This window comes from Oncorhynchus mykiss, chromosome 16 (assembly GCF_013265735.2).
Source record: "Oncorhynchus mykiss isolate Arlee chromosome 16, USDA_OmykA_1.1, whole genome shotgun sequence".
Classification (NCBI taxonomy): domain Eukaryota; kingdom Metazoa; phylum Chordata; class Actinopteri; order Salmoniformes; family Salmonidae; genus Oncorhynchus; species Oncorhynchus mykiss.
Window position 1 is genome coordinate 77338615 of NC_048580.1, and position 144179 is coordinate 77482793.

General features: G+C 44.0%; 1 protein-coding gene across 1 annotated transcript; it reads left to right on the forward strand.

Moving 5' to 3' along the window:
* The first annotated feature begins 9357 nt into the window (after positions 1-9357).
* Positions 9358-108462, forward strand: LOC110515522 (nerve growth factor-like). The gene is made up of 2 exons (XM_036947836.1): positions 9358-9557; positions 107008-108462. The coding sequence occupies exon 2, from the start codon at positions 107019-107021 to the stop codon at positions 107940-107942; it is 924 nt and encodes a 307-aa protein (XP_036803731.1). The 5' UTR covers positions 9358-9557; positions 107008-107018; the 3' UTR covers positions 107943-108462.
* Positions 108463-144179: the final 35717 nt, after the last annotated feature.

Sequence of the window (144179 nt, forward strand, 5' to 3'; positions counted from 1 at the left end):
TACTGATCAGTATAAAGTAGGACATTAATGGGGGCCTGTTCGGCCTGTCTTTTCCTGTAGTCCACGATCAGCTCCTTTGTCTTGCTCATATTGAGGGAGAGGTTGTTGTCTTCAGTATAAAGGAGGAAATGTTGTTTACTTGTTGATCAAAATCAAAGCTGTAATTAATCCTGATGTCTTTACTTGCTGGTTCAGTAGGGGCCCCAGAGACAACTGCAGGTCTTGACTGGAGGCTAGCAGTCAGCAACCATCTTCTGGTAGACAGACCGCTCACTCTGACCGTCTTTCTGATGGGAGACATTAGACCATTCTCCTTGTATGACTGGTGTAGGAGAGTCAGGTGTGTTCTACTGATGCTGAAAGACAAATTCCAGATACAAATATGTTTGCATTATTATACAATAGTTAGCCGTATTCACCGTCAGACACACCTGGCTAACTTGATGGGTTGTTAACTTGGGAACTATTGTTTAGACATGTAGCTAGCTAGCTAAACAATAAAACATAACCCAATCCATAGAGTACTAGCACTACAAAACGATTGGCATAGCTAGTTAAAAGGTTAACCAAATATGTCCAATATTAGCTAGTTAGCTAGTTAGCTAGCTAACATTAGGCTTTAATTGGACATTTTTATTGAATCCATTTTAGAATGAGGCTGTAACGTAACAAAACATGGAAAAGGTGAAGGGGTCTGAATTCTTTGGAAATGCTCTGTAAATATCAGTAATAGCATGTTCAGGGAAATATGAGTTGGTTTGACTCAAGAACTCTTTCCCACATCCTTCAAACACACACGTCAATACAGCATCACACACACCACACACACACACACACACACACACACACACACACACACACACACACACACACACACACACACACACACACACACACACACACACACACACACACACAGACATATTTACAGCATCATACACACAAACACACACACACACACACACACACACACACACACACACACACACACACACACACACACACACACACACACACACACACACACACACACACACACACACACACACACACACACAAACAAACCTGAAGTCATAACTCACATAGCCCAAGGCCATGTATACACCACGGTCAGTGAAATATGATTTTGTTTGACTCTTGATCAAACACACACACGTCAATACAGCATCTTAAACACACACACACACACAGACACACACACACACACACACACACACACACACACACACACACAGAGCTAACATTGTACAGCTAACATTGTGGGGACACACAATTCAGTCCCATTAAAAAATAAAATTTTCCTTAACCTCTAAACCTAACCCTAACCGATACTCTGACCATTACCCTAACCTTAATCCAAAACTCTAACCATAACCTTAACCTTAACCCTAACCCTAGTTCCTAACCCTAGCTCCTAACCCTAGTTCCTAACCCTAGCTCCTAACCCTAGTTCTTAAACCTAACTCCTAACCCTAGCTCCTAACCCTAGCTCCTAACCCTAGAACTAACCCTAGCTCCCAACCCTGAACTAACATCAGCTCCTAACCCTAGCTCCTAACCTTAACCTAATCCTAGCTCCTACCTTAGCTCCTAACCCTAGATCTAACCCTAGCTCCTAACCCTAGAACTAACCCTAGCTCCTAACCCTAGCTCCCAACCCTGAACTAACATTAGCTCCTAACGCTAGCTCTTAACCTTAACCTAATCCTAGCTCCTACCTTAGCTCCTAACCCTAGATCTGACCCTAGCTCCTAACCCTAGAACTAACCCTAGCTCCTAACCCTAGAACTAACCCCAGCTCCTAACCCTAGCTCCTAACCCTAGAACTAACCCTAGCTCCTAACCCTAGCTCCTAACCCTAGAACGAACCCTAGCTCCTAACTCTAGCTCCTAACCATAGAACTAACCCTAGCTCCTAACCCTAGCTCCTAACCCTAGAACTAACCCTAGCTCCTAACCCTAGCTCCTAACCCTAGAACTAACCCTAGCTCCTAACCCTAGCTCCTTACCCTAGCTCCTAACCCTAGAACTAACCCTAGCTCCTAACCCTAGCTCCTAACCTTAACCTAATCCTAGCTCCTAACCCTAGCTCCTAACACTAGCTCCTAACCATAGAACTAACCCTAGCTCCTAACCCTAGAACTAACCCTAGCTCCTAACCCTAGCTCCTAACCCTAGCTCCTAACCCTAGCTCCTAACCCTAGCTCCTAACCTTAACCTAATCCTAGCTCCTAACCCTAGCTCCTAACCCTAGCTCCCAACACTAGCTCCTAACCATAGAACTAACCCTAGCTCCTAACCCTAGCTCCCAACCCTAGCCCCTAACCCTAGAACTAACCCTAGCTCCTAACCCTAGCTCCTAACCCTAGAACTAACCCTAGCTCCTAACCCTAGAACTAACCCTAGCTCCTAACCCTACCTCCTAACCCTAGAACTAACCCTAGATCCTAACCCTAGAACTAACCCTAGCTCCTAACCCTAGAACTAACCCTAGCTCCTAACCCTAGATCCTAACCCTAGAACTAACCCTAGCTCCTAACCCTAGAACTAACCCTAGCTCCTAACTCTAGCTCCTAACCCTAGCTCCTAACCCTAGAACTAACCCTGGCTCCTAACCCTTGCTCCTAACCCTAGAACTAACCCTAGCTCCTAACCCTAGCTCCTAACCTTAACCTAATCCTAGCTCCTAACCCTAGCTCCTAACACTAGCTCCTAACCCTAGAACTAACCCTAGCTCCTAACCCTAGCTCCTAACCTTAACCTAATCCTAGCTCCTAACCCTAGCTCCTAACACTAGCTCCTAACCATAGAACTAACCCTAGCTCCTAACACTAGCTCCTAACCATAGAACTAACCCTAGCTCCTAACCCTAGCTCCTAACCCTAGAACTAACCCTAGCTCCTAACCCTAGAACTAACCCTAGCTCCTAACCCTAGAACTAACCCTAGCTCCTAACCCTACCTCCTAACCCTAGAACTAACCCTAGATCCTAACCCTAGAACTAACCCTAGCTCTTAACCCTAGCACTAACCCTAGCTCCTAACCCTAGCTCCTAACCCTAGAACTAACCCTAGCTCCTAACCCTAGAACTAACCCTAGCTCCTAACTCTAGCTCCTAACCCTAGCTCCTAACCCTAGAACTAACCCTGGCTCCTAACCCTTGCTCCTAACCCTAGAACTAACCCTAGCTCCTAACCCTAGCTCCTAACCTTAACCTAATCCTAGCTCCTAACCCTAGCTCCTAACACTAGCTCCTAACCCTAGAACTAACCCTAGCTCCTAACCCTAGCTCCTAACCTTAACCTAATCCTAGCTCCTAACCCTAGCTCCTAACACTAGCTCCTAACCATATAACTAACCCTAGCTCCTAACACTAACATCCTTAACATCATCCTAACACTAATTATAACCCTATAAATAGCATTTGACCTTGTGGGGACTAGAAAATGTCCCCAGTTGGTCACATTTTTGTTCCTTTACTATTCTTGTGGGGACTTCTGGTCAGTTTTATCTAACTCTGACTGTTGCTAACTGCTGCTGACTGTTGCTAACTGCTGCTGACTGCTAACTGTTGCTAACTGCTGCTGACTGCTAACTGCTGTTGACTACTGCTGACTGCTAACTGCTGTTGACTGTTGCTGACTGCTAACTGCTGTTGACTGCTGCTGACTGCTAACTGCTGCTGACTGCTAACTGCTGTTGACTGCTGCTGACTGCTAACTGTTGTTGACTGTTGCTGACTGCTAACTGCTGTTGACTGCTGCTGACGACTGCTGCTGACTACTAACTGCTGTTGACTGCTGCTGACTGCTAACTGCTGTTGACTGCTGCTGACTGCTAACTGCTGTTTACTGCTGACTGCTAACTACTGCTGACTGCTAACTGCTGTTGACTGCTGCTGACTGCTAACTGCTGTTGACTGTCGCTGACTGTTAACTGCTGTTGACTGCTGCTGACTGCTAACTGCTGCTGACTGCTAACGGCTGCTGACTGCTGCTGACTGCTGCTAACTGCTGCTGACTGCTGCTGACTGCTGCTGCCTACAGACTGTGACTGCTGACTGCTGCTAACTGCTGCTGACTGCTGCTGACTGCAGACTGTGACTGCTGACTGCTGCTAACTGCTGCTGAGTGCTGCTGACTGCTGCTGCCTACAGAATGTGACTGCTGACTGCTGCTAACTGCTGCTGACTGCTGCTGACTGCTCCTGCCTACAGACTGTGACTGCTGACTGTGACTGCTGACTTTTGACTTTTGCCTGCTGACTCTGATACCACTCAGGTCACATAGATAGGGAGATAGATAGAGGGGGAGAGAGAGACGATAATATCCCCTCACTCCACACAGAGACACCAGCCACACCCTGTGTTCACCCTTCAGCCCTACAGACACCGATATCACAGCACAGCCCCCCCCCCCCTAACCCCCCTGCTCTGAACCTAACACCAGATTCTTCTACTGTTATAATGTTTTGTGCAGGAGCAGTGTTTCACTCACAGAACAGGTCTATCTGTAGTTAGTATGATCTGGCTCAGCTCTGCTCCGTACACTGGTATGTTCATAACATTATGGGGAAACACTTTATCAAGCAGCTAAAGAAGAAATGTGGAGGAACTGCCATGCTGTTGTATACTGTTAAACGTGACAGGATAATCGAGACAAAGTTTTATAGAGTGATTTGTGAAGAGGCTAACCATGTAACTGATTAACTGTGTTGCAACTCCAGTAATATTGTATGTGTTACATTCTGCTTCTGTTAACTACTGATGTCCCGTTTAAGGATGGAGCGCCCTTGGTCATGTGCATACTGTAGTATACTCCACTATTTCCTGTTTTGGTCATGTGCATACTGTAGTAACTCCACTATTTCCTGTCTTGGGCATGTGCATACTGTAGTATACTCCACTATTTCCTGTCTTGGGCATGTGCATACTGTAGTATACTCCACTATTTCCTGTCTTGGGCATGTGCATACTGTAGTATACTCCACTATTTCCTGTTTTGGTCATGTGCATACTGTAGTAACTCCACTATTTCCTGTCTTGGGCATGTGCATACTGTAGTATACTCCACTATTTCCTGTCTTGGGCATGTGCATACTGTAGTATACTCCACTATTTCCTGTCTTGGGCATGTGCATACTGTAGTAACTCCACTATTTCCTGTCTTGGGCATGTGCATACTGTAGTAACTCCACTATTTCCTGTTTTGGTCATGTGCATACTGTAGTAACTCCACTATTTCCTGTTTTGGGCATGTGCATACTGTAGTATACTCCACTATTCCACTATCCCAGAAGTCTACCATCGAGGTTCAGTGGAGCTCTCCAGGTCCATTGAAACTTTTTTTTATTTCACCTTTCTTGAACTAGGTAGGCCAGATCACCTTTATTGAACTAGGTAGGCCAGATCACCTTTATTGAACTAGGTAGGCCAGATCACCTTTATTGAACTAGGTAGGCCAGATCACCTTTATTGAACTAGATAGGCCAGTCGAGAACAAGTTCTCATTTACAACTGTGACCTGGCCAAGATAAAGCATAGCAGTTCGACACAAACAACAACACAGAGTTACACATAAACAAACGTACAGTCAATATCACAATGGAAAAATCAATGTACAGTGTGTGCAAATGTAGAAGAGTAGGGAGGTAAGGCAATAAATAGGCCATAGAGGCAAAATAATTACAATTGAGCAATTAACACTGGAGTGATAGATGTGCAGATGATGAATGTGCAAGTAGAGATACTAGCGTGCAAAAGATAAAGAGCTGATGCTTAAAGTTAGAGAGGGAGATATAAGACTCCAGCTTCAGTGATTTTTTTCAATTTGTTCCAGTCATTGGCAGCAGAGAACTGGAAGGAAAGGCGGGTAAAGGAGGTGTTGGCTTCGGGGATGACCAGTGACATATACCTGCTGGAGCGCGTGCTACAGGTGGGTGTTGCAATGGTGACCAGTGAGATATACCTGCTGGAGCGCGTGCTACAGGTGGGTGTTGCAATGGTGACCAGTGAGCTGAGATAAAGCGGGGCTTTACCTAGCAAAGTGTTGTAGATGACCTGGAGCCAGTGGGTTTGGAGACGAATATGTAGCGAGGGCCAGCCAATGAGAGCATACAGGTTGCACTGGTGGGTAGTATATGTGGCTTTGGTGAAAAAAAAACGGATTGCACTGTGATAGACTGTATCCAGTTTGCTGATTAGAGTGTTGGAGGCTATTTTGTAAATGACATCGCCGAAATCATGGATCGGTAGGATAGTCAGTTTTACGAGGGTATGTTTGAAAGCATGAGTGAAGGAGGCTTTGTTGTGAAATAGGAAGCCGATTCTAGATTTAATTTTGGAATGGAGATGTTTGATGTGAGTCTGGAAGGAGAGTTTACAGTCTAACCAGACACCTAGGTATTTGTAGTTGTCCACATAAGTCAGAACCGTCAAGAGTAGTGATGCTAGACGGGCGGACAGGTGCTGGTAGTGATCGGTTGAAGAGCATGCATTTAGTTTTACTTGCATTTAAAAGCAGTTGGAGGCCACGGAAGGAGAGTTGTATGGCATTGAAGCTCGTTTGGAGGTTAGTTAACACAGTGTCCAAAGAAGGGCCAGAAGTATACAGAATGGTGTCGTTTGCGTAAAGGTGGATCAGAAAATCACCAGCAGTGAGAGCGACATCATTGATATATACAGAGAAAAGAGTCGGCCCAAGATTTGAACCCTGTGGCACCCCCATAGAGACTGCCAGAGGTCCGGACAACAGGCTCTCCGATTTGACATACCGAACTCTATCTGAGAAGTAGTTGGTGAACCAGGTGAGGCAATCATTTGAGAAACCAAGGCTATTGAGTCTGCCGATAAGAATGCGATGATTGACAGAGTCGAAAGCCTTGGCCAGGTCGATGAAGACGGCTGCACAGTACTGTCTCTTATCGATGGCGGTTATGATATTGTTTAGGAACTTGAGTGTGGCTGAGGTGCACCCATGACCAGCTCGGAAACCAGATTGAATAGTGGAGATGGTACGATGGGATTCGAAATGGTTGATGATCTGTTTGTTAACTTGGCTTTCGAAGATTTTAGAAAGGCAGGGCAGGATGGATATCGGTCTATAACAGTTTGGGTCTAGAGTGTCTCCCCCTTTGCAGAGGGGGATGACCGTGGCAGCTTTCCAATCGTTGGGGATCTCAGATGATACAACAGAGGTTGAACAGGCTAGTAATAGGGGTTGCAACAATTAGGAATTAGTGCTACAGGATGCAAATGTCTGTTTGAAAAACGTAGCCTTAGCTTTCCTAACTGACTGAGTATATTGGTTCCTGACTTCTCTGAAAAAAATATATAAATAATAAATTATATGCATATCGCGGGGGCTATTCGATGCTAAAGCAGAACGCCAAAATCAAATCAAATCAAATGTATTTATATAGCCCTTCGTACATCAGCTGATATCTCAAAGTGCTGTACAGAAACCCAGCCTACAACCCTAAACAGCAAGCAATGCAGGTGTTGAAGCACGTTGGCTAGGAAAAACTCCCTAGAAAGGCCAGAACCTAGGATGGAACCTAGAGAGGAACCAGGCTATGAGGGGTGGCCAGTCCTCTTCTGGCTGTGCCGGGTGGAGATTATAACAGAACATGGACAAGATGTTCAAATGTTCATAAATGACCAGCATGGTCAAATAATGGGACAGGTAGCACACTACAGGATGTTTTTGTGATGGTCAAGGGCAGTCAAGTCTGGGGTGAACCAAGGGCTATATCTGTTCTTAGTTCTACATTTTTTTGAATTGGGCATGTTTATTTAAGATGGCGAGGAAAGCACTTTTAAAGAGCAACCAGGCATCTTCTAAAGACGTAATGAGATCAATATCCTTCCAGGATACCCGGGCCAGGTCTATTAGAAAGGCCTACTCGCTGAAGTGTTTTAGGGAGCGTTTGACAGTGATGAGGAATGATTGTTTGACCGTGGACCCATCACGCACGCAGGCGATGAGGCAGTGATCGCTGAGAACGCTGAAGTGTATTTAGAGGGCAAGTTGGTCAGGATTATATCTAACAGGGTGCCCATGGTTACGGATTTAGGGTAGTACCTGGTAGGTTCCTTAATAATTTGTATGAGATTGAGAGCATCTAGCTTAGATTGTAGGATGGCCGGGGTGTTAAGCATATCCCAGTTTAGGCCACCCAACAGCACGAGCTCTGAAGATAAATAGGGGGCAATCAGTTCACATATGGTGTCCAGGGCACAGCAAGGGGCTGAAGGGGGTCTATGACAAGTGGCAACAGTGAGAGACTTGTTTCTGGAAAGGTGTATTTTTAAAAGTAGAAGATTGAATTGTTTGGGCACAGACCTGGATAGTATGACAGAACTCTGCAGGCTATCTCTGCAGTAAATTGCAACAATGGTAGAATAGCTCTACCATTGAGGCACAGTGGAGCTCTCCAGGCCCATTGAATAGCTCTACCATTGAGGCACAGTGGAGCTCTCCAGGGCCATTGAATAGCTCTACCATTGAGGCACAGTGGAGCCCTCCAGGGCCATTGAATAGCTCTACCATTGAGGCACAGTGGAGCCCTCCAGGGCCATTGAATAGCTCTACCATTGAGGCACAGTGGAGCCCTCCAGGGCCATTGAATAGCTCTACCATTGAGGCACAGTGGAGCCCTCCAGGGCCATTGAATAGCTCTACCATTGAGGCACAGTGGAGCTCTCCAGGGCCATTGAATAGCTCTACCATTGAGGCACAGTGGAGCTTTCCAGGTCCATTGAATAGCTCCAACATTGAGGCACAGTGGAGCTCTCCAGGGCCATTGAATAGCTCTAACATTGAGGCACAGTGGAGCCCTCCAGGCCCATTGAATAGCTCTACCATTGAGGCACAGTGGAGCCCTCCAGGGCCATTGAATAGCTCTACCATTGAGGCACAGTGGAGCTCTCCAGGCCCAGTGAATAGCTCTAACATTGAGGCACAGTGGAGCCCTCCAGGGCCATTGAATAGCTCCAACATTGAGGCACAGTGGAGCCCTCCAGGGCCATTGAATAGCTCTAACATTGAGGCACAGTGGAGCCCTCCAGGCCCATTGAATAGCTCTACCATTGAGGCACAGTGGAGCCCTCCAGACCCATTGAATAGCTCTAACATTGAGGCACAGTGGAGCCCTCCAGGGCCATTGAATAGCTCTACCATTGAGGCACAGTGGAGCCCTCCAGGGCCATTGAATAGCTCCAACATTGAGGTACAGTGGAGCTCTCCAGGCCCATTGAATAGCTCCAACATTGATGCACAGTGGAGCTCTCCAGGCGGGCAGGGAGAGAGGAGAGGTAGGCACTAGGACCTATGGGCAGCCTAACGGGAGGGTGGGAGTATCTATGGGACTCCTCTGTAACTTTCAGAACAATTTTTCCCAAAGAGAGTGGGAGGCTTTAAAAAGAGGACGTCGGATTGGGAGTTTGGGATAATTCTGACGGAGAGGACAGTGAGAAGTTGAATATATCACTCTTTGGTTCACTGAAGGAGGAGAGAGGGAGCGAGGGAGAGAGGGACCAAGGGAGAGCATAGACGGAGGTAAGAGCACACGCAAAGTTTTCCTGTGCTGTTCACGGTGTCTCTGTGTTTCTCTGTGTGCGTGTGTGCGTGTGTGCATGTGTGCATGTGTGCGTGTGCGTGTGTGTGTGTGTGTGTGTGTGTGTGTGTGTGTGTGTGTAATATCATGTCTGTTCTGCCCATACCTGTCATTAAGCGAAATTTGATCCTTCGAGTTTCATTTGTAGCAAACAGAAGCTAAATAGGAGGTCCCACAGCACTGCCAACCAGAGGTAACTAATCACTGTCTAAAGTACAGGAGAGTAAAATACTGTGTTTCTATCTTTAGAACAGAGGTTCAACAGAACATGACTTGGAACTGTGACAGACAGGGTTTTCAGGTGAATGGTTGTGCAGATGTAAGTGTATATAGTTGGAACTATGACAGACAGGGTTTTCAGGTGAATGGTTGTGTAGATGTAAATGTATATAGTTGGAACTATGACAGACAGGGTTTTCAGGTGAATGGTTGTGTAGATGTAAATGTATATAGTTGGAACTATGACAGACAGGGTTTTCAGGTGAATGGTTGTGTAGATGTAAATGTATATAGTTGGAACTATGACAGACATGGTTTTCAGGTGAATGGTTGTGCAGATGTAAATGTATATAGTTGTAGTGATCCTGTTCTCTATGCTGTGGCCCTGTGTTAGTTAAACAGTCAGTCTGTTACCTGTTAGAAAGAGGTGGGAGAGGGGGAAGGTAGGAGAGGAGATGGATGGAGGGGGTAGGGAGGGAGGTAGGGAGGGAGGGAGGGAGGGAGGGAGGTGGGAGAGTGGGAAGGGAGGAGAGAGGATGGAGGGAGGGACAGAGGTAGGGTGGTGGGAGGGAGAAGAGAGAGGGGGATAGAATAGGGAAAGGAGAGAGGGTAGGGGGGAGTGGAGGGGAGTTCCAACTTCAATGGGAGCAAGTTCAGTGTTGAGAAAACCCAAGCAACCTCAGGTTACGCAAACTCTCTCTTTCTCTCACTCCTTTGTCTCTCCTCTCTTAAACTCAAATTCAAGCTGCTTTATTGGCATGAAAATCATTGTGTCAATATTGCCAAAATAACAATTTATAAAATATACATCGTAATAAAAGAATACATGATAATAATTATACAAAAATAACTATGCAATTTAAATAACAACAATAGAATGGTAACAGTCAATAGTATAAATAGATAAATGTAATAAATTATGGGGACAATAAAAGCCTACGATAATAAATGCTACCACTAGCAACATTTCTACCTGTAATATATATATATATATATCTACTAGCTACTAAAACTATGACTAACAAACGGTCATCATCACCATTATGTCAGTACTATAACTGTCATCATCATTACTACTACTTCTAACACCGCTATCATTAAACTACTACCCAAACACTACCCATACCACCATCAGCCCTACTACCCATACCACTACCCATACCACCATCAGCCCTACTACCCATACCACTACCCATACCACCATCAGCCCTACTATCCATACCACTACCCATACCACCATCAGCCCTACTACCCATACCACTACCCATACCACCATCAGCCCTACTACCCATACCACTACCCATACCACCATCAGCCCTACTATCCATACCACTACCCATACCACCATCAGCCCTACTACCCATACCACCATCAGCCCTACTACCCATACCACTACCCATACCACCATCAGCCCTACTACCCATACCACTATCCATACCACTACCCATACCACTACCCATACCACTACCCATACCACCATCAGCCCTACTACCCATACCACTACCCATACCACTACCCATACCACCATCAGCCCTACTACCCATACCACTACCCATACCACTACCCATACCACTACCCATACCACCATCAGCCCTACTATCCATACCACTACCCATACCACTACCCATACCACTACCCATACCACTACCCATACCACCATCAGCCCTACTACCCATACCACTACCCATACCACTACCCATACCACTACCCATACCACCATCAGCCCTACTATCCATACCACTACCCATACCACTACCCATACCACTACCCATACCACTACCCATACCACCATCAGCCCTACTACCCATACCACTATCCATACCACCATCAGCCCTACTACCCATACCACTATCCATACCACTACCCATACCACTACCCATACCACCATCAGCCCTACTACCCATACCACTACCCATACCACTACCCATACCACTACCCATACCACCATCAGCCCTACTATCCATACCACTACCCATACCACTACCCATACCACCATCAGCCCTACTACCCATACCACTACCCATACCACCATCAGCCCTACTACCCATACCACCATCAGACCTACTACCCATACCACTATCCATACCACTACCCATACCACCATCAGCCCTACTACCCATACCACCATCAGCCCTACTACCATACCACTACCCATACCACTACCCATACCACCATCAGCCCTACTACCCATACCACTACCCATACCACTACCCATACCATTACGCATACCACTACCCATACCACCATCAGCCCTACTACCATACCACTACCCATACCACCATCAGCCCTACTACCCATGCCACTACCCATACCACCATCAGCCCTACTACCATACCACTACCCATACCACTACCCATACCACCATCAGCCCTACTACCCATACCACTACCCATACCACTAACCATACCACTACCCATACCACTACCCATACCACCATCAGCCCTACTACCCATACCACTACCCATACCACCATCAGCCCTACTACCCATACCACTACCCATACCACCATCAGCCCTACTACCCATACCACTACCCATACCACCATCAGCCCTACTACCCATACAACTACCCATACCACCATCAGCCCTACTACCCATACCACTACCCATACCACCATCAGCCCTACTACCCATAACACTACCCATACCACCATCAGCCCTACTACCCATACCACTACCCATACCACCATCAGCCCTACTACCCATACCACTACCCATACCACTACCCATACCACCATCAGCTCTACTACCCATACCACTACCCATACCACTACCCATACCACTACCCATACCACCATCAGCCCTACTATCCATACCACTACCCGTACCACTACCCATACCACCATCAGCTCTACTACCCATACCACTACCCATACCACTACCCATACCACTACCCATACCACTACCCATACCACCATCAGCTCTACTACCCATACCACTACCCATACCACTACCCATACCACTACCCATACCACCATCAGCCCTACTATCCATACCACTACCCTTACCACTACCCATACCACCATCAGCCCTACTACCCATACCACTACCCATACCACCATCAGCCCTACTACCCATACCACTACCCATACCACCATCAGTGAGTAATAATAACAATAATAATAATAATAATAATAATAATAATAATAAAAATAATAAAAATAATAATAATAATAAAAATAATAATAATAATAATAATTAAAAAAAATAAAAAATAATAACAATGATATTTTTTTTAAATAATAATAATAATAATAATAATAATAATAATTTAAAAAATAAAAATAAAAAATAAATTAATAATAATAATAATGATAATAAAAAAATAATAATAATAATAAATACAAAAATATTTATAACTATAATTATTATAATAAGAAGAAGAATAAGAATAGTAATTATAATAAAAATAATACTAATAATTGTATTATAATAAGAATTATTATTACAATTATAATTAAAATAATAATAATAATAATAGTATAAAAAATATTAAAAATCTAAATAATAATAATTATTATTATTATAATTACACTTACTTTTTAGTCATTTGGACACTCTTATCCAAAGCAATTTAGAGGAGCAATTATGATTAAGTGCCTTGCTCAAGGGCATATTGATAGATTTTTCACCTCGTCGGCTCAGGAATTCATCCAATAATAACAAGTAAGTTACTGATTACTATGCAGTAACCATGTATTTTTATGTCTGTTTTATGTTCGTATTTGTATTCTCTGTTTAGGGCCAGATAGCCATTTAGTCGGCTTTGAGTTTTGTTTAGTTTTTCCAATGTTGTAAATATGAGTCATTTGATTGGTTCATGATTTTGTTTATTTGAATTCTTTATTTTGAATCAGTCCTGGTGTTAGCTTGGTTGGTGAGGTCCAACACCAGCTGACTGAGAAGGCTCATTTCTGGGCTGAGCTCTTGGGTCTGAAGTGATTTAGATTGGAGACTTTGGACTTGAATTTACAGTGCATTCGGAAAGTTTTCAGACCTTGAATTTTTCCACATTTTGTAGCCTTATTCTAAAATGGATTGAATCATTTTTCCCCTTCATCAATCTACACACAATACCCCATAATGACAAAGCAAAAACAGGTTTTTAGAAATGTTTGCTAATTTATATATTTTTTTGTTGAAATATCACATTTACATAAGTATTCAGACCTTTTACTCAGTGCTTTGTTGAAGCACCATTGGCAGCGATTACAGCCTGGAGTCTTCTTGCATATGATGCTACAAGCTTGCCACACCTGCATTTGGGGAGTTTCTCCCATTCTTCTCTGCAGATCCTGTCGAGCTCTGTCAGCTTGGACGGAGAATGTTGCTGAACAGCTATTTTCAGGTCTGTCCAGAGATGTTCAATCGGGTTCAAGTCCAGGCTCTGGCTGGGCCACTCAAGGACACTCAGAGACTTGTCCCGAAGCCACTCCTAAATTGTCTTGGCCTGCCACTGAAAAAAAGCACTAGTAAGCCAGTGACTCAGCCACCGTAACAGGGTCAGAGGCAGATAATCCCAGTGGAGAGAGGGGAGCCGGCCATGCAGACACAGCAAGGGCGTTTCGTCATTCCAGTGCCTTTCCGTTCACCTTCACACCCCTGGGCCACACTCAATCATAGAGATTAGCCTTCAGTAAAGGTTGAGACAGAGTCTGCGTCTCTCACATGGATAGCCAGACCATTCCATAAAAATTTAGCAATATAAGACAAATCCCTGCCTCCAGCTGTTTGCTTAGATATTCTAGGGACAATAAGGAGGCCTGCATATTGTGACCATTGCGAATGTGTAGGTAGGTACGGCAGGACAAAATAGGAGAGAGATTCAACAGCAAACCCATGTAATGCTTTGTTGGTTAGCAGTAAAACCTTGAAATCAGCCCTAACCTAAGCCTTAACAGGAAGATAATGTAGAGAGGCTAGCACTGGAGTAAAAGTATACTTTTTTGTGGTCCTAGTCAAGATTCTAGCAGCTGTGTTTAACACTAACTGAAGTGTACTTAGTGCTTTATCCGGGTAGCCGGAGAGTAGAGCATTGCCGTAGTCTAATCTAGAAGTGACAAAAGCATTGATTAGCTTTTCTGCATTTTTTTACAGAAAGTTTCAGATTTTTGCAATGTTACGAAGATGGAAAAAAAGCTGTCCTTGAAATATTCTTGATATGTTCATCTAAAGGGTGATCAGGGTCCAGAGTAACGCCAAGGTCCTTCAGTTTTATTTGAGACAACTGTACAACCATCAATATACATGTTCAGATCCAACAGCAGATCCCTTTATTTCTTGGGACTTGGGAACCAGCCTCTCTGTTTTATCCGAGTTTAAAAGTTAAACATTTGCCACCATCCACTTCCTTATGTCTGAAACACAGGCTTCCAGGGATGGCAATTTTGGGGCTTCACCATGTTTCGTCGAAATGTACAGCTGTGTGTCGTCCGCATAGCAGTGAAAGTTAACATTGTGTGTTACTAATGACATCACCAAGAGGTACAATATATAGTGGTCCTAAAACGAAACCTTGAGGAACATCGACACTTACAATTGATGTGTCAGAGGACAAACCATCCACAGAGACGAACTGATATCTCTCCGACAGAGAAGATCAAAACCAGGCCAGAACTTGTCCCTGTAGACCAATTAGGGTTTCCAATCTCTCCAAAAGAGAGATCAAAAGCAGCACTAAGGTCTTGGAGCACGAGGACAGATGCAGAGTCTTGGTCTGACACCATTTAAAGGTGACTTACCACCTTCACGAGTGCAGTTTCAGTGCTATGATTGGGTCTAAAACCAGTCTGAAGTGTTTCGTATACATTATTTGTCTTCAGGAAGGCAGTGAGCTTTTAAAAATAACAAATTGAGAGAAATGGAAGATTCAATATATTACTGCCACTTTTAGTGCATTTGGTACACATCCGGAGGATAGAAAAATGTTTATTGTGTTCATCATAGGAGGGCCAATTACAGGAAGTAGCTCTTTCTGTAGTTTAATTGGAATAGGTTCCGGTTGGAAGGTTTAGAGGCCATGACTATATCCATAAATGTGTCAATAGATAGAGGATTACAAATCTAGAGTGTCTCCATTGATCCTAGGTCCTGGCAGTTCTGTGCAAACTCCGGACGACTGAGCTTTGGAGAAACATTCAGGTTCAAAGAGAAGTCCGTAATATAATTTTTAATGATCATGATCTTTTTGGCGAAGTTTATGAATTCATCACTGCTGAGGTAAAAGCCATCCTCTCTTGGGGAATGCTGCTTTTTTGTTAGCTTTGTGAAAGTATCAAAAATAAATGTAGAATTGTTCTCATTCTCCTCAATTAGGTTGGAAAATTAGGATGAACGAGCAGCAGTGAGGGCTCTTCAATACGGCACGGTACTGTCAGTCCAAGCTAGTCGGAAGTCTTCCAGTTTGGTGTAGCGCCATCTCCATTACAATTTTCTGTAAGTTTACTTCAGGGCTTGGTTATTTTCTGTGTACCACGGAGCTTATTTCTTGTGACAAATATTTTTTGTTTTTGGGGGTGCGACTGCATCTAGGGTATTACACAAGATTAAATTGAGTTCCTCAGTTAGGTGGTTAACTGATGTTTGTACTCTGACGTCCTTAGGTAGGCGGGGGAGTCTGGAAGGGCATCTAGGAATCTGTAGGTTGTCCAAGAATATATAGCACGGCTTTTGATAATCCTTGGTTGAGGTCTATGTAGATACATTTTTGTGATTGCAAACATAATAAGAGCCTGGTCCGATAGTCCAGGATTATGAAGAAAAATATTTAGATCCACAATATTTTTTCCACGGGACAAAACTATATCCAGGGTGTGACTGTGGCAATGAGTAGGTCAAAAGACATGTTTGGAAGAAAAAAACACTGACTTGCCTTTTGGGTCTGTGGATTTTTTCATGTGAATATTGAAGTCACCAAAAATTATAATACTATCTGCCATGACTACAAGGTCCGATAGGAATTCAGGGAACTGAGTGAGGAATGCTGTATATGGCCCAGGAGGCCTGTAAACAGTAGCTATAAAAAAGGATTGAGTAGGCTGCATAGATTTCATGACTTAAAGCTCAAAAGACAAAAACGCGGTCGTCATTTTTGGGGGGTAAATAAAAATGTGCTGTCGTAAATGTTAGCAACACCTCCACCTTTGCGGGAGGCACAGGATATGGTCACTAGTGTAACCAGCAGGAGAGGCCTCAATTAAAACAGTAAATGCATCAGGCTTAAGCCATGTTTCAGTCAGGCCAATCACATCAAGGTTATGATTAGTGATTAGTTCATTGACTATGACTGCATTGGAAGTGAGGGATCTAACATTAAGTAGCCCTATTTTGAGATGTGAGATATCACAATCTCTTTCAATAATGACAGGAATGGAGGAGGTCTTTATTCCAGTGAGATTGCTAAGGCGAACACCTACATGTTTAGTTTTGCCCAACCTAGATTGAGGCACAGACACAGTCTCAATGGGGATAGCTGAGCTGACTACACTGACTGTGCTAGTGGCAGACTCCACTAAGCTGGCAGGCTGGCTAACAGCCTGCTGCCTGGCCTGCACCCTATCTCATTGTGGAGCTAGAGGAGTTAGAGTCCTGTCTATGTTCATAAATAAGATGAGAGCACCCCTCCAGCTAGGATGGAGTCCGTTCACTCCTCAGCAGGCCAGGCTTGGTCCTTTTTGTGGGTGAGTCCCAAAAAAAGGTACAATTATCTACACATTCTATCTTTTGGGAGGGTAGGAAACAGTTTTCAACCAGCGATTGAGTTGTGAGACTCTGCTGTAGAGCTCATCACTCCCCCTAACCGAGCTAACGGTGGGAGGCTTCGGTGGCTCAGACCCTGTAAAGGGTGGAGGAGAGACCAGAGAAGACTCGGCCTCTGACTACGACTCGGCGTCTCAGACCCTGTAAAGGGTGGAGGAGAGACCAGAGAAGACTCGGCCTCTGACTACGACTCAAGACTCGGCCTCTGACTACGACTCGGCGTCTCAGACCCTGTAAAGGGTGGAGGAGAGACCAGAGAAGACTCGGCCTCTGACTACGACTCAAGACTCGGCCACTGACTACGACTCGGCGTCTCAGACCCTGTAAAAGGTGGAGGAGAGACCAGAGAAGACTCGGCCTCTGACTACGACTCGGCGTCTCAGACCCTGTAAAGGGTGGAGGAGAGACCAGAGAAGACTCGGCCTCTGACTATGACTCGGCGTCTCAGACCCTGTAAAGGGTGGAGGAGAGACCAGAGAAGACTCGGTGCATAATGGAGAGAACCGGTTGAAACTTTCAGTCGTCTGAATGAGAGACACCGGTTAAGCAGACTGTATAGCTTTCCAGAAGCCTTGAGAAAATTGTCCGGCTGCAGGGGGATGGTATAGTGGTATAGTGTTAATATTACTACTACTACTATTACTTTTCGGCTGGTGGAGGTCCTGAAGAACAATATTTAACTTTTGAAAAATGTTCATCTATATTTTTCATAGCTTTCATAGCTTTAATGCAAGTAAACTTATATCAGTTTTACCTCATTTCTACCAGCATGTTAAATGTGCAACCAGAGGGGAAAAAAACTCTTGACCACCATTACTCCACACAGAGAGACGCGAAGGAAGGTCTCCCTTCTCCCTCCATTTGGCAAGTCTGACCTTAACTCTATCCTCTTGATTGTTGCTTACAAAAACTGAAGGAGAGCGGGTGGGAGGTAAAGCCCTCTACAACCTCTGCATTAAGGTGAGGAACATTAGAAGCTAGTTCCCAGTACCAAAAAGGTCAGGTGGAGGGATCTACATGGAGCCACTAACAGCTTGTTGGGTCAACCCAGGAGTCAGACAAGGGTGTCCTTTCTGTCATGAATGAAACTGTGCATAATTTTTTTACCCTTATTTTACCAGGTAAGTTGACTGAGAACACGTTCTCATTTACAGCAACGACCTGGGGAATAGTTACAGTGGAGAGGGGATGAAGGGGCGGCAGGGTAGCCTAGTGGTTAGAGTGTAGAGGTGGCAGGTAGCCTAGTGGTTAGAGTGTAGAGGTGGCAGGTAGCCTAGTGGTTAGAGTGTAGAGGTGGCAGGTAGTCTAGTGGTTAGAGTGTAGAGGTGGCAGGTAGCCTAGTGGTTAGAGTGTAGAGGTGGCAGGTAGCCTAGTGGTTAGAGTGTAGAGGTGGCAGGTAGCCTAGTGGTTAGAGTGTAGAGGTGGCAGGTAGCCTAGTGGTAAGAGTGTAGAGGTGGCAGGTAGCCTAGTGGTTAGAGTGTAGAGGTGGCAGGTAGCCTAGTGGTTAGAGTGTGGGGGTGGCAGGTAGCCTAGTGGTTAGAGTGTAGAGGTGGCAGGTAGCCTAGCAGTTAGAGTGTAGAGGTGGCAGGTAGCCTAGTGGTTAGAGTTTAGAGGTGGCAGGTAGCCTAGTGGTTAGAGCGTTGGACCAAAAGATTGCAAGATTGAATACCCGAGCTGACAAGGTAAAAATCTATCATTCTGCCCCTGAACAAGGCAGTTTGTGTAGTCAGTAGTCAGTAGTGTGAGTGGTTGCGTGCATAGATGTGATAATGGTGTGTGTAGTCAGTAATCAGTAGTGTGAGTGGTTGCGTGCATAGATGTGATAATGGTGTGTGTAGTCAGTAGACAGTAGTGTGAGTGGTTGCGTGCATAGATGTGATAATGGTGTGTGTAGTCAGTAGTCAGTAGTGTGAGTGGTTGCGTGCATAGATGTGATAATGGTGTGTGTAGTCAGTAGTGTGAGTGGTTGTGTGCATAGATGTGATAATGGGGGGTGTAGTCAGTAATCAGTAGTGTAAGTGAGTGGTTGTGTGCATAGATGCGATAATGAGGGGTGTTGAAAGGTGCCAAAGCAAACAAACAAAACGGACACAACCAAAATCCAACAGTGTGTCTGCATGGAGAGTCTCCTCAATGAATGGGAAAAAGGTGTATTTATCCCGGGACACACCCGAGCCCAGGTGTGTCCCATTTCGCTGACGACCCTCCCGGCTCCGCCCACCGACATCCTATTAAGGAAAACGAGCAAAAAGAAAGAATTTGGCAAACAGAGTGGGAGGGGTGTCACACAGGGCATTGTTCCCAATCACTACCCTGGGGCATTGGGATATTTTAGACTAGAGGAAAGAGTGCCTCCTGCTGGCCCTCAAACACCACTTCCAGAAGCATCTGGTCCATTGACCAACCCCGCTTTGCTTCAGAAGCAAGCCAGCAGTGCGATTCAAGGTGGAATGCTGCTGGTTAATGCCATTAATGTCTCTGTTGAAATGTCTATGTGAGAGGTTGGGGGTGGAGCTTAATGCTGGGATGTTAATAATGGGGTACAGGTATTCGAATAAGTAATGTCTCTGTTGAAATGTCTATGTGAGAGGTTGGGGGTGGAGCTTAATGCTGGGATGTTAATAATGGGGTACAGGTATTCGAATAAGGAAAAAGCCAAATGTTGAAGTTTTTGCTTGGTCAGGCAAAGTTGTCTATTTGGCTAAGAAGGAGGAACAGGGTCAAAGGTAGAGGGGATAACAGACAATTATTTAATGGGATGGTCTCTGCGCACCTTGGGGTGGAATTTGAGTTCTGTGGGAAAAAAAGTGTGGAGATGTTTAAGAAAATATGGTCGGGGAGGCTGTACAGCAGGGGAAGATGGGTTGTACAGTGGTAGAAGTGGGGAGGTTTTGGTTATTTTAATGTGATGTTGTTTTGTATCGTAGGGTAGAGGGCAAGCTGAGTATGCAGCACAGGATGTTTGTTTTGTAAAGGAGGGTGGGGGGTTTTTAATAAAATGAGGAGGTATCATTAAAGAAAGACAAAAAGTCCAAAGTAATTCTCTCTCTCTCTCTCTCTCTCTCTCTCTCTCTCTCTCTCTCTCTCATTACACAACCATCAGAGATCCAACACTTCACGGTGTGTGTCTGAATTCATGACCATGTTAGTAGGGTGGGGTGTGCGTGCGTGCGTGCGTGCTAAACACGGACCTAATGCCTGCCCCACCTCCAACCAGGGAATTCCTCACACGCTTCTGACAGGACAGGAATGTTACCGCCATGAACATGTACTGTATACACACACACACACACACACACAGACACACATTCACACAAACAGAGAAAAGAGCGGGAGAGAGCAAAAGTCACTCTCCGCTGTCATCAACATGTTTTCCCAGAGATGAATTATAGCCATGTTACACAGTGCCATCCGGTTTGTCACCAAAGCCCCTTATACTACCCGCCATTGCGACCTGTATGCTCCCATTGGCTGGTCCTCGCTACATATTCGTCGCCAGACCCACTGGCTCCAGGTCAACCATAAGTCTTTGCTAGGTAAAGCTCCGACTTATCTCAGTTCACTGGTCACGATAACAACACCCACCTGTAGCACGCGCTCCAGCAGGTATATCTCACTGGTCATCCCCAAAACCAACCTCCTATTGCCGCCTTTCCTTCCAGTTCTCTGCTGACTGGAACGAACTGCAAAAACCACTGAAGTTGGAGACTTTAATCTCCCTCACTAACTTCAAGCATCAGCTGTCAGAGCAGCTAACCGATCACTGCAGCTGTACATAGTCCATCGGTAAATAGCCCACCCAATCTACGTACCCATCCCCAATCAGTTTTTCTTTTATTTACTTTTCTGCTTTACTTGCACATCATCATCTGCACATCTATCACTCCAGTGTTAATGCTAAATTGTAATTACTTCGCCACAATTGCCTATTTATTGCCTTACCTCCTTACTTAATTTGCACACACTGTATATAGACTTTTCTATTGTGTTCTTGACTGTACGTTTGTGCAACTCTGTGTTGTTGTTTATGTCACACTGCTTTGCTTTATCTTGGCCAGGTCGCAGTTGTAAATGATAACTTGTTCTCAAACTGGCCTTCCTGGTTAAATAAAGGTGATCTGGCCTACCTGGTTAAATAAAGGTGATCTGGCCTACCTGGTTAAATAAAGGTGATCTGGCCTACCTGGTTAAATAAAGGTGATCTGGCCTACCTGGTTAAATAAAGCTGATCTGGTCTACCTGGTTAAATAATTTTACCTTTATTTAACTAGGCAAGTCAGTTAAGAACAAATTCTTATTTTCAATGACGGCCTAGGAACAGTGGGTTAACTGCCTGTTCAGGGGCAGAACGACAGATTTGTACCTTGTCAGCTCGGGGGTTTGAACTTGCAACCTTCCGGTTACTAGTCCAACACATTAGGCTACCCTGGTCTACCTGGTTAAATAAAGGTGATCTGGCCTACCTGGTTAAATAAGGCTGATCTGGTCTACCTGGTTAAATAAGGCTGATCTGGCCTACCTGGTTAAATAAGGCTGATCTGGCCTACCTGGTTAAATAAAGGTGATCTGGCCTACCTGGTTAAATTTGGCTGATCTGGTCTACCTGGTTAAATAAAGGTGATCTGGTCTACCTGGTTAAATAAAGGTGATCTGGCCTACCTGATTAAATAAAGGTGATCTGGCCTACCTGGTTAAAAAAAGGTGATCTGGCCTACCTGGTTAAATAAAGGTGATCTGGCCTACCTGGTTAAATAAAGGTGATCTGGCCTACCTGGGTAAATAAAGGTGATCTGGCCTACCTGGGTAAATAAAGGTGATCTGGCCTACCTGGTTAAATAAGGCTGATCTGGTCTACCTGATTAAATAAGGCTGATCTGGCCTACCTGGTTAAATAAGGCTGATCTGGCCTACCTGGTTAAATAAGGCTGATCTGGCCTACCTGGTTAAATAAGGCTGATCTGGCCTACCTAGTTAAATAAAGGTGATCTGGCCTACCTGGTTAAATAAGGATGATCTGGCCTACCTGGTTAAATAAGGCTGATCTGGCCTACCTGGTTAAATAAAGGTGATCTGGCCTACCTGGGTAAATAAGGCTGATCTGGTCTACCTGGTTAAATAAAGGTGATCTGGCCTACCTGGGTAAATAAGGCTGATCTGGTCTACCTGGTTAAATAAAGGTGATCTGGCCTACCTGGGTAAATAAGGCTGATCTGGTCTACCTTGTTAAATAAAGGTGATCTGGCCTACCTGGGTAAATAAGGCTGATCTGGCCTACCTGGGTAAATAAAGGTGATCTGGTCTACCTGGTTAAATAAAGGTGATCTGGCCTACCTGGTTAAATAAAGGTGATCTGGCCTACCTGGTTAAATAAAGGTGATCTGGTCTACCTGGTTAAATAAAGGTGATCTGGCCTACCTGGGTAAATAAAGGTGAACTGGCCTACCTGGGTAAATAAAGGTGATCTGGTCTACCTGGTTAAATAAAGGTGATCTGGCCTACCTGGGTAAATAAGGCTGATCTGGCCTACCTGGTTAAATAAAGGTGATCTGGCCTACCTGGTTAAATAAAGGTGATCTGGCCTACCTGGTTAAATAAAGGTGATCTGGCCTACCTGGGTAAATAAAGGTGATCTGGCCTACCTGGGTAAATAAAGGTGATCTGGCCTACCTGGGTAAATAAAGGTGATCTGGCCTACCTGGGTAAATAAAGGTGATCTGGCCTACCTGGGTAAATAAAGGTGATCTGGTCTACCTGGGTAAATAAAGGTGATCTGGCCTACCTGGTTAAATAAGGCTGATCTGGTCTACCTGGTTAAATAAAGGTGATCTGGCCTACCTGGGTAAATAAAGCTGATCTGGTCTACCTGGTTAAATAAAGGTGATCTGGCCTACCTGGGTAAATAAAGGTGATCTGGCCTACCTGGGTAAATAAAGGTGATCTGGCCTACCTGGTTAAATAAAGGAGATCTGGCCTACCTGGTTAAATAAAGGTGATCTGGCCTACCTGGGTAAATAAAGGTGAAATAAATAAAGAATACCTGGTTAAATAAAGGTGATCTGGTCTACCTGGGTAAATAAATGTGAAATAAATAAAGAATACCTGGGTAAATAAAGGTGATCTGGTCTACCTGGTTAAATAAAGGTGATCTGGTCTACCTGGTTAAATAAGGCTGATCTGGCCTACCTGGGTAAATAAGGCTGATCTGGTCGACCTGGGTAAATAAAGGTGAAATAAATAAAGAATACCTGGGTAAATAAAGGTGAAATAAATAAAGAATTCCTGGGTAAATAAAGGTGATCTGGCCTACCTGGTTAAATAAGGCTGATCTGGTCTACCTGGTTAACTAAAGGTGATCTGGCCTACCTGGTTAAATAAAGGTGATCTGGCCTACCTGGGTAAATAAGTCTGATCTGGTCTACCTGGGTAAATAAAGGTGAAATAAATAAAGAATACCTGTGTAAATAAAGGTGATCTGGCCTACCTGGGTAAATAAAGGTGAAATAAATAAAGAATACCTGGTTAAATAAAGGTGATCTGGTCTACCTGGTTAAATAAAGGTGATCTGGTCTACCTGGTTAAATAAGGCTGATCTGGCCTACCTGGGTAAATAAGGCTGATCTGGTCTACCTGGGTAAATAAAGGTGAAATAAATAAAGAATACCTGGGTAAATAAAGGTGAAATAAATAAAGAATACCTGGGTAAATAAAGGTGATCTGGCCTACCTGGTTAAATAAGGCTGATCTGGTCTACCTGGTTAAATAAAGGTGATCTGGCCTACCTGGTTAAATAAAGGTGATCTGGCCTACCTGGGTAAATAAGGCTGATCTGGTCTACCTGGGTAAATAAAGGTGAAATAAATAAAGAATACCTGGGTAAATAAAGGTGATCTGGCCTACCTGGGTAAATAAAGGTGAAATAAATAAAGAATACCTGGGTAAATAAAGGTGATCTGGCCTACCTGGGTAAATAAAGGTGAAATAAATAAAGAATACCTGGGTAAATAAAGGTGAAATAAATAAAGAAGTCTGATCTCAGCCTTGGGAACAGTTTTTTTTCTATTAATTTTTCTAAATATTGAGTCACTGAAACTGAAAAAGTTCATCCCTCCTCTATGTAATGGAATTTTCAGTAAAATAAAATCTACAGTATTTTTAAAACCTCTTATAAATTTGGATTTGTAGCATAAACTGGGAATTTGATATTTCTGACTGATACTATGATTTTCTGTTTGTTTCATATCTGCAAAGTAGTTAAAACGCTATCAGTTCCACTTTAATAAGTTTATCACAACTCTAGTTGACTTGATGGGTCAACAGACAGCAAGCACTACATTACAAGGTTATCACAACTCTAGTTGACTTGATGGGTCAACAGACAGCAAGCACTACATTACAAGGTTATCACAACTCTAGTTGACTTGATGGGTCAACAGACAACACTACATTACAAGGTTATTACAACTCTAGTTGACTTGATGGGTCAACAGACAACACTACATTACAAGGTTATTACAACTCTAGTTGACTTGATGGGTCAACAGACAACACTACATTATCAGGTTATTACAACTCTAGTTGACTTGATGGGTCAACAGACAACACTACATTATCAGGTTATTACAACTCTAGTTGACTTGATGGGTCAACAGACAACACTACATTATCAGGTTATTACAACTCTAGTTGACTTGATGGGTCAACAGACAACACTACATTACAAGGTTATTACAACTCTAGTTGACTTGATGGGTCAACAGACAGCAAGCACTACATTACAAGGTTATTACAACTCTAGTTGACTTGTCATCTCCTCCTTATTTGCATATTTACCAGAGTGCATTCCCATTCGAGTGAAATATGATAATTATGGGTGTGGTTTTGGGTTAAATTAACACTGGTTATTAACATCAACACTGGAGTTATGTAGAGTAACAACATGAAACATGTACTACACACTACTGCCACAGCGACTGGTCTACTGCAGTGAAAACACTCATTATTCACTACAGTTACTTAAAATCCGACTTCAACTCTTACACAGCTGTTCCTTTGTTCGAACCGTACCCCATTCCTTTGTTCCAAAAAGCTTTGTGAGACATTTAGGCATCCTGGTGAGATTGAGACAAAGAGAATATCGACAGGCGCTCCCCTCTGTTCTATCGGCAAATGTCCAGTCACTGGAGAATAAGATGGATGATTTTAGTTTGAGAGTCTTTCTTCACAGAAACTGGAAAAGCTGCAATATTATATGCCTTGCAGAGATGTGGTTGAATGACTCTATGCACATAGGAATCAGGGGTACAACTGGACATGGGAGGCCACTGGCAAGTCCAAAGGAGGAGGGGTGTGTCGCTTCATAAACAACAACTGGTGCACTGCTTCCAGTGTGAAGGAAATATCCAGCTTTTGTCTACCTGATATAGAATACCTCATGGTATCGCTGCAGACCCTTTAATCTACCAAGAGTTCTTATCCGTAATCATCACGGCTGTCTTCATCCCTCCATAAAAAAAACAAGAAGCCTCTCACCCAGAGGCAGAGACTTGAAACCATTCTACCTCACTTTCACTAACACATCTCTTGTAGCGTCATACCCAAGAAGCTAATCATTTCTAAAAGCTAGTTTTCACTTTGTCATGATGGGGTATGTCTGATTGAGGAAAATATTTATTTAATCCATTTTAGACCAAATGTGGAAATGTCAAGGGGCCATCTAATGCACATTCAGTGTCATAAATCAGCACTGCAGAGCTCTCCCTGTCCTCTGCCGTGCCTTGATTGTATTACTGTTGATGATATCTGAAAATGTGCATGTACACCCTGGCCCATCTACTAGCCCCAATTCTGACTTGTGCTCTGATATCTGTTTCACTGATTTCTGCTCTCGTAAAAGCCAGGGTTTTCTGCACGTCAACACTAGAAGCTTATTACCTAAAATGTATCAATTTAAATGTGTGGGTTTACAGCTCCAATCCAGATGTGTTGGTCGTTACTGAGACGTAGTTAAGGAAGAGTGTTTTGAATACTGATGTTAACCTTCCTGGTTATAACCGTTTTTTGGCAAGACAGATGTTCCAAAGGTGGAGGAGTGGCAATCTTTACCTTCAGTGCTCGGTTGTCTCCACCAAGTCTGTCCCCAAACATTCGGATTTGCTGGTTTTAAGCATTAAACTTTCAAATAGCTCTTTGTTGACTGTTGCTGGGTGTTATCGTCCTCCATCGTCCTATTATCATACCCTCTCTCCTGGTCCCTTACACTAAGTCTGAATTTGTCCTGCTAGGTGACCTAAACTGGGACATGCTTAAACCTGACCAAGACCTAAAGCAATGGGACTCCCTAAATATTTCTCAGATTATTACCAATCCCACACGGTATGACTCCAAACACACAGAAACGGTTTATCTCCTTGATGTTACGCTCACAAATAATCCTGATAGATATCAGTCTGGTGTTTTCTTTAATGACCTTAGTGATCACAGTTTTACAGCCTGTTTTCGTAAAGCTGCTCAGTGAAACGACCTGTCCTGATTTGTCATAGACGCTAAAAACTTCAATGAGCAAGCCTTCCTTAATGAGCAAGCCTTCCTTAATGAGCAAGCCTTCCTTAATGAGCAAGCCTTCCTTAATGAACAAGCCTTCCTTCATGAGCAAGCCTTCCTTCATGAGCAAGCCTTACTTAATGAGCAAGCCTTCCTTAATGAGCAAGCCTTCCTTAATGAGCAAGCCTTCCTTAATGAGCAAGCCTTCCTTCATGAGCAAGCCTTCCTTAATGAGCAAGCCTTCCTTAATGAGCAAGCCTTCCTTAATGAGCAACCCTTCCTTCAAGAACTGGCCTTCCTTAATGAGCAAGCCTTCCTTAATGAGCAAGCCTTCCTTAATGAGCAAGCCTTCCTTAATGAGCAAGCCTTCCTTCATGAACTGGCCTCTGTAAAATGGTATAGAATCAGCTCTGTCGAAGACGCTTGGACCTTCTTTTTGTATATTTTCAATGGTATTGTTAACAAACACTCCCCTATAAAGAAAATTAGAATTAAAAACAGGTTCAACCTGTTACTCCCCCTAAAGAATTCCAAAGGCATTCCAAAGGCTCGGCACACGCCTCCTCAGGCTGACTGGCTCTCGTTCAGGCAAATGAGAAATAAGTGCACTCAGGGAATCCTGAGTCGTCTACTATCAAGGCCTGTTTTGTGAAGTGCTGCAGAGATGATTGTCCTTCTGGAAAGTTCTCCCATCCCTACATAGGAACTCGAGAGCTGTGGCAGCGTGACCATTGGGTTCTTGGTCACCTCCCTGACCAAGACCCTTCTCCCCTGATTGCTCAGTTTGGCCAGCTCTAGGAAGAGTCTTGGTGGTTCCAAACTTCTTCCATTTAAGAATGATGGAGGTCACTGTTCTTGGGGACCTTCAATGCTGCAGAAATGTTTTAACACCCTTCCCCAGATCTATGCCTTGACACAATCCTGTCTCGCCTAATGGTTAGAGTGTTGGACTATTAACCGAAAGTTTGCAAGATCGAATCCCCGATCTGACATGGTAAAAGTCATGGTAAAAGTCTGTCGTTCTTCCCCTGAACAAGGCAGTTAACCCACTGTTCCTAGGCCATCATTGAAAATAAGAATTGTTCTTAACTGACTAAAGGTTAAAAGAAATATGGTAAATTCCTTCGACCTCATGTCTTGGTTTTTGCTCTGACATGCACTGTCAACTGTGGGACCTTATATAGACAGGTGTGTGCCTTTCCAAATCATGTCCAATCAATTGAATTTGCCACAGGTGGACTCCAAGTTCTATAAACATCTCAAGGATGATCAATGGTAACAGGATGCACCTGAGCTCAATTTAGAGTCTCATAGCGAAGGGTCTGAGAACTTATGTAAATAAGGTGTTTTTCATTTTTAATACATTTGCCAAAATTTCCCCAAAACTTTTTTGGCTTTGTCATTATGTGGGATTGTGTGTAGATTGCTGAGGATTTTTAGAATACGCCTGTAACGTAACGACATGTGTAAAAAGTCAAGGGGTCTGAATACTTTCAGGAGGCACTGTATGTGTAGCTGCATTCTTGTGTATTTTATTCTTCCTGTTCCTATTTTTCTTAATATGATAATTTTTTAACTCTGCATCTTTGGGAAGGGCTCATAAGCAAGCATTTCACAGTTAAGTCTACACCCATGGTATTCGGCGAATGTGACAAATACAAATAGATTCTGATTTGATTTTAACTCTCACTTTGTGCTACCTCCCATCTCGGTTTACAGGTTGTGTGGCTTGCCTCAACATGACGCTCCTACCTCAGACACACACACAGAGGAAACCCGATAATGATAGAATACCAACCACAATGCACTGGGGGGGGACACACATAGACGCACAGACAAACCGCTTACAACAATAAAACACGAACAAATAAAATGTGGCATTTTCAAATGAGACACAAGTGGTTTTCGAACATGTACATTTCACCACATCCAGGGACGAACCAGGGACCTTAGATTCCACCCTGCTAAGCTTCACAGGTAAACCAGCTGCAGGGTGCTATATTACTGGAACAAATGTGCCAAAACATGCAACTGGAAAAAAGGTATTCGAAAGCAAAGGCCACAAACAAAGATTGGGGCAATTGCAAGAAAGAGAGAGGCATTTTGCTTAATAATTGCTTTATAATTTAAAAAATATATTTAACTGAAAACCATTTATCATTTATTTGCTCACGCGTTTTTTATTTCCTTGCAATGTTTTTTTGATCAATACTTTTGGGTTTATGTTCTATCAATACTTTTGGGTTTATGTTGTATCAATACTTTTGGGTTTATGTTCTATCAATACTTTTGGGTTTATGTTCTATCAATACTTTTGGGTTTATGTTCTATCAATACTTTTGGGTTTATGTTCTATCAATACTTTTGGGTTCATGTTCTATCAATACTTTTGGGTTTATGTTCTATCAATACTTTTGGTTTAATGTTCTATCAATACTTTTGGGTTCATGTTCTATCAATACTTTTGGGTTAATGTTCTATCAATACTTTTGGGTTAATGTTCTATCAATACTTTTGAGTTTATGTTCTATCAATACTTTTGGGTTTATGTTCTATCAATACTTTTGGGTTCATGTTCTATCAATACTTTTGGGTTTATGTTTCGCTTTCAATATCCTTATTTTTTATTTGCAATACTAAAAATGTTGTTCTCGACTTCAGAAATGTTGCATCGAAAGTCAGTCTAAGAAACAGTAGATCTGTCATTCTCATTGAAAGCCAGTCTAAGAAGTGGTTGATCTGTCCTTCTCATTGAAAGCCAGTCTAAGACACAGTAGAACTGTCATTCTCATTGAAAGCCAGTCTAAGAAGTGTTTGATCTGGCCTTCTCATTGAAAGCCAGTCTAAGAAGTGGTTGATCTGTCATTCTCATTGAAAGCCAGTCTAAGAAGTGGTTGATCTGTCATTCTAATTGAAAGCCAGTCTAAGAAGTGGTTGATCTGTCATTCTCATTGAAAGCCAATTTAAGAAGTGGTTGATCTGTCATTCTCATTGAAAGCCAGTCTAAGAAGTGGTTGATCTGTCATTCTCATTGAAAGCCAGTCTAAGAAGTGGTTGATCTGTCATTCTCATTGAAAGCCAGTCTAAGAAGTGGTTGATCTGTCATTCTCATTGAAAGCCAGTTTAAGAAGTGGTTGATCTGTCATTCTCATTGAAAGCCAGTCTAAGAAGTGGTTGATCTGTCATTCTCATTGAAAGCCAGTCTAAGAAGTGGTTGATCTGTCCTTCTCATTGAAAGCCAGTCTAAGACACAGTAGATCTGTCATTCTCATTGAAAGCCAGTCTAAGAAGTGGTTGATCTGTCATTCTCATTGAAAGCCAGTCTAAGAAGTGGTTGATCTGTCATTCTCATTGAAAGCCAGTCTAAGAAGTGGTTGATCTGGTCTATGTGCTCTATTTCTATGCCTCCTGTTCTTGAATTTAATTTGTGTATCTTTTACTTTCGGTTTTGTACACCAGCTTCAAACAGCTGATAATAGTAAGTTAAATAAAAAAATAAAAATATTTTTCCATAAGATTAGATTCTCTACACTAGATTCTCTGCACTAGATTCTCTGCACTATATTCTCTACACTAGATTCTCTACACTAGATTCTCTACACTAGATTCTCTGCACTAGATTCTCTGCACTATATTCTCTACACTAGATTCTCTGCACTAGATTCTCTGCACTAGATTCTCTGCACTAGATTCTCTACACTAGATTCTCTACACTAGATTTTCTACACTAGATTCTCTGCACTAGATTCTCTGCACTAGATTCTTTACACTAGATTCTCTACACTAGATTCTCTGCACTAGATTCTCTGCACTAGATTCTCTGCACTAGATTCTCTACACTAGATTCTCTGCACTAGATTCTCTGCACTAGATTCTCTACACTAGATTCTCTACACTAGATTCTCTGCACTAGATTCTCTACACTAGATTTTCTACACTAGATTCTCTACACTAGATTTTCTACACTAGATTATCTGCACTAGATTCTCTACACTAGATTCTCTACACTAGATTTTCTACACTAGATTCTCTGCACTAGATTCTCTACACTAGATTCTCTACACTAGATTCTCTACACTAGATTTTCTACACTAGATTCTCTGCACTAGATTCTCTGCACTAGATTCTCTGCACTAGATTCTCTACACTAGATTCTCTACACTAGATTTTCTACACTAGATTCTCTGCACTAGATTCTCTACACTAGATTCTCTACACTAGATTCTCTGCACTAGATTTTCTACACTAGATTCTCTGCACTAGATTCTCTGCACTAGATTCTCTGCACTAGATTCTCTGCACTAGATTTTCTACACTAGATTCTCTGCACTAGATTTTCTACACTAGATTCTCTGCACTAGATTCTCTGCACTAGATTCTCTACACTAGATTTTCTGCACTAGATTCTCTACACTAGATTCTCTGCACTAGATTCTCTACACTAGATTCTCTACACTAGATTCTCTACACTAGATTCTCTACACTAGATTCTCTGCACTAGATTCTCTACACTAGATTCTCTGCACTAGATTTTCTACACTAGATTCTCTACACTAGATTATCTACACTAGATTATCTACACTAGATTCTCTGCACTAGATTCTCTGCACTAGATTCTCTACACTAGATTCTCTACACTAGATTCTCTACACTAGATTCTCTGCACTAGATTCTCTGCACTAGATTCTCTACACTAGATTCTCTACACTAGATTCTCTGCACTAGATTCTCTGCACTAGATTCTCTACACTAGATTCTCTACACTAGATTCTCTGCACTAGATTCTCTGCACTAGATTCTCTGCACTAGATTCTCTGCACTAGATTCTCTGCACTAGATTCTCTACACTAGATTCTCTACACTAGATTCTCTACACTAGATTCTCTGCACTAGATTCTCTGCACTAGATTCTCTGCACTATATTCTCTACACTAGATTCTCTACACTAGATTCTCTGCACTAGATTCTCTGCACTCTACACAAAAAAACTATACAGACAATGACTTTATCAAACAACACTGTTTCACGTCACGTCAGTGACATGGCAGGAGATGTTTTGAAACAATTACTGCTTTGCATACAAGCAAGTGAATTCTATGCATTACAGATGGATGAGTCAACAGACGTGGCTTGTCTGGCACAGCTCCTGGTATATGTCCGTTATGTTTATGGGGGGGGGGGTCAATTAAGGAAGAAATCCTCTTCTGCAAACCACTGGAAACCAGGACAACAGGAGAGGATATTTTTAAAGTACTGGACAGCTTTTTGACATCAAATGGACTTTGGTGGTCAAGATGTGTTGGTATCTGTACTGATGGCGCAAAAGCCATGATCAGGGAGACATAGTGGAGTGGTAACGCGCGTGCAAGCAGTTGCTCCCCACGCCAGGCTCTTGGGTACACTGCAGTATCAACCTAGAGGCTCTTGGGTACACTGCAGTATCCACCGAGAGGCTCTTGGGTACACTGCAGCATCCACCGAGAAGCTCTTGGGTACACTGCAGCATCCACCGAGAGGCTCTTGCTGCCAAGGGAATGCCTGACAGCTTGAAAGATGTGTTGGATACTACAGTGAAAATGGTTGACTTTGTTAAAGCAAGGCCCCTGAACTTTTGTGCATTTTCTGCACTATGCAATGATATGGGCAGCGACCACGTAACACTTTGACAACATACAGAAGTGCACTGGTTATCAAGGAGAAAGGTATTGAAAGTTTTCTTTACTGACCATAATTTTCACTTGTCTGACGGCTTGCATGATGACTAGTTTCTCACACGACTGGCCTATCTGGGTGATGTTTTTTCTCACTTGATTGATCTGAATCTAGGATTACAGGGACTCTCAGCAACTATATTCAATGTGGGGGACAAAATTGAGGCTATGATTAAGAAGTTGGAGCTCTTCTCTGTCTTCATTAACAAGGACAACACACAGGTCTTTCCATCATTGTATGATTTTTTTGTGTGCAAATCAACTCAAGCTTACGGACAATGTGAAATGTGATATAGCGAAGCAATGTGAAATGTATTAGGTGCTTCGCTATGAGTGAGCTGGGTGTGCCATTACACAGGTACTTTCCCTAAATGGATGACACAAACAACTGGATTTGTTATCCCTTTCATGCCCTGCCTCCAGTCCACTTACCGATATCTGAATAAGAGAGCCTCATTGAAATTGCAACAAGCAGTAAATTAAATTATTATTAAGCAGTAAATTAAATTAAATTGAATATAATCAGAAGCCACTGCCAGATTTCTGGATTGGTCTGCGCTCAGAGTATCCTGCCTTGGCAAATCGCGCTGTTAAGACACTGATGCCCTTTGCGTACCTATGTGAGAGTGGATTCTCGGCCCTCACCAGCATGAAAACGAAATACAGGCCCAGACTGTGTGTGGAAAAAGATTTAAGTCAGAGACTCTTTCCAATACAACATTGCAGAGTTATGTGCATCTTTTCAAGCACACGCCTTTCATTAACCTGTGGTGAGTTATTTAGAATTTTCGAAGAACAAATAAGGATTTATATGTAAGACGGTTAAAATAAAAAGCTAAATTATTGATGATCATTATTTGTGCCGTGGTCCTTTAAGGAGCTCTTTCTCACTTCCCATGAGTCGGGTTGTGACAAACTCAACTCATTCTTATGTTTAATAAATGTATCGTATTGTGTGTGTGTGGCAGGCTTACAATGACGGCAACAACAACAAACAACATTTGAGAGTGCCCTGACCCTGGTGCTAGAGGGGGTACAGCTGACCCTGGTGCTAGAGGGGGTACAGCTGACCCTGGTGCTAGAGGGGGTACAGCTGACCCTGGTGCTAGAGGGGGTACAGCTGACCCTGGTGCTAGAGGGGGTACAGCTGACCCTGGTGCTAGAGGGGGTACAGCTGACCCTGGTGCTAGAGGGGGTACAGCTGACCCTGGTGCTAGAGGGGGTACAGCTGACCCTGGTGCTAGAGGGGGTACAGCTGACCCTGGTGCTAGAGGGGGTACGCTGACCCTGGTGCTAGAGGGGGTACAGCTGACCCTGGTGCTAGAGGGGGTACAGCTGACCCTGGTGCTAGAGGCGGTACAGCTGGAGGTTGAATGTTTGAAGGGGTACGGGACTATAACAAGTTTGGGAACCACTGCCCTACACTATACACTATACTTGCTTGTTTTGTCACAAACTGAAATGAGGATTTAATTAGAATTAAAATTAGAAAATTTGAATATTAGCAACCAGGAAATATAGTTATTTCAGTATTGTGCATCTGTAAACAGACAGATTTTTTTGCTATTTTCTATTATACTAATTTGATTTCTGCGGACGTCAGATCCTGCGATTAACCGACGATAACGATTTTAGGCTATTGCAGTATTTGTTTACATTTACTTTGTTTACAAACATTGGAGTAAATGTTTATTTATTTTTTATGTGAAACTGCAAATGTGATATTCTGAAAAACAATCACGTCAAAAAATTATATCCAGTTTCCTGAAAAACGCTCAAATGTGAAACGTGGAATTGCAAGTTGACACGTGAAAGTGACGTGGAGTTGTTTTACATGTGAAAAGGCAAATGTGATTTTAACATGAATGTTTTTCACATGTGAACTGGCAATTCCACATGTGAAAGTGAAAATCTAATTCACATTTAGGAAAATGCAACATTTACTCCAATGTCTGTGAACAAAGTAGATGTAAACAAGCAAAAACAAAAACATGGTTCTAGATCTGATGTCCACGCCCTCGCAGAAATAAAATTAGCATGATACAAACTCCCCTAAAAATCTGTCTGTTAACATGTGAACGTTTTTTTTTTATATAAACCTGCAGATCAGAAACTTCAATTCACATGTGAGGTGAAGAACAACATGTTATTCTCCTCACATGTGAAAAAGTGGTGCATGTGAACTCTAAATACAATACAAGGTCAACATGTGAAAACAGCCATTTCAATTGTGAAAATGCAAATTTGCCATGTGTTTTTTTTTTGTAGCAGGGCACACACACATTATTTCTCCTCAAAAACAAACATAGCCACACACACACACACACACACACACACACACACACACACACACACACACACACACACACACACACACACACACACACACACACACACACACACACACATCACTACAAGGCTTAATCCGAACCTGAATCAGCGACTCAACTGTGTGAGAGAGTGGGCTGATAGTGAGCGTGTTGTCTCATGCTCAGGGTGTGTGAGACAGATCAGTGAGAGTGACATGGAGATTCCTGACACACAAACACACACACATACAACCTTCCAATAAAATGAGAAATGTTTTACATGTGAAAATGTCACTTTCACATGTGGAATAGCAAGTTCAGAATTGAAAAAACATTCAAGTGAAAAATTACATTTGCAGTTTTACATGTAAGAAATCTCCAAATGTGAAAATCTAACATTCTGTAAAAAGGTTACTTAGCCAACCTATGATAGTTCAAAAACGTTTTCAAAATAATACAGGTTTTATTTCTGAGCTCCACTATGACTGTAGTCTTCCATGGTGTTGATGTACATGTAAACACTGCAGAGCGGACAACTACAACATGTTACAGAGTGTTACTGCTGCAGGCACGCCTCTCTTCTCCGTTGGTCTGTGACTGTTTTCCCGTTTGTACGCATGGTAACATTTTCAAAATCTAGAGATAATATGTTGAACTAAACTGGGCAAGATTTTTTGTATTTTCTCCTTGGCTAAACAGCTTTCTGATTTTACTTTATTTATTTAAAAAAAAAATCAGATTACATTAGAGTTTGTTATCAAGGCAACATGAAATTTCACATGTTGAAGAAAACACTTCTACCAAAAAAACACGCTTTTGGATGAAATCTGTATCGTTCTGTTTGTCGTCAAACAGCCCAGATGAGAGTCACATTTTGGTTGATTTATGAAAGTTATAGATATGTATAGAAACGGTTGGGTTTATTATTGTGTGATGAATTATATGGAAACTATCATTAATGGTTTCTATGGAAACTATGAACATAGCATTGCTACTTTAGCACCCAGTGGATACTTTTGGCTTGACCTGTAGTAGTTGACAGGTAGCCTAGTGGTCGATCCCTAATTGTGCCTGTAAGTCACTCTGGATAAGAACTTCTGCTAATTGACTAAAATGTTGTTGTTTTTTTTATGTAAAAAAATGATGGTTTGGGTTTATGGGTAGATGCTATTAGACCAACTGTCACGCCCTGACCTGATTATTCTTTGTTTTCTTTATTATTTTGGTTAGGTCAGGGTGTGACATGGGTGATGTATGTGTTTTTGTACTGTCTAGGGGTTTTGTAGGTTTATGGGGTTGTTTAACATCTAGGTGTTTATGTATGTCTATGGTTGCCTAGATTGGATCTCAATTAGAGGCTGCTGTTTATCGTTGTCTCTGATTGGGAACCATATTTAGGCAGCCACCTTCTTTGGGTATTTCGTGGGTTATTGTCTATGTGATGTTGCATGTCAGTACTCTGTTGCTATAGCGGTCACTGTCTGTCTGTCTGTCTGTCTGTCTGTCTGTCTGTCTGTCTGTCTGTCTGTCTGTCTGTCTGTCTGTCTGTCTGTCTGTCTGTCTGTCTGTCTGTCTGTCTGTCTGTCTGTCTGTCTGTCTGTCTGTCTGTCTGTCTGTCTGTCTGTCTGTCTGTCTGTCTGTCTGTCTGTCTGTCTGTCTGTCTGTCTGTCTGTCTGTCTGTCTGTCTGTCTGTCTGTCTGTCTGTCTGTCTGTCTGTCTGTCTGTCTGTCTGTCTGTCTGTCTGTCTGTCTGTCTGTCTGTCTGTCTGTCTGTCTGTCTGTCTGTCTGTCTGTCTGTCTGTCTGTCTGTCTGTCTGTCTGTCTGTCTGTCTGTCTGTCTGTCTGTCTGTCTGTCTGTCTGTCTGTCTGTCTGTCTGTCTGTCTGTCTGTCTGTTAGTTTTAGTGTATTTCATGTTTTTTCCGTCTTTCATTAAATCATGCATTCACACCACGCTGCGCTTTGGTCCGCTTCTTACGACGATCGTGACACCAACAGTTTTCTGATTGTATATTTTGTCTATAATATAAAACAGCAAGGCCACAAATAAACCAATGCATGTCCTCATGAGGACCAGCACAGGAATGGAAGACCCAGAGTTACCTCTGCTGCCTAGGATAAGTTCATCAGAGTTAACTGCACCTCAGATTGCAGCCAAAATAAATGCTTCACAGAGTTCAAGTAACAGACAGATCTCAACATCAACTGTTCAGAGGAGACTGTGTGAATCAATCCTTCATGGTCGAATTACTGGAAAGAAACCACTTCTAAAGGACACCAATAATAAGAAGAGACATGCTTGGGCCAAGAAACATGAGCAATGGACATTAGACCTGTGGAAATCTGTAATTTGGTCTGATGAATCCAAATGTGAGATTTTGAGTTCCATCCACCGTGTCTTTGTGAGACACAGAGTAGGTGAACGAATGATCTCCTCATGTGTGGTTCCCACCGTGAAGCATGGAGGAGGAGGTGTGATTGTGTGGGGGTGCTTGGCTGGTGACACTGTCAGTGATTTATTTAGAATTCTAAGCAGTCTTATGGCTTCGGGGTAGAAACTGTTCAGGGACCTTTTGGTGCTCCAGTACATCTGCAGAGAGAACAGACTGTGACTTGGATGGCCCGAGTCTTTGACAATTCTTAGGGCCTTCCTCTGACACGGCCTGATATTGAGGTCCTGGTTTACAGGTATATGGGACCCTCTGTAGTGCCTTGCGATCAGAGGCAGTGCTGTTGCCGTACCAAGCAGTGATGCAGCCAGTCAAGATGCTGACCATGGTGCAGCTGTAAATCCTTTAGAGGATATGAGGGCCCCATGCCAAATCTGTTCAGCCTCCTGAGGGGGAAGAGGTGTTGTCATACCTTCTTCACAACTTTGTTGTTGTGTTTGGACCAAGATAGGTCCTTAGTGTTGTGGACACAGAAGAATTTAAAGCTCTCGACCGTCTCCATTACAGCCCCGTCGATGTGAATGAGGACGTACTTGGCCTTCCCTTTCCTGTAGTCCATGATCAGCTCCTTTGTCTTGCTGACGTTGAGGGAGATGTTGCTATCTCTTATCTCCTCTCTGCAGGCTGTCTCATCGTCTGCAATCTTAATGATGGTGTTTAAGTCATGTGCGGCCACCCAGTTGTGGGTGAACAGGGAGTACAGGAGGGGGCTAAGCACGCACCCCTGAGGGGCCCCTTGTTCAGCCACAGGGTTGTAGATTAGTGACAGATCACGTTGATAGGACAGTCTCGAACTAAACTCATCCAGTTTATCATCCAGTGGTTGTACATTTACCAATAGAACAGACGGTGATTTATCCACTCGCCGTTGCATCCTCGTTAGGTGTCACACAATTCGGGCCCCTATAGTGGTGCCTCCACCTCCCCTGGATGACTGGGATTTGGGCCTGGTCTGGGATCAGCGTTGTATCCTTCACCTCTGATTAATTGAAATAAAAGTTCATCCAAAACGAGATTAGTAACCGCTGTTTTGATGTCCAGAAGCACTTTTCAGTCTCATTAAACAGTGGCTGGAAGTTAGAGAGGCTGAAGGGAGAGAGGGGGTGGCTGGAAGTTAGAGGCTGAAGGGAGAGTGGCTGGAAGTTAGAAAGGCTGAAGGGAGAGAGGGGGTGGCTGAAAGTTAGAGGCTGAAGGGAGAGAGCGGGTGGCTGAAAGTTAGAGAGGCTGATGGTAGAGAGGGGGTGGCTGGAAGTTAGAGAGGCTGAAGGGAGAGAGGGGGTGGCTGAAAGTTAGAGAAGCTGAAGGGAGAGAGGGGGTGGCTGAAGGTTAGAGAGGCTGAAGGGAGAGAGGGGGTGGCTGAAAGTTAGAGAGGCTGAAGGTAGAGAGGGGTGGCTGAAAGTTAGAGAGGCTGAAGGTAGAGAGGGGGTGGCTGGAAGTTAGAGAGAAAAAAACACACAAAATAGCAGTCAGTAGCCCCTAGAAAACAGCACCCCCTTTGTTGCCACTCTCAAGTGTTAAAACTACACCCAAAATGACTGTGTTTTTGTTTAACACTAATAGGAGTAAACTCTAGATCAACACTAGTGTTGAATGTAAATAACACTGTGTTAATTACCCCATGGTGTTACATTTGAGTAACCCTGGCAAGTGTAATGCAATGGTAATTTTGTTTTTGCACTGCCGTGTTAACTCTGAAAATAACACTATGATCAGAGCATTTTTTTTACCCTGCAGAATTGGACCGTATGTACTCTGAGATAGTGTTAAAATGGACTCTCTTAAGTGTTGATTTAACACTACAAAACGGTACTGTGCAGGAACGCTGGCTCATCTCAGGATGTGCTTTTCGTCAGAGTTACATCAGAGCAACGTGCCACAGGTATGTGTCATAGTAAGGGAGCCTGTCTGTCTTTCTGTTCAACCATGGTGTGATACATTTAAACAGCAGACACATCAGATGCATTCATTCCTATTCATCCATGTGAAGAAGCAGAAAGGGATTGAAATGCATGTGACTCATTGGAATAAATGCAGCATCTAATAATGCAATAATACAAAGGTGTGATTCATATTGGTTTTAGCACAGCTGTGCTGCTGTCACACTGAAGCTTTAAGGCCAATCACCTGACCCAGGTTAACCAATGACAGCCGAGGCCAATTGGTTAGCCAATGGATACATGCCTCTACCTCACCAGGAAGAACTGATCCAGAACACTATCCCTCTTTCCACCTCTCTCTCCATCCCTCTTACCCTTCCTCTCTCAATCTCCTCTCTCTATCTCCTCTCTCCACCCCTCTCTCCATCTCCTCTCTCCACCCCTCTCTCTATCTCCTCTCCACCTCTCTCCATCCATCTTACCCTTCCTCTCCCCATCTCCTCTTTCCTCCTCTCTCTCCATCCCTCTTACCCTTCCTCTCTTATCTCGTCTCTCATCTCCTCTCCTCATCCCTCTTACCCTTCCTCTCTCCATCGCCTCTCTCCATCTCCTCTCTCCACCCTCCCTCACCCTCCCTCTCTCCATTCCTTTCTCTGTCCCTCTTCTCAGAAAGTGACTCCAGACTGCAGTTTTCCACCAGTTGAGTGGAGTTATAGCCAGAACTCCTCTCTCCTTCCCTCTCTCCTCTCTCCCACAGTGGCCTGAGCCAGCACCAAGTCAGAAGTCTAACTGCTTGTCAGTCTGAATGACAAAGACATAAAAATGGAGCTGTAAAACATCCCATGTTCAAGGACGGCCCTCCCACGTGTGGCTGGGGCTGGGGTGTATGCCTGGGGCTGGGCTGTATGACTGGGGCTGGGGGTTTATGGCTGGGCTGGGCTGTATGCCTGGGGCTGGGGGTTTATGGCTGGGACTGGGCTGTATGCCTGGGGCTGGGGTGTAAGACCGGGGCTGGGGGTTTATGGCTGGGCTTTATGCCTGGGGCTGGGGGTTTATGGCTGGGTTGTATGCCTGGGTTGTATGGCTGGGTTGTATGGCTGGGGCTGGGGTGTATTGCTGGGGCTGGGGTGTAAGACCGGGGCTGGGGGTTTATGGCTGGGCTGTATGCCTGGGGCTGGGGTGTAAGGCTGGGGCTGGGTTGTATTGCTGGGGCTGGGGCTGGGGTGTAAGACCAGGACTGGGGGTTTATGGGTGGGGCTGGGGTGTAAGAACAGGGCTGGGTGGTATGGCTAGGGCTGGGCTGTATGCCTGAGGCTGGGTTGTAAGACCAGGGCTGGGGGTCTATGGCTGGGCTGTATGCCTGAGGCTGGGTTGTATGGCTGGGCTGTATGCCTGGGGCTGGGGGTATATGGCTGGGGCTGGGCTGTATGCCTGGGGCTGGGGTGTAAGACCGGGCTGGGGGTTTATGACTGGGCTTTATGCCTGGGGCTGGGGGTTTATGGCTGGGTTGTATGCCTTGGGCTGGGGGTTTATGGCTGGGTTGTATGGCTGGGTTGTATGGCTGGGGCTGGGGTGTATTGCTGGGGCTGGGGTGTAAGACCAGGGCTGGGTTGTAAGGCTGGGGTGTATGGCTGGGGCTTGGGGTTTATGGCTGGGGCTGGGTTGTATGGCTGGGGCTGGGTTGTATGGCTGGGGCTGGGGGTTTATGGCTGGGGCTGGGGGTTTATTGCTGGGGCTGGGGTGTAAGACCAGGGCTGGGGGTTTATGGCTGGGCTGTATGGCTGAGGCTGGGTTGTAAGGCTGGGGCTGGGGTGTATGGCTGGGGCTGAGGTGTATGGCTGGGGCTGAGGTGTATGGCTGGGGCTGGGTTGTATGGCTGGGGCTGGGTTGTATGGCTGGGGTGTATGGCTGGGGCTGGGGGTTTATGGCTGGGGCGGAGTTGTATGACTGGGGCTGGGTTGTAATGCTGGGGTGTATGGCTGGGGCTGGGTTGTATGCCTGGGGCTGGGTTGTATGGCTGGGGCTGGGTTGTAAGGCTGGGGATGGATTGTATGCCTGGGGCTGGGTTGTATGGCTGGGGCTGGGTTGTATGGCTGGGGCTGGGTTGTAAGGCTGGGGCTGGGGGTTTATGGCTGGGGCTGGGTGTTTATTGCTGGGGCTGGGGTGTAAGACCAAGGCTGGGAGTTTATGGCTGGGCTGTATGGCTGGGGCTGGGTTGTAAGGCTGGGGCTGGGGTGTATGGCTGGGGCTGGGGTGTATGGCTGGGGCGGGGTTGAATGGCTGTGGCTGGGTTGTATGGCTGGGGTGTATGGCTGGGGCTGGGGGTTTATGGCTGGGGCTGGGTTGTAATGCTGGAGTGTATGGCTGGGGCGGGGTTGTAAGGCTGGGGCTGGGTTGTATGGCTGGGGCTGGGTTGTATGGCTGGGGCTGAGTTGTATGGCTGGGGCTGGGTTGTATGGCTGGGGCTGAGTTGTATGTCTGGGCTGGGTTGTATGGCTGGGGCTGGGGTGTATGGCTGGGGCTGGGTTGTATGGCTGGGCCTGGGGTGTATGGCTGGGGCTGGGTTGTAAGGCTGGGGCTGGGGGTTTATGGCTGGGGCTGGGTGTTTATTGCTGGGGCTGGGGTGTAAGACCAAGGCTGGGAGTTTATGGCTGGGCTGTATGGCTGGGGCTGGGTTGTAAGGCTGGGGCTGGGGTGTATGGCTGGGGCTGGGGTGTATGGCTGGGGCTGGGTTGAATGGCTGGGGCTGGGTTGTATGGCTGGGGTGTATGGCTGGGCCTGGGGGTTTATGGCTGGGGCTGGGTTGTAATGCTGGAGTGTATGGCTGGGCGGGGTTGTAAGGCTGGGGCTGGGTTGTATGGCTGGGGCTGGGTTGTATGGCTGGGGCTGAGTTGTATGGCTGGGGCTGGGTTGTATGGCTGGGGCTGAGTTGTATGTCTGGGCTGGGTTGTATGGCTGGGGCTGGGGTGTATGGCTGGGGCTGGGGTGTATGGCTGGGGCTGGGTTGTATGGCTGGGGAGGAGGAGGAGAGAGATGGAGGGGAGGCGGCAAGAGGAGGAGAGAGGTAGAAAGGGAGCGGAGGAAGCAAGAGGAGGAGAGAGATGGAGGGGAGGCGGCAAGAGGAGGAGAGAGGTAGAGAGGGAGCGGAGGAAGGAAGAGGAGGAGAGAACGGGAGCGGAGAAAGGAAGATGAGGAGAGAGACAGAGCGGGAGTGGTGGACGCAAGAGGATGAGAGAGATAGAGCGGGAGCCGAGGGAGCAAGAGGAGGAGGGAGATGGAGGGGAGGCGGCAAGAGGAGGAGAGAGGTAGAGCGGGAGCGGAGGAAGCAAGAGGAGGAGAGAGATGGAGGGGAGGCGGCAAGAGGAGGGGAGAGGTAGAAAGGGCGCGGAGGAAGCAAGAGGAGGAGAGAGATGGAGGGGAGGCGGCAAGAGGAGGAGAGAGGTAGAGATGGAGCGGAGGAAGGAAGAGGAGGAGAGAACGGGAGCGGAGGAAGGAAGAGGAGGAGAGAGAGAGCGGGAGTGGAGGACGCAAGAGGAGGAGAGAGGTAGAGCGGGAGCAGAGGAAGCAAGAGGAGGAGAGAGATAGAGCGGGAGCAGAGGAAGCAAGAGGAGGAGAGAGATAGAGCGGGAGCAGAGGAAGCAAGAGGAGGAGAGGAATAGAGTGGGAGCAGAGGAAGCAAGAGGAGGAGAGAGATAGAGCGGGAGCAGAGGAAGCAAGCGGAGGAGAGAGATAGAGCGGGAGTGGAGGAAGCAAGAGGAGGAGAGAGATGGAGTGGAGGATGCAAGAGGAGGAGAGAGATAGAGCGGGAGTGGAGGAAGCGATAGGAGGAGAGAGATAGAGCGGGAGTGGAGGAAGCAAGAGGAGGAGAGAGATGGAGTGGAGGACGCAAGAGGAGGAGAGAGATAGAGCGGGAGCAGAGGAAGCAAGTGGAGGAGAGAGATGGAGTGGAGGACGCAAGAGGAGGAGAGAGATAGAGCGGGAGTGGAGGAAGCAAGAGGAGGAGAGAGATAGAGCGGGAGCAGAGGAAGCAAGAGGAGGAGAGAGATAGAGCGGGAGCAGAGGAAGCAAGAGGAATAGAGAGATAGAGAGCGGGAGTGGAGGACGCAAGAGGAGGAGAGAGATGGAGCGGGAGTGGAGGAAGTGATAGGAGGAGAGAGATAGAGCGGGAGCAGAGGAAGCAAGAGGAGGAGAGAGATGGAGTGGAGGACGCAAGCGGAGGAGAGAGATAGAGCGGGAGCAGTGGAAGCAAGAGGAGGAGAGAGATGGAGTGGAGGACGCAAGAGGAGGAGAGAGATAGAGCGGGAGTGGAGGAAGCAAGAGGAGTAGAGAGATAGAGCGGGAGCAGAGGAAGCAAGAGGAGGAGAGAGATGGAGTGGAGGACGCAAGAGGAGGAGAGAGATAGAGCGGGAGTGGAGGAAGCAAGAGGAGGAGAGAGATAGAGCGGGAGTGGAGGAAGCGATAGGAGGAGAGAGATAGAGCGGGAGTGGAGGAAGCAAGAGGAGGAGAGAGCGGTAGTGGAGGAAGCGAGAGGCAGAAGTATAGGAGAGAGAAGAGAGGAGGAGAGTGGGAAGAGAGAGGGAGAGAGAAGAGGGAGGGAGCAGGAGAGGGGATTTCCATAGTTGTGGAACATTAATGATCCGGAGATCCCAGGTTGAGTGCGGGTGTGGAAGAGGTGAACACATTTTTGCTGTCCATCAATAATGACAAACCACCTGGCACTGACAACTTGGATAGAAAATGACAGGTTGGTAGCAAACGATTTTGTCACTCCTATTTGCCATGTGTTCGATCTAAGCCTACCATAGAGCGTAGAGTTAACCCTAACCCTCAGGCCTGGAGGGAAGCTAAAGTCACTCCTATTTGCCATGTCTTCGATCTAAGCCTACCATAGAGCGTAGAGTTAACCCTAACCCTCAGGCCTGGAGGGAAGCTAAAGTCACTCCTATTTGCCATGTCTTCGATCTAAGCCTACCATAGAGCGTAGAATTAACCCTAACCCTCAGGCCTGGAGGGAAGCTAAAGTCACTCCTATTTGCCATGTCTTCGATCTAAGCCTACCATAGAGCGTAGAGTTAACCCTAACCCTCAGGCCTGGAGGGAAGCTAAAGTCACTCCTATTTGCCATGTGTTCGATCTAAGCCTACCATAGAGCGTAGAGTTAACCCTAACCCTCAGGCCTGGAGGGAAGCTAAAGTCATTCCTATTTGCCATGTCTTCGATCTAAGCCTACCATAGAGCGTAGAGTTAACCCGAACCCTCAGGCCTGGAGGGAAGCTAAAGTCATCCCTATTTGCCATGTCTTCGATCTAAGCCTACTATAGAGCGTAGAGTTAACCCTAACCCTCAGGCCTGGAGGGAAGCTAACGTCATTCCGCTAAAGAACCTTTTATTGGTTCAAACGACAAGCGACCGACCCTTCAGTTCGTTTTAGGATAGGTGGCTAGTAATAAGATGATCCTAATTACATAAACAAAACAGGAGTCTAAACTACTTGGTGTAGATTGTAAACTGACATGTTCAAAACTTATTCAAATCCACCCATACATACCCCACAAGACATGCCACCAGGGGTCTCTTCACAGTACACCCATACATACCCCACAAGACATGCCACCAGGGGTCTCTTCACAGTCCACCCATACATACCCCACAAGACATGCCACCAGGGGTCTCTTCACAGTCCACCCATACATACCCCACAAGACATGCCACCAGGGGTCTCTTCACAGTCCACCCATACATACCCCACAAGACATGCCACCAGGGGTCTCTTCACAATCCACCCATACATACCCCACAAGACATGCCACCAGGGGTCTCTTCACAGTCCACCCATACATACCCCACAAGACATGCCACCAGGGGTCTCTTTACAGTCCACCCATACATACCCACAAGACATGCCACCAGGGGTCTCTTCACAGTCCACCCATACACAAGACATGCCACCAGGGGTCTCTTCACAATCCACCCATACATACCCCACAAGACATGCCACCAGGGGTCTCTTCACAGTCCACCCATACATACCCCACAAGACATGCCACCAGGGGTCTCTTCACAGTCCACCCATACATACCCCACAAGACATGCCACCAGGGGTCTCTTCACAGTCCACCCATACATACCCCACAAGACATGCCACCAGGCATCTCTTCACAGTCCCTAAGTCTGTGAAATGCACAGTACTCTCTTCCACATAAGGTAACTCAAGCTAGCGGTAAAATCTCATTGTATAATATGGTAAAACAACACCTAACGGTAGAATGTAGACACACACACACACTAACACACACACACACACTAACACACACACACACACACACACACACACTAACACACACACACACACATTGTAATAGTGTAATATTTTATTGTTGTAATATTGTACATTTGTAATGGTGGAACAGTTTTCATGTGTAGAGTGCACACTGTCTTGTTGGGATGTGTTGTTTTGTTAATGATGTAGACCATAGTGTTGTTGGGATGTGTTGTTTTGTTCCTACATGGACCCTAGGAAGAGTAAAGGCTGCCTTGGCAGCAGCTAATGGGTATTCTATGATAATACTAATGCTTCTTGGCTTCAGCTGGTTTTGGCTCAAGCTCAGGGCGCTAAGGCAGTTGATCTGTACCAGGGTCGATTTCAGTAGTAAGTAAACATTGTCCGAGCCAGAACCTGTTCCTCTCCTGTTTCTGTAGTGAGGCAGCTTGATATACAGTACACCCCTGGACAGGACACTGGTCTACTTCCTGTTTCTGTAGTGAGAGTACACCCCCTGGACAAGAGGCTAGTTTTCAGCAGGTACTAGGAGAAACAGTTTTGAAGTGAAATGAGAAGGTACTACCTGGATGTGTTCAATGAGACATACTTGGAGTCTAATCTTCTCTGAATGGGCTTAATGAATCCCTGCTGTCAGCAGATACTTCTGAGGTTTTACACAGAAAACGCTCCCATTTCATCAGTATTATCTTAGCTTGCTCAGTTGTTTACAGAGGACTAATTCTTTACGAGAAGCTGAAAGTGACAGATTGGCAGAAACCTCAGGTCTGGGCTATGATGCTTTACATAGCTGTTATAACCTCAGGTCTGGGCTATGATGCTTTACATAGCTGTAATAACCTCAGGTCTGGGCTATGATGCTTTACATAGCTGTTATAACCTCAAGTCTGGGCTATGATGCTTTACATAGCTGTTATAACCTCAAGTCTGGGCTATGATGCTTTACATAGCTGTTATAACCTCAAGTCTGGGCTATGATGCTTTACATAGCTGTTATAACCTCAAGTCTGGGCTATGATGCTTTACATAGCTGTAATAACCTCAGGTCTGGGCTATGATGCTTTACATAGCTATTATAACCTCAGGCTACGTGTTCCAAATGTCACTACTTTGGACCAGGCCCCATAGGGTTAATAGTGCACTACTTTGGACCAGGCCCGTAGGGTTAATAGTGCACTACTTTGGACCAGGCCCCATAGGGTTAATAGTGCACTACTTTGGATCAGGCCCATAGGGTTAATAGTGCACTACTTTGGACCAGGCCCATAGGGTTAATAGTGCACTACTTTGGACCAGGCCCCATAGGGTTAATAGTGCACTACTTTGGACCAGGCCCGTAGGGTTAATAGTGCACTACTTTGGACCAGGCCCCATAGGGTTAATAGTGCACTACTTTGGACCAGGCCCGTAGGGTTAATAGTGCACTACTTTGGACCAGGCCCGTAGGGTTAATAGTGCACTACTTTGGACCAGGCCCCATAGGGTTAATAGTGCACTACTTTGGACCAGGCCCATAGGGTTAATAGTGCACTACTTTGGACCAGGCCCATAGGGTTAATAGTGCAATACTTTGGACCAGGCCCATAGGGTTAATAGTGCAATACTTTGAACATGGATGCCAATTCTCTCTCTTGGCATTGATACCAACTCTCTTTCTTGGCAGAAACACAACATTCTGCTTAGTGATGTGGCTGTGGGTTAAGGCAGCTCTCTGATTCATAGGGGTTGGGTTAAATGTGGAAGACACATTTCAGATGAATGCATTACAGTTACACAATTGACTAGGTTTCCCCCCTTTCCCTTTCTACAGATACGTGGAACAGTATAAGAGGTACTGCCCACTTTGTGAAGACGCCGGCATATCAACTAGCATTGTCATGAACAACGTGTGGAATACAAAACAACAAACCACTTAGCTTTCTCTGGAATGTAAATGAGTCTGTAAGTCTTTGGCTGAGAGATGGTACCCAATACCCTGGCCTATAAAGTCGCCCCTATGGGCCCTGGTTGAAATGAGTAAACATTATAGGGAAGGGGGTGCTATTGAGACAGCCTGGGTCTCTGACTCTGGATCTTTAAGTGATGCTCCCAGCTGGTTTGTTGCCGCTGGCTGCTGATCTTTCTCTTTGTAAAGTTTTTGTCTCCAGTAGTCTATGGTTCTCTAAGTGCTGCTCCTAGCTGACTTCTGGTGGTTTGGGAACTCTCTAGCTTCCACACTGATTCCATCTCACCATTACCATAGACGCTCTAGTTACCACTCTAATTCCATCTCCCTGTTACCATAAACTCTCTAGTTACCACACGGATTCCATCTCTCCGTTACCATAAACTCTCTAGCTTCCACACGGATTCCATCTCTCCGTTACCATAAACTCTCTAGTTACCACACGGATTCCATCTCTCCGTTACCATAAACTCTCTAGATACCACACGGATTCCATCTCCCTGTTACCATAAACTCTCTAGCTTCCACACGGATTCCATCTCTCCGTTACCATAAACGCTCTAGCTTCCACACGGATTCCATCTCTCCGTTACCATAAACTCTCTAGTTACCACACGGATTCCATCTCTCCGTTACCATAAACTCTCTAGTTACCACACGGATTCCATCTCTCCGTTACCATAAACGCTCTAGTTACCACACGGATTCCATCTCTCCGTTACCATAAACGCTCTAGCTTCCACACGGATTCCATCTCTCCGTTACCATAAACTCTCTAGCTTCCACACGGATTCCATCTCTCCGTTACCATAAACGCTCTAGCTTCCACACGGATTCCATCTCTCCGTTACCATAAACTCTCTAGTTACCACACGGATTCCATCTCTCCGTTACCATAAACTCTCTAGCTTCCACACGGATTCCATCTCTCCGTTACCATAAACTCTCTAGTTACCACACGGATTCCATCTCTCCGTTACCATAAACTCTCTAGATACCACACGGATTCCATCTCCCTGTTACCATAAACTCTCTAGCTTCCACACGGATTCCATCTCTCCGTTACCATAAACGCTCTAGCTTCCACACGGATTCCATCTCTCCGTTACCATAAACTCTCTAGTTACCACACGGATTCCATCTCTCCGTTACCATAAACTCTCTAGTTACCACACGGATTCCATCTCTCCGTTACCATAAACGCTCTAGTTACCACACGGATTCCATCTCTCCGTTACCATAAACGCTCTAGCTTCCACACGGATTCCATCTCTCCGTTACCATAAACTCTCTAGCTTCCACACGGATTCCATCTCTCCGTTACCATAAACGCTCTAGCTTCCACACGGATTCCATCTCTCCGTTACCATAAACTCTCTAGTTACCACACGGATTCCATCTCTCCGTTACCATAAACTCTCTAGCTTCCACACGGATTCCATCTCTCCGTTACCATAAACGCTCTAGCTTCCACACGGATTCCATCTCTCCGTTACCATAAACTCTCTAGTTACCACACGGATTCCATCTCTCCGTTACCATAACCTCTCTAGCTTCCACACGGATTCCATCTCTCCGTTACCATAAACTCTCTAGTTACCACACGGATTCCATCTCTCCGTTACCATAAACTCTCTAGCTTCCACACGGATTCCATCTCTCCGTTACCATAAACGCTCTAGCTTCCACACGGATTCCATCTCTCCGTTACCATAAACGCTCTAGCTTCCACACGGATTCCATCTCTCCGTTACCATAAACTCTCTAGTTACCACACGGATTCCATCTCTCCGTTACCATAAACTCTCTAGTTACCACACGGATTCCATCTCACCATTACCATAAACGCTCTAGTTACCACTCTAATTCCATCTCCCTGTTACCATAAACGCTCTAGCTTCCACACGGATTCCATCTCTCCGTTACCATAAACTCTCTAGATACCACACGGATTCCATCTCTCCGTTACCATAAACTCTCTAGTTACCACACGGATTCCATCTCTCCGTTACCATAAACTCTCTAGTTACCACACGGATTCCATCTCTCCGTTACCATAAATTCTCTAGTTACCACACGGATTCCATCTCTCCGTTACCATAAACTCTCTAGTTACCACACGGATTCCATCTCTCCGTTACCATAAACTCTCTAGCTTCCACACGGATTCCATCTCTCCGTTACCATAAACTCTCTAGTTACCACTCTAATTCCATCTCCCTGTTACCATAAACTCTCTAGTTACCACACGGATTCCATCTCTCCGTTACCATAAACGCTCTAGCTTCCACACGGATTCCATCTCTCCGTTACCATAAACTCTCTAGTTACCACACGGATTCCATCTCTCCGTTACCATAAACTCTCTAGCTTCCACACGGATTCCATCTCTCCGTTACCATAAACGCTCTAGCTTCCACACGGATTCCATCTCTCCGTTACCATAAACTCTCTAGCTTCCACACGGATTCCATCTCTCCGTTACCATAAACGCTCTAGCTTCCACACGGATTCCATCTCTCCGTTACCATAAACGCTCTAGCTTCCACACGGATTCCATCTCTCCGTTACCATAAACACTCTAGTTACCACACGGATTCCATCTCTCCGTTACCATAAACTCTCTAGTTACCACACGGATTCCATCTCTCCGTTACCATAAACGCTCTAGTTACCACACGGATTCCATCTCTCCGTTACCATAAACGCTCTAGTTACCACACGGATTCCATCTCTCCGTTACCATAAACTCTCTAGTTACCACACGGATTCCATCTCTCCGTTACCATAAACGCTCTAGTTACCACACGGATTCCATCTCTCCGTTACCATAAACTCTCTAGTTACCACTCTAATTCCATCTCTCCGTTACCATAAACGCTCTAGTTACCACACGGATTCCATCTCTCCGTTACCATAAACTCTCTAGTTACCACACGGATTCCATCTCTCCGTTACCATAAACGCTCTAGTTACCACACGGATTCCATCTCTCCGTTACCATAAACGCTCTAGTTACCACACGGATTCCATCTCTCCGTTACCATAAACTCTCTAGTTACCACACGGATTCCATCTCTCCGTTACCATAAACTCTCTAGTTACCACACGGATTCCATCTCTCCGTTACCATAAATTCTCTAGTTACCACACGGATTCCATCTCTCCGTTACCATAAACTCTCTAGTTACCACACGGATTCCATCTCTCCGTTACCATAAACTCTCTAGTTACCACACGGATTCCATCTCTCCGTTACCATAAATTCTCTAGTTACCACACGGATTCCATCTCTCCGTTACCATAAATTCTCTAGTTACCACACGGATTCCATCTCTCCGTTACCATAAACGCTCTAGTTACCACACGGATTCCATCTCTCCGTTACCATAAACTCTCTAGTTACCACACGGATTCCATCTCTCCGTTACCATAAACTCTCTAGTTACCACACGGATTCCATCTCTCCGTTACCATAAACTCTCTAGTTACCACACGGATTCCATCTCTCCGTTACCATAAACTCTCTAGCTTCCACACGGATTCCATCTCTCCGTTACCATAAACTCTCTAGTTACCACACGGATTCCACCTCTCCGTTACCATAAACTCTCTAGTTACCACACGGATTCCATCTCTCCGTTACCATAAACTCTCTAGTTACCACTCTAATTCCATCTCCCTGTTACCATAAACTCTCTAGCTTCCACACGGATTCCATCTCTCCGTTACCATAAACTCTCTAGCTTCCACACGGATTCCATCTCTCCGTTACCATAAACTCTCTAGTTACCACACGGATTCCATCTCTCCGTTACCATAAACGCTCTAGTTACCACTCTAATTCCATCTCTCCGTTACCATAAACTCTCTAGCTTCCACACGGATTCCATCTCCCTGTTACCATAAACTCTCTAGTTACCACACGGATTCCATCTCTCCGTTACCATAAACTCTCTAGCTTCCACACGGATTCCATCTCTCCGTTACCATAAACTCTCTAGCTTCCACACGGATTCCATCTCTCCGTTACCATAAATTCTCTAGTTACCACACGGATTCCATCTCTCCGTTACCATAAACTCTCTAGTTACCACACGGATTCCATCTCTCCGTTACCATAAACGCTCTAGTTACCACTCTAATTCCATCTCCCTGTTACCATAAACTCTCTAGCTTCCACACGGATTCCATCTCTCCGTTACCATAAACGCTCTAGTTACCACACGGATTCCATCTCTCCGTTACCATAAACTCTCTAGTTACCACACGGATTCCATCTCTCCGTTACCATAAACTCTCTAGTTACCACACGGATTCCATCTCTCCGTTACCATAAACGCTCTAGCTTCCACACGGATTCCATCTCTCCGTTACCATAAACGCTCTAGCTTCCACACGGATTCCATCTCTCCGTTACCATAAACTCTCTAGCTTCCACACGGATTCCATCTCTCCGTTACCATAAACGCTCTAGTTACCACTCTAATTCCATCTCCCTGTTACCATAAACTCTCTAGTTACCACACGGATTCCATCTCTCCGTTACCATAAACGCTCTAGTTACCACACGGATTCCATCTCTCCGTTACCATAAACGCTCTAGTTACCACTCTAATTCCATCTCTCCGTTACCATAAACTCTCTAGCTTCCACACGGATTCCATCTCCCTGTTACCATAAACTCTCTAGTTACCACACGGATTCCATCTCTCCGTTACCATAAACTCTCTAGCTTCCACACGGATTCCATCTCTCCGTTACCATAAACTCTCTAGCTTCCACACGGATTCCATCTCTCCGTTACCATAAATTCTCTAGTTACCACACGGATTCCATCTCTCCGTTACCATAAACTCTCTAGTTACCACACGGATTCCATCTCTCCGTTACCATAAACGCTCTAGTTACCACTCTAATTCCATCTCCCTGTTACCATAAACTCTCTAGCTTCCACACGGATTCCATCTCTCCGTTACCATAAACGCTCTAGTTACCACACGGATTCCATCTCTCCGTTACCATAAACTCTCTAGTTACCACACGGATTCCATCTCTCCGTTACCATAAACTCTCTAGTTACCACACGGATTCCATCTCTCCGTTACCATAAACGCTCTAGCTTCCACACGGATTCCATCTCTCCGTTACCATAAACGCTCTAGCTTCCACACGGATTCCATCTCTCCGTTACCATAAACTCTCTAGTTACCACACGGATTCCATCTCTCCGTTACCATAAACTCTCTAGCTTCCACACGGATTCCATCTCTCCGTTACCATAAACTCTCTAGTTACCACACGGATTCCACCTCTCCGTTACCATAAACTCTCTAGTTACCACACGGATTCCATCTCTCCGTTACCATAAACTCTCTAGTTACCACTCTAATTCCATCTCCCTGTTACCATAAACTCTCTAGCTTCCACACGGATTCCATCTCTCCGTTACCATAAACTCTCTAGCTTCCACACGGATTCCATCTCTCCGTTACCATAAACTCTCTAGTTACCACACGGATTCCATCTCTCCGTTACCATAAACGCTCTAGTTACCACTCTAATTCCATCTCTCCGTTACCATAAACTCTCTAGCTTCCACACGGATTCCATCTCCCTGTTACCATAAACTCTCTAGTTACCACACGGATTCCATCTCTCCGTTACCATAAACTCTCTAGCTTCCACACGGATTCCATCTCTCCGTTACCATAAACTCTCTAGCTTCCACACGGATTCCATCTCTCCGTTACCATAAATTCTCTAGTTACCACACGGATTCCATCTCTCCGTTACCATAAACTCTCTAGTTACCACACGGATTCCATCTCTCCGTTACCATAAACGCTCTAGTTACCACTCTAATTCCATCTCCCTGTTACCATAAACTCTCTAGCTTCCACACGGATTCCATCTCTCCGTTACCATAAACGCTCTAGTTACCACACGGATTCCATCTCTCCGTTACCATAAACTCTCTAGTTACCACACGGATTCCATCTCTCCGTTACCATAAACTCTCTAGTTACCACACGGATTCCATCTCTCCGTTACCATAAACGCTCTAGCTTCCACACGGATTCCATCTCTCCGTTACCATAAACGCTCTAGCTTCCACACGGATTCCATCTCTCCGTTACCATAAACTCTCTAGCTTCCACACGGATTCCATCTCTCCGTTACCATAAACGCTCTAGTTACCACTCTAATTCCATCTCCCTGTTACCATAAACTCTCTAGTTACCACACGGATTCCATCTCTCCGTTACCATAAACGCTCTAGTTACCACACGGATTCCATCTCTCCGTTACCATAAACGCTCTAGTTACCACTCTAATTCCATCTCTCCGTTACCATAAACTCTCTAGCTTCCACACGGATTCCATCTCCCTGTTACCATAAACTCTCTAGTTACCACACGGATTCCATCTCTCCGTTACCATAAACTCTCTAGCTTCCACACGGATTCCATCTCTCCGTTACCATAAACTCTCTAGCTTCCACACGGATTCCATCTCTCCGTTACCATAAATTCTCTAGTTACCACACGGATTCCATCTCTCCGTTACCATAAACTCTCTAGTTACCACACGGATTCCATCTCTCCGTTACCATAAACGCTCTAGTTACCACTCTAATTCCATCTCCCTGTTACCATAAACTCTCTAGCTTCCACACGGATTCCATCTCTCCGTTACCATAAACGCTCTAGTTACCACACGGATTCCATCTCTCCGTTACCATAAACTCTCTAGTTACCACACGGATTCCATCTCTCCGTTACCATAAACTCTCTAGTTACCACACGGATTCCATCTCTCCGTTACCATAAACGCTCTAGCTTCCACACGGATTCCATCTCTCCGTTACCATAAACGCTCTAGCTTCCACACGGATTCCATCTCTCCGTTACCATAAACTCTCTAGCTTCCACACGGATTCCATCTCTCCGTTACCATAAACGCTCTAGTTACCACTCTAATTCCATCTCCCTGTTACCATAAACTCTCTAGTTACCACACGGATTCCATCTCTCCGTTACCATAAACGCTCTAGTTTCCACACGGATTCCATCTCTCCGTTACCATAAACTCTCTAGTTACCACACGGATTCCATCTCTCCGTTACCATAAACGCTCTAGTTACCACACGGATTCCATCTCTCCGTTACCATAAACTCTCTAGTTACCACACGGATTCCATCTCTCCGTTACCATAAACTCTCTAGCTTCCACACGGATTCCATCTCTCCGTTACCATAAATTCTCTAGTTACCACACGGATTCCATCTCTCCGTTACCATAAACACTCTAGTTACCACACGGATTCCATCTCTCCGTTACCATAAACTCTCTAGTTACCACACGGATTCCATCTCACCATTACCATAAACTCTCTAGTTACCACTCTAATTCCATCTCCCTGTTACCATAAACGCTCTAGTTACCACACGGATTCCATCTCCCTGTTACCATAAACTCTCTAGTTACCACACGGATTCCATCTCTCCGTTACCATAAACTCTCTAGCTTCCACACGGATTCCATCTCTCCGTTACCATAAACTCTCTAGCTTCCACACGGATTCCATCTCTCCGTTACCATAAATTCTCTAGTTACCACACGGATTCCATCTCTCCGTTACCATAAACTCTCTAGTTACCACACGGATTCCATCTCTCCGTTACCATAAACGCTCTAGTTACCACTCTAATTCCATCTCCCTGTTACCATAAACTCTCTAGCTTCCACACGGATTCCATCTCTCCGTTACCATAAACGCTCTAGTTACCACACGGATTCCATCTCTCCGTTACCATAAACTCTCTAGTTACCACACGGATTCCATCTCTCCGTTACCATAAACTCTCTAGTTACCACACGGATTCCATCTCTCCGTTACCATAAACGCTCTAGCTTCCACACGGATTCCATCTCTCCGTTACCATAAACGCTCTAGCTTCCACACGGATTCCATCTCTCCGTTACCATAAACTCTCTAGCTTCCACACGGATTCCATCTCTCCGTTACCATAAACGCTCTAGTTACCACTCTAATTCCATCTCCCTGTTACCATAAACTCTCTAGTTACCACACGGATTCCATCTCTCCGTTACCATAAACGCTCTAGTTACCACACGGATTCCATCTCTCCGTTACCATAAACTCTCTAGTTACCACACGGATTCCATCTCTCCGTTACCATAAACGCTCTAGTTACCACACGGATTCCATCTCTCCGTTACCATAAACTCTCTAGTTACCACACGGATTCCATCTCTCCGTTACCATAAACTCTCTAGCTTCCACACGGATTCCATCTCTCCGTTACCATAAATTCTCTAGTTACCACACGGATTCCATCTCTCCGTTACCACAAACTCTCTAGTTACCACACGGATTCCATCTCTCCGTTACCATAAACTCTCTAGTTACCACACGGATTCCATCTCTCCGTTACCATAAACTCTCTAGCTTCCACACGGATTCCATCTCTCCGTTACCATAAACGCTCTAGCTTCCACACGGATTCCATCTCTCCGTTACCATAAACGCTCTAGTTACCACTCTAATTCCATCTCCCTGTTACCATAAACTCTCTAGCTTCCACACGGATTCCATCTCTCCGTTACCATAAATTCTCTAGTTACCACACGGATTCCATCTCTCCGTTACCACAAACTCTCTAGTTACCACACGGATTCCATCTCTCCGTTACCATAAACTCTCTAGTTACCACACGGATTCCATCTCACCATTACCATAAACTCTCTAGTTACCACTCTAATTCCATCTCTCCGTTACCATAAACTCTCTAGTTACCACTCTAATTCCATCTCCCTGTTACCATAAACTCTCTAGTTACCACACGGATTCCATCTCTCCGTTACCATAAACTCTCTAGCTTCCACACGGATTCCATCTCTCCGTTACCATAAATTCTCTAGTTACCACACGGATTCCATCTCTCCGTTACCACAAACTCTCTAGTTACCACTCTAATTCCATCTCCCTGTTACCATAAACGCTCTAGTTACCACACGGATTCCATCTCTCCGTTACCATAAACGCTCTAGTTACCACACGGATTCCATCTCTCCGTTACCATAAACTCTCTAGTTACCACACGGATTCCATCTCTCCGTTACCATAAACTCTCTAGTTACCACACGGATTCCATCTCTCCGTTACCATAAACGCTCTAGTTACCACACGGATTCCATCTCTCCGTTACCATAAACGCTCTAGCTTCCACACGGATTCCATCTCTCCGTTACCATAAACTCTCTAGCTTCCACACGGATTCCATCTCTCCGTTACCATAAACTCTCTAGTTACCACACGGATTCCATCTCTCCGTTACCATAAACTCTCTAGTTACCACACGGATTCCATCTCTCCGTTACCATAAACTCTCTAGTTACCACTCTAATTCCATCTCCCTGTTACCATAAACTCTCTAGCTTCCACACGGATTCCATCTCTCCGTTACCATAAACTCTCTAGCTTCCACACGGATTCCATCTCTCCGTTACCATAAACTCTCTAGTTACCACACGGATTCCATCTCTCCGTTACCATAAACTCTCTAGTTACCACACGGATTCCATCTCTCCGTTACCATAAACTCTCTAGCTTCCACACGGATTCCATCTCTCCGTTACCATAAACGCTCTAGCTTCCACACGGATTCCATCTCTCCGTTACCATAAACGCTCTAGCTTCCACACGGATTCCATCTCTCCGTTACCATAAACTCTCTAGCTTCCACACGGATTCCATCTCTCCGTTACCATAAACTCTCTAGTTACCACACGGATTCCATCTCTCCGTTACCATAAACTCTCTAGATACCACACGGATTCCATCTCTCCGTTACCATAAACGCTCTAGCTTCCACACGGATTCCATCTCTCCGTTACCATAAACTCTCTAGTTACCACACGGATTCCATCTCTCCGTTACCATAAACTCTCTAGTTACCACACGGATTCCATCTCTCCGTTACCATAAACTCTCTAGTTACCACACGGATTCCATCTCTCCGTTACCATAAACTCTCTAGTTACCACACGGATTCCATCTCTCCGTTACCATAAACTCTCTAGTTACCACACGGATTCCATCTCTCCGTTACCATAAACTCTCTAGTTACCACACGGATTCCATCTCCCTGTTACCATAAACTCTCTAGTTACCACACGGATTCCATCTCTCCGTTACCATAAACTCTCTAGCTTCCACACTGATTCCATCTCACCATTACTATAAACGCTCTAGTTACCACTCTAATTCCATCTCCCTGTTACCATAAACTCTCTAGTTACCACACGGATTCCATCTCTCCGTTACCATAAACTCTCTAGTTACCACACGGATTCCATCTCTCCGTTACCATAAACTCTCTAGTTACCACGCGGATTCCATCTCTCCGTTACCACAAACTCTCTAGTTACCACACGGATTCCATCTCTCCGTTACCATAAACTCTCTAGTTACCACACGGATTCCATCTCTCCGTTACCATAAACTCTCTAGTTACCACACACCTTAGTAGATGCATCATTACTATGGCAGCGTAGTGCCGTCATTATGGCTGTTCTAAGGTGTGCTTCTGTCGTACCAGTGTTAGTGAATATGCCAATAGGCCAAACCATGTTTTGCAAATTATAAACTGTAAAGTTTACAGATCAAATCATTTAGTTGTCATATCATAAGTCGCTGTAACTCATTAACAGCCCTCCTCACAACGTTAGTCATACTGATCTGTAACACACACAGGAAGGGTCTATGTATAAATTCTATGCAGTTAATGTACTGTCATTTTTAATTTTCATAAAGTATTTAACTACAAAGCTTTTATAAACATTCTTCACTTAAACGTCAAATAAAACAGACAGAAAACAGAATTAAAATATTAACATTTTATTTAAATTTTCCTGAGGTTGCTAGCACAGAAAACAAGTGCTGAGGCTGAATAATCCTATTAGCTAGTAGCTATTGACTTTAGCAAAATATTAATATTCAAACCATGTAAATGCATTTCCCCATTTCAGACTAGTAATACCTATTTCAGTGAGTACAAACTAGTAACATGGGCTGTTAAAGCTAGCTAGCATTCTGCCATTACTCACTAATGTAGTTGCTAGCTGTGACGACCCTCCCACTCTGTCTGCCGTATCTTTGTTGTTTCCTTATTAGGATGCTGGTGGGCGGAGTTGGGAGGGTCATCAGCTACATGGGAAACACCTGGGCCCGGTGTCTCCCAGGATAAATACACCACTTCCCCATTCATGGAGGAGACTCTCTCCATGCAGACACCTTTATAGATTTTGTTGTGTTTCTTGGTGGTTTTTTGGTTGTTTGCTTTGGCATCTTTCAACACCCTGCGTTATCACATTCATGCATGCAAAACACTCACTTACACTACTGATTACACACACCATTGTAGATTATACTTAGTTACTTATTTAATAAATATATATTTTGTTACTCCTTATCTCCACGTTGTCTCCCTTTTGTTACGGGCTTTGAGCCGGTTCGTGACACTAGCTCACTAGTTAGCAGGCTAGCAAGCCCAAGTTCAACACACTTTACCAACTGTAACCGTTATTTAACTAGGCAAGTCAGTTAAGAACAAATCCTCATTTACAATGACGGCCTACAGCGGCCAAACCCGGACGACACTGAGACCAATTGTGCGCCGCCCTGTGGGTCAAATAACATTACAAAATCGTCGTAGACTTATTAAACATTTAGTATTTCACTAGACTTCTGCACATTACGAACCTTTTAAAACGTGACAAATTAAGATAGAGAAGAAGCGTGTTGTTTCCATATGTGAAGCTAGCCACAATAAGGATTATCAACCACAATAGATTAATTTTGATGCAAATGGCTACAAATAGTGGAATCATTCCATATTTGGACAAGGCAATGCTAAACAAGGTTGGATTTTGTTAAATACATTTAAAAAAAGACAATAATTAGTTAATTTTACCCCCCAAAAAATCACACTGTTGATGTGTTAGACTTACATTTTTACAACTTATATTATATTATACCAGACTTATATTTCAGGGACACCCACAGAATACCCACCCTTATTGCAGGACTTTGCCTATGGTTGATCACCTCCCCAGTCAACCTATTGTGCATATCGACATGTGTGTAAGGAAAGGAAAGGAAAATGGGAATGCCTAGTCAGTTGCACAACTGAATGCTTTGAACCGAAACGTCTCTTCCACATTTAACCCAACCCCTCTGAATCAGAGAGGTGCGAGAGGCTTCCTTAATCGACGCCACGTCATCGGCGCCCGGGGAACACTTGATGTTGGGAGTTAACTGCCTTGTTCAAGGGCAGAACGGCAGATTTTTACTTAATTAATCGTGAATAAGGCAGTTCGGACCTGTTATAGCATGTTCATGAAATGCTTATAGATGTGTAATGTGGTATGGACGCGCAGTCGAAGTAAATCGGAACCATATATGCTGCTTTGTGCTTACAGTTACAAACTGGGTTAGGGTTCATGACCAGTGGGTTAGGGTTCATAACCACTGGGTTAGGGTTCATGACCACTGGGTTAGGGTTCATGACCACTGGGTTAGGGTTCATGACCACTGGGTTAGGGTTCATAACCACTGGGTTAGGGTTCATAACCACTGGGTTAGGGTTCATGACCACTGGGTTAGGGTTCATGACCAGTGGGTTAGGGTTCATGACCACTGGGTTAGGGTTCATGACCAGTGGGTTAGGGTTCATAACCAGTGGGTTAGGGTTCATGACCAGTTGCTTAGGGTTCATAACCAGTGGGTTAGGGTTCATAACCAGTGGGTTAGGGTTTATGGCCAGTGGGTTAGGGTTCATCACCAGTGGGTTAGGGTTCATCACCAGTGGGTTAGTGTTAGTGACCAGTGGGTTAGGGTTCATGACCAGTGGGTTAGGGTTCATAACCAGTGGGTTAGGGTTCATAACCAGTGGGTTAGGGTTCATAACTAGTGGGTTAGAGTTCATAACCAGTGGATTAGGGTTCTTAACAAGTGGGTTAGGGTTCATAACCAGTGGGTTAGGGTTCAAGGGTTCTCGACCAGTGGGTTAGGGATCATAACCAGTGGGTTAGGGTTCATGACAAGTGGGTTAGGGTTCATGACCAGTGGGTTAGGGTTCATTACCAGTGGGTTAGGGTTCATGACAAGTGGGTTAGAGTTCATAACCAGTGGGTTAGGGTTCATGACCAGTTGCTTAGGGTTCATGACCAGTGGGTTAGGGTTCATGACGAGTGGGTTAGGGTTCATGACCAGTGGGTTAGGGTTCATGACCAGTGGGTTAGGCTAAGATTAAGGTTGTGATTTAATTTTGGCCTACCGCACGGGCAACTTTTGGTTCCCAAAATATTCTGTGGGTGGATTACGGTTAGTGTTATGGTGGGTTAGTGTTATGGTGGGTTAATGTTATGGTGGGTTAGTGTTATGGTGGGTTAGGGTCAGAGTTATGGTGGGTTAAGGTTATGGTGGTGTAGGGTTAGTGTTATGGTGGGGTAGTGTTATGGTGGGTTAGTGTTATGGTGGGTTAGTGTTATGGTGGGTTAGGGTTAGTGTTATGATGGGGTAGTGTTATGGTGGGTTAGTATTATGGTGGGTTAGTGTTATGGTGGGTTAGGGTTAGTGTTATGATGGGGTAGTGTTATGGTGGGTTAGTATTATGGTGGGTTAGGGTTAGTGTTATGGTGGGATAGGGTTAGTGTTATGGTGGGGTAGTGTTTTGGTGGGTTAGTGTTATGGTTGGTTTGTGTTATGGTGGGTTAGTGTTATGGTGGGTTAGTGTTATGGTTGGCGTAGCGTTATGGTGGGGTAGTGTTATGGTGTGTTAGTGTTATGGTGGGTTAGTGTTATGGTGGGTTAGGGTTAGTGTTATGGTGGGTTAGTTTTATGGTGGTGTAGTGTTATGGTGGGTTAGGGTTAGTGTTATGGTGGGTTAGTGTTATGGTGGGTTAGTGTTATGGTGGGGTAGTGTTATGGTGGGTTAGGGATAGTGTTATGGTGGGTTAGTGTTATGGTGGGGTAGTGTTATGGTTGGGTAGTGTTATGGTTGGGTAGTGTTATGGTGGGTTAGTGTTATGGTGGGTTAGTGTTATGGTGGGTTAGGGTTAGTGTTATGGTGGGTTAGTGTTATGGTAGGTTAGGGTTATGGTAGTTTAGTGTTATGGTGGGTTAGTGTTATGGTGGGGTAGTGTTATGGTGGGTTAGTGTTAGTGTTGTGGTGGGGTAGCATAATGGTGTGTTAGTGTTATGGTGGGTTAGTGTTATGGTGGGTTAGGGTTAGTGTTATGGTGGGGTAGTGTTATGGTGGGTTAGTGTTATGGTGGGTTAGTGTTATGGTGGGTTAGTGTTATGTTGGGCTAGTGTTATGGTGGGTTAGTGTTATGGTGGGTTAGTGTTATGGTAGGTTAGGGTTATGGTGGTTTAGTGTTATGGTGGGTTAGTGTTATGGTGGGTTAGTGTTATGGTGGGGAAGTGTTATGGTGGGTTTGTGTTATGGTGGGGTAGTGTTATGGTGGGTTAGTGTTATGGTGGGTTAGTGTGATGGTGGGGTAGGGTTAGTGTTATGGTGGGTTAGTGTTATGGTGGGTTAGGGTTAGTTTTATGGTGGGCTAGTGTTATGGTGGGGTAGGGTTAGTGTGATGGTGGGGTAGTGTTATGGTGGGTTAGTGTTATGGTGGGTTAGTGTTATGGTGGGTTAGTGTTATGGTGGAGTAGTGTTATGGTGGGTTAGTGTCATGGTGGGTTAGTGTTATGGTGGGTTAGTGTTATGGTGGGGTAGTGTTATGGTGGGTTAGTGTTATGGTGGGTTAGTGTTATGGTGGGTTAGTGTTATGGTGGGGTAGTGTTATGGTGGGTTAGTGTTATGGTGGGTTAGTGTTATGGTGGGTTAGTGTTATGGTGGGGTAGGGTTAGTGTTATGGTGGGTTAGTGTTATGGTGGGTTAGTGTTATGCTGGGGTATTGTTATGGTGGGTTAGTGTTATGTTGGGTTAGGGTTAGTGTTATGGTGGGTTATTGTTATGGTGGGGTAGGGTTAGTGTTATGGTGGGTTAGTGTTATGGTGGGGTAGTGTTATGGTGGGTTAGTGTTATGGTGGGGTAGGGTTAGTGTTATGGTGGGTTAGTGTTATGGTGGGTTAGTGTTATGGTGGGGTAGTGTTATGGTGGGTTAATGTTATGGTGGGGTAGGGTTAGTGTTATGGTGGGTTAGTGTTATGGTGGGGTAGGGTTAGTGTTATGGTGGGTTAGTGTTATGGTGGGTTAGTGTTATGGTGGGTTAGTGTTATGATGGGTTAGTGTTATGGTGGGTTAGTGTTATGGTGGGTTAGTGTTATGGTGGGTTATTGTTATGGTGGGGTAGGGTTAGTGTTATGGTGGGTTAGTGTTATGGTGGGGTAGGGTTAGTGTTATGGTGGGTTAGTGTTATGGTGGGTTATTGTTATGGTGGGGTAGGGTTAGTGTTATGGTGGGTTAGTGTTATGGTGGGTTATTGTTATGGTGGGTTAATGTTATGGTGGGGTAGGGTTAGTGTTATGGTGGGTTATTGTTATGGTGGGGTAGGGTTAGTGTTATGGTGGGTTAGTGTTATGGTGGGTTAGTGTTATGGTGGGGTAGTGTTATGGTGGGGTAGGGTTAGTGTTATGGTGGGTTAGTGTTATGGTGGGTTATTGTTATGGTGGGGTAGTGTTATGGTGGGTTAGTGTTATGGTGGGTTAGTGTTATGGTGGGGTAGTGTTATGGTGGGTTAGTGTTATGGTGGGTTGGTGTTATGGTGGGTTAGTGTTATGGTGGGGTAGTGTTATGGTGGGATATTGTTATGGTGGGGTAGGGTTAGTGTTATGGTGGGTTAGTGTTATGGTGGGGTACTGTTATGGTGGGTTAGTGTTATGGTGGGGTAGTGTTATGGTGGGTTGGTGTTATGGTGGGGTAGTGTTATGGTGGGTTAGTTTTATGGTGGGTTAGTGTTATGGTGGGTTAGTGTTATGGTGGGTTAGTGTTATGGTGGGTTATTGTTATGGTGGGGTAGGGTTAGTGTTATGGTGGGTTAGTGTTATGATGGGGTAGGGTTATGGTGGGTTAGTGTTATGGTGGGTTAGTGTTATGGTGGGGTAGTGTTATGGTGGGTTGGTGTTTTGGTGGGGTAGTGTTATGGTGGGTTAGTGTTATGGTGGGTTAGTGTTATGGTGGGGTAGTGTTATGGTGGGTTAGTGTTATGGTGGGTTAGTGTTATGGTGGGGTAGTGTTATGGTGGGGTAGTGTTAGTGTGATGGTGGGGTTGGTGTTATGGTGGGATAGTGTTATGGTGGGGTAGTGTTATGGTGGGTTAGTGTTATGGTGGGTTAGTGTTATGGTGGGGTAGTGTTATGGTGGGTTAGTGTTATGGTGGGTTAGTGTTATGATGGGGTAGGGTTATGGTGGGTTAGTGTTATGGTGGGGTAGTGTTATGGTGGGTTAGTGTTATGGTGGGTTAGTGTTATGGTGGGGTAGTGTTATGGTGGGTTAGTGTTATGGTGGGTTAGTGTTATGGTGGGTTAGTGTTATGGTGGGGTAGTGTTATGGTGGGGTAGTGTCAGTGTGATGGTGGGGTAGTGTTATGGTGGGTTAGTGTTAGTGTGATGGTGGGGTTGGTGTTATGGTGGGATAGTGTTATGGTGGGGTAGTGTTATGGTGGGGTAGTGTTATGGTGGGTTAGTGTTATGGTGGGTTAGTGTTATGGTGGGTTAGTGTTATTGTGGGTTAGTGTTATGGTGGGTTAGTTTTATGGTGGGTTGGTGTTATGGTGGGGTAGGGTTAGTGTTATGGTGGGGTAGTGTTATGGTGGGTTAGTGTTATGGTGGGTTAGTTTTATGGTGGGTTAGTGTTATGGTGGGTTAGTGTTATGGTGGGTTAGTGTTATGGTGGGTTAGTGTTATGGTGGGTTAGTGTTATGGTGGGTTAGTGTTGTGGTGGGTTAGTTTTATGGTGGGTTGGTGTTATGGTGGGGTAGGGTTAGTGTTATGGTGGGGTAGTGTTATGGTGGGTTAGTGTTATGGTGGGTTAGTTTTATGGTGGGTTAGTGTTATGGTGGGTTAGTGTTATGGTGGGTTAGTGTTATGGTGGGGTAGTGTTATGGTGGGTTAGTGTTATGGTGGGTTAGTGTTATGGTGGGTTAGTGTTATGGTGGGGTAGGGTTGGTGTTATGGTGGGTTAGTGTTATTGTGGGGTAGTGTTATGGTGGGTTAGTGTTATGGTGGGGTAGTGTTATGGTGGGTTAGGGTTAGTGTTATGGTGGGTTAGTGTTATGGTGGGTTAGTGTTATGGTGGGTTAGTGTTATGGTGGGGTAGTGTTATGGTGGGGTAGTGTTATGGTGGGGTAGTGTTATGGTGGGTTAGGGTTAGTGTTATGGTGGGTTAGTGTTATGGTGGGTTAGTGTTATGGTGGGGTAGTGTTATGGTGGGTTAGGGTTAGTGTTATGGTTGGTTAGTGTTATGGTGGGTTAGTGTTATGGTGGGTTAGTGTTATGGTGGGTTAGTGTTATGGTGGGGTAGTGTTATGGTGGGGTAGTGTTATGGTGGGTTAGTGTTATGGTGGGGTAGTGTTATGGTGGGTTAGGGTTAGTGTTATGGTGGGTTAGTGTTATGGTGGGTTAGTGTTATGGTGGGTTAGTGTTATGGTGGGGTAGTGTTATGGTGGGGTAGTGTTATGGTGGGGTAGGGTTAGTGTTATGGTGGGGTAAGGTTATGGTGGGTTAATGTTATGATGGGTTAGGGTTATGGTGGGGCAGGGTTGGTGTTATGGTGGGTTAGTGTTATTGTGGGGTAGTGTTATGGTGGGTTAGTGTTATGGTGGGGTAGTGTTATGGTGGGTTAGTGTTATGGTGGGGTAGGGTTGGTGTTATGGTGGGTTAGTGTTATTGTGGGGTAGTGTTATGGTGGGTTAGTGTTATGGTGGGTTAGGGTTAATGTTATGGTGGGTTAGTGTTATGGTGGGTTAGGGTTAGTGTTATGGTGGGTTAGTGTTATGGTTGGTTAGTGTTATGGTGGGGTAATGTTATGGTGGGTTAGTGTTATGGTGGGTTAGTGTTATGGTGGGGTAGTGTTATGGTGGGGTAGTGTTATGGTGGGTTAGTGTTATGGTGGGGTAGTGTTATGGTGGGTTAGGGTTAGTGTTATGGTGGGTTAGTGTTGTGGTGGGTTCGTGTTATGGTGGGTTAGGGTTAGTGTTATGGTGGGTTAGTGTTATGGTGGGGTAGTGTTATGGTGGGTTAGGGTTAGTGTTATGGTGGGTTAGTGTTATGGTGGGTTAGTGTTATGGTGGGGTAGTGTTATGGTGGGTTAGTGTTATGGTGGGTTAGTGTTATGGTGGGGTAGTGTTATGGTGGGTTAGTGTTATGGTGGGTTAGTGTTATGGTGGGTTAGGGTTATGGTGGGTTAGTGTTATGGTGGGTTAGTGTTATGGTGGGGTAGTGTTATGGTGGGTTAGTGTTATGGTGGGTTAGTTTTATGTTGGGCTAGTGTTATGGTGGGGTAGTGTTATGGTGGGTTAGTGTTATGGTGGGGTAGGGTTATGGTAGGTTAGTGTTATGGTTGGTTAGTGTTATGGTGGGTTAGTGTTATGGTGGGGTAGTGTTATGGTGGGGTAGTGTTATGGTGGGTTAGTGTTATGGTGGGGTAGTGTTATGGTGGGTTAGGGTTAGTGTTATGGTGGGTTAGTGTTGTGGTGGGTTCGTGTTATGGTGGGTTAGGGTTAGTGTTATGGTGGGTTAGTGTTATGGTGGGGTAGTGTTATGGTTGGTTAGTGTTATGGTGGGTTAGTGTTATGGTGGGTTAGTGTTATGGTGGGTTAGGGTTAGTGTTATGGTGGGTTGGTGTTATGGTGGGTTAGTGTTATGGTGGGTTAGTGTTATGGTGGGTAGTGTTATGGTGGGTTAGTGTTATGGTGGGTTAGTGTTATGGTGGGTTAGTGTTATGGTGGGGTAGTGTTATGGTGGGGTAGTGTTATGGTGGGTTAGTGTTATGGTGGGTTAGTGTTATGGTGGGTTAGGGTTAGTTTTATGTTGGGCTAGTGTTATGGTGGGGTAGGGTTATGGTAGGTTAGTGTTATGGTGGGTTAGTGTTATGGTGGGTTAGTGTTATGGTGGGGTAGTGTTATGGTGGGTTAGTGTTATGGTGGGTTGGTGTTATGGTGGGTTAGTGTTATTGTGGGGTAGTGTTATGGTGGGTTAGTGTTATGGTGGGGTAGTGTTATGGTGGGTTAGGGTTAGTGTTATGGTGGGTTAGTGTTATGGTGGGTTAGTGTTATGGTGGGTTAGTGTTATGGTGGGGTAGTGTTATGGTGGGTTAGGGTTAGTGTTATGGTGGGTTAGTGTTATGGTGGGTTAGTGTTATGGTGGGGTAATGTTATGGTGGGTTAGTGTTATGGTGGGTTAGTGTTATGGTGGGGTAGTGTTATGGTGGGTTAGTGTTATGGTGGGGTAGTGTTATGGTGGGTTAGGGTTAGTGTTATGGTGGGTTAGTGTTGTGGTGGGTTCGTGTTATGGTGGGTTAGGGTTAGTGTTATGGTGGGTTAGTGTTATGGTGGGGTAGTGTTATGGTGGGTTAGGGTTAGTGTTATGGTGGGTTAGTGTTATGGTGGGTTAGTGTTATGGTGGGGTAGTGTTATGGTGGGTTAGTGTTATGGTGGGTTAGTGTTATGGTGGGGTAGTGTTATGGTGGGTTAGTGTTATGGTGGGTTAGTGTTATGGTGGGTTAGGGTTATGGTGGGTTAGTGTTATGGTGGGTTAGTGTTATGGTGGGGTAGTGTTATGGTGGGTTAGTGTTATGGTGGGTTAGTTTTATGTTGGGCTAGTGTTATGGTGGGGTAGTGTTATGGTGGGTTAGTGTTATGGTGGGGTAGGGTTATGGTAGGTTAGTGTTATGGTTGGTTAGTGTTATGGTGGGTTAGTGTTATGGTGGGGTAGTGTTATGGTGGGGTAGTGTTATGGTGGGTTAGTGTTATGGTGGGGTAGTGTTATGGTGGGTTAGGGTTAGTGTTATGGTGGGTTAGTGTTGTGGTGGGTTCGTGTTATGGTGGGTTAGGGTTAGTGTTATGGTGGGTTAGTGTTATGGTGGGGTAGTGTTATGGTTGGTTAGTGTTATGGTGGGTTAGTGTTATGGTGGGTTAGTGTTATGGTGGGTTAGGGTTAGTGTTATGGTGGGTTGGTGTTATGGTGGGTTAGTGTTATGGTGGGTTAGTGTTATGGTGGGTAGTGTTATGGTGGGTTAGTGTTATGGTGGGTTAATGTTATGGTGGGTTAGTGTTATGGTGGGGTAGTGTTATGGTGGGGTAGTGTTATGGTGGGTTAGTGTTATGGTGGGTTAGTGTTATGGTGGGTTAGGGTTAGTTTTATGTTGGGCTAGTGTTATGGTGGGGTAGGGTTATGGTAGGTTAGTGTTATGGTGGGTTAGTGTTATGGTGGGTTAGTGTTATGGTGGGGTAGTGTTATGGTGGGTTAGTGTTATGGTGGGTTAGTGTTATGGTGGGTTAGGGTTATGGTGGGTTAGTGTTATGGTGGGTTAGTGTTATGGTGGGTTAGGGTTATGGTGGTTTAGTGTTATGGAGGGTTAGTGTTATGGTAGGTTAGTGTTATGGTGGGGTAGTGTTATGGTGGGTTAATGTTGTGGTGGGGTAGTGTTATGGTGGGTTAGTGTTATGGTGGGTTAGGGTTATGGTGGGTTAGGGTTAGTTTTATGTTGGGCTAGTGTTATGGTGGGGTAGGGTTATGGTAGGTTAGTGTTATGGTGGGGTAGGGTTAGTGTTATGGTGGGGTAGTGTTATGGTGGGTTAGTGTTATGGTGGGGTAGGGTTATGGTGGGTTAGTGTTATGGTGGGTTAGTGTTATGGTGGGTTAGGGTTATGGTGGGGTAGTGTTATGGTGGGTTAGTGTTATGGTGGGGTAGTGTTATGGTGGGTTAGGGTTAGTGTTATGGTGGGTTAGTGTTATGGTGGGTTAGGGTTAGTTTTATGTTGGGCTAGTGTTATGGTGGGGTAGGGTTATGGTAGGTTAGTGTTATGGTGGGTTAGTGTTATGGTGGGTTAGTGTTATGGTGGGGTAGTGTTATGGTGGGTTAGTGTTATGGTGGGTTAGTGTTATGGTGGGGTAGTGTTATGGTGGGTTATTGTTGTGGTGGGGTAGTGTTATGGTGGGTTAGTGTTATGGTGGGTTAGGGTTATGGTGGGTTAGGGTTAGTTTTATGTTGGGCTAGTGTTATGGTGGGGTAGGGTTATGGTAGGTTAGTGTTATGGTGGGGTAGGGTTAGTGTTATGGTGGGGTAGTGTTATGGTGGGTTAGTGTTATGGTGGGGTAGGGTTATGGTGGGTTAGTGTTATGGTGGGTTAGTGTTATGGTGGGTTAGTGTTATGGTGGGTTAGTGTTATGGTGGGTTAGGGTTATGGTAGGTTAGTGTTATGGTGGGTTAGTGTTATGGTGGGTTAGTGTTATGGTGGGGTAGTGTTATGGTGGGTTAGTGTTATGGTGGGGTAGTGTTATGGTGGGTTAGGGTTATGTTGGGGTAGGGTTATGGTAGGTTAGTGTTATGGTGGGTTAGTGTTATGGTGGGTTAGTGTTATGGTGGGTTAGTGTTATGGTGGGTTAGGGTTATGGTAGGTTAGTGTTATGGTGGGTTAGTGTTATGGTGGGTTAGTGTTATGGTGGGTTAGTGTTATGGTGGGGTAGTGTTATGGTGGGTTATTGTTGTGGTGGGGTAGTGTTATGGTGGGTTAGTGTTATGGTGGGTTAGGGTTATGGTGGGTTAGGGTTAGTTTTATGTTGGGCTAGTGTTATGGTGGGGTAGGGTTATGGTAGGTTAGTGTTATGGTGGGGTAGGGTTAGTGTTATGGTGGGGTAGTGTTATGGTGGGTTAGTGTTATGGTGGGGTAGGGTTATGGTGGGTTAGTGTTATGGTGGGTTAGTGTTATGGTGATTTAGTGTTATGGTGGGGTAGTGTTATGGTGGGTTAGTGTTCTGGTGGGGTAGTGTTATGGTGGGTTAGGGTTAGTGTTATGGTGGGTTAGTGTTGCGGTGGGTTCGTGTTATGGTGGGTTAGTGTTATGGTTGGTTAGTGTTATGGTGGGTTAGTGTTATGGTGGGTTAGTGTTATGGTGGGTTAGTGTTATGGTGGGTTAGGGTTATGGTAGGTTAGTGTTATGGTGGGTTAGTGTTATGGTGGGTTAGTGTTATGGTGGGGTAGTGTTATGGTGGGTTAGTGTTATGGTGGGGTAGTGTTATGGTGGGTTAGGGTTATGTTGGGGTAGGGTTATGGTAGGTTAGTGTTATGGTGGGTTAGTGTTATGGTGGGTTAGTGTTATGGTGGGTTAGTGTTATGGTGGGTTAGGGTTATGGTAGGTTAGTGTTATGGTGGGTTAGTGTTATGGTGGGTTAGTGTTATGGTGGGGTAGTGTTATGGTGGGTTAGTGTTATGGTGGGGTAGTGTTATGGTGGGTTAGTGTTATGGTGGGGTAGTGTTATGGTGGGTTAGGGTTAGTGTTATGGTGGGTTAGTGTTGTGGTGGGTTCGTGTTATGGTGGGTTAGTGTTATGGTTGGTTAGTGTTATGGTGGGTTAGTGTTATGGTGGGTTAGTGTTATGGTGGGTTAGTGTTATGGTGGGTTAGTGTTATGGTGGGGTAGTGTTATGGTGGGTTAGTGTTATGGTGGGGTAGGGTTATGGAGGGTTTGTGTTATGGTGGGTTAGTGTTATGGTGGGGTAGGGTTATGGTGGGTTAGTGTTATGGTGGGTTAGTGTTATGGTGGGTTAGTGTTATGGTGGGGTAGTGTTATGGTGGGTTAGTGTTATGGTGGGGTAGTGTTATGGTGGGTTAGGGTTAGTGTTATGGTGGGTTAGTGTTGTGGTGGGTTCGTGTTATGGTGGGTTAGTGTTATGGTTGGTTAGTGTTATGGTGGGTTAGTGTTATGGTGGGTTAGTGTTATGGTGGGTTAGTGTTATGGTGGGTTAGGGTTAGTGTTATGGTGGGTTGGTGTTATGGTGGGTTAGTGTTATGGTGGGTTAGTGTTATGGTGGGGTATGGTTCGTGTTATGGTGGGGTAGTGTTATGGTGGGTTAGTGTTATGGTGGGTTAGTGTTATGGTGGGTTAGTGTTATGGTGGGTTAGTGTTATGGTGGGTTAGTGTTATGGTGGGGTTAGTGTTATGGTGGGGTAGTGTTATGGTGGGTTAGTGTTATGGTGGGGTTAGTGTTATGGTGGGTTAGTGTTATGGTGGGTTAGTGTTATGGTGGGTTAGTGTTATGGTGGGTTAGTGTTATGGTGGGTTAGTGTTGTGGTGGGTTAGTGTTATGGTGGGTTAGTGTTATTGTGGGGTAGTGTTATGGTGGGTTAGTGTTATGATGGGTTAGTGTTATGGTGGGTTAGTGTTATGGTGGGGTAGGGTTAGTGTTATGGTAGGTTAGTGTTATGGTGGGTTAGTGTTATGGTGGGTTAGTGTTATGGTGGGGTAGTGTTATGGTGGGTTAGTGTTATTGTGGGGTAGTGTTATGGTGGGTTAGTGTTATGGTGGGTTAGTGTTATGGTGGGTTAGTGTTATGGTGGGTTAGTGTTATTGTGGGTTAGTGTTATGGTGGGGTAGTGTTATGGTGGGTTAGTGTTATGGTAGGTTAGTGTTATGGTGGGTTAGTGTTATGGTGGGGTAGTGTTATGGTGGGTTAGTGTTATGGTGGGTTAGTGTTATGGTGGGTTAGTGTTATGGTGGGTTAGTGTTATGGTGGGTTAGTGTTATGGTGGGTTAGTGTTATGGTGGGGTAGGGTTAGTGTTATGGTAGGTTAGTGTTATGGTGGGTTAGTGTTATGGTGGGTTAGTGTTATGGTGGGTTAGTGTTATGGTGGGTTAGTGTTATGGTGGGGTTAGTGTTATGGTGGGTTAGTGTTATGGTGGGTTAGTGTTATGGTGGGGTAGGGTTATGGTAGGTTAGTGTTATGGTGGGGTTAGTGTTATGGTGGGTTAGTGTTATGGTGGGTTAGTGTTATGGTGGGGTAGTGTTATGGTGGGGTAGTGTTATGGTGGGTTAGTGTTATGGTGGGTTAGTGTTATGGTGGGTTAGTGTTATGGTGGGGTAGGGTTGGTGTTATGGTGGGGTAGGGTTAGGGTTATGGTGGGGTAGTGTTATGGTAGGTTAGTGTTATGGTGGGTTAGTGTTATGGTGGGTTAGTGTTATTGTGGGGTAGTGTTATGGTGGGTTAGTGTTATGGTGGGGTAGTGTTATGGTGGGTTAGTGTTATGGTGGGGTAGTGTTATGGTGGGTTAGTGTTATGGTGGGTTAGTGTTATGGTGGGTTAGTGTTATGGTGGGTTAGTGTTATGGTGGGGTAGGGTTGGTGTTATGGTGGGGTAGGGTTGGTGTTATGGTGGGGTAGTGTTATGGTGAGTTAGTGTTATGGTGGGGTAGTGTTATGGTGGGTTAGTGTTATGGTGGGTTAGGGTTATGGTGGGGTAGTGTTATGGTGGGTTAGTGTTATGGTGGGTTAGGGTTATGGTGGGGTAGTGTTATGGTAGGTTAGTGTTATGGTGGGTTAGTGTTATGGTGGGTTAGTGTTATGGTGGGTTAGTGTTATGGTGGGGTAGTGTTATGGTGGGTTAGTGTTATGGTGGGTTAGTGTTATGGTGGGGTAGGGTTGGTGTTATGGTGGGTTAGTGTTATGGTGGGTTAGTGTTATGGTGGGTTAGGGTTAGTGTTATGGTGGGTTAGTGTTATTGTGGGTTAGTGTTATGGTGGGTTAGTGTTATGGTAGGTTAGTGTTATGGTGGGGTAGGGTTGGTGTTATGGTGGGTTAGTGTTATGGTGGGTTGGTGTTATGGTGGGTTAGTGTTATGGTGGGTTAGTGTTATGGTGGGGTAGTGTTATGGTGGGTTAGTGTTATGGTGGGTTAGTGTTATGGTGGGGTAGTGTTATGGTGGGGTAGTGTTATGGTGGGTTTGGGTTGGTGTTATGGTGGGTTAGGGTTATGGTGGGTTGGTGTTATGGTGGGTTAGTGTTATGGTGGGGTAGGGTAATGGTGGGTTTGGGTTGGTGTTATGGTGGGGTAGTGTTATGGTGTGGTAGGGTAATGGTGGGTTTGGGTTGGTGTTATGGTGGGTAAGGATGGGTAATGACATTAGAGAGGTAGGGGAGAGGTTGTATTTTCTTTTACTAAAACACAGGTTTGTAGAGCACCAAAGAGGGTTCATACGCACTGCACCAAACCCTCCATGCAGAATGAAGTGGGGTTGTTGCCAAAGAGTTCCCGTGAGGGTGTGATGTCACCTTACTTCTGGAGCCAGACTATTCCAGGAATGTCATCGTCATGGGGACAGTGTCAATTTATTTTTTTTACATCTTTATTTAATTAGGCAAGTCAGTTAAGAACATATTCTTATTTTCAATGATGGCCTAGGAACAGTGGGTTAACTGCCTGTTCAGGGGCAGAACAACACCTTGACCTTGTCAACTCGGGGGTTTGAACTTGCAACCTTCCGGTTACTAGTCCAATGCTCTAACCACCAGGCTACCCTGCCTCCCCAATACCAATGGTCTCCACAACGTTAAGACAAAACAATGACTTACCAAATGTGTCAGAGTCAGGCACTTGAAAAACTGTGCATCGAGATCCATAACTATTCAGGGAATGCTTGGAAACCAAACTATTGTCAGCTGCCGGTGACTGGCGAGATGGTTTCATAAGTACTACAGGTCTGAACTAGCCATCAGAGGAGCAATCAGGGAAGAATGTACTGAATGTGTTGCTGATATAATGAGTTCTCTGGTCTCCTCATTCAGAAGTCTGTTTGCTGCTAGGTTGATTCTCTACACTGTTTACACAGCAGCAGCATGGCCCGGATGTAGAGAGCACATGAATCACTTCTTCTTCTGCTTGTCTGGGGGGGGGGTCTGGTGTGTAGTCCCAGGGGGTCTGGGGGGGTCTTGTGTGTAGTCCCAGGGGGTCTGGGGGTGTCAGGTATGTAGTCCCAGGGGGTCTGGGGGGTCTGGTGTGTAGTCCCAGGGGGTCTGGGGGGGTCTGGTATGTAGTCCCAGGGGGTTTGGGGGGGTCTGGTATGTAGTCCCAGGGGGTCTGGGGGGGTCTGGTATGTAGTCCCAGGGGGTCTGGGGGGGTCTGGTATGTAGTCCCAGGGGGTCTGGGGGGTCTGGTGTGTAGTCCCAAGGGGTCCGGGGGGTCTGGTATGTAGTCCCAGGGGTTCTGGGGGGTCTGGTGTGTAGTCCTAGGGGGTCTGTGGGGGTCTGGTATGTAGTCCCAGGGGGTCTGGGGGAGTCTGGTATGTAGTCCCAGGGGGTCTGGGGGGTCTGGTAAGTAGTCCCAGGGGGTCTGGATGGTCTGGTATGTAGTCCCATGGGGTATGGGGGGGTCTGGGGGGGGTCTGGTATGTAGTCCCCGGGGCCTGGTGTGTAGTCCCAGGGGGTCTGGGGGGTCTGGTGTGTAGTCCCAGGGGGTCTAGGAGGGTCTGGGGTGGTCTGGTATGTAGTCCCAGGGGGTCTGGGGGGTCTGGTATGTAGTCCCAATGGGTCTGGGGGGTCTGGTATGTAGTCCCAGAGGGTCTAGGGGGGTCTGGCATGTAGTCCCAGGAGGTCTGGGGGAGTCAGGTGTGTAGTCCCAGGAGGTCTGGGGGGTCTGGTGTGTAGTCCCAGGGGGTCTGGGTGAGTCAGGTGTGTTGTCCCAGGGGGTCTGGGGGGGTCAGGTGTGTAGTCCCAGGGGGTATGGTGTGTAGTCCCAGGGGGTCTGGGGGGGGTCTGGTGTGTAGCCCCAGGGGGTCTGGGGGGGTCTGGTTTGTAGTCCCAGGGGGTCTGGGGGGGTCTGGTGTGTAGTCACAGGTGGACTGGGGGGGTCTGTTATGTAGTCACAGGGGGTCTTGGGGGTCTGCTATGTAGTCCCAGGGGGTCTGGGGGCGTCTGGTATGTAGTCCCAGGGGGTCTGGGGGGTCTGGTGTGAAGTCCCAGCTGGTCTGGGGGGGTCTGGTGTAGTCCCAGGGGGTCTGGGGGGTCTGGTGTGTAGTCCCAGGGGGTCTGGGGGGGTCTGTTATGTAGTCACAGGGGGTCTTGGGGGTGTCCTATGTAGTCCCAGGGGTTCTGGTTTGTTGTCCCAGGGGGTCTGGGGGAGTCTGGTTTGTAGTCCCAGGGGGTCTGGGGGGCCAGGTGTGTAGTCCCAGGAGGTCTGAGGGGGTCAGGTGTGTAGTCCCAGGAGTTCTGGGGGGTCTGGTGTGTAGTCCCAGGGGGTCTGGGGGAGTCAGGTGTGTTGTCCCAGAGGGTCTGGGGGGGTCTGGTGTGTAGTCCCAGGGGGTCTGGGGGAGTCAGGTGTGTAGTCCTAGGGGGTCTTGGGTGTCTGGCGGGGGGTCTGGTTTGTAGTCCCAGGGGGTCTGGGGGAGTCAGGTGTGTAGTCCCAGGGGTTCTTGGGTGTCTGGGGGGCCAGGTGTGTAGTCCCAGGGGGTCTTGGGTGTCTGGGGGGGTCTGGTGTGTAGTCGCAGGGGGTCTGGGGGGAGGGGGGGGGTGGGGGTCTGGTATGTAGTCCCAGGGGGTCTTGGGTGTCTCGCTGGGCCAGGTGTGTAGTCCCAGGGGGTCTGGGGGAGTCAGGTGTTTAGTCCCAGGAAGTCTGGGGGGTCTGGTGTGTAGTCCCAGGAGGTCTGGGGGGGTCTGGTGTGTAGTCCCAGGGGGTCTCTGGTGTCTGGGAGGGCCAGGTGTGTAGTCCCAGGAGTTCTGGGGGGTCTGGTGTGTAGTCCCAGGGGGTCTGGGGGAGTCAGGTGTGTTGTCCCAGGGGGTCTGGGGGGGTCTGGTGTGTAGTCCCAGGGGGTCTGAAGGGGTCTGCGGGGGTCAGGTGTGTATTCCCAGGGGGTCGGGGGGGGTCTGGTGTGTAGTCCCAGGGGATCTTGGGTGTCTGGGGGGTCCAGGTGTGTCTTTCTAGGGGGTCTGAAGGGGTCCACACACCCCAATTTTTTATAAAAAAAACAAGTAGTACTTAAAAGTATTTTTACTTAAGTACTTTATACCACAACTTAGCACACAACGCTCACACACTCAATGTGCTAAACACACATACACACAGCACACACACTCAATGGGTAAACCAGCACACTCACTCTTGATTGGCCAAGAATACACACACAAGGAAGCTATCTTTACGTCTCAGGAAGAAAAGGGAACCTTATGTCAAACTCCTGCAACAGCCTGGGACTGATGGAGGTGCATACTTCAGTAGAGAATATGACCGCAACAATGCGTGTAGACATGGGGAGCAAAAGCAGAGAGAAAGGGAGAGATGTTAACACATGTTTCCCTTGCCAATAAAGCCCCTTGAATTGAATTGAATTGAGAGATAAGAGCGAGAGAGAGAGAGAGAGAGAGAGAGAGAGAGAGAGAGAGAGAGAGAAATGTGCTCATCTGTGGGGCCACAAATGCGCGCACAGGAATACTACCTGATCTAACGAGCACACGAGGGGACAGATTTATTACAGGCCATAGTGTCTCTAACTGCCTTAATCTCCCCCATAGAAACAACAGTGACAGCACCGTCAACAACAACAGAAGGGATCTGTTGCAGTTCTGTAGAAGCCTGGGTCTGTACTTTGTCAATGGTAGGTTACAGGGGTACTCTTTGGAGAGATTCACCTACTGCTCACCTCTTGGCCACAGTACAGTAGACTATATGATTACAGACATTGACCCTTTCTCTCTCAGCTCATTCACTGTCAAGCCACTAACACCTCTGTCTGATCACAGCCAAATTATGATGTTCCTCAAAAGAACAGACATGGAAACAACCACACATTCACAGCCCAGTAAGCTGTACCACATCAGACATTCACAGCCCAGTAAGCTGTACAACATCAAACAGATGGGCCCCAAACAGCACAGAAGAATACCAGAAATCAACCTGTAACCCAAATATCCAAACACTCTTAGATAACTTTCTGGATATCACATTCACTCACAGTAACGAAGGCATCAATCTGGCAGTACAAAACATCAACTATATATTCAGGCAAACGACAAAGAAGCACAATTGAAATTGTTTAAAAAAACTAAACAAAAAAGACCACAGATGACAACTGGTTTGATGCAGATTGTAAAATGATGAGGAAAAAACTTAGAACACTATCCAGCCAAAAGCACAGAGACCCAAATAATGGTGAATTACATCTTCATTACTGTGAGACTTTAAAACTCTATAAACGTAACACTCAGAACCAAAAAAGCGCAGTACAACAGCAAGCAGCTGACTCTAATTGAGGAGTCCATGAACACACACAACTTCTGGCAAAATTGGAAAAAACTAAAGAAATCTAAACAAGAGGAATTAGCGATACAAAATGGTGACATATGGACAACCCATTTTAAAACACTCTACAACACCGTTCAAATTGACACAAACGCAGAACAGCATCAAATTCATGAGAAGTTGAATGGATTAGAAAAAGCTATGAAGGACAATCAAAATCCATTGGACTCCCCAATTACTGACCAGGAGCTCTATAAGAAACTTCAGGCTCTCAAATTTAAAAAGGCATGTGGACCTGATGGCATCCTAAATGAGATGCTCAAATTCACTAGTGAAACATTTCAATTGGCTATATTAAAACTGTTTAATTTGATCCTGAGTGTAGGTTATTTCCCTGACATCTGGAATCAAAGACTCATAACCCCAATCTTTAAGAACAGAGACAAATATGACCCTAACAATTCCAGAGGCATTTGTGTGAACAGTAACCTGGGGAAGGTATTCTGTAGTATTATAAACGTAAGAGTTCTAAACGTCCTTAATAAGCACAATGTCTTGAGTAAAAGCCAAATTGGATTCATACCAAAACATCGCACAACTGATCATATTTACACCCTGCACATCCTGATAGATAAACATGTCCACCAAAATAATACCAAAATATACGCTTGCTTTATAGACTTCCAAAAAGCATTTGATTCTATTTGGCAAACAGGACTGTTCTACAAAGTTATTGAAAGTGGTGTAGGGGGTAAAACATATGACATAATTAAATCAATGTATTCTGGAAATATGTGCAGCATTAAAATTGGTGAGAAAATAACATAATTCTTTAACCAGGGGCGTGGCCTTCGCCAGGGTTGCAATCTGAGCCCTGCACTCTTCAATATTTCCATTAATGAATTGGCCACTATTCTAGAAAAACCCTCAGCCCCTGGTGTTAGTCTCCACAAATCAGAAGTTAAATGCCTACTCTTCGCAGATTACCTATGCCTCTTGTCACCCACAGCACATGGCCTACAGCAGAGCCTGGACCTGCTAGAGCAGTACTGCCAGACCTGGGCCCTGGCAGTAAACCCCAAAAAGACTAAAATAATGATTTTCCAGAGAAGATCCAGATCTCAGGGAATTAGACCAAAGTTCTCAATTGGTACAAAATATATAGAGTACTGTACACACTACAATTACTGAGGTTAAATAATAAGCTCAATTGGACACCTTAATGAGGCAGTGAATGAACAGAGAGAAAGCATGCAGGGCATTCTACGCCATTACAAAGCAAATTCAAATTGAAATACCTATTAAAAGTTGGTTAAAACGAATTGAATGTATCATTGAACCAACTGCACTTTATGGCAGTGAGGTGTGGGGTCCACTTGCAAAACAGGATTTCATCAAATGGGACAAACACCCCATTGAAACTGCATGCAGAGTTCTGTAAGATTCTCCTACATGTCCAGAGGAAAACTACAAACAATGCATGCAGGGCAGAATTAGACCAATATCCACTAATAATAAAAACTCAAAAAAGAGCAATTCAGTTTTGGAAACATCTAAAATACAGTGACCCCCTCTCATATCATTACCAAGCCCTGCAATGCCAAGAGCTGAGCAAAGAAAAGAGTCCCCTCATCCAGCTGTTCCTGGGGCTGAGTTCACAAACCTGTTCTACTAACACACTGAAGCCTCAGGACCAGAACATCCAATCAATCAGGATAAACCAAATTACAACACAGTCAAAACAAAACTATAATGCTTATTGGGAAACACAACACAATGGCTAAATATTTGACCATGGTTACTGATCAAAACCTTAGAAAAACCATGACAAAGTACAGGCTCAGTGAGCACAGCCTTGCCATTGAGAAGGGTAGACACAGGAAGACCTGGCTCCCTGTAGAGGAAAGGCTGTGCAACCACAGCACAACAGCAGAACCTGGCTCCCTGTAGAGGAAAGGCTGTGCAACCACAGCACCACAGCAGAACCTGGCTCCCTGTATAGGAAAGGCTGTGCAACCACTGAACAACAGCAGAACCTGGCTCCCTGTAGAGGAAAGGCTGTGCAACCACTGCACCACAGCAGAACCTGAGACGGAGCTGCATTTCCTGACAAAATGTAAAAAATATAAAACAATTAGAGGGTGTCATTTTCCCAAATTTGAAACCCTTATTCAAGGTTTCAAAGACCTCTCTGATGAGGATAGACTACCCGTCCTGTTGGGGGAGGACGCAGAGAGCTGTGGGTTGGCAGCGCACTACATTGCTGCCTGCCATAAAATGAGGGACAGTGTCTGACAGACCAATCAACCTGCACATGTCCTCTACTGTATACTTATTGTTATTGTTGAATGTATGGTTATTTTGACCCTTGGTTATTGTTGTTACTGTTGTCCCGTTGACAATTTTGATTCTCATTTTGAGTTTTGATTTTTCATATTGTAAATATCCAAAATAAGCTTTGGCAATATGTACATTGTTACGTCATGCCAATAAAGCAAATTAAATTGAGAGAGAGAGAGAGAGAGAGAGAATCGGATCACAGCATTAGGCAGGTACACAGAGGACAAAGAGAGAGGGGGGGGGGGGGGGGTAAATGAGATGAGTTACTGAGACATGAGTTACTGAGCCCCTCCCTAACTCCTCCAGATCACTGTTCTGTTCCCATGGTTTTCCCTGAACACTCCTGTGGAATTATGGGATTCCCAGGACAAGCCTGTCTGTTTATGGACCTGTCTGTTCCATTCAGATGAAGCTGATATCCAGACTCTAGACCAGGGTTCCCCAACAGGCGGCCCCGCAGGCCAAGTGGGATTTTATTTAGCCCTCCAAGTTTTCTGAGCAAAAATATTAATAATTTAGAATTTTCATTGTAGTACATAAAAGACTGTAAAACACCAGGAAATCAGTTACAAGTGATTTTATTTTTGGGAAATCTGTATTCCTACGCATTATAGAGAGATGTGATTGTATACAAGCATAAGGTTTGAAATGATTATGTTTTAGTCAAATATTGAATTTGTTTGGGTTTCTTGCGGTCAATTTGCAGTCTACAAATTATTTGTAATCTTGTTCCGGTCCCTAACCATCCATTCAAACAAAAAATCGGAACTTGGTTGAATCAAGTTGATGATCCCTACTATATTCACTCCTCTACTCAGATTTGCATTAGTCAGTGAACACCAGGGCCTGTATTCACAAAGCCTCTCAGGGTAGGAGTGCTGATCTAGGATCCTCATTTTATTCATTATGATTTAGAAGGCAAACCTGATCCTAGATCAGCACCACCACACTGAGACACCAAACTCTCACTAGTCATCTACTGATGCCCCTAGCCAAGCCAGTCAGTCCTCCCCAGAGACAGTCTACTGATGCCCCTAGCTAAGCCAGTCAGTCCTCCCCAGAGACAGTCTACTGATGCCCCTAGCCAAGCCAGTCAGTCCTCCCCAGAGACAGTCTACTGATGCCCCTAGCTAAGCCAGTCAGTCCTCCCCAGAGACAGTCTACTGATGCCCCTAGCCAAGCCAGTCAGTCCTCCCCAGAGACAGTCTACTGATGCCCCTAGCCAAGCCAGTCAGTCCTCCCCAGAGACAGTCTACTGATGCCCCTAGCCAAGCCAGTCAGTCCTCCACAGAGACAGTCTACTGATGCCCCTAGCCAAGCCAGTCAGTCCTCCCCAGAGACAGTCTACTGATGCCCCTAGCCAAGCCAGCCAGTCCTCCCCAGGGACAGTCTACTGATGCCCCTAGCCAAGCCAGCCAGTCCTCCCCAGAGACAGTCTACTGATGCCCCTAGCCAAATCACTGTCAGTCAGTCCTCCCCAGAGACAGTCTACTGAGGCCCCTAGCCAAGCCAGCCAGTCCTCCCCAGAGACAGTCTACTGATGCCCCTAGCCAAATCACTGTCAGTCAGTCCTCCCCAGAGACAGTCTACTGAGGCCCCTAGCCAAGCCAGCCAGTCCTCCCCAGAGACAGTCTACTGATGCCCCTAGCCAAGCCAGCCAGTCCTCCCCAGGGACAGTCTACTGATGCCCCTAGCCAAGCCAGCCAGTCCTCCCCAGAGACAGTCTACTGATGCCCCTAGCCAAATCACTGTCAGTCAGTCCTCCCCAGAGACAGTCTACTGATGCCCCTAGCCAAGCCAGCCAGTCCTCCCCAGGGACAGTCTACTGATGCCCCTAGCCAAGCCAGTCAGTCCTCCCCAGAGACAGTCTACTGATGCCCCTAGCCAAGCCAGCCAGTCCTCCCCAGAGACAGTCTACTGATGCCCCTAGCCAAATCACAGTCTTGGCATTTACATTATTCTTACGTGATCAAATTTAACAAAATGAATTATTTTAATCTAGAACGTTAATATATTCATTACTTAGACTGTATAACTAGCCTTATTTAGCAGAATAATATCGGTTAACCCAGAACTAAAATCTCAAACTTGGTCAGCTGATTCACTTTTGGGTCTATTCGTGTTACAAATTGAAAGTTTAAAATCTCCACCCTCACAAAAGGAAACTCTCAGCTAAAACTAAAAAAACGGAACTACTGCAGCTCGTTATCCCACGTATCCCATTCAGTCCCGGCAGAGTCTGCCCATGGGAGATTATAGCCAGAACGGCCCGTAGGGCAGGAGCCCATCTCCTGTTTCTGTAGAGTAGGGCAGCTTAATGTACAAGTACATCCCCTGGAAAGGAAGTCTACATTGTCTATTTAATGTTTAAATTGAAAACAGTTTTTGTCTTATAGAAGACTCTGGTCAGTTGAGATGTTCTGTGGTGCATCATTTGTCATCAGAAATGTAGAGAGCTGCTGGATCAGAGGGTTGTCTCTATGTGGTTCACTCTCTTTTGCTCTCCTCATCTCCCCTCCTCTCTCTCTGTCTGTTTCTCTTCACCGTCTCTCCCCCTTTCTCTCTCCCCCCTCCCCGCCTATCTCTCTGCCCCCCCCCTCTCTATCCCCCTCCTCTAACTCTCTCTGCCCCCCCTCTCTATCGCCCTCCGCTCTCTCTCTCTCTCTCTGCCCCTCCTCTCTATCCCCCTCCGCTCTCTCTCTCTCTCTCTCACTCCGCTCTCTCTCTCTCTCTCTCTGCCCCCCCCCCTCTATCCCCCTCCTCTCTCTCTCTCTCTCTCTCTCTCTCTCTCTCTCTCTCTCTCTCTCTCTCTCTCTCTCTCTGCCCCTCCTCTCTATCCCCCTCCGCTCTCTCTCTCTGCCCCCCCTCTCTATCCCCCTCCGCTCTCTCTCTCTCTCTCTCTCTCTCTCTGCCCCACCTCTCTATCCCCCTGTGCTCCCCCCACCCCCTCTCTATCCCCCTCTCTATCCCCCTCCGCTCTCTCTCTCTCTCTCTCTGCCCCCCTTTCAATCCCCCTCCGCTCTCTCTCTCTCTCTCGCTTTCTCTCTCTCTCTGCCCCACCTCTCTATCCCCCTCCGCTCTCTCCCTCTCTCTCGCTCTCTCGCTCTCTCTCTAGCTCTGTGTCTGTTAGTGTTTGAAGTGTTGCTGATGGACAGCAGGTGCTGCTCAATGGGTTTAACATGGCTGTTGTGATGATGGGAACAGACTAGACACAGTGGAACGTGCATGGGAGTGTGTGGTGGAACAGGCAAGGCAGAGTTGGAACCCTCTCAACTCAACCTACAGTTCAGTATTCAACCCTCTCAGCTCAACATACAGTTTACAATTCAAGCCTCTCAATTCAACCTACATTTCAGAATTCAATCCTCTCAACTCCACATACAGTTCAGAATTTAATCGTAAATGTGCCAATTTTAAAGGTTTGTTCTCTGTGGAATATCTTACTATTGTACTTGCCATGTGTGTTAGGGAGGACTAAATCCTTTACAGACGCTGTAGTAATTCAATTCATATTCATCACCAAGGACAAGCGTCGACTGAGAGGAGAGAGAAAGAGAGACTTTCCTTCATTATCCGACAGGATGAAAGGAAGAGAGGAACCGCACCGCTGATGAAAGAGAGAGAGAATGTGTTTACTTTGGGTTTTCCCCCTCTCCCCCTAGCCCCCTCTCCCTCTCTGTCTCTCGCCCCCCCCCCTCCCCCCCCCCTCTCTCTCTCTCTCAATTCAATTCAAAGGGCTTTATTGGCATGGGAAACATGTGTTAACATTGTCAAAGCAAGTGAGGTAGATAATATACAAAGCTAAATAAACAATACAAATGTACAGTAAACATTACACATACGGAAGTTCCCAAAGAATTAAGACATTACAAATGTCATATGTGTATATATACACGGTGTTGTAACGATGTGCAAGTAGTTAAAATACAAAAGGGAAACTAAATAAACATAAATATGGGTTGTATTTACAATGGTGTCACACATCTTGCAGCTGTGATGCACACTGGTATTTTACCCAGTAGATATGGGAGATAATCAAAATTGGGTTTGTTTTCGAATTCTTTGTAGATCTGTGTAATCTGAGGGAAATATGTATCTCTAATATGGTCATACATTTGGCAGGAGGTTAGGAAGTGCAGCTCAGTTTCCACCTCATTTTGTTGGCAGTGTGAACATAGCCTGTCTTCTCTTGAGAGCCAGGTCTGCCTATGGTGACATTTCTCAATAGCAAGGCTATGCTCACGGAGTCTCTACATAGTCAAAGCTTTCCTTAATTGTGGGTCAGTCACAGTGGTCAGCTATTCAGCTTGCATAGTGGACTTAATCTCAGGTTAATCTCTCTGTAGGTGATGGCTTTGTTATGGAAGGTTTGGGAATCACTTCCTTTTAGGTGGTTGATAATTTGTGGGTATCGGCCTAATTCTGCTCTGCATGCATTATTTGGTATTTTATGTTGTACACTGAAGATATTTTTGCAGAATTCTGCATGCAGAGTCTCAATTTGGTGTTTGTCCCATTTTTGTGAATTCTTGTTTGGTGAGCAGACCCCAGACCTCACAGCCATAAAGTTCTGTAACTGATTCAAGTATTTTTTAGCCAGATTCTAATTGTTATGTCGAATTTGATGTTCCTTTTGATGGTATAGAAGGCCCTTCTTGCCTGGTCACTGTGAAAGTTACCTGTGGTGTTGATGTTTCTCTCTCTCTCTCTCTCTCTCTCTCTCTCTCTCCAGCTCCATCAGTCTTTCACACTCCTTCATAATCCCTCCATCCTGTCGTTGCGCTCTCTGTCTGTGTGTGTATGTGTCTGCCATCTGTCTGTGGGAGTGTGTTGAACCACATCTCTTAACAGAGACCTGTACTACTGACTAATAGGGAACAGACTGATAAAATACTGACAGAAGAACAGTACTCTAGACACATATTCAATAGTTCAGGCTTTGTAAACAGCAGGGTTGTAACTGCTGGTTGGAGGACTCCAGATGTCCTGATGCTGGGGATCTTCCAATATGGGAATTCTGAAAAAACATGGGAATTTTAGAAAAAGTTACCGTCATTTTGCAACCCTACACCATGTGTTCCACATGTCTTCTAAGAACTGAATGGTCACAAGCTGAGGTCCTGTAATGTTGTTGACAGGGGTGGGTCCAACTGATGTCCAGGTCAGCTGGTTGACTAATGTCAAATACTTTCAGAACCAGCAACTGTTTGCTCCCTAATAATACTGTGTTGAACCGTGTTGAACCGTGTTGAATGGTGTTGAACCGTGTTGAATGGTGTTGAACCGTGTTGAATGGTGTTGAACCGTGTTGAACCGTGTTGAACCGTGTTGAACCGTGTTGAACCGTGTTGAACCGTGTTGAACCGTGTTGAATGGTGTTGAACGGTGTTGAATGGTGTTGAACTGTGTTGAACCGTGTTGAACCGTGTTGAACCGTGTTGAACGGTGTTGAACGGTGTTGAACGGTGTTGAACCGTGTTGAACGGTGTTGAACGGTGTTGAACCGTGTTGAACCGTGTTGAACCGTGTTGAACCGTGTTGAATGGTGTTGAACGGTGTTGAACGGTGTTGAACGGTGTTGAACGGTGTTGAATGGTGTTGAACCGTGTTGAACCGTGTTGAATGGTGTTGAACCGTGTTGAACCGTGTTGAACCGTGTTGAACCGTGTTGAACCGTGTTGAACCGTGTTGAACCGTGTTGAATCGTATTGAACCGTGTTGAACCGTGTTGAATGGTGTTGAACCGTGTTGAATGGTGTTGAATGGTGTTGAATGGTGTTGAATGGTGTTGAATGGTGTTGAATGGTGTTGAATGGTGTTGAATCGTGTTGAATGGTGTTGAACGGTGTTGAATCGTATTGAACCGTGTTGAACGGTGTTGAACGGTGTTGAATCGTGTTGAACGGTGTTGAACCGTGTTGAATGGTGTTGAATGGTGTTGAATGGTGTTGAACGGTGTTGAACGGTGTTGAATCGTGTTGAACGGTGTTGAACGGTGTTGAATGGTGTTGAATGGTGTTGAATGGTGTTGAATGGTGTTGAACGGTGTTGAACGGTGTTGAATCGTATTGAACGGTGTTGAACGGTGTTGAACGGTGTTGAATCGTGTTGAACCGTGTTGAACCGTGTTGAATGGTGTTGAATGGTGTTGAATGGTGTTGAATGGTGTTGAATGGTGTTGAATGGTGTTGAACGGTGTTGAACGGTGTTGAATCGTATTGAACCGTGTTGAACGGTGTTGAACGGTGTTGAACGGTGTTGAACGGTGTTGAACCGTGTTGAACCGTGTTGAATGGTGTTGAATGGTGTTGAACCGTGTTGAATGGTGTTGAATGGTGTTGAACCGTGTTGAATGGTGTTGAATGGTGTTGAATGGTGTTGAACCGTGTTGAATCGTGTTGAACAGTGTTGAACCGTGTTGAATGGTGTTGAACCGTGTTGAATCGTGTTGAACCGTGTTGAATCGTGTTGAACAGTGTTGAACCGTGTTGAATGGTGTTGAACCGTGTTGAACCGTGTTGAATCGTGTTGAACCGTGTTGAACCGTGTTGAATCGTGTTGAACCGTGTTGAATCGTGTTGAACGGTGTTGAACCGTGTTGAATGGTGTTGAACCGTGTTGAAGCGTGTTGAATTGTCTTGAACCGTGTTGAATCGTATTGAACCGTGTTGAATGGTGTTGAACCGTGTTGAACCGTGTTGAATGGTGTTGAACCGTGTTGAAGCGTGTTGAACCGTGTTGAATCGTGTTGAATCGTGTTGAACCGTGTTGAACCGTGTTGAACCGTGTTGAATGGTGTTGAACCGTGTTGAACCGTGTTGAATCGTGTTGAACCGTGTTGAACCGTGTTGAACCGTGTTGAATGGTGTTGAACCGTGTTGTACTGTGTTGAACAGTGTTGAACAGTGTTTTACAGTGTTGTACTATGTAATAATGTGTTGTACCATGGAATACCGTGTTGTACTGTGTAATAAATCAAATATATATTTTTTAAATGTATTGGTCGCATACACATGGTTAGCAGATGTTATTGGTTACATACACATGGTTAGCAGATGTTATTGGTTACATACACATGGTTAGCAGATGTTATTGGTTACATACACATGGTTAGCAGATGTTATTGCTAAATGTATGGTGTAGCAAAATGCTTGTGCTTCTAGTTCCAACAGTGCAGTAATATCTAACAAGTAATGACAGTTCCACAACAACTACCTGATACACACAAATCTAAGGGATGGAATAAGAATATATACATATAAATATGAACAATAACAGAGTGGCCTTGGCAAGATGCTATAGATGGTATAAAACACAGTATATACATATGGGATGAAGTGCCAATGATTTTAGTCAATGTTGGCAGCAGCCCCTCTGTGTTAGTGATGGCTGTTTAACAGTCTGATGGCCTTGAGATAGAAGCTGTTTTTCAGTCTCTCGGTCCCAGCTTTGATTCACCTGTACTGATCTCGTCTTCAGATGATAGCGGAGTGAACAGGCAGTGGCTCGGGTGGTTTTTGTCCTTGATGATCTTTATGGCCTTCCTGTGACATCGAGTGGTGTAGGTGTCCTGGATGGCAGGTAGTTTGCTCCCGGTGATGCGTTGTGCAGACCTCACCACCCTCTGGAGAGCCCTGGAGTTGAGGGCGGAGCAGTTGCCGTACCAGGCTGTGATACAGCCCGATAGGATGCTCTCGATTGTGCATCTGTAAAAGTTTGTGAGGGTTTTAGGTGACAAGCCACATTTCTTCACCTTCCTGAGGTTGAAGAGGCGCTATTGCGCTTTCTTCACCACACTGTCTGTGTGGGTGGATCAATTCAGTTTCTCTGTGATGTGTACGCCGAAGAACTTCCCACCTTCTCCACTGCTGTCCTGTCGATGTGGATAGGGGCTGAGTGCCCTCACCTCCTCCCTGTAGGCTGTCTCATCATTGTTGTTAATCAGGCCTACTAGTGTTGTGTCGTCTGCAAACTTGATGATTGAGTTGGAGGTATGCATGGCGACGCAGTCACGGGTGAACAGAGAGTACAGGAGGGGGCTGATCACACACCCTTGTGGGGCCCCAGTGTTAAGGAACAGTGAAGAGAAATGTAGTTTTCTACCTTCACCACCTGGGGGTGGCCAGTCAAGAAGTAAAGGACTCAATGGCACAGGGCGGGTTTGAGACCCAGGGCCTCCAGCTTAATGATGAGCTTGGAGGGTACTATGGTGTTGAATGCTGAGCTGTAGTCAATGAACAGCATTCTTACATAGGTATTCCTCCTGTCCAGATGTGATAGGGCAGTGTGCAGTGTGATGGCGATTGCATCGTCTGTGGACCTGTTGGGGTGGTATGCAAGTGGAAGTGGGTCTAGGGTGGCAGGTAAGGTGGAGGTGATATGGTCCTTGACTAGGTTCCCGAGTGGTACAGCGGTCTAAGGCATCTCAGTGCTAGAGGCGTCACTACACACACCCTTGTTCAAAGTCAGGCTCTATCACAACCAGGCGTGATCGGGAGTTTTGTGCGAATGCCATCTATATACAGTTTCTGGTTAGGGTAGGTTTTAATAGTCACAGTGGGAACAAAATCTCCTTTGTACTTCCTTATAAACTCAATCACCGAATCATCGTATAAATTAATATTATTATCTGAGGCTACCCGGAACATGTCCCAGTCCGCGTGATCAAAACAATCTTGAATCATGGATTCCGATTAGGCAGACCAGCGTTGAATAGTTATTGTACATCCTGTTTGAGTTTCTGCCTATAGGACTGGAGGAGCAAAATGGAGTCGTGGTCAGATTTGCCAAATGGAGGGCAGGGGAGGGCCTTGTATGCATCGAGGAAGTTAGAGTAGCAGTGATCCAGTGTTTTTCCAGTGCGAGAGCTACAATCAATATGCTGATAGACTTTAGGTAGCCTTGTTGTCAAATTTCCTTTGTTAAAATACCAAGCTAAATAAGTGCAGCCTCAGGATATATGGTTTCCAGTTTGCATAGAGTCCAGTGAAGTTCCTTGAGAGCCGTCGTGCTATCGGCTTGAGGGGGGTTTTACACGGCTGTGACAATAACTGACGAGAATTATCTTGGGAGATAATATGTCAGCATTTGATTGTGAAGAATTCTAGGTCAGGTGAAAAAAAGGACTTGAGTTCCTGTATGTTATTACAATTACGACATGAGTCGTTAATCATGAAGCACACACCCCCGCCCTTCTTCTTCCCAGAGAGATGTTTATTTCTGTCGGCGCGACGCATGAAGAAACCCGGTGGCTGTACCGACTCAGACAACATATCCCGAGAGAGCCTAGTTTCCGTGAAACAGAGTATGTAACAATCCCTGTTGTCTCTCTGGAAAGCAACCCTTGCCCTAATTTCATCTACCTTGTTGTCTAGAGACTGGGCATTGGCGAGTAATATACTTGGAAGCGGTGGGTGGTCGGAATCTGACAGGAAGTAAGGATCTAAACAGGCCATAGTGGCAAAGAAATTACAATTTAGCAATTAACACTGGAGTGATAGAATGTGCAGATGAGGATGTGCAAGTAGAAATACTGGTGTGCAAAAGAGCAGAAAAACAAAAACAAATATGGGGATGAGGTAGGTAGTTGGATGGATGGGCTATTTACAGATGGGCTGTGTACAGCTGCATTATGAGTTTCCAACTTCAGTGATATTTGCAATTCGTTCCAGGCATTGGCAGCAGAGAACTGGAAGGAAAGGTGGCCAAAGCAGGTGTTGGCTTTGGGGTTTACTGTGTGTGTGTGTGTGTGTGTGTGTGTGTGTGTGTGTGTGTGTGTGTGTGTGTGTGTGTGTGTGTGTGTGTGTGTGTGTGTGTGTGTGTGTGTGTGTGTGTGTGTGTGTGTGTGTGTGTGTGTGTGTGTGTGTGTGTGTTTCAGATCAGCACCCTGGTCACAATGGGACCAGAGGAGATGACTAAACCACAATCCACTCTTTGTTCTAAAGCTTTCTATCATTAGGATCCAAAGAGCTCAGTCAAGGACAGATGTGTGAGAGAGAGAGAGGGAGGGAGAGGAAAGGGGGGGGAGTGGAAAAGGGGAGAGAGGGATGGAGGGAGAGAGTGATCGAGAGAGAGAGGGAGGGAGGGAGATGGAGGGAGAGAGAGAGAGAGAGAGAGAGAGAGAGAGAGAGAGAGAGAGAGAGAGAGAAAGAAAGAGCATAGTGTTATCCCTAATGTACCTGACCAAAGTATGTCATAACAATATTCTCTGTGCGCTGCTTGATTGGATTGATGTTCTCAACAAAATAACTTCAGAACGTTAGAAAGTAAAGCAGAAATAAACCCAACTTCAGATTAACCTAAACATACCTCCTCCCTGCACAGCGGAAACCTAAAAACCTATGGCAGCCCAGCCAGGTGCCTTAAAACATGTTCTCTGGGCCATGGCCTCTGGGGCTGTACGTGTATGTGATGTTCGTTCAATGAGACCTGTTCAGGGAGACCTCCACACTACAGCCAGTTCTGGTACACCTCCACACTACAGCCTGTTCAGGGAGACCTGTTCAGGGAGACCTCCACACTACAGCCAGTTCAGGTAGACCTGTTCAGGGAGACCTCCACACTACAGCCAGTTCTGGTAGACCTCCACACTACAGCCTGTTCAGGGAGACCTGTTCAGGGAGACCTCCACTCTACAGCCAGTTCAGGTAGACCTGTTCAGGGAGACCTCCACACTACAGCCAGTTCAATTAGACCTGTTCAGGGAGACCTCCACACTACAGCCTGTTCAGGTAGACCTGTTCAGGGAGACCTCCACTGTATAGAGCCATGTTATTTTCTACTCCCTGTATAGAGCCATGTTATTTTCTACTTCCTGTATATAGCCATGTTATTTTCTACTTCCTGTATAGAGCCATGTTATTTTCTACTTCCTGTATAGAGCCATGTTATTTTCTACTTCCTGTATATAGCCATGTTATTTTATACTCCCTGTATATAGCCATGTTATTTTCTACTCCCTGTATAGAGCCATGTTATTTTCTACTTCCTGTATATAGCCATGTTATTTTCTACTCCCTGTATATAGCCATGTTATTTTATACTCCCTGTATAAAGCCATGTTATTTTCTACTCCCTGTATAGAGCCATGTTATTTTATACTTCCTGTATAGAGCCATGTTATTTTCTACTCCCTGTATAAAGCCATGTTATTTTCATACTCCCTGTATAGATCCATGTTATTTTCTACTCCCTGTATAGAGCCATGTTATTTTCTACTCCCTGTATAAAGCCATGTTATTTTCTACTCCCTGTATAGAGCCATGTTATTTTCATACTCCCTGTATAGATCCATGTTATTTTCTACTCCCTGTATAGAGCCATGTTATTTTCTACTCCCTGTATAGAGCCATGTTATTTTCTACTTCCTGTATAGAGCCATGTTATTTTCTACTTCCTGTATAGAGCCATGTTATTTTCTACTTCCTGTATAGAGCCATGTTATTTTCTACTTCCTGTATATAGCCATGTTATTTTATACTCCCTGTATAAAGCCATGTTATTTTATACTCCCTGTTTAGAGCCATGTCATTTTCTACTCCCTGTATAGAGCCATGTTATTTTCTACTCCCTGTATAGAGCCATGTAATCGTCTCCTCCCTGTATGTATTAACAGGCTAGGTTTTCTCACTATTTGCTGTTCTCCCTATGTCAGAAATGTATAGACATAAAAGTACAAATGTGTAGACCACGTGCCTGTATTTGTGGATGCGTCCATTGAGGGTGTGTAAGGGTGTGTGAGAACTGTGAGAGGGTGTGAGAGGGTGTGAGAACTGTGAGAGGGTGTGAGAGGGTGTGAGAGTGTGTGAGAACTGTGAGAGGGTGTGAGATGGTGTGAGAACTGTGAGAGGGTGTGAGAGGGTGTGAGAACTGTGAGAGGGTGTGAGAGGGTGTGAGAGGGTGTGTGAGAACCCTGAGAGGGTGTGAGAGGGTGTGAGAACTGTGAGAGGGTGTGAGAGGGTGTGAGAACTGTGAGAGGGTGTGAGAGGGTGTGAGAGGGTGTGAGAGGGTGTGAGAGTGTGTGAGAACTGTGAGAGGGTGTGAGAGGGTCTGAGAGGGTGTGAGAGGGTGTGAGAGGGTGTGAGAGTGTGTGAGAACTGTGAGAGGGTGTGAGAGGGTGTGAGAGGGTGTGAGAGTGTGTGAGAACTGTGAGAGGGTGTGAGAGGGTGTGAGAGTGCGTGAGAGGGTGTGAGAGGGTCTGAGAGGGTGTGAGAGTGTGTGAGAACTGTGAGAGGGTGTGAGAGGGTGTGAGAGTGCGTGAGAGGGTGTGAGAGGGTGTGAGAGTGTGTGAGAACTGTGAGAGGGTGTGAGAGGGTGTGAGAGTGCGTGAGAGGGTGTGAGAGGGTGTGAGAGTGTGTGAGAGGGTGTGAGAGGGTGTGAGAGTGTGCAAGAGGGTGTGAGAGTGTGTGAGAGTGTGTGAGAGGATGTGAGAGTGTGTGTGAGTGTGTGAGAGGGTGTGAGAATGTGTGAGAGTATGTGAGAACTGTGAGAGAGTGTGAGGAGAGTGTGTGAGAGTGCGTGAGAGGGTGGGAGAGTGTGTGAGAGGGTGTGAGAGTTTGTGAGAGAGTGTGAGAGTGTGTGAGAGTGTGTGAGAGGGTGTGAGAGAGTGTGAGAGGGTGTGAGAGGGTGTGAGAGGGTGTGAGAGTGTGTGAGAGTGTGTGAGAGTCTGTGAGAGGGTGTGAGAGGGTGTGAAAGTGTGTGAGAGGGTGTGAGAGGGTGTGAGAGTTTGTGAGAGGGTGTGAGAGGGTGTGAGAGGATGTGAGAGGGTGTGAGAGGGTGTGAGAGTGTGTGAGAGTGTGTGAGAGTGTGTGAGAGGGTGTGAGAGGGTGTGAGATGGTTTGAATGGGGTTGGAAATACCTCACATTCTGAATGTTGGAATTTCAGAACACTAAATGTTAAACACAGACAGTGTGTGTTTTTGTGTGTGTGGACTGTGGTCTGTGAGAGGCTGTGCAGGCTGCATTTCTGGTAAAGTGTGTATGTCTGACAGGTAGGGCTGGGTTAGAGAGGCTGTCTGACAGGTAGGGCTGGGGTAGACAGGCTGTCTGACAGGTAGGGCTGGGGTAGAGAGGCTGTCTGACAGGTAGGGCTGGGGTAGACAGGCTGTCTGACAGGTAGGGCTGGGGTAGAGAGGCTGTCTGACAGGTAGGGCTGGGGTAGAGAGGCTGTCTGACAGGTAGGACTGGGGTAGAGAGGCTGTCTGACAGGTAGGGCTGGGGTAGAGAGGCTGTCTGACAGGTAGGACTGGGGTAGAGAGGCTGTCTGACAGGTAGGACTGGGTTAGAGAGGCTGACACCAGACACATCTCTGACACCACACACAGCTCTGACCCCAGACACAGCTCTGACATCACACACAGCTCTGACCTCAGAAACAGCTCTGACACCAGACACAGCTCTGACCCAAGGCACATCTCTGACACCACACATCTCTGACACCACAAAGCTCTGACACCAGACACAGATCTGACACCAGACAAATCTCTGACACCAGACACAGCTCTGACACCAGACACAGCTCTGACACCAGACACAGCTCTGACACCAGACACATCTCTGACATCACACATCTCTGACACCACACAGCTCTGACACCCCACAGCTCTGTTTCCAGACACATCTCTGACACTACACACAGCTCTGACACCACACAGCTCTGACACACACACAGCTCTGACACCACACAGCTCTGACACCAGACACATCTCTGACACCACACACATCTCTGACACCACACACAGCTCTGACCCCAGACACAGATCTGAGACACACAGCTCTGACACACACACAGCTCTGACACCAGACACATCTCTGACACCACACACAGTTCTGACACCACACACAGCTCTGACCCCAGACACAGCTCTGAGACACACAGCTCTGACCTCAGACACAGCTCAGACACCAGACACAGCTCTGAGACACACAGCTCTGACACCAGACACAGCTCTGACCGCAGATACAGCTCTGACACCAGACACAGCTCTGACACCAGACACATCTCTGACCCCAGACATAGCTCTGTCATCAGACACAGCTCTGACCCCAGACACAGCTCTGACCCCAGACACATCTCTGACCCCAGACACAGCTCTGACCCCAGACACAGCTCTGACCCCAGACACATCTCTGACCCCAGACACATCTCTGACACCACACACAGCTCTGACCCCAGACACCCATCTGACACCAGACACAGCTCTGACACCACACAGCTCTCAGACACACAGCTCTGACCCCAGACTGAGGCGCTTGAGTTGTGTAGCAGAAGAAGAAAGGAACATTTCCCTGATGACAGACAGCGATGATAACATTGTTTCCCTGATGAGAGACAGCGATGATAACATTGTTTCCCTGATGAGAGACAGCGATGATAACATTGTTTCCCTGATGAGAGACAGCGATGATAACATTGTTTCCCTGATGACAGCCAGCGATGATAACATTGTTTCCCTGATGAGAGACAGCGATGATAACATTGTTTCCCTGATGAGAGACAGCGATGATAACATTGTTTCCCTGATGAGAGACAGCGATGATAACATTGTTTCCCTGATGACAGCCAGCGATGATAACATTGTTTCCCTGATGAGAGACAGCGATGATAACATTGTTTCCCTGATGAGAGACAGCGATGATAACATTGTTGCGTTGATGACAGACAGCGATGATAACATTGTTGCGCTGATGAGAGACAGTGATGATAACATTGTTGCGCTGATGACAGACAGCGCTGATAACATTGTTTCCCTGATGACAGACGGCGATGATAACGTTGTTTCCGTGATGACAGACAGCGATGATAACATTGTTTCCCTGATGACAGACAGCGATGATAACATTGTTTCCCTGATGACAGACAGTGATGATAACATTGTTTCTCTGATGACAGACAGCGATGATAACATTGTTTCCCTGATGACAGACAGCGATGATATAATTGTTTCCCTGATGACATACAGCGATGATAACATTGTTTCCCTGATGAGAGACAGCGATGATAGCATTGTTTCCCTGATGAGAGACAGCGATGATAACATTGTTTCCCTGATGACAGACAGCGATGATAACATTGTTGCGTTGATGACAGACAGCGATGATAACATTGTTGCGTTGATGACAGACAGCGATGATAACATTGTTTCCCTGATGACAGACGGCGATGATAACATTGTTTCCCTGATGACAGCCAGCGATGATAACATTGTTTCCCTGATGAGAGACAGCGATGATAACATTGTTTCCCTGATGAGAGACAGCGATGATAACATTGTTTCCCTGATGACAGACGGCGATGATAACATTGTTTCCCTGATGACAGCCAGCGATGATAACATTGTTTCTCTGATGACAGACAGCGATGATAACATTGTTTCCCTGATGACAGACAGCGATGATAACATTGTTTCTCTGATGACAGACAGCGATGATAACATTGTTTCCCTGATGACAGACAGCGATGATAACATTGTTTCCCTGATGACAGACAGCGATGATAACATTGTTGCGCTGATGACAGAAACACCCTGACCCAGCGAACGGCCTGGGTCACCACCACATTAATGTTCCTACAGAGTGCAGTAGGGTGCTTGGAGCAGTTGATTGACAGGTGTAGGCTACTGGAGAATTATCAACTTTCCTCTTGTGTGGATGCTAGCCAATGATTTATAGTTATGTATAATTTATCATTCTAGTTACGGTCCTAAACCACTTAATAGGTTAATACTACCATCTAGTGGATAACATGAATGTGGTATGAACGACAGCAGTAGTTGTCAACCACGGGTTTATCTGATAGATAGGCTAGGGCCTAGCCAGCTGGTCATAGAGAGAGACTGGGAGGGCCTAGTCCGCAGGTCATAGAGACAGACTGGGAGGGCCTAGTCAGCTGGTCATAGAGACAGACTGGGAGGGCCTAGCCAGCTGGTCATAGAGACAGACTGGGAGGGCCTAGCCAGCTGGTCATAGAGAGAGACTGGGAGGGCCTAGCCAGCTGGTCATAGAGTCAGACTGGGAGGGCCTAGTCAGCTGGTCATAGAGAGAGACTGGGAGGGCCTAGTCAGCTGGTCATAGAGACAGACTGGGAGGGCCTAGCCAGCTGGTCATAGAGAGAGACTGGGATGGCCTAGCCAGCTGGTCATAGAGAGAGACTGGGAGGGCCTAGTCAGCCGGTCATAGAGACAGACTGGGAGGGCCTAGTCAGCTGGTCATAGAGACAGACTGGGAGGGCCTAGCCAGCTGGTCATAGAGAGAGACTGGGAGGGCCTAGCCAGCTGGTCATAGAGTCAGACTGGGAGGGCCTAGTCAGCTGATCATAGAGACAGACTGGGAGGGCCTAGCCAGCTGGTCATAGAGAGAGACTGGGAGGGCCTAGCCAGCTGGTCATAGAGACAGACTGGGAAGGCAGGCCAGCTGGTCATAGAGACAGACTGGGAGGGCCTAGCTAGCTGGTTCTGGAGAGAGACTGGGAGGGCTTAGCCAGCTGGTTCTGGAGAGAGACTGGGAGGTCCTAGCCAGCTGGTTCTGGAGAGAGACTGGGAGGTCCTAGCCAGCTGGTCATAGAGACAGACTGGGAGGGCCTAGTCAGCTACTTCTATTCCAGGCTACGTTCCTGTCAAACATTTATTAAATTCAAAAATTCAACCAATCACATGTTTGCTGTGGGCAGGTTACATGTCAAGTATGTAGAGAGTAGTATGTGTATGGACTGAGCCCAGCCACAACCCACATTTCTTTCATGCGTGCGTGTGTGGGTTATATCCAATGACTGTATATATGAATGGACAAAGCCATTGATCACGTGTCACCATTCATTCATATGTGATGACTCAAGAGCGCATCGAAGCCAAATTAGGTCAGTTAAGATGTCGTCTCAGGAGATATAACGTGTGCAGTTTGTGTTACCCCAGAAAGTGATGTTCCTTGCTCAGTGCTGCCCCCCCCCCCCCATTGAGTAACTCTAATTGAAGGCCGACCGGGGTACTGCAGGTTGCCAATAGCATCTAAATTATCTTTATATCTTTTCAGTGTATGATTTAAAAACAATTGGCCCAAAGACATACGTCTGGTGTGTCGACTGTCAAAGGTTTAAAGTACTTAGGTAAAAATACTTTAAAGTACTACCTAAGTAGTTTGTCTTTCTCACTGTGTTAATTTATCTGGGACTGTTTCAGGACGCCTGTTGTTATTGTTGACAGGACGTGTGTTATTGTTGACAGGATGTGTGTTGTTGTTGACAGGACGTGTGTTATTGTTGACAGGACATGTGTTGTTGTTGACAGGATGTGTGTTGTTGTTGACAGGACGTGTGTTGTTGTTGACAGGATGTGTGTTGTTGTTGACAGGATGTGTGTTGTTGTTGACAGGACGTGTGTTATTGTTGACAGGACATGTGTTGTTGTTGACAGGATGTGTGTTGTTGTTGACAGGACGTGTGTTGTTGTTGACAGGATGTGTGTTGTTGTTGACAGGATGTGTGTTATTGTTGACAGGATGTGTGTTGTTGTTGACAGGACGTGTGTTATTGTTGACAGGACGTGTGTTGTTGTTGACAGGATTTGTGTTGTTGTTGACAGGACGTGTGTTATTGTTGACAGGACGTGTGTTGTTGTTGACATGATGTGTGTTGTTGTTGACATGACGTGTGTTATTGTTGACAGGATGTGTGTTGTTGTTGACAGGATGTGTGTTATTGTTGACAGGATGTGTGTTGTTGTTGACAGGACATGTGTTATTGTTGACAGGACTTGTGTTATTGTTGACAGGACGTGTGTTATTGTTGACAGGACGTGTATTATTGTTGACAGGACGTGTGTTATTGTTGACAGGACGTGTGTTGTTATTGTTGACAGGACGTGTGTTGTTGTTGACAGGACGTGTGTTGTTGTTGACAGGACGTGTGTTGTTGTTGACAGGACGTGTGTTATTGTTGACAGGGCGTGTGTTATTGTTGACAGGGCGTGTGTTGTTGTTGACATGATGTGTGTTGTTGTTGACAGGACGTGTGTTATTGTTGACAGGATGTGTGTTGTTGTTGACAGGATGTGTGTTATTGTTGACAGGATGTGTGTTGTTGTTGACAGGACATGTGTTATTGTTGACAGGACTTGTGTTATTGTTGACAGGACATGTGTTATTGTTGACAGGACGTGTGTTATTGTTGACAGGACGTGTGTTATTGTTGACAGGACGTGTGTTGTTATTGTTGACAGGACGTGTGTTGTTGTTGACAGGACGTGTGTTGTTGTTGACAGGACGTGTGTTGTTGTTGACAGGACGTGTGTTGTTGTTGACAGGACGTGTGTTATTGTTGACAGGGCGTGTGTTGTTGTTGACAGGATTTGTGTTGTTGTTGACAGGACGTGTGTTGTTGTTGACAGGACGTGTGCTGTTGTTGACAGGACGTGTGTTGTTTTTGACAGGACGTGTGTTGTCATTGTTGACAGGACGTGTGTTGTTGTTGACAGGACGTGTGTTGTTGTTGACAGGACGTGTGCTGTTGTTGACAGGACGTGTGTTGTTTTTGACAGGACGTGTGTTGTCATTGTTGACAGGACGTGTGTTGTTGTTGACAGGACGTGTGTTGTTATTGTTGACAAGATGTGTGTTGTTGTTGACAGGATTTGTGTTATTGTTGACAGGATGTGTGTTGTTGTTGACAGGATGTGTGTTGTTGTTGACAGGACGTGTGTTGTTGTTGACAGGATGTGTGTTGTTGTTGACAGGACGTGTGTTGTTGTTGACAGGATGTGTGTTGTTGTTGACAGGTTGTGTGTTGTTGTTTACATGACGTGTGTTGTTGTTGACAGGATGTGTGTTGTTGTTGACAGGATGTGTGTTTGTTGTTGACATGATGTGTGTTGTTGTTGACAGATCGTGTGTTGTTGTTGACATGATGTGTGTTGTTGTTGTCAGGACGTGTGTTGTTGTTGACAGGTCGTGTGTTGTTGCTGACAGGACATGTGTTGTAATTGTTGACAGGGTGTGCTGATGTTGACAGAATGTGTGTTGTTGTTGACAGGTCATGTATTGTTGTTGACAGGATGTGTGTTGTTGTTGACAAGATGGGTGTGTTGTTATTGTTGACAGGATGTGTTTTGTTGTTGACAGGGTGCGTTGATGTTGACAAGACATGTTGTTGACAGGACGTGTGTTGTTGTTGACAGGGTGTGTTGATGTTGACAGGACGTGTGTTGTTGTTAACAGGACGTGTGTTGTTATTGTTGACAGGACGTGTGTTGTTGTTGACAGGACATGTGTAGTTGTTGACAGGACATGTTTTGTTGTCGACAGGACGTGTGTTGTTATTGTTGACAGGAGGTGTGTTGTTATTGTTGACAGGATGTGTGTTGTTGTTGACATGACGTGGGTTGTTGTTGACAGGGTGTGTTGTTTTTGTTGACAGGATATGTGCTGGTGTTGACAGGCCGTGTGTTGTTGACAGGACATGTGTTGATGTTGACAGGACATGTTTTGTTGTCGACAGGGCGCGTGTTGTTGTTGACAGGACCTGTGTTGTTGTTGGCATGACTTTGGTTGTTGTTGACAGGACATGGGTTGTTGTTGACATGACGTGGGTTGTTGTTGACAGGATGTGTGTTGTTGTTGTTGACAGGATGTGTGTTGTTGTTGACAGGACGTGGGTTGTTGTTGACAGGGTGTGTTGTTATTGTTGACAGGATGTGTGTTGTTGTTGACAGGGTGTGTTGTTATTGTTGACAGGCCATGTGTTGTTGTTGACAGGTGTGTTGTTATTGTTGACAGGTCCTGTGTTATTGTTGACAGTACATTTTTTTATGTTGACAGGACATGTGTTGTTGTTGACAGGGAGTGTGTTGTTCTTGTTGACAGGACGTGTGTTGTTGTTGACAGGACGTGTGTTGTTGTTGACAGGACGTGTGTTGTTTTTGACCAGACGCGGGTTGTTGTTGACAGGGTGTGTTGTTATTGTTGACAGGACGTGTGCTGGTGTTGACAGGTTGTGTGTTGTTGTTGACAGGACGTGTGTTGTTGTTGTCAGGACGTGTGTTGTTGTTGACAGGTCGTGTGTTGTTGCTGACAGGACATGTGTTGTAATTGTTGACAGGGTGTGCTGATGTTGACAGGATGTGTGTTGTTGTTGACAGGTCATGTATTGTTGTTGACAGGATGTGTGTTGTTGTTGACAAGATGGGTGTGTTGTTATTGTTGACAGGATGTGTTTTGTTGTTGACAGGGTGCGTTGATGTTGACAAGACATGTTGTTGACAGGACGTGTGTTGTTGTTGACAGGGTGTGTTGATGTTGACAGGACGTGTGTTGTTGTTAACAGGACGTGTGTTGTTATTGTTGACAGGACGTGTGTTGTTGTTGACAGGACATGTGTAGTTGTTGACAGGACATGTTTTGTTGTCGACAGGACGTGTGTTGTTATTGTTGACAGGAGGTGTGTTGTTATTGTTGACAGGATGTGTGTTGTTGTTGACATGACGTGGGTTGTTGTTGACAGGACGTGTGTTGTTATTGTTGACAGGATGTGTGTTGTTGTTGACAGGATGTGTGTTGTTGTTGACAGGGTGTGTTGTTTTTGTTGACAGGATATGTGCTGGTGTTGACAGGCCGTGTGTTGTTGACAGGACATGTGTTGATGTTGACAGGACATGTTTTGTTGTCGACAGGGCGCGTGTTGTTGTTCACAGGACCTGTGTTGTTGTTGGCATGACTTTGGTTGTTGTTGACAGGACATGGGTTGTTGTTGACATGACGTGGGTTGTTGTTGACAGGATGTGTGTTGTTGTTGTTGACAGGATGTGTGTTGTTGTTGACAGGACGTGGGTTGTTGTTGACAGGGTGTGTTGTTATTGTTGACAGGATGTGTGTTGTTGTTGACAGGGTGTGTTGTTATTGTTGACAGGCCATGTGTTGTTGTTGACAGGTCCTGTGTTATTGTTGACAGTACATTTTTTTATGTTGACAGGACATGTGTTGTTGTTGACAGGGAGTGTGTTGTTCTTGTTGACAGGACGTGTGTTGTTGTTGACAGGACTTGACATGTGTTGTTATTGTTGACAGGACGTGTGTTGTTGTTGACAGGACGTGTGTTGTTTTTGACCAGACGCGGGTTGTTGTTGACAGGGTGTGTTGTTATTGTTGACAGGACGTGTGCTGGTGTTGACAGGTTGTGTGTTGTTGTTGACAGGACGTGTGTTGTTGTTGACAGGGTGTGTTGTTGTTGACAGGGTATATTGTTGTTGACAGGGAATGTTGTTGTTGACCAGTTTTGTGTTGCTATTGTTTACAGGAGGTGTATTGTTGACAGGACATGTGTTGTTGTTGACAGGACATGTGTTGTTGTTGACAGGACCCATGTTGTTGTTGTTTACAGGATGTGTGTTTTTGACAGGACATGTGTTGTAATTGTTGACAGGGTGTGCTGATGTTGACAGGATGTGTGTTGTTGTTGACAGGTCATGTATTGTTGTTGACAGGATGTGTGTTGTTGTTGACAAGATGGGTGTGTTGTTATTGTTGACAGGATGTGTTTTGTTGTTGACAGGGTGCGTTGATGTTGACAAGACATGTTGTTGACAGGACGTGTGTTGTTGTTGACAGGGTGTGTTGATGTTGACAGGACGTGTGTTGTTGTTAACAGGACGTGTGTTGTTATTGTTGACAGGACGTGTGTTGTTGTTGACAGGACATGTGTAGTTGTTGACAGGACATGTTTTGTTGTCGACAGGACGTGTGTTGTTATTGTTGACAGGAGGTGTGTTGTTATTGTTGACAGGATGTGTGTTGTTGTTGACATGACGTGGGTTGTTGTTGACAGGACGTGTGTTGTTATTGTTGACAGGATGTGTGTTGTTGTTGACAGGATGTGTGTTGTTGTTGACAGGGTGTGTTGTTTTTGTTGACAGGATATGTGCTGGTGTTGACAGGCCGTGTGTTGTTGACAGGACATGTGTTGATGTTGACAGGACATGTTTTGTTGTCGACAGGGCGCGTGTTGTTGTTCACAGGACCTGTGTTGTTGTTGGCATGACTTTGGTTGTTGTTGACAGGACATGGGTTGTTGTTGACATGACGTGGGTTGTTGTTGACAGGATGTGTGTTGTTGTTGTTGACAGGATGTGTGTTGTTGTTGACAGGACGTGGGTTGTTGTTGACAGGGTGTGTTGTTATTGTTGACAGGATGTGTGTTGTTGTTGACAGGGTGTGTTGTTATTGTTGACAGGCCATGTGTTGTTGTTGACAGGTCCTGTGTTATTGTTGACAGTACATTTTTTTATGTTGACAGGACATGTGTTGTTGTTGACAGGGAGTGTGTTGTTCTTGTTGACAGGACGTGTGTTGTTGTTGACAGGACTTGACATGTGTTGTTATTGTTGACAGGACGTGTGTTGTTGTTGACAGGACGTGTGTTGTTTTTGACCAGACGCGGGTTGTTGTTGACAGGGTGTGTTGTTATTGTTGACAGGACGTGTGCTGGTGTTGACAGGTTGTGTGTTGTTGTTGACAGGACGTGTGTTGTTGTTGACAGGGTGTGTTGTTGTTGACAGGGTATATTGTTGTTGACAGGGAATGTTGTTGTTGACCAGTTTTGTGTTGCTATTGTTTACAGGAGGTGTATTGTTGACAGGACATGTGTTGTTGTTGACAGGACATGTGTTGTTGTTGACAGGACCCATGTTGTTGTTGTTTACAGGATGTGTGTTTTTGACAGGACATGTGTTGTAATTGTTGACAGGGTGTGCTGATGTTGACAGGATGTGTGTTGTTGTTGACAGGTCATGTATTGTTGTTGACAGGATGTGTGTTGTTGTTGACAAGATGGGTGTGTTGTTATTGTTGACAGGATGTGTTTTGTTGTTGACAGGGTGCGTTGATGTTGACAAGACATGTTGTTGACAGGACGTGTGTTGTTGTTGACAGGGTGTGTTGATGTTGACAGGACGTGTGTTGTTGTTAACAGGACGTGTGTTGTTATTGTTGACAGGACGTGTGTTGTTGTTGACAGGACATGTGTAGTTGTTGACAGGACATGTTTTGTTGTCGACAGGACGTGTGTTGTTATTGTTGACAGGAGGTGTGTTGTTATTGTTGACAGGATGTGTGTTGTTGTTGACATGACGTGGGTTGTTGTTGACAGGGTGTGTTGTTTTTGTTGACAGGATATGTGCTGGTGTTGACAGGCCGTGTGTTGTTGACAGGACATGTGTTGATGTTGACAGGACATGTTTTGTTGTCGACAGGGCGCGTGTTGTTGTTGACAGGACCTGTGTTGTTGTTGGCATGACTTTGGTTGTTGTTGACAGGACATGGGTTGTTGTTGACATGACGTGGGTTGTTGTTGACAGGATGTGTGTTGTTGTTGTTGACAGGATGTGTGTTGTTGTTGACAGGACGTGGGTTGTTGTTGACAGGGTGTGTTGTTATTGTTGACAGGATGTGTGTTGTTGTTGACAGGGTGTGTTGTTATTGTTGACAGGCCATGTGTTGTTGTTGACAGGTGTGTTGTTATTGTTGACAGGTCCTGTGTTATTGTTGACAGTACATTTTTTTATGTTGACAGGACATGTGTTGTTGTTGACAGGGAGTGTGTTGTTCTTGTTGACAGGACGTGTGTTGTTGTTGACAGGACGTGTGTTGTTGTTGACAGGACGTGTGTTGTTTTTGACCAGACGCGGGTTGTTGTTGACAGGGTGTGTTGTTATTGTTGACAGGACGTGTGCTGGTGTTGACAGGTTGTGTGTTGTTGTTGACAGGACGTGTGTTGTTGTTGTCAGGACGTGTGTTGTTGTTGACAGGTCGTGTGTTGTTGCTGACAGGACATGTGTTGTAATTGTTGACAGGGTGTGCTGATGTTGACAGGATGTGTGTTGTTGTTGACAGGTCATGTATTGTTGTTGACAGGATGTGTGTTGTTGTTGACAAGATGGGTGTGTTGTTATTGTTGACAGGATGTGTTTTGTTGTTGACAGGGTGCGTTGATGTTGACAAGACATGTTGTTGACAGGACGTGTGTTGTTGTTGACAGGGTGTGTTGATGTTGACAGGACGTGTGTTGTTGTTAACAGGACGTGTGTTGTTATTGTTGACAGGACGTGTGTTGTTGTTGACAGGACATGTGTAGTTGTTGACAGGACATGTTTTGTTGTCGACAGGACGTGTGTTGTTATTGTTGACAGGAGGTGTGTTGTTATTGTTGACAGGATGTGTGTTGTTGTTGACATGACGTGGGTTGTTGTTGACAGGACGTGTGTTGTTATTGTTGACAGGATGTGTGTTGTTGTTGACAGGATGTGTGTTGTTGTTGACAGGGTGTGTTGTTTTTGTTGACAGGATATGTGCTGGTGTTGACAGGCCGTGTGTTGTTGACAGGACATGTGTTGATGTTGACAGGACATGTTTTGTTGTCGACAGGGCGCGTGTTGTTGTTCACAGGACCTGTGTTGTTGTTGGCATGACTTTGGTTGTTGTTGACAGGACATGGGTTGTTGTTGACATGACGTGGGTTGTTGTTGACAGGATGTGTGTTGTTGTTGTTGACAGGATGTGTGTTGTTGTTGACAGGACGTGGGTTGTTGTTGACAGGGTGTGTTGTTATTGTTGACAGGATGTGTGTTGTTGTTGACAGGGTGTGTTGTTATTGTTGACAGGCCATGTGTTGTTGTTGACAGGTGTGTTGTTATTGTTGACAGGTCCTGTGTTATTGTTGACAGTACATTTTTTTATGTTGACAGGACATGTGTTGTTGTTGACAGGGAGTGTGTTGTTCTTGTTGACAGGACGTGTGTTGTTGTTGACAGGACTTGACATGTGTTGTTATTGTTGACAGGACGTGTGTTGTTGTTGACAGGACGTGTGTTGTTTTTGACCAGACGCGGGTTGTTGTTGACAGGGTGTGTTGTTATTGTTGACAGGACGTGTGCTGGTGTTGACAGGTTGTGTGTTGTTGTTGACAGGACGTGTGTTGTTGTTGACAGGGTGTGTTGTTGTTGACAGGGTATATTGTTGTTGACAGGGAATGTTGTTGTTGACCAGTTTTGTGTTGCTATTGTTTACAGGAGGTGTATTGTTGACAGGACATGTGTTGTTGTTGACAGGACATGTGTTGTTGTTGACAGGACCCATGTTGTTGTTGTTTACAGGATGTGTGTTTTTGACAGGACATGTGTTGTTGTTGACAGGACATGTGTTGTTTTTGACAGGACATGTGTTGTTGTTGACAGGATGTGTGTTGTTATTGTTGACAGGACATGTGTTGTTGTTGACAGGATGTGTGTTGTTATTGTTGACAGGACAAGTGTTGTTGTTGACAGGACTTGACTTGTTTTGCTATTGTGACAGGACGTGTGTTGTTGTTGACAGGACCCATGTTGTTGTTGTTTACAGGACATGTGTTGTTGTTGACAGTGCGTGTTGTTGTTGACAGGGTGTGTTGTTGTTGACAGGGAATGTTGTTGTTGACAGGTTTTGTGTTGTATTGTTTACAGGAGGTGTATTGTTGACAGGACATGTGTTGTTGTTGACAGGACATGTGTTGTTGTTGACAGGACCCATGTTGTTGTTGTTTACAGGACATGTGTTGTTGTTGACAGGATGTGTGTTTTTGACAGGACATGTGTTGTTGTTGACAGGACGTGTATTGTTGTTGACAGGACGTTTGTTGTTGTTGACAGGGTGCTTTGTTGTTGACAGGGTGTGTTGTTGTTGACAGGACGTGTGTTGTTGTTTACAGGCCAAGTGTTGTTGTTGACATGTCTTGTGTTGTTATTGTTTACAGGACGTGTATTGTTGTTGACAGGACGTGTGTTGTTGTTGACAGGGTATGTTGTTGTTGACAGGTCTTGCGTTGCTATTGTTTACAGGATGTGTGTTGTTGACAGGACATGTGTTGTTGTTTACAGGACGTGTATTGTTGTTGACAGGACGTGTGTTGTTGTTGACAGATTGCTTTGTTGTTGACAGGGTGTGTTGTTGTTGACAGGACGTGTGTTGTTGTTTACAGGCTGTGTGTTGTTGTTGACAGGTCTTGTGTTGTAATTGTTTTACAGAACGTGTATTGTTGTTGACAGGACGTGTGTTGTTGTTGACAGGGTGTGTTGGGGTTGACAGGGTGTGTTGTTGTTGACAGGGTATGTTGTTGTTGACAGGTCTTGCGTTGCTATTGTTTACAGGATGTGTGTTGTTGATAGGACATGTGTTGTTGTTTACAGGATGTGTGTTGTTGTTGACAGGATTTGTGTTGTTGACAGGGCATGTGTTGTTGTTGACAGGACGTGTATTGTTGTTGACAGGACGTGTGTTGTTGTTGACAGGTTGCTTTGTTGTTGACAGGGTGTGTTGTTGTTGACAGGACGTGTGTTGTTGTTTACAGGCTGTGTGTTGTTGTTGACAGGTCTTGTGTTGTAATTGTTTACAGAACGTGTATTGTTGTTGACAGGACGTGTGTTGTTGTTGACAGGGTGTGTTGGGGTTGACAGGGTGTGTTGTTGTTGACAGGGTATGTTGTTGTTGACAGGTCTTGCGTTGCTATTGTTTACAGGATGTGTGTTGTTGATAGGACATGTGTTGTTGTTTACAGGATGTGTATTGTTGTTGACAGGGTGTGTTGTTGTTGACAGGACGTGTGTTGTTGTTTACAGGCTGTGTGTTGTTGTTGACAGGTCTTGTGTTGTAATTGTTTACAGAACGTGTATTGTTGTTGACAGGACGTGTGTTGTTGTTGACAGGGTGTGTTGGGGTTGACAGGGTGTGTTGTTGTTGACAGGGTATGTTGTTGTTGACAGGTCTTGCGTTGCTATTGTTTACAGGATGTGTGTTGTTGATAGGACATGTGTTGTTGTTTACAGGATGTGTGTTGTTGTTGACAGGATTTGTGTTGTTGACAGGACATGTGTTGTTGTTGACAGGACGTGTATTGTTGTTGACAGGACGTGTGTTGTTGTTGACAGGTTGCTTTGTTGTTGACAGGGTGTGTTGTTGTTGACAGGACGTGTGTTGTTGTTTACAGGCTGTGTGTTGTTGTTGACAGGTATTGTGTTGTAATTGTTTACAGAACGTGTATTGTTGTTGACAGGACGTGTGTTGTTGTTGACAGGGTGTGTTGGGGTTGACAGGGTGTGTTGTTGTTGACAGGGTATGTTGTTGTTGACAGGTCTTGCGTTGCTATTGTTTACAGGATGTGTGTTGTTGATAGGACATGTGTTGTTGTTTACAGGATGTGTATTGTTGTTGACAGGGTGTGTTGTTGTTGACAGGGTATGTTGTTGTTGACAGGTCTTGCGTTGCTATTGTTTACAGGATGTGTGTTGTTGACAGGACATGTGTTGTTGTTTACAGGATGTGTGTTGTTGACAGGACATGTGTTGTTGTTGACAGGACGAGTTTTGTTGTTGACATGACGTGTATTGTTGTTGACATGTCGTGTGTTGTTGTTGACATGACGTGTGTTGTTGTTGACATGACGTGTGTTGTTGTTTACAGGACGTGTGTTGTTGTTGATATGACGTGTGTTGTTGTTGACATGACGTGTGTTGTTGTTGACATGACGTGTGTTGTTGTTGACAGGACGTGTGTTGTTGTTGACAGGACGTGTGTTGTTGTTGACAGGACGTGTGTTGTTGTTTACATGACGTGTGTTGTTGTTGACAGGACGTGTGTTGTTGTTGACATGACGAGTGTTGTTGTTGACATGACGTGTGTTGTTGTTGACAGGACGTGTGCCCATGAGGTCGTTGCTGTTGGTGCTCCTGCTCATTGGCATCCAGGCTGTACTGAACATGGAAGGGGCCCTGGGCCCGGTGGCTGCCAACCACAGTGCAGAACACCACACAGCAGCCAATGGCAGAGCAGAACAGCACACAGCAACCAATGGCAGAACAGAACACCACACAGCAGCCAATGGCAGAGCAGAACTACAGAGGACGGCCCGACTGTCAGTGTCACCTCAGCAGGAGCAGCCAGCAGCAGACAGGGATACTCAGCTGAGACCCAGCCGGACCAGACAGGCCCACAGACCAGCCTCTCTACCCCAGGACAGGAGTTCTTCCCTGGGCCATTCTGAGACAGACTCCTCCTCTTCCCCCTCCATCCCTGAGGTGGACCCCAAACTGTTCAGCAAGCGGAAGTACCGCACCTCATCACGCGTCGTCTTCAGCGACGTACCCCCCTCTCACCACACCCTGGGGGGGGAGACAGGGGATGAGGAGGAAGGGGTGATGGGTGGGGGAGTGAGGGTGAGGCGGAGAGCGGGGGGGCAGCCCATGCACAGGGGGGAGTACTCCGTGTGCGACAGCATCAGCGTGTGGTTGGGGAACCTGACCAAGGCCACAGACATCGCCGGCAACGAGGTGGAGGTTCTGCCAGAGGTGAAGATAGACAACGTCCGCAAGAGACAGTTCTTCTACGAGACCACCTGCCGCGTGGCCACACCCCCGGGGGGCGGAGCTGGGGCTGGGGGAGGGGCCAGTGGAGGCATTTCTAAAGCAGGGTGCCGCGGCATCGACAGCCGTCACTGGAACTCGTACTGCACCAACACACACACGTACGTGCGCGCGCTCACCAAGTTCAAGGAGCAGACGGCGTGGAGGCTGATACGCATCAACGCAGCGTGTGTGTGTGTCCTCAGCCGCAAGTCCTGGAGGCACTGACCTCTCACCCCTAGGACTATGGACCCATATATACACACACACACACAAACAAACACCGATTGCACAGTCAGACACGTAAACAACCTTGAAACAGCCACTACAAATGTATTGTAGTGTTAGACTCCCCTCCCACACACAGACACACTCCCACACACAGACACACTCCCACACACAGACACACTCCCACACACAGACACACTCCCACACACAGACACACTCCCACACACAGACACACTCCCACACACACAGACACACTCCCCTGTATCCGACCAGCCCCTTCCCCTCTCCTTACCCTACCTCAGTCAGATTTCTGGTTCTTCTAACTTATGAGGACTGCATGTCATATTTATAGTTTATACAGTCAAATATATATTAAATAAGTGTATATATACAGGGCCTTCGGTAACTATTCAGACCCCATGACTTTTCAACATTTTCTTACGTTACAGCCTTATTCGAAAATTAATAAAATAAAAAAAATTGCTCATCTAACTACACACCCCATAATGACAAAGTGAAAACAGGTTTGTAGACATTTTTGCAAATGTATTAACATTCACAACAGAAATACCTTATTTACATGAGTATTCATACCCTTTGATATGAGACTCGAAATTGAACCACCAAGACTCTTCCTAGAGCTGGTCGCCTGGCCTAACTAAGCAAGGAAAGAAGGGCCTTGGTCAGGGAGGTGACCAAGAACCCGATGGTCACTCTGACAGAGCTCTAGAGTTCCACATGTGGAGATGGGAGAACCTTCCAGAAGGACAACCATCTCTGCAGCACTCCACCAACCAGGCCTTTATGGTAGAGTGGTCAGACGGAAGCCGCTCCTCAGTAAAAGGCACATGACATCCCGCTTACAGTTTGCCAAAAGGCACCAAAAGACTCTCAGACCATGAGAAACAAGATTCTCTGGTCTGTTGAAATCAAGATTCAACTTTTTGCCCTGAATGTCAAGTGTCATGTCTTGAGGAAAACTGGGACCATCCCTAAGGTGAAAGGTGGTGGCATCATCATGCTGTGGGGATGTTTTTCAGCAGCAAGGACTGGGCGACTAGTCAGGATCAAGGGAAAGATGAACAGAGCAAAGTACAGAGAGATCCTAGATGAAAACCTGCTCTGGAGCGCTGAGGACCTCAGACTGGGGCGAAGGTTCACCTTCCAACAGGACTACGACCCTAAGCACAAGTAAAGGGTCTGAAAACTTACTTAAATGTGATTTATTTTTATTTCATTTTTTTAAATATAAATTAGCAACAATTTCTAAAAACCGATTTTCTCTTTGTCATTACGGGGTATTGTGTGTAGATTGATGAGGCGGAAAACGATTGAATCCATTTTAGTGTAAGGCTGGAAAGTAACAAAATGTGGAAAAAGTCAAGGGGTCTGAATACCATCCGAAGGCACTGTACATCATGAATTCAACTTTTTGTTGTTGTTGATGATGATGCTGTTATTTATTAAACACTTCAGTACATGCCTGTCTCCTGTCTCCTGTCTCCTGCCTCCTGTCTCCTGTCTCCTGCCTCCTGTCTCCTGCCTCCTGTCTCCTGTCTCCTGCCTCCTGTCTCCTGTCTCCTGTCTCCTGTCTCCTGCCTCCTGTCTCCTGTCTCCTGTCTCCTGTCTCCTGTCTCCTGTCTCCTGTCTCCTGCCTCCTGCCTCCTGTCTCCTGTCTCCTGCCTCCTGCCTCCTGCCTCCTGTCTCCTGTCTCCTGTCTCCTGTCTCCTGCCTCCTGTCTCCTGTCTCCTGTCTCCTGTCTCCTGCCTCCTGTCTCCTGTCTCCTGTCTCCTGTCTCCTGTCTCCTGCCTCCTGTCTCCTGTCTCCTGTCTCCTGTCTCCTGCCTCCTGTCTCCTGCCTCCTGCCTCCTGTCTCCTGTCTCCTGTCTCCTGTCTCCTGCCTCCTGTCTCCTGTCTCCTGTCTCCTGTCTCCTGTCTCCTGCCTCCTGCCTCCTGTCTCCTGTCTCCTGTCTCCTGTCTCCTGCCTCCTGTCTCCTGTCTCCTGTCTCCTGTCTCCTGTCTCCTGTCACATGGTTGGGGGATACGGATGATCTCTATTAATACCATGTGTGGTGTGAATGTGTGTGCATGCGTGCGTGTCAGAGAGGTGGAATCTCACCCTGGCCGTGTTGACCCGGCATAATACACACAACTTCCAGGAGAGATGGGATCACCAAGATGCTCCTAGAACACCGGTATACCTGTCACCTTGGAGACCTTGGAGCACTGGGGGTGTACGGAGCCTTCCGGAATGGTGTTGGGAATGACGTAATGTCAGAGCTGTCACTGATGGTCAGCGAGGCTTCACAGAGGAAGAAGGGGAGGAGCAACAGCCTCATTGAATTTCATAAAAATGTAAATAGTGAAACATTAAAAAATATATCCTTTTTAGATAAAACTATACTGAATATAATCACGTCAGCAGATAATTGATTAAAACAGACTGTTTTGTAATGAAGGTCTACAGTAGTCTCAACAGCACTCTGTAGGGTAGCACCATGGTGTAGCCGGAGGACAGCTAGCTTCCATCCTCCTCTGGGTACATTGTCTTCAATAACAAACCTAGGAGGCTCTTAGTTCTCACCCCCTTCCATTGACTAACACAGTAATTGTGACAACTTCATAAACTCCAACCTATCAGAGTTTTTGCAGCATGAATATATATGTTGTTCACCCAATCAAAGGATCAGATTTTGAGTCTAGTACTAATCAGGGGTATTTTCATTCCGCCGATTCTGTTACAGACCCTTTTTTCCAATTTTCAACAAAAATTACATTCCCAAATCTAACTGCCTGTAGCTCAGGACCTGAAGCAAGGATATGTATATTATTGATACCATCTGAAAAGAAACACTTAGAAGTTTGTGGAAATGTGAAATTAATGTATGAGAACTTAACACATTAGATCTGGTAAAAGATAATACATGGGAAAAAAAACTGTTTTTTTTGTACCATTATCTTTGTAGGAAAAAGGAAACCGCACACTGCTCTTGATAGTATCACTAATCTTTAATAAGCTACCGTCTCGGCCTCACAGCCTTCTCCAGAGCTCCTGACGATGGCCGTGAGGCCGATACTGTTGCCACGCACCTGCAAATAAGATTGCTCAGATGTGCGAGTGCCTTTTGAATTTTGTACCATCATCTTTGAAATGCAAGAGAAAGACCATAATGTATTATTCCAGCCCAGGTGCAATTTAGATGTCGGCCACTAGATGGCAGCAGCATGTGCACAATATTTTAGACTGATCCAATGAACCATTGCATTTCTGTTCAAAGGTTGTATCAAGACTGCCCAAATGTGCCTAATTGGTTAATTAATAACTTTTCAAGTTCATAACTGTGCACTCTCCTCAAACAATAGCATGGTATTATTTCACTGTCATAGCTACTGTAAATTTGACAGTGTAGTTAGATTAACAAGAGTTTAAACATTCTGCCAATATTAGATATGTCTATGTCCTGGGAAATGTTCTTGTTACTTACAACCTCATGCTAATCACATTAGTTCACATTAGCTCAACTGTCTTGCGGGTGGGACACCAATCTGTAGAGATATGTAAGAGGTTTTAAACGGAAGCAAACAGAACAGAAATCAGGGAGGATCGACCTGGTTGGTAATGTTCTCCAGGCTGGATCACAACAGGCAAATCAAATCAGGGAGGATCGACCTGGTTGGTAATGTTCTCCAGGCTGGAGAACAACAGGCAAATCAAATCAGGGAGGATCGACCTGGTTGGTAATGTTCTCCAGGCTGGAGAACAACAGGCAATGACTGGGAGTCCCATAGGGCGGCGCACAATTGGCCCAGCGTCGTCTGTGATTGGCCGGTGTAGGCCGTCATTGTAAATCAGAATTTGTTCTTAAACTGACTTGCCTAGTTAAATAAAGGTTCAATTAAAAAAATATATGTAAAAAAACATTTAATTTGTAGTCGAGGTTGTAACAACCTCATGATGGGTATAGGACAGGTTTAAGTATTAAGTTTAAGTATAAAGTGTAGTATCTAAGCCTATCATGTAGTATGTAAGCCTATCATGTATCTAAACCTATCATGTAGTATCTAAACCTATCATGTAGTACCTAAACCTATCATGTTGTATCTAAACCTATCATGTAGTACCTAAACCTATCATGTTGTATCTAAACCTATCATGTTGTATCTAAACCTATCATGTTGTATCTAAACCTATCATGTAGTACCTAAACCTATCATGTTGTATCTAAACCTATCATGTTGTATCTAAACATATCATGTAGTACCTAAACCTACCATGTAGTATCTAAACCTATCATGTAGTACCTAAATCTATCATGTAGTACCTAAACCTATAATGTTGTATCTAAACCTATCATGTAGTACCTAAACCTATCATGTTGTATCTAAACCTATCATGCTGTATCTAAACCTATCATGTAGTATCTAAATCTATCCTGTAGTACCTAAACCTATCACATACAATCTAACCTATCATGTAGTATCTAAACCTAAAATGTAGGATCTAAACCTATAATGTAGGATCTAAACATAGCATCTAATACACACATCTATCATGTAGTATCTAAACCTATCATGTAGTATCTAAACCTATCATGTAGTATCTAAACCTATCATGTAGTATCTAAACCTATCATGTTGTATCTAAACCTATCATGTAGTATCTAAACCTATCATGTTGTATCTAAACCTATCATGTAGTATCTAAACCTATCATGTAGTATCTAAACCTATCATGTTGTATCTAAACCTATCATGTAGTATCTAAACCTATCATGTAGTATCTAAACCTATCATGTATCTAAACCTATCATGTTGTATCTAAACCTATCATGTTGTATCTAAAACTATCATGTATCTAAACCTATCATGTATAATCTAACCTATCATGTTGTATCTAAATCTATCAAGTCTCTAAACCTACTATGTCGTCTCTAAACCTATCATGTATATACAGTGCCTTGCGAAACTATTCGGCCCCCTTGAACTTTGCGACCTTTTGCCACATTTCAGGCTTCAAACATAAAGATATAAAACTGTATTTTTTTGTGCAAGGTTCAAGGGGGCCGAATACTTTCGCAAGGCACTGTAAATCTATCATTTATCTAAACCTAACATGTTGTATCTAAACCTATCATGTAGTATCTAAACCTATCATGTATCTAAACCTATCATGTATATAAATCTATCATTTATCTAAACCTATCACGTGTTATCTAAACCTATCATGTTGTATCTAAACTTATCATGTATCTAAACCTATCATGTATCTAAATCTATCATGTATATAAATCTATCATGTATCTAAACCTATCCTGTAGTACCTAAACCTATCATGTATCTAAACCTATCATGTTGTTTCTAAACATATCATGTATTTAAACCAACCGTGTAGTACCTAATCCTATCATGTATCTAAACCTATCATGTCGTATCTAAACCTATCATGTATCTAAACCTATCATGTCGTATCTAAACCTATCATGTATCTAAACCTATCATGTAGTATCTAAACTGATCATGTATCTAAACCTATCATGTAGTATCTAAACCTATTAAGTAGTTTATAAACCTATTATTTACTAATTAAACCTATCATGAATTGTCTTATCCCATCATGAAGTATCTAAACCTATCATGTATCTAAACCTATCATGAATTGTCTTATCCCATCATGAAGTATCTAAACCTATCATGTATCTAAACCTATCATTTAGTATATAAACAAATCATGTAGTACCTAAACCTATCATGTAGTACCTACACCTATCATGATTCTAAACCTATCATGAAGTATCCAAACCTATCATGAAGTATCCAAACCTATCATGTAGTACCTAAACCTATCATGTAGTACCTAAACCTATCATGTAGTACCTAAACATATCATGTTGTATCTAAACCTATCATGTAGTATCTAAACCTATCATGTAGTACCTAAACCTATCATGTAGTACCTACACCTATCATGTAGTATCTAAACCTATCATGTAGTACCTAAACCTGTCATGTAGTACCTAAACCTATCATGTAGTATCTAAACCTATCATGTAGTATCTAAACATATCATGTAGTATCTAAACCTATCATGTAGTACCTAAAACTATCATGTAGTACCTAAACATATCATGTAGTACCTAAACCTATCATGTAGTACCTAAACCTATCATGTAGTATCTAAACCTATCATGTATCTAAACCTATCATGTATCTAAACCTATCATGTAGTACCTAAACCTATCATGTAGTACCTAAACCTATCATGTATCTAAACCTATCATGTATCTAAACCTATCATGTATCTAAACCTATCATGTGGTACCTAAACCTATCATGTAGTACCTAAACCTATCATGTATCTAAACCTATCATGTATCTAAACCTATCATGTATCTAAACCTATCATGTAGTACCTAAACCTATCGTGTAGTATCTAAACCTATCATGTATCTAAACCTATCATTTAGTATCTAAACCTATCATGTAGTACCTAAACCTATCATTTAGTACCTAAACCTATCATTTAGTACCTAAACCTATCATGTAGTACCTAAACCTATCATGTAGTATCTAAACATATCATGTAGTATCTAAACCTATCATGTAGTACCTAAACCTATCATGTAGTACCTAAACCTATCATGTAGTACCTAAACCTATCATGTAGTATCTAAACCTATCATGTATCTAAACCTATCATGTATCTAAACCTATCATGTAGTACCTAAACCTATCATGTAGTACCTAAACCTATCATGTATCTAAACCTATCATGTATCTAAACCTATCATGTATCTAAACCTATCATGTGGTACCTAAACCTATCATGTAGTACCTAAACCTATCATGCATCTAAACCTATCATGTATCTAAACCTATCATGTATCTAAACCTATCATGTAGTACCTAAACCTATCGTGTAGTATCTAAACCTATCATGTATCTAAACCTATCATTTAGTATCTAAACGTATCATGTATCTAAACCTATCATGTAGTATCTAAACCTATCATGTAGTATCTAAACATATCATGTAGTATCTAAACCTATCATGTAGTACCTAAACCTATCATTTAGTACCTAAACCTATCATTTAGTACCTAAACCTATCATGTAGTACCTAAACCTATCATGTATCTAAACCTATCATGTAGTATCTAAACCTATCATGTAGTATCTAAACATATCATGTAGTATCTAAACCTATCATGTAGTACCTAAACCTATAATGTAGTACCTAAACCTATCATGTAGTACCTAAACCTATCATGTAGTACCTAAACCTATCATGTAGTATCTAAACCTATCATGTATCTAAACCTATCATGTGTCTAAACCTATCATGTAGTACCTAAACCTATCATGTAGTACCTAAACCTATCATGTATCTAAACCTATCATGTATCTAAACCTATCATGTATCTAAACCTATCATGTATTACCTAAACCTATCATGTAGTACCTAAACCTATTATGTATCTAAACCTATCTTGTATCTAAACCTATCATGTATCTAAACCTATCATGTAGTACCTAAACCTATCGTGTAGTATCTAAACCTATCATGTATCTAAACCTATCATGTTGTATCTAAACCTATCATGTATCTAAACCTATCATTTAGTACCTAAACCTATCATGTAGTATCTAAACCTATCATGTATCTAAACCTATCATGTATCTAAACCTATCATTTAGTACCTAAACCTATCATGTAGTACCTAAACCTATCATGTAGTACCTAAACCTATCATGTAGTATCTAAACCTATCATGTTGTATCTAAACCTATCATGTAGTATCTAAACCTATCATGTAGTACCTAAACCTATCATGTATCTAAACCTATCATGTATCTAAACCTATCATGTGGTACCTAAACCTATCATGTAGTACCTAAACCTATCATGTATCTAAACCTATCATGTATCTAAACCTATCGTGTATCTAAACCTATCATGTAGTACCTAAACCTATCGTGTAGTATCTAAACCTATCATGTATCTAAACCTATCATTTAGTATCTAAACCTATCATGTAGTACCTAAACCTATCATTTAGTACCTAAACCTATCATTTAGTACCTAAACCTATCATGTAGTACCTAAACCTATCATGTATCTAAACCTATCATGTAGTATCTAAACCTATCATGTAGTATCTAAACATATCATGTAGTATCTAAACCTATCATGTAGTACCTAAACCTATAATGTAGTACCTAAACCTATCATGTAGTACCTAAACCTATCATGTAGTACCTAAACCTATCATGTAGTATCTAAACCTATCATGTATCTAAACCTATCATGTGTCTAAACCTATCATGTAGTACCTAAACCTATCATGTAGTACCTAAACCTATCATGTATCTAAACCTATCATGTATCTAAACCTATCATGTAGTACCTAAACCTATCGTGTAGTATCTAAACCTATCATGTATCTAAACCTATCATTTAGTATCTAAACCTATCATGTAGTACCTAAACCTATCATTTAGTACCTAAACCTATCATTTAGTACCTAAACCTATCATGTAGTACCTAAACCTATCATGTATCTAAACCTATCATGTAGTATCTAAACCTATCATGTAGTATCTAAACATATCATGTAGTATCTAAACCTATCATGTAGTACCTAAACCTATAATGTAGTACCTAAACCTATCATGTAGTACCTAAACCTATCATGTAGTACCTAAACCTATCATGTAGTATCTAAACCTATCATGTATCTAAACCTATCATGTGTCTAAACCTATCATGTAGTACCTAAACCTATCATGTAGTACCTAAACCTATCATGTATCTAAACCTATCATGTATCTAAACCTATCATGTATCTAAACCTATCATGTATTACCTAAACCTATCATGTAGTACCTAAACCTATCATGTATCTAAACCTATCTTGTATCTAAACCTATCATGTATCTAAACCTATCATGTAGTACCTAAACCTATCGTGTAGTATCTAAACCTATCATGTATCTAAACCTATCATGTTGTATCTAAACCTATCATGTATCTAAACCTATCATTTAGTACCTAAACCTATCATGTAGTATCTAAACCTATCATGTATCTAAACCTATCATGTATCTAAACCTATCATTTAGTACCTAAACCTATCATGTAGTACCTAAACCTATCATGTAGTACCTAAACCTATCATGTAGTATCTAAACCTATCATGTTGTATCTAAACCTATCATGTAGTATCTAAACCTATCATGTAGTACCTAAACCTATCATGTAGTATCTAAACCTATCATGTAGTATCTAAACCTATCATGGAGTATCTAAACCTATCATGTAGTACCTAAACCTATAATGTAGTACCTAAACCTATCATGTAGTACCTAAACCTATCATGTAGTATCTAAACCTATCATGTAGTACCTAAACCTATCATGTAGTACCTAAACCTATCATGTAGTATCTAAACCTATCATGTAGTACCTAAACCTATCATGTAGTATCTAAACCTATCATGTATCTAAACCTATCATGTAGTATCTAAACCTATCATGTATCTAAACCTATCATGTAGTACCTAAACCTATCATGTAGTATCTAAACCTATCATGTAGTATCTAAACCTATCATGTATCTAAACTATAATGTAGGATCTAAACCATAATGTAGGATCTAAACCTATCATGTAGTATCTAAACCTATCATGTAGTACCTAAACCTATCATGTAGTATCTAAACCTATCATGTAGTATCTAAACCTATCATGGAGTATCTAAACCTATCATGTAGTACCTAAACCTATAATGTAGTACCTAAACCTATCATGTAGTACCTAAACCTATCATGTAGTATCTAAACCTATCATGTAGTACCTAAACCTATCATGTAGTACCTAAACCTATCATCTAGTACCTAAACCTATAATGTAGTATCTAAACCTATCATGTAGTACCTAAACCTATCATGTAGTACCTAAACCTATCATGTAGTACCTAAACCTATCATTTAGTACCTAAACCTATCATGTAGTATCTAAACCTATCATTTAGTACCTAAACCTATAATGTAGTATCTAAATCTATCATGTTTCTAAACCTACCATGTCGTCTCTAAACCTATCATGTATATAAATCTATCATTTATCTAAACCTAAAATGTTGTATCTAAACCTATCATGTTGTATCTAAACCTATCATGTATCTAAACCTATCATGTATATAAATCTATCATTTATCTAAACCTATCACGTGTTATCTAAACCTATCATGTTGTATCTAAACCTATCGTGTATCTAAACCTATCATGTATCTAAGTCTATCATGTATATAAATCTATCATGTATTTAAACCAACCGTATAGTATCTAAATCTATCATGTAGTACCTAATCCTATCATGTATCTAAACCTATCATGTAGTATCTAAATCTATCATGTAGTACCTAAACCTATCATGTATCTAAACCTATCATATTGTATCTAAACCTATCATGAATCTAAACCTATCATGTAGTATCCAAACCTATCTTTTCGTATCTAAACCTATCATGTATCTAAACCTAGCATGTAGTATCTAAACCTATCATGTATCTAAACCTATCATGTATCTAAACCTACCATGTGGTATCTAAACTTATCATGTCGTATCTAAACCTATCATGTATCTAAACCTATCATGTAGTACCTAAACCTATCATGTCTCTAAACCTATCATGTATCTAAACCTACCATGTGGTATCTAAACTTATCATGTCGTATCTAAACCTATCATGTATCTAAACCTATCATGTAGTATCCAAACCTATCTTTTCGTATCTAAACCTATCATGTATCTAAACCTAGCATGTAGTATCTAAACCTATCATGTAGTATCTAAACTGATCATGTATCTGAACCTATCATGTAGTATCTAAAACTATCATGTATCTAAATCTAGCATTTAGTATATATTCATATCATGTATCTAAACCAATCATGTAGTATATAAACCTATTAAGTAGTTTATAAACCTATTATTATTCACTAATGAAACCTATCATGAATTGTCTTATCCCATCATGAAGTATCTAAACCTATCATTTAGTATATAAACAAATCATGTAGTACCTAAACCTATCATGTAGTATCTAAACCTATCATGTAGTATCCAAACATATAATTTAGTATCTAAACCTATCATGTAGCATCTAAACCTATCATGTAGTACCTACACCTATCATGATTCTAAACCTATCATGAAGTATCCAAACCTATCATGTAGTATCTAAACCTATCATGTAGTATCTAAACCTATCATGTAGTATCTAAACCTATCATGTAGTACCTAAACCTATCATGTAGTATCTAAACCTATCATGTAGTACCTAAACCTATCATGTAGTACCTAAACCTATCATGTAGTACCTAAACCTATCATGTAGTACCTAAACCTATCATGTAGTACCTAAACCTGTCATGTAGTACCTAAACCTATCATGTAGTACCTAAACCTATCATGTAGTACCTAAACCTATCATGTAGTATCTAAACCTATCATGTAGTATCTAAACCTATCATGTTGTATCTAAACCTATCATTTATCTAAACCTATCATGTGTTATCTAAACCTATCATGTTGTATCAAAACATATTGTGTATCTAAACCTATCATGTATCTAAATCTATCATGTATATAAATCTATCATGTATCTAAACCTATCATGTAGTATCTAAACCTATCATGTATCTAAACCTATCAGGTTGTTTCTAAACATATCATGTATTTAAACCAACCGTGTAGTATCTAAATCTATCATGTAGTACCTAATCCTATCATGTATCTAAACCTATCATGTAGTATCTAAATCTATCATGTAGTACCTAAACCTATCATGTATCTAACCCTATCATGTCGTATCTAAACCTATCATATTGTATCTAAACCTATCATGTAGTACCTAAACCTATCATGTATCTAAACCTATCATGTATCTAAACCTATCATGTATCTAAACCTATCATGTATTACCTAAACCTATCATGTAGTACCTAAACCTATCATGTATCTAAACCTATCTTGTATCTAAACCTATCATGTATCTAAACCTATCATGTAGTACCTAAACCTATCGTGTAGTATCTAAACCTATCATGTATCTAAACCTATCATGTTGTATCTAAACCTATCATGTATCTAAACCTATCATTTAGTACCTAAACCTATCATGTAGTATCTAAACCTATCATGTATCTAAACCTATCATGTATCTAAACCTATCATTTAGTACCTAAACCTATCATGTAGTACCTAAACCTATCATGTAGTACCTAAACCTATCATGTAGTATCTAAACCTATCATGTTGTATCTAAACCTATCATGTAGTATCTAAACCTATCATGTAGTACCTAAACCTATCATGTAGTATCTAAACCTATCATGTAGTATCTAAACCTATCATGGAGTATCTAAACCTATCATGTAGTACCTAAACCTATAATGTAGTACCTAAACCTATCATGTAGTACCTAAACCTATCATGTAGTATCTAAACCTATCATGTAGTACCTAAACCTATCATGTAGTACCTAAACCTATCATGTAGTATCTAAACCTATCATGTAGTACCTAAACCTATCATGTAGTATCTAAACCTATCATGTATCTAAACCTATCATGTAGTATCTAAACCTATCATGTATCTAAACCTATCATGTAGTACCTAAACCTATCATGTAGTATCTAAACCTATCATGTAGTATCTAAACCTATCATGTATCTAAACTATAATGTAGGATCTAAACCATAATGTAGGATCTAAACCTATCATGTAGTATCTAAACCTATCATGTAGTACCTAAACCTATCATGTAGTATCTAAACCTATCATGTAGTATCTAAACCTATCATGGAGTATCTAAACCTATCATGTAGTACCTAAACCTATAATGTAGTACCTAAACCTATCATGTAGTACCTAAATCTATCATGTAGTATCTAAACCTATCATGTAGTACCTAAACCTATCATGTAGTACCTAAACCTATCATCTAGTACCTAAACCTATAATGTAGTATCTAAACCTATCATGTAGTACCTAAACCTATCATGTAGTACCTAAACCTATCATGTAGTACCTAAACCTATCATTTAGTACCTAAACCTATCATGTAGTATCTAAACCTATCATTTAGTACCTAAACCTATAATGTAGTATCTAAATCTATCATGTTTCTAAACCTACCATGTCGTCTCTAAACCTATCATGTATATAAATCTATCATTTATCTAAACCTAAAATGTTGTATCTAAACCTATCATGTTGTATCTAAACCTATCATGTATCTAAACCTATCATGTATATAAATCTATCATTTATCTAAACCTATCACGTGTTATCTAAACCTATCATGTTGTATCTAAACCTATCGTGTATCTAAACCTATCATGTATCTAAGTCTATCATGTATATAAATCTATCATGTATTTAAACCAACCGTATAGTATCTAAATCTATCATGTAGTACCTAATCCTATCATGTATCTAAACCTATCATGTAGTATCTAAATCTATCATGTAGTACCTAAACCTATCATGTATCTAAACCTATCATATTGTATCTAAACCTATCATGAATCTAAACCTATCATGTAGTATCCAAACCTATCTTTTCGTATCTAAACCTATCATGTATCTAAACCTAGCATGTAGTATCTAAACCTATCATGTATCTAAACCTATCATGTATCTAAACCTACCATGTGGTATCTAAACTTATCATGTCGTATCTAAACCTATCATGTATCTAAACCTATCATGTAGTACCTAAACCTATCATGTCTCTAAACCTATCATGTATCTAAACCTACCATGTGGTATCTAAACTTATCATGTCGTATCTAAACCTATCATGTATCTAAACCTATCATGTAGTATCCAAACCTATCTTTTCGTATCTAAACCTATCATGTATCTAAACCTAGCATGTAGTATCTAAACCTATCATGTAGTATCTAAACTGATCATGTATCTGAACCTATCATGTAGTATCTAAAACTATCATGTATCTAAATCTAGCATTTAGTATATATTCATATCATGTATCTAAACCAATCATGTAGTATATAAACCTATTAAGTAGTTTATAAACCTATTATTATTCACTAATGAAACCTATCATGAATTGTCTTATCCCATCATGAAGTATCTAAACCTATCATTTAGTATATAAACAAATCATGTAGTACCTAAACCTATCATGTAGTATCTAAACCTATCATGTAGTATCCAAACATATAATTTAGTATCTAAACCTATCATGTAGCATCTAAACCTATCATGTAGTACCTACACCTATCATGATTCTAAACCTATCATGAAGTATCCAAACCTATCATGTAGTATCTAAACCTATCATGTAGTATCTAAACCTATCATGTAGTATCTAAACCTATCATGTAGTACCTAAACCTATCATGTAGTATCTAAACCTATCATGTAGTACCTAAACCTATCATGTAGTACCTAAACCTATCATGTAGTACCTAAACCTATCATGTAGTACCTAAACCTATCATGTAGTACCTAAACCTGTCATGTAGTACCTAAACCTATCATGTAGTACCTAAACCTATCATGTAGTACCTAAACCTATCATGTAGTATCTAAACCTATCATGTAGTATCTAAACCTATCATGTTGTATCTAAACCTATCATTTATCTAAACCTATCATGTGTTATCTAAACCTATCATGTTGTATCAAAACATATTGTGTATCTAAACCTATCATGTATCTAAATCTATCATGTATATAAATCTATCATGTATCTAAACCTATCATGTAGTATCTAAACCTATCATGTATCTAAACCTATCAGGTTGTTTCTAAACATATCATGTATTTAAACCAACCGTGTAGTATCTAAATCTATCATGTAGTACCTAATCCTATCATGTATCTAAACCTATCATGTAGTATCTAAATCTATCATGTAGTACCTAAACCTATCATGTATCTAACCCTATCATGTCGTATCTAAACCTATCATATTGTATCTAAACCTATCATGTAGTACCTAAACCTATCATGTATCTAAACCTATCATGTATCTAAACATATCATGTTGTATCTAAACCTATCATGTATCTAAACCTATCATGTAGTATCCAAACCTATCTTTTCGTATCTAAACATATCATGTATCTAAACCTATCATGTAGTACCTAAACCTATCATGTACTACCTAAACCTATCTTTTCGTATCTAAACCTATCATGTATCTAAACCTATCATGTAGTACCTAAACCTATCATGTAGTACCTAAACCTATCATGTAGTACCTAAACCTATCATGTAGTATCTAAACCTATCATGTAGTACCTAAACCTATCATGTAGTATCTAAACCTATCATGTAGTATCTAAACCTATCATGTAGTACCTAAACCTATCATGTATCTAAACCTATCATGTAGTACCTAAACCTATCATGTATCTAAACCTATCATGTAGTACCTAAACCTATCACTCTAGTATCTAAACCTATCATGTAGTATCTAAACCTATCATGTAGTACCTAAACCTATCATGTAGTATCCAAACATATAATTTAGTATCTAAACCTATCATGTAGCATCTAAACCTATCATGTAGTACCTACACCTATCATGATTCTAAACCTATCATGAAGTATCCAAACCTATCATGTAGTATCTAAACCTATCATGTAGTATCTAAACCTATCATGTAGTATCTAAACCTATCATGTAGTACCTAAACCTATCATGTAGTATCTAAACCTATCATGTAGTACCTAAACCTATCATGTAGTACCTAAACCTATCATGTAGTACCTAAACCTATCATGTAGTACCTAAACCTATCATGTAGTATCTAAACCTATCATGTAGTACCTAAACCTATCATGTATCTAAACCTATCATGTAGTACCTAAACCTATCATGTATCTAAACCTATCATGTAGTACCTAAACCTATCATGTAGTATCCAAACATATAATTTAGTATCTAAACCTATCATGTAGCATCTAAACCTATCATGTAGTACCTACACCTATCATGATTCTAAACCTATCATGAAGTATCCAAACCTATCATGTAGTATCTAAACCTATCATGTAGTACCTAAACCTATCATGTAGTATCTAAACCTATCATGTAGTACCTAAACCTATCATGTAGTACCTAAACCTATCATGTAGTACCTAAACCTATCATGTAGTACCTAAACCTGTCATGTAGTACCTAAACCTATCATGTAGTACCTAAACCTATCATGTAGTATCTAAACCTATCATGTAGTACCTAAACCTATCATGTAGTATCTAAACCTATCATGTAGTATCTAAACCTATCATGTTGTATCTAAACCTATCATGTATCTAAACCTATCATGTATATAAATCTATCATTTATCTAAACCTATCACGTGTTATCTAAACCTATCATGTTGTATCTAAACATATCGTGTATCTAAACCTATCATGTATCTAAATCTATCATGTATATAAATCTATCATGTATCTAAACCTATCAGGTTGTTTCTAAACATATCATGTATTTAAACCAACCGTGTAGTATCTAAATCTATCATGTAGTACCTAATCCTATCATGTATCTAAACCTATCATGTAGTATCTAAATCTATCATGTAGTACCTAAACCTATCATGTATCTAACCCTATCATGTCGTATCTAAACCTATCATATTGTATCTAAACCTATCATGTAGTACCTAAACCTATCATGTATCTAAACCTATCATGTATCTAAACATATCATGTTGTATCTAAACCTATCATGTATCTAAACCTATCATGTAGTATCCAAACCTATCTTTTCGTATCTAAACATATCATGTATCTAAACCTATCATGTAGTACCTAAACCTATCATGTTCTACCTAAACCTATCTTTTCGTATCTAAACCTATCATGTATCTAAACCTATCATGTAGTACCTAAACCTATCATGTAGTACCTAAACCTATCATGTAGTACCTAAACCTATCATGTAGTATCTAAACCTATCATGTAGTACCTAAACCTATCATGTAGTATCTAAACCTATCATGTAGTATCTAAACCTATCATGTAGTACCTAAACCTATCATGTATCTAAACCTATCATGTAGTACCTAAACCTATCATGTATCTAAACCTATCATGTAGTACCTAAACCTATCACTCTAGTATCTAAACCTATCATGTAGTATCTAAACCTATCATGTAGTACCTAAACCTATCATTTAGTACCTAAACCTATCATGTAGTATCTAAACCTATCATGTAGTACCTAAACCTATCATGTAGTATCTAAACCTATCATGTAGTATCTAAACCTATCATGTAGCACCTAAACCTATCATGTATCTAAACCTATCATGTAGTACCTAAACCTATCACGTAGTATCTAAACCTATCATGTAGTATCTAAACCTATCATGTAGTACCTAAACCTATCATTTAGTACCTAAACCTATCATGTAGTATCTAAACCTATCATGTAGTATCTAAACCTATCATGTAGTACCTAAACCTATCATGTATCTAAACCTATCATGTAGTACCTAAACCTATCACGTAGTATCCAAACATATTATTTAGTATCTAAACCTATCATGTATCTAAAAATATCATGTGGTATCTAAACCTATCATGTTGTTTCTAAACATATAATGTATTTAAACCAACCGTGTAGTATCTAAATCTATCATGTAGTACCTAATCCTATCATGTATCTAAACCTATCATGTAGTATCTAAACCTATCATGTAGTATCTAAACCTATCATGTATAAGGGGTAGGTATGGAGAGAGAGAGAGAGAGAGAGAGAGAAAATTTCTAAGTACATTCCATATTTATGTTTATTTATTTGTTGTATGTTTTGTACTGATATGACATTAGAATTTGTTTTATTATTTTTAAACTTCTGTGTAATGTTTACTGTACATTTTTTGTGTTATTTTCACTTTTGTTATTTATCTACTTCACTTGCTTTCGAAATGTTAACATGTGTTTCCCATGCCCACAAAACCCTTAAATTGAATTGAGAAAGGGGGAGAGAATGAAGGGTAGCTTCTTAGGGCTGAAATCCCGTTAACAGCCAGTGAAAGTGCAGGGTGCCAAATTCAAAACAACAGAAATCTCATAATTAAAATTCCTCAAATATACATGTATCTTATACAGTTTTAAAGGTAATATTGTTGTTAATCCCACCACAGTGTCCGATTTCAAATATGCTTTACAGCAAAAGAACCACAAACTATTATGTTAGGTAACCACCAAGCCACAGAAAAACACACAATTTTCCAGGCAAAGATTTTCCAGCCAGAGTCACAAAAAGCACAAATAGAGATAAAATTAAATCACTAACCTTTGATGATCTTCATCAGATGACACTAAATAGGCTATGGTGACAAAGTAATTACAATATAGCAATTAAACACTGGAATGGTAGAATGTGCAGAAGATACATGTGCAAGTAGAGATACTGGGGTGCAAAGGAGCAAGAAAAATAAATAAATACAGTAAGGGGATGAGGTAGCTGGATGGGCTACATACAGATGGGCTATGTACAGGTGCAGTGATCTGTGAGCTGCTCTGACAGCTGGTGCTTAAAGCTAGTGAAGGAGGTAAGAACCTCCAGCTTCAATGATTTTTGCAGTTCATTCCAGTCCATTGGCAGCAGAGTGGAACTGGAAGGAGAGGTGGCCAAAGGAAAAATTGGCTTTGGGGATGACCAGTGAGATATACCTGCTGGAGTGCGTGCTACGAGTGGGTGCTGCTATGGTGACAAGTGAACTGAGATGAGGCGGGGCTTTACCTAGCAGAGACTTGTAGATGACCTGGAGCCAGTGGGTTTGGCGACGAGTATGAAGCGAGGGCCAGCCAACGAGAGCATACAGGTCGCAGTGGAGGGTAGTATATGGGGCTTTGGTGGCTAAACGGATGGCACTGTGATAGACTGCATCCAATTTGTTGAGTAGAGTGTTGGAGGCTATTTTGTAAATGACATCCCAAAGTCGAGGATCGGTAGGATAGTCAGTTTTACGAGGGTATGTTTGGCAGCATGAGTGAAGGATGCTTTGTTGCGAAAACTTGTGTAAACTTGGCAGTAGAAAATCTTAACTTGACCTCTCAGCTTCCCTATCAAATCTAAAAATCTCAAATAGAAAACCGAAGAAAATTAACAATAATGACAAATGGTTTAATGAAGAATGCAAAAAATCTAAGAAAGAAATTGAGAAACCTGTCCAACCAAAAACATAGAGACCCGGAAAACCGGAGTCTTCCCCTTCACTATGGTGAATCACTATGGTGAATCACTATGGTGAATCACAGAAATGCACTATGGGAAAAGAAGGAACAGCACGTCAGAAATCAGCTCAATGTAATTGAAGAATCCATAGACTAACCACTTCTGGGAAAATTGGAAAACACTAAGCAAACAACAACATGAAGAAATATCTATCCAAAATGGAGATGTGTGGGTAAACCACTTCTCCAATCCTTTTGGCTCTATAACAAATAATAAAGAGCAAAAACATATACATGATCAAATACAGATCTTAGAATCAACTATTAAAGACTACCAGAACCCACTGGATTCTCCAATTACATTGAATGAACTACAGGACAAAATACAGACCCTCCAACCCAAAAAGGCCGGTGGTGTTGATGGTATCCTTAATGAAATTATAAAATATACAGACACAAATTCCAATTGGCAATACTAAAACTATTTAACATCAACCTTAGCTCTGGCATCTTCCCCAATATTTGGATCCAAGGACTGATCACCCCAATCCACAAAAGTGAAGACAAATTTGACCCCAATAACTACAGTGAGATATGCGTCAACAGCAACCTTGGAAAAATCCTACACTTTATCATTAACAGCAGACTTGTACATTTCCTCAGTGAAAACAATGTACTGAGCAAATGTCAAATTGTTTTTTTACTAAATTATCTTACGACAGACCACATATTCACCCTGCACACCCTAATTGACAAACAAACCAAAACAAAGGCAAAGCACCAACCAAGGAGCGCCTACAGCAGCACCTAGATCGTCTGGTGCTTCTGTCCCCAACCAAGGAGGGCCTACAGCAGCACCTAGATCTTCTGCACAGATTCTGTCCCCAACCAAGGAGGGTCTACAGCAGCACCTAGTGTAGAATTTCTGGTGCTTCTGTCCCCAACCAAGGAGGGCCTACAGCAGCACCTAGATCTTCTGCACAGATTCTGTCCCCAACCAAGGAGGGCCTACAGCAGAACCTAGATTTTCTGGTGCTTCTGTCCCCAACCAAGGAGGGCCTACAGCAGCACCTAGATCTTCTGCACAGATTCTGTCCCCAACCAAGGAGGGCCTACAGCAGAACCTAGATTTTCTGGTGCTTCTGTCCCCAACCAAGGAGGGCCTACAGCAGCACCTAGATCTTCTGGTGCTTCTGTCCCCAACCAAGGAGGGCCTGCAGCAGCACCTAGATCGTCTGGTGCTTCTGTCCCCAACCAAGGAGGGCCTACAGCAGCACCTAGATCTTCTGCACAGATTCTGTCCCCAACCAAGGAGGGCCTACAGCAGAACCTAGATTTTCTGGTGCTTCTGTCCCCAACCAAGGAGGGCCTACAGCAGCACCTAGATCTTCTGGTGCTTCTGTCCCCAACCAAGGAGGGCCTGCAGCAGCACCTAGATCGTCTGGTGCTTCTGTCCCCAACCAAGGAGGGCCTACAGCAGCACCTAGATCTTCTGGTGCTTCTGTACCCAACCAAGGAGGGCCTACAGCAGCACCTAGATCTTCTGGTGCTTCTGTCCCCAACCAATGGTTTTCTAAAAAAGGTCCAGTCGCCAGGACCACAAATATAAATTCCATCTAGACACTGTTGCCCTAGAGCACACAAAAAACGATACATACCTCGGCCTAAACATCAGTACCACAGGTAACTTCCACAAAGCTGTGAACGATCTGAGAGACAAGGCAAGAAGGGCATTATATGCCATCAAAAGGAACATAAAATTCAATATACCAATTAGGATCTGGCTAAAAATACTTGAATCAGTTATAGAACCCATTGCCCTTTATGGTTGTGAGGTCTGTGGTTTGCTCACCAAACAAGAATTCACAGTAAATTAAGACTGCATGCAGAATTCTGCAAAAATATCCTCTGTGTACAACGTAGAACACCAAATAATAATTAATAATAATTATCAAAATCCAGAAAAGAGCCATTAAATTCTACAACCACCTAAAAGGAAACGATTCCATAACAAAGCCATCACCTACAGAGAGATGAACCTAAGGGTATGCTAAGCAAGCTGGTCCTGGGGCTCTGTTCACAAACAGACCCCACAGAGCCCCAGGACAGCAACACAATAAGACCCAACCAAATCATGAGAAAACAAAAAGATAAGTACTTGACACATTGGAAAGAATTTACAAAAAAACAGAGGAAACTAGAATGCTATTTGGCCCTAAACAGAGAGTACACAGTGGCAGAATACCTGACCACTCTGACTGACCCAAAATTAAGGAAAGTTTTGATTATGTACAGACTCAGTGAGCATAGCTTTGCTATTGAGAAAGGCCGTCGTAGACAGACCTGGCTCTCAAGAGAAGACAGGCTATGTGCTCACTGCCCACATAATGAGGTGGAAACTGAGCTGCACTTCCTATCCTCCTGCCCAATGTATGACCATATTAGAGAGACATATTTCCCTCAGATTACACAGATACACAAAGAATTCGAAAACAAAGCCGATTTTGAAAACTCCCATATCTACTGGGTGAAATACCACAGTGTTCCATCACAGCAGCAAGATTTGTGACCTGTTGCCACAAGAAAAGGGCAACCAGTGAAGAACAAACACCATTGTAAATAAAACCCATATTTATGTTTATTTAGTTTCCCTTTTGTACTTTAACCATTTGTACATTGTTACAACACTGTATATAGACATAATATGACATTTGTAATGTCTTTATTCTTTTGAAACTTCTGTATGTTAAATGTTTACTGTTCATTTTTATTGTTTATTTCACTTTATATATTATCTACCTCACTTGCTTTGGCAATGTTAACATATATATTTTTTAATTTTTTAATTTTTACCTAGGCAAGTCAGTTAAGAACAAATTCTTATTTTCAATGACGGCCTAGTAACAGTGGGTTAACTGCCTGTTCAGGGGCAGAACGACAGATTTGTACCTTGTCAGCTGGGGGGTTTGAACTTGCGGTTACTAGTCCAACGCTCTAACCACTAGGCTACCCTGCCGCCCCATATGTTTCCCATGCCAATAAAGCCCATTGAATTGAAATTGTGAGAGGTAGAGGTAGAGGTAGAGCGAGAGCGAGAGCGAGCGAGAGAGAGGTGAGAGATGGCGAGAGAGAGAGAGAGAGAGAGAGAGAGAGAGAGAGAGAGCGAGAGAGAGAGAGAGAGAGAGAGAGAGAGGTAGGTATATATATAGAGAAAGGACAGACACAGAGAGAGAGGTCATGAGCAGATGAGCTCCTGAATTTTTAAGCATGTTCTTAATAAAAGATAGATTTAGAGTTAGATCAACTTGGATTTTTTTGGCAGGTACATATACAGGATACTACCTTCCACAACATAACATTCACTCCAAAAACTCAAAACCTACAACCTGATTTTGGACGGAATTACGGAATTACCTGGAAGGCCCAAGCTATAGAGCAAATGCTCTGGCAAACAAACTGAAAACACCATCCAACCTGGAACTGAGTGAGTAATGTTTAGTCTGGAGCTGTATTTTATATTCAAAACCCAAGAAGAAGAGTACATTACAATGATATATTTTACTTTATAAGGACTGAATGCTAAGTCAGGCTACCAAGACTGCTAGGACAAAGAGATACAACTTCAACTAGCACTAACGTGTCAGATGAGAGGTGTCAGAGCCCTTTAGCCCAACAATGGCAGGAGAATCCAACCGGCTACCCCAAACCAAATGCAGAGGGCATTGAAGCTGCCCCCCGCTGTTCAAAACAAATTTATTTATATAGCCCTTCGTACATCAGCTGATATCTCAAAGTGCTGTACAGAAACCCAGCCTAAAACCCCAAACAGCAAGCAATGCAGGTGTAGAAGCACGGTGGCTAGGAAAAACTCCCTAGAAAGGCCAAAACCTAGGAAGAAACCTAGAGAGGAACCAGGCTATGTGGGGTGGCCAGTCCTCTTCTGGCTGTGCCGGGTGGAGATTATAACAGAACATGGCCAAGATGTTCAAATGTTCATAAATGACCAGCATGGTCGAATAATAATAAGGCAGAACAGTTGAAACTGGAGCAGCAGCACAGCCAGGTGGACTGGGGACAGCAAAGAGTCATCATGTCAGGTAGACCTGGGGCATGGTCCTAGGGCTCAGGTCCTCCGAGAGAGAGAAAGAAAGAGAATTAGAGAGAGCATATTCAGATAATGATATAAATGATCCTTCCGCAGGTTCACCTACGCAGGTTCACCTACGGAAACCTTGTTACGACTTTTACTTCCACTAGATAGTCAAGTTTGATCGTCTTCTCGGTTCAGAGGTTATTCAAATACAGAACCCTGTGTTTTGTAAAGAATGATAAGGCAAGAAAAGAGTACAAAATGAAGCTCGTTATGGAAAATCAAGAGACACTTTCTGCTGACTGTTGTAAAAAATGTGGCATGGCACAGTGCTATATTAACCAGACCATCCCCTGGCATGGCACAGTGCTATATTAACCAGACCATCCCCTGGCATGGCACAGTGCTATATTAACACAGACCATCCCCTGGCATGGCACAGTGCTATATTAACACAGACCATCCCCTGGCATGGCACAGTGCTATATTAACACAGACCATCCCCTGGCATGGCACAGTGCTATATTAACCAGACCATCCCCTGGCATGGCACAGTGCTATATTAACCAGACCATCCCCTGGCATGGCACAGTGCTATATTAACCAGACCATCCCCTGGCATGGCACAGTGCTATATTAACACAGACCATTCCCTGGCATGGCACAGTGCTATTTTAACACAGACCATCCCCTGGCATGGCACAGTGCTATATTAACACAGACCATCCCCTGTTATAGCACAGTGCTATATTAACACAGACCATCCCCTGGCATGGCACAGTGCTATTTTAACACAGACCATCCCCTGGCATGACACAGTGCTATATTAACACAGACCATCCCCTGGCATGGCACAGTGCTATTTTAACACAGACCATCCCCCGGCATGGCACAGTGCTATATTAACACAGACCATCCCCTGGCATGGCACAGTGCTATATTAACACAGACCATCCCCTGGCATGGCACAGTGCTATATTAACACAGACCATCCCCTGGCATGGCACAGTGCTATATTAACCAGACCATCCCCTGGCATGGCACAGTGCTATATTAACACAGACCATCCCCTGGCATGGCACAGTGCTATATTAACACAGACCATCCCATGGCATGGCACAGTGCTATATTAACACAGACCATCCCCTGGCATGGCACAGTGCTATATTAACACAGACCATCCCCTGGCATGGCACAGTGCTATATTAACACAGACCATCCCCTGGCATGGCACAGTGCTATATTAACACAGACCATCCCCTGGCATGGCACAGTGCTATATTAACACAGACCATCCCATGGCATGGCACAGTGCTATTTTAACACACTGCCACTATGTTAAGAGGGGGGGGATGTTAACGAGGGGTGGAAACTCAGCATGAGTCAGCTAAAATAAATCTCTATAAGTCAAACAGTATTGGTACAGGGCAACCCCTAAACAGTTTCAGATGGACTTTCACCTAATCAAAGAATTAGCCCAGCAGGAGAAGCTCTCCTTTGAGAAAGATACCCCCACCCCGAGCAGGTCAGACCAAACCTCTTAATTATATAACCCCACAAACAAGCAACCCCAAGCGGAAAGTCAACCTCCCTGCACAGATTACTACTCCCTCATTGAAATGAGGGATACATTAACCCAGCTGGAGGTAAGGCAGGTGGAGCTGGAACAGCAGGTGATTACACTCCAGTCAGCACAGACCCAGACAACAGTCCAGCCCAACAACTTAACTAGACCTGGAGAGCTGGAGGTGGAGAGAGACATATCTGCACTCTGGACAGTGGTGAGACAACTTCAACAGGAGAAAGAGCTGGAGGTGGAGAGAGACATATCTGCACTCTGGACAGTGGTGAGACAACTTCAACAGGAGAAAGAGCTGGAGGTGGACAGAGACATGTCTGCACTCTGGACAGTGGTGAGACAACATCAACAGGAGAAAGAGCTGGAGGTGGAGAGAGACATATCTGCACTCTGGACAGTGGTGAGACAACTTCAACAGGAGAAAGAGCAGGAGCTGGAGAAGAACAGAGCACTAGAGGAGAGGATCAGACTGCTGGAGAAGAGGTTGAGGGGGACGGCGTGTGACAGAGAACAACCCACTAGAGAGGTAGCCACACGCACAGAGAAGTCAACAGAACAGCCCACTAGAGAGGTGGCCACACCCACAGAGAAGCCAGCAGAACAGCCCACTAGAGAGGTGGCCACACCCACAGAGAAGCCAGCAGAACAGCCCACCTCAGCTCCTGACAAAAGTCTCGACACCATAGCAGAACAGTCCACCTCTGACCATAGTGTCGAAATCACAGCGGGACAGACAAATGAAGAACCCAAAGCCCAGAGGATCTCACCCTCTCTGAGCACCCCCCCTGTCAGCCACCCTGATAGCTGTCCTGACACCCCCCCCCCCCCCCCCCTCACCCACTGAGGACATACACAAGACACAGATTGTACTCCTTATGGACTCAAACGGGAAATATATATAAGAAAAAAAAACTTTTTCTCACACTTTGAGTGCTTAAACTCTGGTGTCCAGTCACACAGCGCGCCCTAGACTTTCTGTCTGAGGACCAACTAGGGTCACCCAGCCACATAATAATACACACAGGCACAAACGACCTGAGAGCACAGCAGGAAAGGGTGGCCACAGCACTGAAGGGAGTGATTGAAAAAGCTTCTACTTTCCCCAACGTTGTTAAGTTGTTATATCCACCCTGCTGCCACAAAATAACTTCCACCCTGCTACCATAGAGCGGGTAAACGCAAGTATTTCCCGTGACTGTGCCTCAAAACCAAACGTTTTCCTGGCCCACCACTCCACCCTGGACTTGAACAGCCTTTACGACCAGGTCCACCTATACCCCCCCCCCGGACCTGCACATAGAGGTCCCACGCCGAGAGAACCTACATCCAGACCACAACACCACCAGCCACATCCACATCCGCACCCCAACCAATCAACACCCCCCACAAGTCAACCATGCCCACGCCCCATTTAGGCCCCCTCCTGCCCACCCCACCCCATGCCCTCCACTCCCACAAAGAGGGCCTCAACAGGAAAGTCATACATAGTCCAGGCAAACAGGCCCAACCCCTACTCTTACACGAGCCCAAGCCAATGGCATGTACCAGATGCTCAGCAGGCTTTGCTCACACTTACTGGCCTGAGGCCAAACCACACAACTAACAACATTGGACACTTTATAGAACACAAAGTCTTCACTATCTCACCCTGTAATATCCAAGGCCCGAGGTCATCTGCATTTGGCCTAAAGAGCAGGAACCTGGACTACAGTATAGAGGCAATGGACCAACTGGTTGTCCTTTAGGTGCCTTTTGGCAGTAGATAACCTAAACAGTATATTTGACCTCTCAGCTTCCCTATCAAATCTAAACATTTCAAACAGAAAACTGTAGAAAATGAACAACAATGACAAATGGTTTGATGAAGAATGCAACTACCTAAGAAATAAATGGAGAAACCTGTCCAACCAAAAACATTGAGACCCAGAAAACCTGAGTCTACACCTTCAATATGGTGAATCACTGAAACAATACAGAAATGCACTACGGAAAAAGAAGGAACAGCACGTAAGTAAGGACCGACGCTGGGAGATGAGAAGCAAGTACAGGGAGTGAACAATGTAAGGACCGACGCTGGGAGATGAGAAGCAAGTACAGGGAGTGAACAATGTAAGGACCGACGCTGGGAGATGAGAAGCAAGTACAGGGAGTGAACAATGTAAGGACCGACACTGGGAGATGAGAAGCAAGTACAGGGAGTGAACAATGTAAGGACCGACGCTGGGAGATGAGAAGCAAGTACAGGGAGTGAACAATGTAAGGACCGACGCTGGGAGATGAGAAGCAAGTACAGGGAGTGAACAATGTAAGGAGCGAAGCTGGGAGATGAGAAGCAAGTACAGGTAGTGAACAATGTAAGGACCGACGCTGGGAGATGAGAAGCAAGTACAGGGAGTGAACAATGTAAGGACCGATGCTGGGAGATGAGAAGCAAGTACAGGGAGTGAACAATGTAAGGACCGACGCTGGGAGATGAGAAGCAAGTACAGGGAGTGAACAATTAATGGATAAGAGACAATTGTTTATGACAATGTCTGGACAAGGGGAAACGTAACAACATCAACACGGTGAAAAAAATGAGAGGGGCAATTAACATAGTAATGGAGTCCAGGTGAGTCCAATATTGCGCAGATGCGCGTAAATAATGGTGACAGGTGTGCGTAATGGACTAATATGGGAGCTGTGGTGAAGCGATGCTTGAGGTCAAGGAACGCCCGGTCAGCAGCTGGGGATGAACGGAACCTTGGGAGAAGTGAGCGCAGAAAGGGGGGAAGCCAGGGTGCTGTAACCTTGGATAAAGCGGCGATAGAAATGGGAAAATCCCAGGAAGCGTTGCAGCTGCATTCTGGACATAGGTTGGGGCCAATCCACCACCGCTCTCACCTTTTCGGGATCCATCTGCACATTTCCCGCAGCGATGACGTAACCAAGGAAGGAGATGGTGGAGAAATGGAATTCGCTCTTTTTCCAGCTTTCACAAAAAGCTGGTTCTCTAGGAGATGCTGAAGGACCCGTCGGATGTGTTCTTGGGGTGAGCCGGAGAAAACGAGGATGTCGTCGAGGTAGACGAACACGAACCGATTCAACATGTTGCGGAGAACGTCGTTAACCAGCGTCTGGAATACAGCTGGAGCGTTGGTCAGACTAAATGGCATAACCAGATATTTTTTGTGTCCGCTGGCCGTGTTGATGGCAGTCTTCCACTCCCCTTCCCGTATCCACACCAGATGGTAGGTGTTCCGCAGGTCCAACTTGGTGAAAATGGTGGCCCCCTGGAGTGGCTCGAAGGTTGAGGCGATGAGTGGTATCGTGTAGCGGTTCGTAACCGAGATGTCATTGAGGCACCGGTAGTCGATGCACTGGAAAAACACTGCGCCGGCGGGGGAGGCAGAAGGACGGATACACCCAGCAGCCAGGGAGTCCTTGATGTAGGTCCCCATAGCCTTGGTCTCCAGACCCGACAGTGAATACAGTCGTCCTGTGGGTGGAATGGTGCTTGGGAGAAGTACGATCCCACAGTCATAAGGTTGATGTGGAGGAAGCGAAGCGGCCCGGGCCTTGCTGAAAAGCCCCCGAAGGTCCTGGTACTCCGTGGGAACAGCGGAGAGGTCTGAGGCTACTTCTGAGCCCACAGGAAGACTTCCCGTAGCAGGCTGCGTCGACTTCAGGCAATGGGATGGGCTCCAAACCATGAAAGAGAGAGAGAGAGGAGAGTATGAGGGGTAGGTATGGAGAGAGAGAGAGAGAGAGAGAGAGACAGAGAGAGAGAGTGAGAGAGAAAGAGAGGAGAGTATGAGGGGTAGGTATGGAGAGAGAGAGAGAGAGAGAGAGAGAGAGAGAGAGAGAGAGAGTGAGAGAGAAAGAGAGGAGAGTATGAGTATGAGGGGTAGGTATAGATAGAGAGAGAGAGAGAGAGAGAGAGAGAGAGAGAGAGAGACAGAGAGTGAGAGAGAGAGACAGAGAGTGAGAGAGAGAGACAGAGAGAGAGAGAGAGAGAGAGAGAGAGAGAGAGAGAGAGAGAGAGAGAGAGAGCGAGAGAGAGAGAGAGAGAGACAGAGAGAGAGAGAGAGAGAGAGAGAGAGAGAGGGAGGAGAGTATGAGGGGTAGGTATAGATAGAGAGAGAGAGAGAGGGAGGAGAGTATGAGAGTTTTTCAAGATATACAACTTTAAAAAATACAGTTTGATACGTTTTGGGATTAATGAAAGAAATACCAAAAGATCGGTTTTGAGTGGAATTTTCCTGTAAACTGGAGAAAGGGGAAGAGGGGGAGGATAGACAGGAAATGGAACAAGGTAAATTCCACGTGGTCACATGGTTAAACTCAAAGGGTTAAGGTTAGGTATTCATTCAGAGTGGTTAAGGTTAGGGCTATGCCAGTCTCTCATCAGGCTTCAGACCACTTCGACCACAAACATAACCTCAACCACACTACACCACTGCCCTCTGGTGGCTGTACTACATGTGTTCACTCCTTCATTTAGCTATTAGATGGTTCCGTTTACATGTAACTACAGATATCTGGTGTTCTTTATTTGACGTCTCATGAGAAATTATAAATTGGTATTTTTTTATTTGTATTTATTATTATAAATTATGGATTCCCACGCTCTTCCTGGGGTCCAGCGAAATTAAGGCAGATATACATTTTTTGTAAACATTCCAATACATTCAACATAGATTTCACAAGTGTGGAGGTTGGTGTCAAAATAATGCAAAATACACAACCTGCCCAGCTAACACACGAAGTACAGGGAACCATATGTGTCTGAGGGTGGGAATATCAGTACTAGCTTCTTCAATGCAAAAAGATATGTTATAGCTTAAACTAACAGGATTTAGGAGCCATCAAAACTCTGTTTTCTCACACAATTTGCATATCATAGCCTTTGAAAATGTTGCGCAACAGGAACACTAAAATGAACAGCAATGGCTTGTTTTTTAAACATATCATGCTAGCTCCATCCTGGTGGCGCAGTGGACTAAATGGATAGACCAGAGCAGGTTCAAATCTCAGTAATGCTATGCCACAATAAAAAGTAAACATGTTTTCATGATTAATGCCTAAGCAAATTCAGTTCCATGTGTTCTGTCTGCTAGGAGTTCAAAACTGTTCAACTAAGCTAGCAGTGTTATTGAAACATTGTCTCAGAATTAACTCTAAATAACCTATAATTTCCATTAATGAAACCTCACAGGAAAACATTCAAGGAACCATAGTTTAACATTCTCAGAACCTCCCTGAAACCATAGTAAAATTTTCTCAGAACCTACCTGAAACCACAGTAAAATGTTCTCACAACCTCCCTGAAACCACAGTAAAATGTTCTCACAACCTCCCTGAAACCATAGTAAAATGTTCTCAGAACCTCCCTGAAACCATAGTAAAATGTTCAGGGAACCATAGTAAAATGTTCTCAGAACCTCCCTGAAATCATAGTAAAATGTTCTCAGAACCTCCCTGAAACCACAGTAAAATGTTCAGGGAACCATAGTAAAATGTTCTCAGAACCTCCCTGAAACTATTGTAAAATGTTCAGGGAACCATAGTAAAATGTTCCCAGAACCTCCCTGAAACCACAGTAAAATGCTTCGCAGAACCTCCCTGAAACCATAGTAAAAATGTTCTCAGAACCTCCCTGAAACCATAGTAAAATGTTCTCAGAACCTCCCTGAAACCATAGTAAAATGTTCAGGGAACCATAGTAAAATGTTCTCAGAACCTCCCTTAAACCACAGTAAAATGTTCAGGGAACCATAGTAAAATGTTCTCAGAACCTCCCTGAAACCACAGTAAAATGTTCAGGGAACCATAGTAAAATGTTCTCAGAACCTCCCTGAAACCACAGTAAAATGTTCTCAGAACCTCCCTGAAACCATAGTAAAATGTTCAGGGAACCATAGTAAAATGTTCTCAGAACCTACCTGAAACCATAGTAAAATGTTCAGGGAACCATAGTAAAATGTTCTCAGAACCTCCCTGAAACCATAGTAAAATGTTCTCAGAACCTCCTTGAAACCATAGTAAAATGTTCTCAGAACCTCCCTGAAACCACAGTAAAATGTTCAGGGAGCCATAGTAAAATGTTCTCAGAACCTCCATGAAACCACAGCAAAATGTTCTCAGAACCTCCCTGAAACCATAGTAAAATGTTCTCAGAATCTCCCTGAAACCATAGTAAAATGTTCTCAGAACCTCCCTGAAACCACAGTAAAATGTTCTCAAAACCTCCCTGAAACCACAGTAAAATGTTCTCAGAACCTTCCTGAAACCATAGTAAAATGTTCTCAGAACCTCCCTGAAACCATAGTAAAATGTTCTCAGAACCTCCCTGAAACCATAGTAAAATGTTCTCAGAACCTCCCTGAAACCACAGTAAAATGTTCTCAGAACCTCCCTGAAACCATAGTAAAATGTTCTCAGAACCTCCCTGAAACCACAGTAAAATGTTCTCAGAACCTCCCTGAAACCATAGTAAAATGTTCTCAGAACCTCCCTGAAACCATAGTAAAATGTTCTCAGAACCTCCCTGAAACCATAGTAAAATGTTCTCAGAACCTCCCTGAAACCATAGTAAAATGTTCTCAGAACCTCCCTGAAACCATAGTAAAATGTTCTCAGAACCTCCCTGAAACCATAGTAAAATGTTCAGGGAACCATAGTAAAAATGTTCTCAGAACCTCCCTGAAACCACAGTAAAATGTTCTCAGAACCTCCCTGAAACCATAGTAAAATGTCCTCAGAACCTCCCTGAAACCATAGTAAAATGTTCTCAGAACCTCCCTGAAACCACAGTAAAATGTTCTCAGAACCTCCCTGAAACCATAGTAAAATGTTCTCAGAACCTCCCTGAAACAACAGTAAAATGTTCTCAGAACCTCCCTGAAACCATAGTAAAATGTTCTCAGAACCTCCCTGAAACCATAGTAAAATGTTCTCAGAATCTCCCTGAAACCACAGTAAAATGTTCAGAGAACCATAGTAAAATGAATGTTCCCAGAAACATATGGCTTTGTTCCCAGAAACATATGGCTTTGTTCCCAGAACCAATGGGAAGCCAAAAAGGGATCAAGCCTGAATTATCTCTGTCTCTCTCTCTCTCGTGTAGGTTTCAGTGTTTTAGGCCAGACAGTTAAGTTTCTAATAACAGCTAGATGGACGTTGTGTGTCTCCTCTCTTCTCCATGGTCATGAGATTGATGGTGAATTATTCCCACCAAAGGTGACGCCAGCCTGCGTACCAAATTGTATTCGATTCCCTTTATACTACTGTTGAACTGGAACCAGAGGGTAAATAGGGTGCCATTTGAGGCCCCAGGCCACCCACTAGGACTGGGAATTATCTACTAGGAGAAATGTCACGTGGATGTACACATTGTTTTAAACACACAATAGGCTTTAGAGCACCAATGGTACCAGACATTAGATCACCACTAGTAACAGACATTAGATCACCACTAGTAACAGACATTAGATCACCACTAGTAACAGGCATTAGATCACCACTAGTAACAGACATTAGATCACCACTGGTAACAGACATTAGGTCACCACTAGTAACAGACATTAGATCACCACTAGTAACAGACATTAGATCACCACTAGTAACAGACATTAGATCACCACTAGTAACAGACATTAGATCACCACTAGTAACAGACATTAGATCACCACCGGTAACAGACATTAGAGCACCACTTTAAATGTCTTACTCAAGTATTGCACAGAGAAGGAGAGCCCACAGTCCTTGATAGCGGGCCACGTCAGTGGCACTGTATTATCCTCAAAGCAAAGAAGGTGTTTAGTTTTTCTGGAAGCAAGACGTCGTTGTCCGTGACGTGGCTGGTTTTATTTTTATAGTCCATGATTGTCTGTAGAGGGTCTACAGATTGTCTGTAGAGGGTCTCATGTCTGAGCCGTTGAATTGCAACTCTACTTTGTCTCTATACCGACATTTTGATTGCCTTACGGAGGCAATAACTACACTGTTTATATTCAGCCATATTCCCAGTCACCTTTCCATGGTTAAATGCGATGGTTTGCACTTTCAGTTTTGCACAAATGCCACCATCTATACACGATTTCTGGTTAGGGTAGGTTTAATAGTCACAGTGGGAACAACATCTCCTATGTACTTCCTTATAAACTCAATCACCGAATCATCGTATAAATCAATATTATTATCTGAGGCTACCCGGAACATGTCCCAGTCCGCGTGATCAAAACAATCTTGAATCATGGATTCCGATTAGGCAGACCAGCGTTGAATAGTTATTGTACATCCTGTTTGAGTTTCTGCCTATCGGACTGGAGGAGCAAAATGGAGTCGTGGTCAGATTTGCCAAATGGAGGGCAGGGGAGGGCCTTGTATGCATCGAGGAAGTTAGAGTAGCAGTGATCCAGTGTTTTTCCAGCGCGAGCGCTACAATCAATATGCTGATAGACTTTAGGTAGCCTTGTTGTCAAATTTCCTTTGTTAAAATACCAAGCTAAATAAATGCAGCCTCAAGATATATGGTTTCCAGTTTGCATAGAGTCCAGTGAAGTTCCTTGAGTTCCGTCGTGGTATCTGTTTGAGGGGGGTTTTACACGGCTGTGACAATAACTGGCGAGAATTATCTTGGGAGATAATATGTCGGCATTTGATTGTGAAGAATTCTAGGTCAGGTGAAAAAAAGGACTTGAGTTCCTGTATGTTATTACAATTACGACATGAGTCGTTAATCATGAAACACACCCCGCCCTTCTTCTTCCCAGAGAGATGTTTATATCTGTCGGCGCGACGCATGAAGAAACCCGGTGGCTGTAACGACTCAGACAACATATCCCGAGAGAGCCATGTTTCCGTGAAACAGAGTATGTAACAATCCCTGTTGTCTCTCTGGAAAGCAACCCTTCCCTAATTTCGTTTACCTTGTTGTCTAGAGACTGGGCATTGGCGAGTCGTATAACTCAGACCGTCCCCTCGCCCATACCCGGGCGCGAACCAGGGACCCTCTGCACACATCAACAACAGTCACCCACGAAGCACCGTTACCCATCGCTCCACAAAAGCCGCGGCCCTTGCAGAGCAAGGGGAACTACTACTTCAAGGTCTCAGAGCAAGTGACGTCACCGATTTAAACGCTATTTAGTGCGCACCACCGCTAACTAAGCTAGCCGTTTCACATCCGTTCACATCCATTTTTACAGCCCTGCTAACTACATAAAGGTGATTTATTGTCGAGGAGTACTGACGTCAAACATGTTTTTGTATTTTCAGGTATTTTTAGGCTGGCTGGCTATAATTGCAATGCCACCTAGCCTTAGCCGCGCTAGCTCACGATTAGCATGAAAACATTTACAAAACTCACATAAAGCTCATTTGACCTAAGACAACCCTGTAAAAACTTTGCTAATATCTACAACATACCAGCTTTCCAACAGCACAGATATTACCTTTGAATACCCTTTGATATTGACATGTTTTATATTTCATCTAAGCCTATGATGCAGAAATGAACAACTTCAGACATAAACCAGGAACGTTAACGTTAGTACCATGGCACTGTCTTAACGGGAATCGCAGGTCTCTATTTTCACCAAACTGTCGTCTCGCAGAATGGAAACCATGCGGAGGAGCCTTGACTGGGCTAGGGGGAGGCTGATCAATGTAGCTTTGACTGGGCTAGGGGGAGGCTGATCAATGTAGCTTTGACTGGGCTAGGGGGAGGCTGATCAATGTAGCCTTGACTGGGCTAGGGGGAGGCTGATCAATGTAGCTTTGACTGGGCTAGGGAGAGGCTGATCAATGTAGCTTTGACTGGTCTAGGGGGAGGCTGATCAATGTAGCTTTGACTGGGCTAGGGGGAGGCTGATCAATGTAGCTTTGACTGGGCTAGGGGGAGGCTGATCAATGTAGCTTTGACTGGGCTAGGGGGAGGCTGATCAATGTAGCTTTGACTGGGCTAGGGAGAGGCTGATCAATGTAGCTTTGACTGGTCTAGGGAGAGGCTGATCAATGTAGCTTTGACTGGGCTAGGGGGAGGCTGATCAATGTAGCTTTGACTGGGCTAGGGGGAGGCTGATCAATGTAGCTTTGACTGGGCTAGGGGGAGGCTGATCAATGTAGCTTTGACTGGGCTAGGGGGAGGCTGATCAATGTAGCTTTGACTGGGCTAGGGGGAGGCTGATCAATGTAGCTTTGACTGGGCTAGGGGGAGGCTGATCAATGTAGCTTTGACTGGTCTAGGGAGAGGCTGATCAATGTAGCTTTGACTGGGCTAGGGGGAGGCTGATCAATGTAGCTTTGACTGGCCTAGGGGGAGGCTGATCAATGTAGCTTTGACTGGGCTAGGGGGAGGCTGATCAATGTAGCTGTTACGTTCCCCAGTTTATGTGTTGTTGTTTGTGTATTTGCATGTGTTTTATTTCAGGAAATGGCTTCCTGAAATCCCTCAAGCAGCTGATTGGTCGACTCCAGGGCTAATTGGAGAGCTGACCCCGCCCCCTCGTCAAGACACAGCTGTCTCCAGTTACGTTCATTCTGAAGCTATATAAAAGCCAGTGTTCTGTTCAGGAGAGAGAAGATTTTTTGGAGGTAGGGATTACTGAGAGAGATTTTTGCTGGGAGGTCATTACAGAGAGATTTTGATAGAGGTTGATTTTGCTGAGAGTTGGTATGTTTTGTGAGTTTGTTGCTCAGGTAGAGCTTATTTGATGTCCTTTGTTTGTTTGTAATTGTTTAATATTCTGTTTCATTTGTTCCCAGGGGGAAAGGGGAAGGCACCTTGGGAGTGCTTAGGCAAGAGGCCCGCGGACATACATATACCCGTAGTATATTCATTGTCTAGGCACACTAGGTAAGACCTGGGCGGACCACCCCCTGTATTTTGGTTAGGGCACCAGGTGGTGCTAAATTAGGTAAGTAGTGGGTAGGCAGATAAGATAGGAGAGGGGGGGCTTTGAGATTTACTTTCTTTGCTTTGGTTCCGTCCAGCCCCTTTTCCCCATATTACCGTGTAAAGGAATAAAGTCCTTGTAAAACGGTACCACATTCTGCCTGTTGTCATCCTTACTCGCACCTACAGTCCATACCTTTTTTCACTTCACAGAGAATTTAGTTATAGCAGGGTGTTGCGTTCCCTCTTCATAGAGGCGTGCGTAACAGTAGCCTTGACTGGGCTAGGGGGAGGCTGATCAATGTAGCTTTGACTGGGCTAGGGGGAGGCTGATCAATGTAGCCTTGACTGGGCTAGGGGGAGGCTGATCAATGTAGCCTTGACTGGGCTAGGGGGAGGCTGATCAATGTAGCCTTGACTGGGCTAGGGGGAGGCTGATCAATGTAGCTTTGACT

What these genes read in the sequence shown, in the direction of transcription:
- LOC110515522 (XM_036947836.1), top strand. Translation starts at nt 107,019, where the DNA reads ATGAGGTCGTTGCTGTTGGTGCTCCTGCTCATTGGCATCCAGGCTGTA.